This window comes from Macaca thibetana, chromosome 5 (genome assembly GCF_024542745.1).
Source record: "Macaca thibetana thibetana isolate TM-01 chromosome 5, ASM2454274v1, whole genome shotgun sequence".
NCBI classification, from domain to species: domain Eukaryota; kingdom Metazoa; phylum Chordata; class Mammalia; order Primates; family Cercopithecidae; genus Macaca; species Macaca thibetana.
The window spans coordinates 89,078,479-89,212,854 of record NC_065582.1 but is presented as its reverse complement, the minus strand read 5'-3'; the positions used below and the strand labels follow the sequence as shown (position 1 = coordinate 89,212,854).

General features: G+C 39.8%; 1 protein-coding gene across 2 annotated transcripts; it reads left to right on the top strand.

Annotated features, from left to right (window-relative positions):
• The first annotated feature begins 71,786 nt into the window (after positions 1-71,786).
• DAPP1 (dual adaptor of phosphotyrosine and 3-phosphoinositides 1) lies at positions 71,787-130,460 on the top strand. Of its 2 annotated transcripts, XM_050791550.1 has the most exons (10): positions 71,787-72,106; positions 91,053-91,175; positions 97,496-97,629; positions 111,444-111,574; positions 119,746-119,793; positions 121,185-121,247; positions 121,956-122,041; positions 124,231-124,318; positions 126,302-126,335; positions 130,377-130,460. In XM_050791550.1, the coding sequence occupies exons 1-10, from the start codon at positions 72,006-72,008 to the stop codon at positions 130,391-130,393; spliced, it is 825 nt and encodes a 274-aa protein (XP_050647507.1). In that variant the 5' UTR covers positions 71,787-72,005; the 3' UTR covers positions 130,394-130,460. The 2 variants fall into 2 exon arrangements, with proteins under 2 accessions (XP_050647507.1, XP_050647506.1); XM_050791549.1 differs by lacking the exon at positions 130,377-130,460 and having other exon boundaries at positions 71,790-72,106; positions 126,302-128,370.
• Positions 130,461-134,376: the final 3,916 nt, after the last annotated feature.

Sequence of the window (134,376 nt, the reverse complement as noted above, 5' to 3'; positions counted from 1 at the left end):
GTGCTGATTAGTGAAATAATGTTATAGGAACAGATTTGAGAAGAGAAAAGAGGGACATGTTTCTTTTAAAGTAGATATGTGCCCAATTTTGCATGTACTTCCACATGGACACAGTGAGACTTGATGAAGGACACATTCATGTATATTTCACTTGTTTAGAAATCTCAGCCACTGAGGAAGAGCTCATTAAAGGGCTGTGAGTAGAAGGAGCCTGGGACTTGAGCACCTGGGGATTGGAGTCTATTTCTATCTCTGCTACTAACCAAGTAGTAAGACCTTTGGCAGGTCACTGCACTTTTCTGGACTGAGTCCTCATTCATAAAATGAGGAGGTTGAAATATATTATATCTTAGGTACTTTCCAAATCAAATATTTATTTATGATTTTATGATATAGGTCCTCAATCCCCCATTCGAAAACCTTGGGATTGTATGTCACATGTTACTGAATTCATTCTTTTCATATTCTTTCAAAGGTAATAAATTGCACAAGCTCTTTTAAAATAATATTTCCAAAAGGTGTTGGGGCAACAACTCCAAATTAAGCACATTAATATTTCTTCTGTAAAATGATGGCTATTCACCTTCATTTGGATAAAGATTATTAATAGCTTTGCATCAGTTCAGGTTAGATTTTGTTGCCAAATTGGTTTGTCACAAAAGCAAACAAAAACTTTTCATTTTCAGACCACTAGACTTCAGCATTGTAGATATGGAATTGTGTATATGTACTCAGTTTTGATTACTGATAATTGATTAGGAAGCCCTGTTGTAAATAAAGTCTGCTAAATAAATCTATGGTATACTTTTTTCTAACCCTATGGAAGATAAACTTTTTTTTTAATCTTATCTTAATGCTTATCTCTTGGTTCCCAATTTTAAAGTTGCCACAATAGCCATTATCTCAGACCTTGATTTTTATTCCAATATTTTATCATTATGCAAAACATTATTATACCAGCAGCATGTGTATATGGGAAAATACGAATAAAAATGAAAATCAAAAGAATTTTTTCTTTATCTTAATAAAAAAGCATGTAATAAATTTCATGAAAGCAGTAATAAAATGAAAATTTATCAAAAATCTAATACACAAGCAACTTAACAAATAAAAGGTTATTGTTTCTTTTATTCTATTTTAATTCAGGTCATATTAACCTGCCCTTTGGTCAAGTGAAAAAAAAATATTCAGTAAATGTTTGCAGGCAATGCTACCAGAAAGCTTGTTGTTCCTGGCCAGCACAGATGTCATGTTCTCAGGTTGAACTAGAGTCTTACTCCTGTAGGTCTCAATTCCCCAAATTGCTATTAATAGTACTGCCAACCATGGCACTTTCCTTCACTCCCTCAGCACTTTCTGTCACAGACTAATAATCCTCCACAACAGAAAAACACCATTGAACTAAGTATGTCAAAAGGCTTCACCAAATAGAAAATGCATGGTCATTGTTCTGAAAGAGAAACCAAGGCCCTTGGAGAAGCGGCAGTTATTAATTATTGGGAGAACGCGCTCCCGATGGTTACGTGAGTTCTTGTCTATTTCCTGGGTGTCTCAGCTGGTTTGAGAAATAAAGGGAAAGAGTACAAGAGAGAGAAATTTAAAGCTGGGTATCTGGGGGAGACATCACATCTTAGCAGGATCCGTGATGTTCCCCGAGCCGTAAAATGAGCAAATTTTTATTAGCGATTTTCAAAAGGGGAGGGAGTGCACGAATAGGGTGTGGGTCACAGAGATCACATACTTCACAAGGTAATAAAATATCACAAAGCAAACGGAGGCAGGGCGAGATCACAGGACCACCAGATGGCGCGAAATTAAAATTGCTAATGAAATTTCGGGCACACATTGTCATTGATAACATCTTATCAGGAAACAGGTTTTGGGAGCAGACAACCTGACCAAAATTTATTAGGTGGGAATTTTCCTTGTCCTAATAAGCCTGGGAGCGCTACAGGAGACCGGGGCTTATTTCATCCCTTCTGCTTCGACCATAAAAGATGGCACACTTCCAAGGCGGCCGTTTATAGGCCTGCCCTCAGGGACGCATTCTCTTTCTCAGGGATGTTCCATGCTGAGAAAAATAATTCAGCGATATTTCTCCTATTTGCTTTTGAAAGAGGAGAAATATGACTCTGTTCTGTCCTGCTCATCGGCAGCCAGTTCAAAGTTACCTCCCTTGTTCCCTGAACACCGCTGTTATCTTGTTCTTTTTTTACGATGCCCAGATTTCATATTGTTCAAACACACATGCTCTAAAATTTGTGCAGTTAACGCAATCATCACAGGGTCCTGAGGTGACATATATCCTCCTCAAATTATAAAGAAGATGAGGGGAATAAGAGATTAAAGACAGGCATAGGAAATCACAAGGGTATTGATTGGGGAAGTGATAACTGTCCATGAAATCTTCACAATTTATGTTCAGAGATTGCAGTAAAGACAGGCGTAAGAAATTATAAAAGTATTAATTTGGGGAACTAATAACTGTCCATGAAATCTTCACAATTTATGTTCTTCTGCCACGGCTTCAGCCGGTCCCTCCGTTCGGAGTCCCTGACTTCTCACAACAATTAATAAACTCATACAGTCTTTCCACCAAGACCTAAGAGCACACAATAGAATTGCCTCGACTCTCTGTGAACAGTGAAGTGTAAAACTAAAGCTTTAGATATTCCAAGACATAGAGAAATTGAGAGAGAGAGAGAGAGAGAGAGAGAGAGAAGAAGAAGAAGTTGGGTGAGGGACAGAGGAGGAAGGAAAAGAGTAAGGGAAGAGATTGTAAATGGTGTTGGTTATGGAAATCTGCCAGGAAATATCTAGCAGTTTCATTGTCTATTTTGTCTTATTCATTGCTCTAATAATGATAATATATCTAATACTATAAAAGGAGCAATAAGTATTGTTATAAATGTCAAGGACTGTGCTAGGTTTGGGGAGTAAAATGATGAACAAGACATTTGAAGTTTACAGATTTTGTTATTATAATTGGCACATAATAACTGTATATATTTATGGAGTACAGAGTGATATTTTGATACATGTATACAATGTGTAGTGATGGAATCAGTAATTAGCATATCCATTCCCTCAAACATTTATCGTTTCTTTACGTTGGTAACATTCAAAATCCTCTCTTCTAGCTATTTGAAAATATACAATGAATTATGGTTAACTACAGTCATCCTACAGTACTATTAGAATATTAGAACTTATTATTTCAATCTGGCTGTAACTGTGTATCCATTTAGCCCACTTTTCTCTATCTTCCCTACCCCCATACTTGCAAGCCTCTAGAAACCACAGACTGGTGTTATAAATGAATAATACACAAGTAAGAAAAAATATGTAATTTTAGATAAGGATAAATGGTGCAAAGGAAATCAACCATGTAATCAAGTAACACAACTTGTGTAGAATTCTTTCGATGGGATTCTCTGTGAAGACCTTTCTGGAAAGTGGGAGTTAAACTGCAACCTGAAGGAGGAAAATGAATCAGTCACAGGAGGCATTCCCGCTGCCAAAGCCAGAGATAGGAAGCAATTGGAAGATGGCTGGAAAAGGAAGAAGGCAGGGGGATGAAGTTAGACCAGGACTGCAGGGTCTGACAAGTCACAGGAGGGACTGTTTCAGAGGAAGGGCAATGAAAAGGGACTGAACATTTAAGCAAAGGAGACTCACTTAGTTCATGGTTTTAAGTAAATATGCCAGCTGCCTTGTGGAGAATGAATTGGGAAAGGGGAATAGCAGAAGTAAGAGCACTGGTAAGAAAGCTGATTTGGATGAGGATAATTGCAAGACAATGAGAATGTTCTCAGAAGGTATTCATCTGAGACATTAAGACTAAGCACTAATCAATAAGAGGATGGGATGACCTTCTTATGTCATCTTCCTTGAAGCTTATAATTTTTATAAGCTTTGCATGCATGTTTCTATTTCCAACTTGCCATTTCTATATGATTTTTTAAAACTATGTTTATTTCATGGTGTGGATCATTTTTTAAATAATTCAAATATAGACAAGACATCCACAAAGACCATACTGTTAGAGGTGTAAGCATTCACACTGACAGCAGAGGAACAATTCCTCTTTAACTTGTCCAAATCCTATAGAATATTAAGGACTTAAATTCTATTTCCTTTCAATCTTTATCTTCTAGGTTAAAAAATTCTAGTATCTATCCTGATATGGATGCCCCTTTATTATTGCACCAATGTTAGGCCCTCTTATAACTCGTTTTTCCAGTGGATTTTCTGGAGATATAGACTTAGTATTGCATTTGAAGCCACACGTAGGTATTATGTTTTATTTTGTTTCTTTTGGAGCCAAATTTTACCTTGTCATATGTATTATGTTTAAATGGGCCAACAATTTGATTCAGGTAGGACCTATGGGGAGTGAGGGGGACACATTTTGGGGTGTGTGTGTGTGTCTGTGTGTGTGTAAACTTCTTGGTCAGGTTTTCGTATGTCTTAATGAAGTTTCGTCAGCCTGTTAAGACTGCTTTCATGGTTGGCTGAGTATTCTCGATGCCACTGATGAAACAAGGATTGATAAGACACTTAATTATATATTGTTGTGTAACAAATTTCCAAATCTAGCAACTTATAACAACAATAAACATTTATTATTGCATAGTTTCTATTGATCAGGAATGCAGGAGTCACTTGGCTGGTTGGTGGTTGCAGTCAAGATGCCTGCCAAGGCTGCAGTCATCAGTTTGAACAAAGCTAAAAGATCTTCTTCCAGAATGTCTCATTCACATGTTCACAAATTGAAACTGGCTCTTGGCAAGAAGCCACAGTTCCTTCCAATAGTGGCTTGGGAATCCTCATGACATGGCAGCTGGCTTCCCCCAAAGATAGGAATCCAAGAGAGAATGAGGTATAAGCCACAACATCTTTTATGACCTAACCTTGGAAGCCATATTTCACCATTTCTACAACTTCTGGTTGATTACAGGATGTAATTGAATGTACACGCAGGCAAGAATACCAGGAAGTGAAAACCACTGGGGACCATCTTTGAGGTAGTCTACATCCTGTCTACAGGATGCAAACCAGAATAGGAAAGTGTAGATTGTAAAGGAGCAGGTGTGGAATCAGACAAACCCTGTGGCAAGGAAACCAATTGCTTCCCCTTTGGGGAAGTCCCACTGATCAGATGCAGTATCTGAAAAGTATAGCAACAAATGCCACTGCTGGAGTGTAGAGAGCCAAGCAAAGTGTTATAAGGGTATGAATTGGGCATCAGAACATAGCATTGTTTCAAGCCAGAGCAAGAGGCATTTTGATTCAGATAGGCACTTAGCCAGCATTTGAAAAAGCATTATTCATTGTTCACTTATTTAGTACATGTTTACTGAACAACAACTGTGCACTGGCCACTAAGGATCTAAGGGGAAGATGGATACCCTGCCATTAGGAAGCTTAAAACCTAGGAGGGACTAGGTAGAGGTAAAAAGGTAATGATGCCATCATATAGTGAGCTCTGTGATTGCAGAACTACAGAATGGTTCATATGTCACAGGAGGAACATTTGGCCAAATATTGAGAGGGGCTAAAGGAGGAAGAGACATTGGAGCCAACATTTAAGAAGGAGTTACCAAGTGAAAGATGAGGAGACAGGGAATGTTCCAAACCAAGAGATAACACATGGAACAAAAATAACCCTAAATCAAGAAAGGAGTCCTCCTATAGCAACTAAAAAAAAAAAAAAAAAAGTGTGTTTGGAGCTAAACATGCAACATTGAGGAAATCAAGAAGTGAAAATAGAGTGAAAATCCAGCATCTGAATTCCAGATGGAGTTTAGGGGCAGGACCACAATCCTGGAAGGGAGGGCAAGTTGAAGGGAAAGAAAGGCAAGCCCAGCCCTGCCAGCACAGGGATTCTTGGGAATTCACCAGATAGGAACTGTGAGGCTGGGACAGACATCTGGTGGGAGGTAGGCTGACTCAGTCAAATCTAAGATGGGATGTCTCTTATAATTGTTTATTTCAGAAATGGTAACCCCTGTGAGAGTGCTGGGGTAGAGAGGACTGGGAGTGTGCCAGGGAAGGACCCTGTGATACAGGATGATACATAATCAGAATAAATGAGCCAGTGGATGCATCCTCAAACAAGAGTGTCAAGAGAATAATGCAGAAGTGGAGAACTATGGGGAAGGTAGTTTTGAAGGCAAATGTGCAGACTCTGGACAGACATTCTTTCATGAAGAGCCCTGAGCTTCTTGCCAGGATAACAGATCCTTAGAAGCTGCCCAAGACCAGACAAGATAAATAAAGGAAATTAATCTGTTAGAAATTAATGTCTCAGGAACGTGCAGAAACGTACGTATGAACCCTAGAACCTAAAGTTACAGCAGAACTGGGATAGTTACACTGGCTGCTGTTACTTCAATTAAATCAGAGGTCTCAGCAGGGCATGGTAGCTCATGCCTGTAATCCCAGTACTTTGGGAGGCCAAGGCAGGTGAATCACGAGGTCAAGAGATTGAGACCATCTTGGCCAACATGGTGAAATCCCATCTCTACTAAAAATACAAAAATGAGCTGGGCATGGTAGTGGGTGCCTGTAATCCCAGCTATTTGGGAGGCTGAGGCAGGAGAATCACTTCAACCCAGGAGGCGGAGGCTGCAGTGAGCTGAGATTGTACCACTACACTCCAGTCTGGTGACAGAGCAAGACTCTGTCTCAAAAAAAAGAATAAATAAATAAAATAAAAATTAAAAAATCAGAGATCTCCATGGGCTAAGCTTTCAATTTTCAAGAGGGGCTCATCAATGGTCCTTGCAATGGAAGAAAATAGGCAAGACCTGGTATCCCATGATTCTTGACTTTTGGCCAATTTGAGATTTTGTACTATTTCATGCAGTGGTTCTTAAACTTTAGTATGTGTTAGAATAATACTGAAATTCTTGCTAAAATTCTGATTTCTAGGGACCACCTACAGGCTCTCTAATTCAGTAGGTCAGGAGTGGAGCTCAGATATAGGTATTTTAAGAAGACTTGCAGGTGATTCTGAGACCAAAAAGTTGGCAGATCACACTTTGAAAACACTTATTTAGAACTTAAAATTTAGCATAGGGGTGGTTAGAAGTATGGGCTCTGAAGCCAAGCTGCCTATTTATCAATGCCCAACTCTGTCACTTCCCATGATCTCCAAGAAGGCCAACAATTTATGCCTCAGTTTTTTCAGCTGTAAAAGGGGGTCATAATACCCACCTGACTGGTTTATGGCAAATATTAAACAAGTTAGTAAGTATAAAATACAGTACGTGGTACAGTTTGGGTACTCAGCTAACGTTAGCAATTATCAACTGCAAAGGAATACCACTGTTGCTTAAAAAAATGTTTAGTGAAATTTACATGTGTAATTCTGACATTACACATGTAGCCTTGTGGATTTTTGCAGTGCTATAGATTCATGGTACAACAAAGAAGAAAAATTATCTCAACATTCATTTCTATCTCAAATAATCTTTCACATACTTCATTTTTAGTCTCTGCCCTTCCTGAATCTCCTAAACATGGAAGAATTATTTGAAAATGTTAACGTGGTGGAAAGTTAGATACAATATTGGAAATGTTGACCAAATGGTGGCAAAGATGACCGTCATCCATGTTACAGCATTCTTGCCTATCAGCTCTTGGAGGGTGGTGTACATGATGGCCACTGATGGGGCCCCATTTATCCACCAACCCACCCACCCACCCACTGTACTAGTCCGCCCACAATATCAACTTCTCACAGTACACGCTCTGCACTGGGCACTTAGGTAGACATAATGACAAGGTCCTGACCTCTGGGTTGGTACAGGGAAAACAAGGATGGCAACTTCAACCCCTATAATTATCAGGTATTCTCTCTCTAAGAATATAAGACAGGTAATACTCTCCCCATTTTTATGAATGAGGAAGCTAGAGCCCAAAAAATTTACATAGCTCATAAAATAAGAAAGTTATGATTCAAACCCAGGTCTTTTTCCCCACTTACTACTCTGTCTTTCTGTACAATAAAAGAGACTATTAAAAATAAAGTTCAGACTGGGTGCAGTGACTCATACTGGTAATCTCAGCACTTTGGGAGGCCGAGGCCAGTGGATCACGAGGTCAGGAGTTTGAGACCAGCCTGGCCAATGTGACGAAACCCCATCTCTACTAAAAATACAAAAAATTAGCCAGGCATGGTGGCAGGCACTTGTAATCCCATCTACTCGGGAGGCGTAGGCAGGAGAATCGCTTGAACCCAGGAGGTGGAGGTTGCAGTGAGCCAAGATCGCACCATTGCACTCCTCCTGGGCGACAATGCGAGACTCCATCTCTAAGTAAGTAAATAATTAAATAAATAAAATTCAAGCTAGAGATTGGAGTAGGAATCAGAGAGAGAGAGAGAGAAAGAGAGAGGGAAAGCAATACACTAATGATGCACATGAAGAGTAAGCTAGTGACTTCCAAGTCTAAATGTTTAGGTACCTCGTTTGGGGGTATTTTAAGGACACAATGAAGACATTAACATATTGTACACATATGATGATTTGAGCTGTACAAATACGCAGAAGTAAACTTTATGGCAGCTGTTGAAATAATCATAGTAACATGATTCAAGTGGGGTTATTCAATGGTTGTAAGGAGACACTGAGAAAGGGTATTTTCATACTTGCTTTTGAAAATATGTAGGAGAACCATATCAGAGTAGTTCCATCTATTAAGCACCTACTCTGTAGTAGGTATTTTAAGTATGTTATCTCATGTAATTCTGAAAACTAAGAGAGGTAGGAATTGGCTTCCACATTAACAAAAGAGTAACTGAGCTTCAGCATAGTTTGTCCAGAGGGGCAGGACTTGTAAGTGATGCAAGAGTCACTATTTGAACCCAGGTCTGATTCCAGTCTGTATGCGCTTGATTTTACACCAGCTGCCACAAATTAATGGAACCAAAACAACTCTCATTCCTTTCTCTCCCAATTCTTTACTGCTAAGTCTGCTAAAACCTATTCTCATTACTTGACATTTCTCCCAAATCTGCTTCTCCTCATGTGTTTCATCCTTCTGTGACTCCCTTGGCAATCATCCCAATCAGCCAAGCTTGACTCCTTTCTTCCAATCATCCTCCCCATCCAATCTGTTTGCAAGTCCTGGCAATTCTAATTCTGTCTTCATTTTCATACCATTCCCCTCACTCCTTGCCAACAGGAACCACCTACTGCAATTCCTCACTATCTCCAGGTTGTTAGGTTGAAAGAACCAATAAAATGACCTCCAGTGATCCCTGCCTGCTGTTATTTACACCTTGTGGAATCAGTTCCCCTTGAGTGTGAACCAGGCTTGGCAACTTGCTTCACATATGGCACATGTGATGGTATATTGCTTCCAAGATTAGGTAACCAAAAGACTCTGGTTTCCATCTTGCTACCTACCCCTCTCTTGCTCTCTCACTTGTCTGATGGAAGCTGGCTGCCATGTTATGAGCTGCCCTATGGAAAGGCTTACAGGGAGGAACTGAGGCAGGCTCTGGTGAATGGTCATTGAGGAGCTTAGGCTGCCAGTCCAATAGCCCTTGAGGAGCTGAATCCTGCCAATAATTACCCCCAGATTTCTGACCTACAGAAACTGTGAGATAACAAATGCCTGTTGTTTTAAACTGCTAAATTTTAGATAATTTGTTATGCAGCAATAGATAACTAGTATGTTTTTTAATGGATATTCCCAAATCCAGGTATTGTTCATTTTTCTGCTGCCACATTAAACTTCTAGAAATACAGTTCTGTTTATGCCATTCCTGTGTTCAACAACCTTCAAAGACTTTCCATTTGCCTTTAGAAAATATCTAAGCTTCTCAGCTTGACAATGTTGATGGTTTATCACCAATTCCCAGCACATCAGGGTATTAGTCCATTTTCACACTGCTGATAAAGACATACCCAAGACCGGGTAATTTACAAAAGAAAAGAGGTTCAATGGACTGACAGTTCCACGTGGCTGGGGAGGCCTCACAATCCTGGTGGAAAGCAAAAGATACATCTTAAATGGCAGCAGACAAAGAGAGAATGAGAATGAGAGCCAAGTGAAAGCTGAAACTCTCATAGAACCATCAGATCTCATGAGACTTATTCACAACCATGGGAACAGTATGGGGGAACCACTCCCATGATTCACTTATCTCCCACTGGGTCCCTCCCACAACACATGGGAATTATGGAAGCTATAATTCAAGATGAGATTTGGGTGGCGATACACCAAGCTGTATCAATCAGTTAATAATTAAAAAGTATTTGATAGTTGAAGACAATAATATATAATTCAGATATCAACTGAGGCCACACTGTTCCCTTGGGGACTAAATAAGATTGGCTGCAACCACAGATATGCATTTTGTAAAAAATCCAACACACTTCCCAAGGTATTTATCAGTTCCTGGTGGGTTGATGTTCTCACCTTCACCTCTAGCTTTTTTTGCTTTTGCTGAATTAAATCAGTGTATAGATGATCTCTCTATCCCACATGTGCTACTATTCCACATAATGTCAGCTCAGATGTAGAACTCAGTCCCTTTCCTCCACACCCACACAACCACACACATACACATTTCATACAAGATTGTTATGTAAAGTGGATTTTACTAGATTTTGAGGGGTATTTTTTTTACAGCTCAAATAACTTAAACTGAGAATTAGACATCACTGTTAAAATATTTTTGAAAGTGAAAAAATAATATAAATTCATTTTGATTTGTCTTTGCATAAAGAAACACTGGAAAGATACCATAAAAACTAAAAGATAAATTATCTATGGGGGAGAGGCGTGGAATGAGGTGGATGGGGACAAAATTTGCACTAAGACATTATGCTGTATTTCTCAATATTGTTTTGATTTATGAACCAAGTAAATGTATTTTTCAGAAATTCAAAATTAAAAAGTAAAATTTAAAAATTATTTAGATCCCTCCAATAGAATTCTTCTTCTTCTCCTCCTCCTCCTTCTTTTTCTTCTTCTTCTTCCTCCTTCTCTCCTCTCTTCTCTTTTTTCTCTTCTCTTCTCTTCTCTCTTCTCCTTCTCCTTCTCCTTCTCCTTCTCCTTCTCCTTCTCCTTCTCCTTCTCCTTCTCCTTCTCCTTCTCCTTCTCCTTCTCCTTCTTCTTCTTCTTCTTCTTCTTCTTCTTCTTCTTCTTCTTCTCCTTCTTCTTCTTCTTCTTCTTCTTCTTTCCCTTCCTCTTCCTCTTCCTCTTCTTCCTTTTTGAGGTGGGGTCTCTCTCTGTCACCAGGCTGCAGTGCAGTGGCACAATCATGGCTCACTGCAGCCTCAACCTCCTGGGCTCAGTGGTCCTCCCACCTCTGCTTCCCAAGTAGTTAGGACTACAGACATGTGCTACCACATCCAGCTAATTTTGTAGAGATGGGGTCTCACTATGTTGCTGTGGCTGATCTAGAACTCCTGAGCTCAAGTGATTCTCCTGCCTTTACCTCTCAAAGTGCTGGGATTACAGGCATAAGCCACCTCATGCTGCTGGATTCTTAATTCTCACTCTCCCCTCCCATTTCTCCTCCTTATCTCTATTTAGGGTTAAGTCCTTTCCTGCTCCAATCCAGATTTTTCTCACTTCAAATTTAGTTAAACTCTATTTTGTCCTTACTGTCAAATTTGGCTCTAAGTCTTTGCACATTAGAATCTCATAAATGTGCTTATATAAGCAATGTCCAAAGAGAAACATAGCCATGGTACTTTTAAATGCAATTCCTGCCTCACCCTCCCATCCCCAGGATACAGAATAAGAGGAGTCTAGTGAGGAAGAGTTGTTGATGAAGCTGTGATAGCACAGAAAAGTTGGAAGAGACAAAATCCATATGTAAGAAAAAAGAATATCAAAGGCAAATTGTGCTTAATAGAGAACTTTGCTTAGGGCCAACCTGATTGTGTTCTCTAGCCTTCTCCTGACATTTTTGTTGAGAATGTGTGTCCCAGATAAGTTAACAAAAAAAGCTTGCCTCTAGTGAAACAAGTTTTTTAAGTGACTTCTATTTCTCTAGTATAACTTTAAAATATTGATTTGTTTAATTGAGCAGAATATGCAAATGGTTAATAAACATGAAAAGATGTGCAGGTTCATCAATCATCAGGGAAATGCAAGTTAAAACCACAATGAGATGCACTGCATGCTTATCATATGGCTTACATGTAACAGACAATACCGAGTGTCAGCAAGGTTGTAGAGAACTACTGGTGGAAGTGTAAAATGACACAATCACCTTGGAAAACTGGCAATATCCACTAAAGGTGAGCCTCTGCAGCACAAGAATATCCTCGGATCCAGCTACTTCCCTCATGGGTATATTCCAGAGAGATATGTGTACATGTGTCCCAAAATCTAGAAGCTTCTCAAAATGTCATTCAGTAGCAGAATGGATAAATAAATTGTGAATTTCATGCACTGGTCTATTATACAGCAAGAAAAATTAGTAAACATAATTTAAGTGAAAGAAACCATACACCACGAAGGTCTGTCTTAGTCTATTTTCTGCTGCTGTAACAGAGTACCATAGACTGAGTAAATTATGAAGAACAGTTTCTTTGGCTCATCATTTTTGAGGCTGGGAAGTCTGGGAACATGGCACCAGCATCTGGTGAGGGTTATCCCATGGTGGAAGGCATCGCATGGCAAGTGAGTGCAAAAGACAGAAAGGAAATGGGAGTTGAACTTATCCTTTGATTAGGAGCCCTTTCCCTTGATAACTGACCCACTTCCAAAACAATGGCATTAATTCATTCATCATGGGTAGCCCTCATGACCTAATCACCTCCTAAAGGCCCCATCTCTTAATACCGTTACAATGGAAATTAAGTTCTCAACATGTGAACTTTTGGGGGACACATTCAAACCATAGAAAATTCATACTCTGTTATTCTGTTTTCATAAAGTTTAAAACAAGCAAAACTAATCTGAGATTTGAGAAATCAAGAGAGTGGTCACTTTTGGGGAATGGCTACTTGCTGGAAGTGGGTAAAATGAGACTTTTGGAGTCTTAGCTAGGGTCTATTTCTTAATCCAGGTGCTGGGTTCATGGAAGCATTTGCACTGTGAAGATTTACCAAAGTGTACACTAATGATTTATGCATTTTTTCTGTATATGTGTTATACAAACAGTAAATGATACTCCAAAAAATGTTTTCAAAGACCTTACCAACAAGCTTATTTTTAGTATCTGGTATGGTCTGAATGTTTATGCCGCTCCAAAAGTCGTGTTGAAATTTAGTCCTCCTTGTGGTAGTGTTAAGAGTTGGAGCCTTTGAGGAAGTGATCAAGTTATGAGGGCTCCTCCATCATGGATGGATTAATGCCCTTATAAAAGAAGCTTTGGAAATCTGCCTGAACCTTCCACTTCTTCTTCCATGTGAGGACACAGCATTCATCTCTTTTTGCCCCTTTCCACCATGTGAGAACACCACAAGGAGGTGTCATCTTAGAAGCAAAGAGCAGGCCGGGCGCGGTGGCTCAAGCCTGTAATCCCAGCACTTTGGGAGGCCGAGACGGGCGGATCACGAGGTCAGGAGATCGAAACCATCCTGGCTAACACGGTGAAACCCCGTCTCTATTAAGAAATACAAAAAAAAAAACTAGCCGGGCGAGGTGGCGGGCGCCTGTAGTCCCAGCTACTAGGGAGGCTGAGGCCGGAGAATGGCGTGAACCCGGGAGGCGGAGCTTGCAGTGAGCTGAGATCCGGCCACTGCACTCCAGCCTGGGCGACAGAGCGAGACTCCGTCTCAAAAAAAAAAAAAAAGAAGAAGCAAAGAGCAGCCCTCACCGAACACCCAATCTACCAGTGCTTTCATCTGGGATTTCCCAGCCCCTAGAACTGTGAGAAAATAAATTTCTGCTCTTTGCAAATTATCCAGTCTCAGGTATTTTGTTATAGTAGCACAAACACATTATCATTTATCCATATTTTTGAAACTGCCCACTTGAAATGTAAATTCCATGAAGACAGGCTTTTGTCTGTTTTTTGAATAAATATTTACTAAATAAATTAATGAAGGAATTAAAGTCAATTATTGACATCAAGGGCTAACCAATGACTGTCTTTAATTATTAAGAATGAATTCTAGTCTAGATACTTAGACTTGAAGGTATTAAAAAATTACCTGAACACAGTGATAAACTTTCCATAATATATGGAATATTGTGGGAGGCAGAAGAGCTTAACACTTAACAGCATGTGGTCAGGGAATGAATTCAAATTCAGGTTTTGCCATTCATTAGCTGTGTGACTTTGAGCCATTTATTTAACTCCTTCCAGCTTCAGTGTCTTCATGAGTGAAATGGAAATAATAATGCTAACTACTCGACGAGTTAATGGGAAGAGTAAGTGAGAGTATGATTTTTAAACACTTAGCATACTGCTGGACATGTATTGAAAGTGTATCATAAATATTTTCTGTTATTGCTTCAAGTAATAGTTAATGTAGTCACAATGTGTGTATCATGAAGAGATTTTTTTAGTTATACCTTATGTTAAATTTAACTATAGCTTGAGAAATTCAAAAAGCCTTCATTCCCCTGATTATTTTTATTCTGCTCCTTAACCAGCTGTGAGACCTCAGGCAGGCCACTTCACCTCTCTGGGGCTAATTTTCCTCAGATATGAAATGAAGAATCTGAAATAAGCTATCTCAGATTGAAGATTCTGACAATGCTGATCATATATATATACACACACACACACACACACATATATATATATATATATATATATATATGTTTTCATGTTTTGGCTTCTATACCTTTCTAACTGCATCTTCCCACTATCCCCTAAACCCTTCACACATCCCATATGTTAATCAAAAAGAAGGGCTAACAATTTTAAGCACTCTCCCACCAGCAGACCTTTGCTTTTATCTCAGTAGGTCCATACCTATTTGGAGTGCCTCTTCCTTTAACTCACTCTCCTAGATTTTGCCCTGCTGGATAGCATCTGTCTCCCTTTTAAAATCCCATAATACCTAGTCTATATGCCTCTTGTGGCAACTATCATTCTCTACCTTGTATTTTAGTTACTTATTTACATTTTATCTCTTATTCCAGACTCTGAGCTCTTTTGAGAGAAACATACTTGTGTTGCCTAAGTGCACTTTGCCCATCATAGATGTTTATCAAGAATTTGTTGAATTCATTCACCTAAGACTGTTAATACTATCAAGCCATTCCTTATACCACAAAAGAAATCTAAGATTTTCTTTAAAATATCTGACTAAATGACCAATATCTTATTTAAATTTGAAAAATATTCAAAGTATCTGACTAAATGACCATCATTATTTCATAGCTCAACATGATCTGCATCTAGGTTTGACATGAGACACCTGAAACAACTGAATCTGGTAATTACTATACCATGGTGTTGTTTGAGAAAGGATGAACATACATGTCTGTCTGAAAAAGTATGTTAGTTTCTAAGACTGAACTTCACTTCCTTCCTAAGTAGGGCAGCAGGGATAGGGCAGAAGAGCTGACTCTATTTGACTCATGTTGGTCCCCTTTCCCTCTCTGGCCTCCTGGGTATAACAGATGCAAAAAGTAAAAAAGGCTCTGCACAGTTACAGCTAAGCCAGAAGAACCATCCCCAGGGAGAGCTCAGTTAACCTTCCTTAGTTGCTAACTATCTTTTGCAGGTTGTTTCTAAATTAAGTTCTGTAGACTAGTGGCTTTCAATCTTGCCATGCTCAAAGCAGACTGCTCTTGCTCCTGTAAGTAATCCCTAAGGAAGTCATAGCCATGATAAGCCATGCGGGGGTGAGAACTAATCTCAAGACCGGAGGGGTTTTCAGGGTAATAGGTTTTTGTTTTTTAATGTCATTTTCAGTTAGAGATGTAACATAATGATGTAGAAGGTCTGCCAATTAAAATGCGGGTATCTTTCAAACAAGAGCCTTCACAAAATGCTTTTCAAAGAAAAGACAGGTTGCCTCGGTAAGAAAATCATGACAGTTGACAGACAACCAGTTATAAAAACAGGCAGGTGAACTGAGAGCCTCTTTCTCTGTTTCTCTCAGGTTTCACTGCCTGAAAAAGCCAAATGTCAGACCTCTTGTTCTAGGTGGGGTTTCTTTGATTCACAGAAGAACTTTATCTTGTGGTGAATCATTGTTACATTGCCAAGGATGATGAAGGATATTCAGTCAGACATGTTTTGGTGAATTTATTAAAAGGTATCTCAATGTTGAGTACAGCCTTACTGGAGAGCAATCTGAAAACATTTATTCAAGGTTTTTAAATGTGTCTGTCCTGTGACCAAGAAATTGCACTTCTGGACATTCAACATAAAGAAGCACTCAAGGATTTATTCCAGATATGTACTTATAAAAATATCTGTATCGTAACTATTTGCAACAGTACAAGTTCGAAAAACCTGAATTCCCAACAATAGAGGTTTGGTTCAATTACAGTACAGTCACATGCTCAAATACTATTCAACTCTTTAATGTTATAGAAAATTGCATCTAGTGATGCAAAAAGATGTTCACGTATTTACCTTAAAAATATGTGTTATGCCCCATTTTTAAAAACTAAACAGTTGAAATGTGTTGAATAATTACTGTGTGCTAGATATACAATTGGACCTCCATACCCATGGGTCCCACATATGTGTATCCAACCAACGACAGTTCAAAAATATTTGGAATAAAAATGAATGATTGTATCTGTACTGAACATGTTCAGATTTTCTCCTGCCATTATTCTTGATACAATATAGTATAACAACTATTTACATAGCATTTACATTGTATTAGGTATTATAAAGTAATATAGAGATGATTTAGTGTATATAGGAAGATGCATGCAAGTTACATGTAAATACTATGCTATTTTATATCAGCGATTTGGGCATCCTTGAGTTTTGATATCTGTGGAGGGGATGAATCTCCTATGGATACAGAGGGACAACTTACTGCTAAACATTTATATGCACCTTATTTAATTCTAAAACAGTTCCATGAGGTAGGTACAGTATGCATTGCTTAATAATGGGAATACTGAGAAATGGATCATTCGGCAATTTCTTTATTGCGCAAACATAGAGTGTACTTACACAAACCTAGATGGTCTAGCCTACTATGCACCTTGGCTATATGGTATAGCCTGTTGCTGCTAGGCTATAAACCTGGACAGCATGTTATTATATTGAATACAGTGAGCAATTATAACACAGTGTTAAGTATTCGTGTATGTAAACATTTAAAATGACAGTAAAAATATGGTATAAAGGATTAAAAAAACTACTCCTGTATAAGGCACTTAACATGAATGGAGCTTACAGAATTGGAAGTTGCTCTGGGTGGGTGAGTCAGTGAGTGAGTGGTGAGTGAATGTAAAGGTCTAGGACATTACTATATACTATGGCAGAACTTATAAACACTGCACCCTTAGGATCCAGTAGGTTTATTTACACTTTTTTGTTTTTTGCAGACGGAGTCTTGCTCTGTTGCCCAGGCTAGAGTGCAATGGTGCGATCTCAGCTCACTGCAACATCTGCCTCCCGAGTTCAAGTGATTCTCCTGCCTCAGCCTCCTGAGTAGCTGAGATTACAGGCATGCACTACAAAACCCAGCTAATTTTTGTATTTTTAGTAGAGACAGGGTTTCATCATGTTGGCCAGGATGGTCTTGAACTCCTGACCTCGTGATCCGCCTGCCTTGGCCTCCCAAAGTAAAAAATTTTATTCAACATTAAATTAACCTCAGCTTACTTGAACATTTTTATTTTATAAACTTTACAATTTTTAAATACTTTTTCACTCTTTTCTAATAATGCTTAGCTTAAAACAGAAACGCATTGTACAGCTGTACAAAAATATTCTTTCTTTATATATTCTATAAGCATTTTTCTATTTTAACATTTTTAATTTTTAATTTTTTTACTTTTTAAACTTTGCTGTTAAAAACTAAGACATAAGCACATGTATTAGCCTAGTTCTACACTGGGTAGTGATCATCAGTATCACCATCTTACACCTCCACATTCTGTCCCACTGGAAGGTCTTCAGGGGCAATAATATGCATGGAACTATCACCTCCTATGATAACAGTGCCTTCTTCTGAATACCTCCTGAAGGACCTGCCTGAGGCTGTTTTACAGTTAACTTTTATTTTAATAAGTAGAAGAATTAAGTATACTCTAAAATTATGATAAAAAGTATAGTAAATACATAAATCAGTAACACAGTCATTTATTATCAATAGCAAGTATTATATACTATACGTAATGATACATACTGTGAAAGAGTTTGTGAAGGTTTGTTTACACCCAGTACCACAAACACTGTTGCATTGTGCTGTGACCTTACCATGGCTATCATGTCACTAGACAATAGGAATTTTCCAGCTCCGTTATAATCTTATGGGACCACCATTGTATATGCAGTCTGTCATTGACCAAAACGTCATTGTGCAGCACACGACTGTATTATTATTACCTTCATTTCACAAATGATGAATATGCTCAAGGTCACATGAGTGGTAAGAGGCTGAGCCACAGAAAATAAGTGCCTGCATGAGAGAGAGCAAGAGAGAGAGAGAGAGAGATGAGGGAACGATATTGAAAGGATCTAACAGGATCTGTTGCAAGATGTCTCTGATTATGAGTATTTTCTTCTTTTTTGTGAATATTTTCTGTGGTTTTTTTTTCGGTAATGAGCCTGAGTTGTGTTCATACTTGGAATTTCTTAGCCTCCCAAATGTATTTCTTCTCCTTGATTCTTTCAGGATGGCCTTATATATATGGGAAATAATTCTGGCTCATGTGATCCCATGGTTGGTGGAATGGTAGAAAGATGTGTATCCATGCAGTGTCTTCTACCTCTTGCCAGGCTCTGCTGCAGAGTGGCTGGTCTCAGTGGCTCCTTGAATGGGTGAATACTGAGTTGCAATGAATCCTATCCTACTTTTTGGAGAGTGTTCCACTGTATCTGACCACGTGGACTTTGATCTTCTTGCTCTCCACTGTCAAACATTTCCTCTCCCCAGACCCAGACTCTACCTACCAAGATGCTCTAAGAGCCACAGTGCTTTCCTAAATCAGCATCTGGGCACACCTGAACTCCATCACTGCTTTGTGTAAGCTGAGCCATTAACTTTTTAGCTCACTCCTGCTGGTACCTCTGTATCGTCTCTCTGAATCTTGTTGAAAATGGCCATATGTCTGGCTTCTCTTAGAGCCCTCCAGCCTTCTCCAGAACACGTAAGCAGGTAGGCTCCCTCTGGATGATTCTTCCCCCATTATCGTTTGAAATCTTCCTTCTCCCATAGCTCATTCTTCCTTCTTCTTTCTATCAGATCGGGAATTTTCTTAAATAAATCTTTATGAACCAGTACACCAGGATTTACTCTTCATATGTTGAAAGAGAGGATAAAGGAACTTTAAAATTGTATTCTTCCAAAATGCCCAGCTTTCAAAACCATCATTGCAAAAATCCTATTTTGGATGCCAGAAGAAGAATATTAACTTTATCTCATTATTTTCTGTTGCAACAATCTGAAACCTTTTCAGTAAATTAGTCAATTATTAAAAGGATGCCCTTGAAAGACATAGAGGAGATCAGTTCAAGAACATTCAAAAACATAATACCTGTATTTGAATTTTGTTTGCACATTCTTATAGAGAAGGTTAAAATTAAGCAGAAAGATTTTGTGGTTAGGGAACAGGACAAATTATGAGGGCTCTCTGAGTTATAAAGAGCTAAATTAGGAAGGGCTTGGGAATAATGGTCAGATATTTTGCCTTTCTGTAAAGGTTTGTAAAAAATGCTCCAAAACATTTTTTGAGAATGCTAGGTGGTGGGCTCTGAATGTGAGTGAGAACAGAAAGGCAAATTTGGAAACAGTCACACAAAAATACCAGTCAAATATGTAGGATACATTTAAAGAAAAGTAAATGAAGCCAACTTACATGAACAAAAAACAGGTGATAACGGAGAACCAGGTGCAACCACTTGCAACAGAAGTTATCAAGTAGAAGGAGCCTGAGCTTTGAGGTCAAACAGAATGCAGATTAAATTCTAGCTTTGCTAATTGCTAACAGTATTAATCAGACTTCTCTCTCTTACCATTGGGTTCTTTATCTAAAAATGAAGATGGTAATACCTAACTTAATGAGTTACATAGAGAATAAAAATCAAATAATGAGTGAATGAGAGTAAATAACATGTTTGAATTTCTCATAGCAGTGTTTGGCATGTAATAATGCTCAGTAAATGGTGGCTTAACAATGCACACCATCATCACCATTATTACAAGAAGCAGAGAGTATATACATATTAAAATCTCTGGTCAAGGCCCAGAGAAAGCCATTAAAGATCATTATGAGAATGATGACTGGGAGCCAAAAAGGAAAATGGAGAGTAACCCAGACACTTAAAAGTACTCAAAGTGAAGATAAAAGGAAAATGGGAACACATGTGGGTTTCATATGGCCATGGAACCAGGTGTGGCAGTAAAATAAGACTCCACACAACTGCATTTAGAAAAGTCACCTTGTTTTCTCTGATGAGCCACACAGCTCTGAAGCAAGAGGGAAGCAGGGGAGGAAGAAGAGGAGAAAAACATGGTATTCACTATATTTAGATTTTACACTGATTATGGTAGCCATGAAATCTGTGCACATCCTCCACACACATCGCTTCAATATCCAGGACATAAAGCCTTTTCTGAGCACAGGATATGTTGCAACTTTGGTATTCTCATGTAGCTTCTGCACAGGCCTTGTGTCCCTTCTTGGTCTTCAATTTTCCCTCTCCCTGCGGGAGAGTTTTGACTATCAAAAAACCTTTACTAATTGCTATATGCCTAGTGCTGTGTTGGGGATGAGGCTTCTAACACATATTGGTGAGCAAGATGGCTTAACAGCTGTGTGTGGCATTTAAAGGACAGGGGAGGATGCCACAGTGAGGCTTTCTTTGTGAGAGCCCTCCAGTTGGCACAGTATCTAGGAGAGGTGCTCAATATTTACCTTCCATATAAGCCTGCTATTTTTTGTTGCTTCACTCTAGTTATTTGAATATGTACAGCCATCACCTGTTTGCAGCCTGCTGCCTCCCTCTTTGGGCTCTTTACTCCGGGAGCCCCACACAACTATGTGACCCATTAACTGACGTTACTTACTGGCTTGTTTGTTGTCTACCTCTCCACCAGGCAGGAGAGCTTTATGTGGGAACATTCCATCCTTGCATGAATAAAAGTTTGCTCACCTCCCCCAACAGCCCAATATATATGTCTGTTCCCACGCCATATATAGTTTCACAGCTGGGTTGCTATAATTATGACTGAGAATTATTTTTTATCTAAACTAAAATTACTATTTGCCTACAATCTTCTCAGCATGTTTTTTGTGGGGGAGGAGGGCTGAAATATCACATCTTCATCTATGCAGATCTGGATGTAACGAAGAAAAGCAATTTTGCACATTCAGAGAACTTGAAAATGAAAGTTTGCATTACTCAAAATATAAAAATGTTTTTCTCCCACAGTACAACTCCAGAAATCCTTTAATCATTTATTCTTCTATAAATCTTATGGCTAAAAGTACAAGCCTTTTAGCTTGATTTATTCTTCAATCCTCAAAGCAAAATATTCATTTAGTTAGTGCTTCATGCTTCAAATTACATTTAGCAGCACATAAAAACACTGGCCAGTCTCAAATCCACCAAAGAGTTCTGAAACTCAAACATAACCGTGAAATCCAAAATCAATTTATTAGTGATAGTTATTTGCTAAGAATTGGGGTACAACTTGATAGCTTTGATCCAGTCTATTAAGTATAGTTCAATAGACTAAATCCACTGTGCCAGGCAGAGGGGAGGCAAAGATGCTTCCAGATTCCTGAAGCTCTGGGCAGATGGCTGGGACACAAACAGATCATTTGACAATTTCAGTGCAATGCCTAAGTACTATGGCTGTCTTTTGCAGTGGTTACTTTGGGAATACAGAGAGGGAACATTTTCTCAGGAAGCAGTTTGGAGATCTGAAGGAAATGTCCACCAGAACTAGGATGAGAAAGATGTATAGAAATTAATGAGGTCAGTCAAGATGCAGATCTCAGTTCCAGCAAAGGAATTTCCCCCTTCCCCCCTCACCCCCCTTCCTTTGTATGAAGTAGGAATTAGGGAATGGTAGGAGATGACACCAGAAAAGTTTTAGGTTAACCATAAACCATTATTACAGTCAGCCATTTTGACCTAGAGAAACGGCTATTTCATATGGTTCTAACCAGTGAAGTTGGTCGTGGACAACTTTTATATTAATTCCGGGTTAAGGAACTTGAGATTTATCTTGCAGAGAATAAAAAACTAATGAAGATTTTTAATCAGGCGAGTTTCCAGCTCAGTGCTGCATTTTAGACAGATCATTCTCACACACTGAGAAGGTGGCAAAGACCCATTTATTCCTGTCACCAGTTTCTCTCTCTCCTTTTCTCTCATCTGGGAACCGCCCAGGTGAGAGATGGAGGCCTACATCAGGATGAAGGCACTAACGCAGAGGAGGGAACAGATTAGAACATGTGATCACAAGATAAAACCTGTCAGAACCGGGGGCTGGTTCTCAGTGGAGTGAAAAGAGTTAAGTCCCAGGTTTCTGCTTTATGTGACTAGAGGGAAGCTGAAGCCACTAACTTAGATGAAAAAAGAGAAAAGGAGCAGCTTTAGAGTTAAAAACAATGAGTATTTTTGACATAATTGATTATGATGTACTTGCGGAAAATCCAGAGAGTTGTCTAGAAAGACATTGGAATATAGGGGTCTAGTCCACCGAGAATTCTGGACAGGAGAAGGAAACCTGGTGGCCGTAATATCATCAGGGTGAAGCGCGGGTAAGGCACGAGGGTGGGAAGCAGGCGGTCAAAAGCATGAGTGGCTGACACTGCCTAGAAGCATACGTTTTTTGTTGTTGTTGTTGTTGTTTTGTTTTGTTTTGTTTTGTTTTTTTGTTGTTGTTTTTTGAGACTGAGTCTCGCTCTGTCACCAGGCTGGAGTGCAGTGGCACGATCTCGGCTCACCGCAACCTCCGCCTCCCGGGTTCAAGTGATTTCCTGCCTCAGCCTCCTGAGTAGCTGAGACTACAGGCGTGCACCTCTACGCCCAGCTAATTTCTGTATTTTTAGTAGAGAGGGGGTTTCACAATGTTGGCCAGGATGGTCTCGATCAAGATTCACCTCGTGATCTGCCCTCCTTGGCCTCCCAAAGTGCTGGGATTATAGGCGAGAGCCACCGCACCCGGCCAGAAGCATACAATTTTCAAGGGGACTTTAAAGACTTAATGTTTTCTTTACATGCTTTTCAAGTGAAAAACCTTTACAAAAATCTTAGAAATCCAAAATATGTAAAAGAATTGCTTTGATTGAAATGGAGGCGACAGCTGCACAATCCCATGTGCTCAGGCTCCCTACTTCTTTTTCTTCCTGAGGCAGCCCCAGAAATCTTTGAGGAAAACAGTTGAAAGATGAGTGATCTAGACCTCTCTAGAGTGGTCAGAAAACTACCTTCTGCACACCAAATCCAGCCCCGCACCTGTTTTTGTGATAAAATTGTATCCGAACACAACCATGTTAATTTGTTTTCTTTTTTTTTTTCATATTTGTTAGTCATTTGAATTTTTTTAATGACTTTTTTTTTTCTTTTTTTTGAGACAAGGTCTCACTGTGCCCCAGGCTGGTGTGCAGTGGTGCAATCTCGACTCACTGCAACCTCCGTCTCCTGGGTTCAAGCGATCCTTCCACCTCAGCCTCCTGAGTGGCTGGGATTACAGGCAAGCGCCACCATGCCAGGCTAATTTTTGTATTTTTAGATGGGGTTTTACCATGTTGGCCAGGCTGGTCTTGAACTCCTGAGCTCAAGCAATCTGCTCGCATCAGCCTCTCAAAGTGCTGGGATTACAGGCCTGAGCCACTGCACCTGGCCTAATGATTCATCACTTTTGTCAGTCATTTAAATGACTGAATTTTTGAAATTTTTAAATGAGTTTTTTAAAGTTTTATTTTTATTTGACATATAATAATTGTACATGTTTATGGTGTACAGGGTGATGTTTCAATCCATGTATACCACTTGTTTTATTATTGTCTACCTCTGCTTTCACACCACAACAGCAGAGCTGAGTTGTTACATGCACTATATGAACCTCAGAGCCTAAAATATTTACCGTCTTTCCTTTTAAGGAAAAAGGTTGCTGACCCCTCATTTAAACTAAATCTTTTATTTTACAAATGAGAAAAGCTGAGGTCCAAAGAGTTTAAATAACATCTGACAAGCTGCTCAGGCTAGAACCTAAGTCTTGGTATATAGACCCTGCTGTCTTTGTTTTTAAAAGGGAGAATTAGTCATCAACGTGCCAGAAAGTGAACTGTGTATATGCCCATCCAAAACAAATCTCATAACAACTTTCTTTCACTATTGAGCAAGGTGTAGTTTTTAGTATTTTTTTAAATTGTTGCTATTAGCCCTGAAATAAATTGAAAACTTCCTTTATCCCATCTGTCTGAGGTAAAACGTTGAATGTTAGTTTAGTTTAGTTTTTGTTTGTTTTTTTTTTAACTAATTATCCTGTTACTAGTTGTTCTTCCCTAATTCAAAGACCAGTTTTAAGGTCGAGCATGGTGGCTCATGCCTGTAATCTCAGCACTTTGGGAGGCTAATGCAGAAGGATCACTTGAGTTGAGGAGTTTGAGACCAACATAGTGAGACCCATCTCTACAAATAATTTAAAAATTAGCTGGATGTGGTGGTGCATACCTGTGGTCCCAGCTACTCAGGAGGCTGTGGTGAGATGATTGCTTGAGCCCGGGAGGTGAAGGCTGCCATGAGCTCTGATCACACCATTGCACTCCAGCCTGGGCAAAAGAAGGAGATTCTGTCTCAAAAAAATAAAATAAAATAGATATTTTTAAAGACAAATTTTATTTTTAAATGTGAAGTACTGTGCACCCTCTCTTCCAAAGTAATATGGGTTGAAAAATTAGCTCCCTAATGTAGAGCCACCAGGATGGCTCACAGAGGTACAACATCTGCTCCAGGTCAGATTGTACCCTCTTTACAGCCTTGTATATGCTGTATACAGCCCTCTATATGCTGTATATGGATCCTACCCAGCCCATGGTTCCCACCCTCTCCTCATCGCATTTCATTCATGCATTGCTCCTATTAGTGGGCAACATGTAAGAACTGGGGCCAGAAACAAGCTAGGAAAACAGAATGCAGAACCTTCAGCCCTGAGAGCTGAAGACATGGACATGAGGCGTGAGGGGCGGGGAAGAAAGCGAAGGACCTGCCATTTCCAACAGGTGCAGGCACTTGCAGTCCCGCCTCTGTGTCCTCCCCCTCTATGCCATCCGGTCTTCCACATTTGCTCAAAGAAAGAAACACAAGGCAGGAGGCACATATCACAGAGTTCTAAATGAAGTTCAGGCAGCACCAACTGGGAAGTGGAAAATTTCCCACAGTTCACCAGAAGGAATTCTAGTGTGGTCCATTAGAGATCTGGAATTGAAGAAACATAAATTCAGTCCTGGTCCATATGCTGACAAAGCAAATTGAAAACTAAACTACTCCACATTCCTCGATAGATATCCTGTATTTTCAGAGCAATAAATAGAACATAGAAACATGAATTTTAAGCAATTTTTTGTCATGCTTCTTTTAAGGATGATTGGGGGAAGTGATTATTCACAAATGAAAAGGAAAGGGCTATTTTTATAGAGAAATACAAGCTTTCTGCTGAAGTCTTTAAAAGTGTTAGGGTAAAATTCCCAGTGTTTAGATATATTTATAGATCACATGAAGTGGGGGAAGAAGAGTGTGAAGAATAGAATAAATTTGTAAGATGAGTCATTTAACTCTTTTTTTATAAATGTACCAACCCACTTAATACACCCATTCCCAGTCTTTTTGTGAATCATTTGTTTCATTTCACATTTTAACCCTGTTGAGTTTACGTATGATAAAGAAAACCATATGGAAGATGAAATTCAGACTTGAGGTGAATGTTTAGAATCATGCACTTATTTATCAAATACGTATGGAGTTGCTTACTACGTGCCAGGAATTGTTTTAAGAGCCTCATATGATTAACTCTTTCTTGAGTACTTATGAAGTACATCTGAGAAAGAACTAAGCACTAAAGTATAAAAGTTGATACAGGAAATACTAGGAAAGTTACAATTCAAAAAAGTAATGCAAGCAATATATTAACAACTGGCACCTTTATTTTACTCACCTTACTTATATAGAGCAGCTCCTCTCCTGAACATGTTGTTCCTTTGTTCATGGTATTTTGGTGAGGAAAAGAACTCCACGTCTCAAGGCTTGCCTAGCTTTAGTACTTCCTCTCTCCAAGGGGATGCTTGCATTAATAATTTTCTCACTGCTGGGATTATAAGGAAAAAAATTGCTTACATTTGTATGTTGCTTTTTTATTTTATTTTACTTTAAGTTCTGGGATACATATGCAGAATGTGCAGGTTTGTTACATAGGTATACATGTGCCATGGTGGTTTGCTGCACCTATCAACCCGTCATCTAGGTTTTAAGCCCCATATGTATTAGGTATTTGTCCTAATGCTATCCCTCCCCTAGCCCCCACCCCCTGACAGGCCTCTGTGTGTGATGTTCCCCTCCCTGTGTCCATGTGTTCTCATTGTTCAACTCCCACTTATGGGTGAGTACATACGGTGTTTGGTTTTCTGCTCCTGTGTTAGTTTGCTGAGAATGATGGCTTTCAGCTTCATCCATGTCCCTGCAAAGGACATGAACTCATCCTTTTTTATGGGTGCATAGTATTCCACGGTGTATATGTGCCACAGTTTCCTTATCTACTCTATCATTGATGTGCATTTGGATTGGTTCCAACACTTTGTTATTGGGAATAGTGCTGCAGTAAACATACATGTGCATGTGTCTTTATAGTAGAATAATTTATAATCCTTTGAATATATACCCAGTAATGGGATTGCTGGGTTAAATGGTATATCTGGTTCTAGATTCTTGAGGAATCGCCACACTGTCTTCCACAATGGTTGAACTAATTTACACTCCCACCAGCAGTGTAAAAGCTTTCCTATTTCTCCACAGCCTCGCCAGGATCTGTTGTTTCCTGACTTTTTAATGATCGCCGTTCTAACTGTTGTGAGATGGTATCTCATTGTGGTTTTGATTTGAATTTCTCTATTTTCTCCCATTCTGTAGGTTGCCTGTTTACTCTGATGATAGTTTATTTTGCTGTGCAGAAGCTCTTTAATTTAATTAGATCCCATTTGTCAATTTTGGCTTTTGTTGCAATTGCTTTTTTGCTTTTTTAAAGTTCTTTTATGTTTGTATGTTATTTCACAGGTTTCTATGAAAACATTTATGTAAATATGCAAATTAATAATACCCAAAATTTATTTAATTATAATATTTTTACACTTCCCAATTACTAAGAACTTTCCATAGATATATGATAGCTGTTTCCTATAATTGCAGTATCCCCAAGTCTTCATTATTTTCTTTTCATCTACCAGAATCTTCTCTTCAAGAGCGTGTGTTATCCTTTTTGTTGGATCTTCCTTTGGAACTTTTACCTGTTTCTGACTGCTGTGTTTCCACTCAATCAATAACTTTATTCACACAATTGTGATTCTGTTTTCCTTCATTCATCAATTTGCCCACATGTAGACAACTTTTATTCAGAGATACAGAGACCAAGTATTGTTGCCTTTCCTCCAGCCTCTCTCCATCTTTTGGTAAGAAGTTTGCCCTGAACACTTCATTGCTGGCCAGCAGTAGGCCGTGTGAGCCTCCCATGCATGGCTACCATCTAAGCATGTCAATTTCCTGAGCAAAAGCTTCATCCTCAAATCCACTCCTTCCTATAGTTCTGCTTCTTTATTTCTTTACATTATATAAAACAGGCTTGTGCATCTCCCTTAATTCGTTCATCTGATAAATTATGTGTTTGTTGAGCTGCTGGTAAATGCCAGGCACAAGTGTATTACCACTGCAGATCCAACAATGAACAAAACAGGCATCATCCAGGTTCTCATGGAGGAATAGGAAGTAAATGATTATTGTTTGGATTGTCCTAAGCACCATGAAGGAAATAAACAAGGATCACTGAGGGATTGACATATTCTGTTGGTTTGAAGCAAGTCACAGGTTCCACCTGCACTCCTGGGGAGGAGATAATGCAGGGCCTATTGTTACGGGGCAGAGAACAAGGAGGCCATCTTAGAATTCTGCTTACCACAACATCCCTCATAGGGCTGCTATAATAAGGTATATTAAATAAAATCATGTGGTCCAGGAGCAGTAGCTCACACCTGTAATCCCAGCACTTTGGGAGGCCAAGGTGGGCAGATCACTTGAGGTAAGGAATTCAAGACCAGGCTAACCAACATGGTGAAACCTGTCTCTACTAAAAATACAAAAATAGCCAGGTGTGGTGGCACATATCTGTAATCCCAGCTACTCAGGAGGCTGAGGCATAAGAATCACTTGAAACCAGGAGGCAGAGGTTGCAGTGAGCGGAAGTTGTGCCACTGCACTCCAGTCTGGGCGACAGACCGATACCCCATCTCCCAAAACAAATAATAATAAAATCATGTATGTAAAGCACTTAAACCAGTGTCTGTGGGTAAGCACTCAACAGTGAGCTATAATTATACCACTTCTTTGCTGTACTTCTAAAAATCTACTGCCAGAAGGATGTCAGTTACTTATAACTAAGCACTGGCAGCAACTTCCAATCACCTTCACAAGATTGTCTCTTATGTATCTTTCCTGAGATCCTTATCTCTCTCTGCTAGTCACTTGATTGGTTTCCCAACCAGCTGGCACTAGGATACAAGACCCCATCATTGGCATCTTCTCAGGCACATTATATCATGGGTGATCTTAAGGAGAAAATTATATTTGTCTGCTCAGGTTTCTTCTATAGTCCTGAACGTCATAAGTGTCTTCCCACACCCATTCTTTGGCACATTTTTTTTCTCCACTGCTGTCTTGAACCTCTGCACCATCCATGCCATGGCCTCTGCTGTTCTTCACAGCTTTGCAGCAAGTTTGTCTTGAAACCACTTGAAACGATGTTTAAAATATCAGCAGCTTCCAAAGTCTAATTTTCTTTTGCTTAAGTGAAAAGACTGCCACTGCACTTGCATCACTGGACTGATCGTGTCTGTACCCAAGATTCTTGGTATCCCATGGGAGCCTGACCTGTGTAAAAAGGAACCTAAAAGCTCATTGCCTGAATGGCAAAATAAATCTAGGGTTCCAAGAGATGCTGTTGTTATTGTGTGAGTCTGTCAGAAGGTGGGCATGAAAAATGGTGCAGTTCTAGAAAGGAGGATTCAGCCTTAACAAGAGAAAATGGAAGCGACCCTAAGAAGAAGCCATAATATATACTAGCCAGGTTAAGTTCAGAGATAGACTCCTAACAGCCTGTTGCCCAGAATGACATCGTGTGAACTGAAGAGGGATTAAAGCAAAGAAAGGGAGAACTCTGGTGTGTCTAAACATCACTGCACCCAGACCCATAGGTGGAAATGGTGAATGGTCTGGCAGGTGAGCAAGGACAGTGCACTGGAGGGAGAAAGTATCCTACCACATGAGATAATTTTTGCATCTTTAACCTCAGCTGTATTTAACTTAAAAGTGGCACTCTTTTTGCCAACTGGCATACTGTCATGAGTGACTCAACCTTTTAGCAACTAATTCTGGCAAATTCTTTTCTGAAGTGTGAGTCATCCTAGTGAGCCCTATTGCAGGTCTTCTGAGTACCATTCACAGCAGTTTTCTATGTGTGCCCTGGCTGACTCAGGCCATGGCAGACATCAACTATTTTGACACTGCTGTTTCATTATTTGACTGGTAACTGAACCCTAACTTGCATTATTTCCCTTCTCGCTCTACTTTTCCTGTTTCCAAAGCAGTCCCTTAAAGAATTCTGCTTTCAAACAATCTGGTTATACAAAAAACATACGCACAAATATATATATGTACATTAAAATGTTTACCTATACTAGTGGTTGTCCCTGGATAGTACGTGTACTTGTTTCCCATTGATACAGTTTGGCTCTGTGTCCCTACCCAAATCTTAACTTGATATGTAATCCCCACATGTCAAGGGAGGGAGGTGATTGGATCATGGGGGCACTTTCATCCATGCAGCTCTCATGATAGCGAGTGAGTTCTCACAAAGTCTGATGATTTTTTACATGTTTAGAAGCTCCTCCTTTGCTCTTCTTTCTCTTGCCGCCTTGTGAAAAGGTGCTTACTTCCCCTTCGCCTTCTGCCATGATTATAAGTTTCCTAAGACCTCCCCAGCCATATGGAACTGTTAGCCGATTAAACCTCTTTCCTTTATAAATTGCTCGGTCTCAGGTATTTCTTTATAGCAGTGTGAAAAAGGACTAATACACCCATAGTTGTTGTAACAAATTACCACTAATATGATGGCTTCAAACAACATCAATTTGTTATCTTACAATGCTTTCATTAGTGATATGGTTTAGCATTTGTCCTCTCCAAATCTCATGTTGAAATGTGACCCCCAGTGTTGAATGTGGGGCCTAGTGAATGGTGTTTGGGTAATGAGGTTGCTCCCTTAAGAATGGCTTGACACTTTTCTCACAGTAATGAATGAGTTCTCACTCTATTAGCTCATGTGAGAGCTGTTTGTTTAGAAAAGCCTGATGTCTCTCTCACTTATTCTCTCACCATGTGATGCCTGCCTCCCCTTTGCCTTCCACCGTGAGGAAAATCTTCCTGAGGCCGAGCAGAAGCAGATGTTGTCATTATGCTTCCTGTGCAGTCTGCAGAAATGTGAGGCCAACATAAACCTCTTTTCGTTATAAATTACTGACCTTCATGTAGTATTCTTTTATAGCAATGCAAAATGGACTAATACAGTTAGGAAATCCAAAATGAGTTTCACTGGGTTAAAATCCAGATGTCAGCAGAGCTGCATTTCTTTCTAGAGACTCTAGGGGAGAATCTGTTTCTTTGTCCTTCCAGTTTCTAGAGGCTGCCTGCATTCCTTGGCTCATGGCCCCTTCCTCTGTCTTCCAAGCCAGCCCAACCTTCTAATGCAGCCATCTCTCTGGTCTGTCTTCTGACTTCCTCTTTCATTTGTAAGGACCCTTGTGATTACATTGGGCCCACCTAGTTCAAGAGAATAATTTTCCTACCTTAAGGCAGCTAATTAGCAACCTTAATTCAATCTGAAACTTTAATTCCCCTTTGCCACATAACCTACCATATTCACAGGCTGCAGGATTAGGATGTGGACACCTGTGTTGGCCATTATTCTGCCCACCACAGTAGGATCATGGGTTGTTGTTATTGTTTATTTTACCTCACATGCATTTTTAAATTTGCACATGGTAAACATATATTATTCACATAAATTTTTTAAATGAACTTACAAAATACTATAACTCTCTTATCCATAACTTCCCTTTCAATGTTCCTCTCCTAACACTACCACCACCCTGTATCTTAAGGGGAAAAAAAGTCGCTGAAATTTTCTCTAGGTGGTTACTCTTTCATGACCAATTGCTTCTTTTAACAGCTCCCTTGTGTCTCCACAGTTGCCTTTGACTTGCTCTTTGGTTTTTACTATTTATTCTACTTCTGTGGTTGGGAGCAGGGGCAATGTTTGTTTTTAAAATCTTCTCTATCAGAGTCACCATTGACACTTTACTTGAGAGTATTTTGACATGTTTATGACATATACTTCCAGTCTCTGATACTTAGAAAAGAGAATCAGAATTCTATCAGTCTTGCCTCTTAGGATAATAATAGCTTATACATAGCATTTATGATGTTTCAGGCATTGTTTTAAACACACTTTAGATATATTCAACTAACTCATTTGCCATATACAACAATCCAGTGAGACAGCTACTATCATTGTAGCTGTTTTAAAGATAGAAATGAGGCATGAAGGAAGGACAAGAAAGTGCAGCACAGAGGATAAGTAACTTGCCTAAAGCCACACAGCTACTAAGAGTTGAAGCTGGAATTCAAACTCCAGAATTCATCCTCTTACATATTTTGCTATATTTATACTCTTTTATTTTTATATCTTCTTGTTCCAACATTTTAAAAAATTGTGATAACTGTTTTTGTCTCTCATACCTCTGCTTAAATTAACATTTTTGGGAAACTGATTTCTTTTATTAGCATAGCAAAATTAGAAAACAAAGTACAGCATCAGCTGGGTGTGGTGGCTCATGCCCGTAATCACAGCACTTTGGGAGGCTGAGGTGGGCAGATCACAAGGTCAGGAGTTTGAGAGCAGCCTGGCCAATATGGTGAAGCCCTGTCTCTACTAAAAAATTAGAAAAATTAGCCAGGTGTGGTGGTGCGTGCCTATAGTCCCAGCTACTTGGGAGGCTGAGGCAGGACAATTGCTATAACCTGGAAGGCAGAGGTTGCAGTGAGCCGAGATCACACCCCACTGCACTCCAGTCTGGGTGACAGAGTGAGACTTTGTCTCAAAAAAAAAAAAAAAAAGAAAGAAAGAAAGAAAGTACAACATCTTTCATAATCTCTATTCTAGGCACATAAATGCTGTGGATTCTGTTGGTGGTTACTCTTTTTTGGAAGAATATTTAAGCTAATTCTAAGTATTTGTTTTCCAGTCACTTTTGTGTTATTTCTGGTTTCATTTGACTGCTTTCTGCAACATAATTAAATCCTGTAATATCATAATCAAGACAAATATTGTACACCAAAATAGATGTTTCTTTTATATTAATTTTGGGAAAGAAAAAAGAAAACCAGCATATATTGATTGGCTCTTAAGCCAGAAAGCAGAAAGTACTTTTCAAATGTCTCATTTAACCTTTGCAATAGAGCTGTGAAACAGGTGGTACCAATCCTATTTTGCAGTTGAGAAATGAGACTTTGGAGAATAATTATATCTACCCTTTACTGATGGCATTCTTTGACCCACCACTTTGTTTTTATGCATTATTTTAGTTGATTCTTAGAACAATCATATGATGTGGTATTACAAATGAGGAAACTGAGGCTTAAGGAGGTTAAATAAATTTTATAAGATCATATAGCAAAGCTGGTTTCTCTGACTTCAAAGACTATTTGCATTACTCTATACCACACTGGGATCTCGGCTCTAACTTCTGTGGAGAATCTGTTACTCTTGTGCTCTTTAATCTTTGTCTTCATGAATTTCTCTGAATTGGGATAAATTCAAATGCCTACATGGGTCCAGGCAGATAACAAAAGGCGGGAGACAAGCCATGTGTCAAAAACACAGCGATGGGTTGGAGCAGCCAAGAAGGCTGAATTGAAACAGCTCCCCTCTGCAGCTCCCACCAAGAAGGATGAAAATAGTGAGTGAATTCTGCATCTTCAATTGAGGTACCAAAGTTCTCTCACTGAGACCAACTAGGTGGTAGGCATGACCCACAAAGAGTGAGGAAAAGCAGGATAGAGTAAGGGCCCACCTGGGAGCTTCATGCCTCAAAAGGAACTCCATCCCTCCAGCCAAGGGAGGTGGTGAGGGATTGTGCTACCCTTCCCTGAAAACCATGCTTTCCCCACAGATCACTGCAACCCATGGATCAGGATGTTCCCTCATGAGCCCATGCCACCAGGGCCTTGGGTCCCAAGCAAAGAGCTGTGCAGACTCATGGGGACTGCTTGGTGTGTGGCCACTCAAGCAGGCACTGAGACATGGGAGTTTTATATACTCTGGTTCCAGGAACCCCAGTGAGACAGGAGATCCATCCATTCCTGTGGGAAGGGGGCTGAAGCCACGGAGCCAAGTGGCCTTATTCCCATGCAAACCCACAGGCTAAAACCAACAGACTTGGAATCCCCACCAGCTAGCACAGCAGGCTAGAGACTGACTAAGAAGACCAAGTTCTAGGGTTGGGAGAGGCAGCTGCCATCACTGCGGATCCAGTCCACCGTTTTTGCCTGCCACCAGTGCCAGTGAGACTGGGCAGTTTGTACCAGTAGTAATTCACCACAGCGCAGCACAGAAGCTGGGGCAGTTCGTGGCCAGACTGTTCCTTTAAGCAGGACCGCAGTCCACTCCTCTTCACCAGGCTGGGGCTCCCTGTGGAAATTTCAGCATCCCTAGCCAGAGGGTTATGGACAGAACTCTGATATCCCTCAGAGGAGCCCCTAGGAAGAATAGTGGCTGCAGGATCATGGATCAGCAGTCTTAGTCTTTTCTGCCTGCTGGCTCTAGAGGGTCAGGGCAGCCCAGACGAGAAGGATTACCCCCAGTGCAGCACACTTGCTCTGCCAAGGGGCAGCCAGACTGCTTATTTAAGTGGGTCCCTGATCCCACTCCTCTTGCCTGAATGAGATCTCCCAATAGAAGTCTCCAGATACCTCAAACAGGAGCATTCCGGCCAGCATCAGGTCAGTGCCCCTCAGGGACAGAGCTCCCAGAGAAAGGAGCAGGCTGCCATCTTTTATGTTCTTCAGCTTCCATTGGTGATAATTCCAGGGGCAAGAGAGACCCAAGCAAATGGGGTCTGGGGTGGGACCCCAGCAGCCCTACAGAAGAGAGGCCTGACTGCTAAAAGAAAAACAAAGCAACAACATCAATGAAAAAGACCCCCAAAAACCCAGTCCAAAGGTCAGCAGCCTCAAAGGTCAAAGGTAGATAAACCCATGAAGGTGAGAAAGAATCAACACAAAAATACTGAAAACTCAAAAAGCTAGAGTGTCTCTTATCCAGATGATTGCAACATGTCTCCAGCAAGGGCACAGAACTAGACTGAGGCTGAGATGGATGAATTGACAGAAGTAGGCTTCAGAAGATAGGTAATAATGAACTTTGCTGAGCTGAAGGAGTATATTCTAACTAATTGCAAAGAAGTTAAAAACCATGATAAAATATTACAGGAGCTGTCCATCAGAATATCCAGTTTAGAGAAGAACATAAATGATCTGATAGAACTGAAAAACACAACACAAGAACTTCACAATGCAAACACAAGTATCAATAGCCAAATAGACCAAGTGGAAGAAAGGAAATCAGAGCTTAAAGATTATCTTGCTAAAATAAGACATGCAGACAAGATTAGAGAAAAAAAAAAAAAGAATGAAAACGAATGAACAAAACCTCCAAAAACTATAGTATTATGTAAAAAGATCAAACTTATGACTGATGGGCTATCCGATAGAGATGGGGAGAACAAAACCAAATTGGAAAACATACTTCAGAATATCATCCAGGAGAACTTTCCCAATCTAGCAAGACAGGCCAACATTCAAATTCAAAAAATCCAGAGAACCTCATCAGGTACTACACAAGAAGATCAACCCCAAGACACATAATCATCAGCTTCTCCAAGGTAGAAAAGAAGGAAAAAATGTTAAGGGCAGCCAGAGAGAAAGCCCAGGTCACCTATAAAAGGAAGCCCATCAGACTAACAGCAGACCTCTCAGAGGAAACCCGACAAGCCAGAAGAGATGGGGGGCCAATATTCAACATTCTTAAAGAAAAGAATTTCCAACCCAGAATTTCATATCCACCTAAACTAAGCTTCCTAAGTGAAAGAGAAATAAAATCTTTTTCAGACAAGCAAATGCTGAGGGAATTTGTCACCACCAGGCCTGCCTTGCAAGAGCTTCTGAAGGAAGCACTAAATATGAAAAGAAAAAACTGTTACCAGCCACTCCAAAAACACTTGTGTACTTTAGTTTGTGTACTGAAGTACACAAACCAATGACACTATGAAGCAGCTACATAAACAAGTCTTCAAAATAACCAGCTAGCATCATGATGACAGGATCAAATTCACACATAACAATATTAACCTTAAATGTAAATGGGCTAAATGGCCCAATTAAAAGACATAGAATGGCAAGCTGGATAAAGAGTCAAGATCCAGGACGGTGTGGTAGCCCACACCTGTAATCCCAGCACTTTGGGAGGCCGAGGTAGGCGGATCATTTGAGATCAGGAGTTTGAGAGCAGCCTGACCAACACAGTGAAACCCCATCTCTATTAAAATACAAAAATTAGCCAGGTGTGGTGGTGCGTGCCTGTAGTCTCAGCTACTTGGGAGGCTGAGGCAGAAGAATCACTTGAACCCACAAGGCAGAGGTCACAGTGAGCCAAGATTTCACCACTGTACTCTAGCCTGGGTGACAGAGCAAGACTCCCTCTTAAATAAAATAAAATAAAATAAAATAAAAAGAATCAAGATCCATTATTGTATTGTATTCAAGAGACCCATCTCACATGCAAAAGACATGCATAAACTCAAAATAAAAGGATGGAGAAAAATTTACCAAGCAAATGGAAAACAGAAAAAAGCAGGGGTTGCAATCCTAGTTTCTGCAAAACAGACTTTAAACCAACAAAGATAAAAAAGACAAGGGCATTACATAATGGTAAAGGGATCAATTCAACAAGAAGAGCTAACTATTCTAAATATGTATGCACCCAATACAGGAGCACCCAGATTCATAAAACAAGTTCTTAGAGACCTACAAAGAGACTAGACTCTGACACGATAATAGTAGAGATGTTAACACCCCACTGTCAATATTAGGTCATTGAGACAGAAAATTAACAAAGATATTCAGGACTTGAACTCAGCTCTGGATCAAGTGAACCTGATAGATATCTACAGAACTCTTTACCATAAAGCAACAGAACATACATTCTTCTCAACACCACATGGCACTTACTGTAAAATTGATCACATAATTGGAAGTAAATCACTCCTTAGCAAATACAAAAAAACAGAAATCTTAACAGTCTCTCAGACCACAGTGCAATCAAATTAGAACTCAAGATTTAAAAATTCACTCAAAACCACATAACTACATGGAAATTGAACAACCTGCTCCTGAATGACTCCTGGTTAAATAATAAAATTAAGGCAGAAATCAAGAAGTTCTTTGAAACCAGTGAGAACAAAAAGGCAACATACCAGAATCTCTAGGATGCAGCTAAAGCAGTTTTAGGAGGGAGATTTATAGCACCAAATGTTCACATCAAAAAGCTAGAAAGATCTCAAATTGACACCCTTTTAGTTGTGACAACACAACTAAAAGAACTAGAGAAACAAGAGCAAAGAAACCCCAAAGCCAGCAGAAGACAAGAAATAACCAAAACCAGAGCAGAACTGAAGAAGATAGAGATAAGAAAAACCCTTCAAAAAAATCAATGAATACAGGAGCTGGTTTTTTGAAAAAATTAATAAAATAGGCCACTGACTAGACTAATAAAGAAGAAAAGAGGGAATAATCAAATAGACACAATAAAAAATGATAAAGGGGATATCACCAGTGACCCCATAAAATACAAACAACCATCAGAAAATATTGTAAACACCTCTATGCAAATAAACTAGAAAATCTAGAAGAAATGGACAAATTCCTGACACATACACCCTCTCAGTACTGAACCAGGAAGAAGTTGAATCCCTGAAAAGATCAATAATAAGTTCTGAAATTGAGGCAGTAATAAATAGCCTACCAATCAAAAAAGCCCAGGACCAGATGGATTTATAACTGAATTCTAGCAGAGCTCCAAAGAGGAGCTGATACCCTTTCTTCTGAAACTATTATAAACAATTGAAAAGGAGGTATGCCTCCCTAACTCATTCGATGAGGCCAAGATCATCCTGATATCAAAACCTGGCAATGATACAACAAAAAAAGAAAACTTCAGGCCAATATGCCTGATGAACGTCGATGCAAAAATTATCGATAAAATACTGGCAAACCGAATACACCAGCACATCAAAAAGCTTATCCAACACAATCAAGTTGGCTTCATCCCTGGGATGCAAGACTGGTTCAATATACACAAATTAATAAATGTAATTCATCACATAAACAGATCTAAAGACAAAAACCACAAGATTATCTCATTAGATGCAGAAAAGACCTTCAATAAAATTCAACATCGCTTCATGCTAAAAACTCTCAAAAAACCAGGTACTGAAGGAACATAATAATAAGAGCCACATATGACAACCCCACAGCCAATATCATACTGAAATGGGCAAAACCTGGAAGCATTCCCCTCGAAAACCTGAACAAAATAAGGATACCCTCTCTCACCTCTCCTATTCAATAGAGTATTGGAAGTTCTGGCTAGGGCAATCAGGCAAGAGAAAGAAATAAAGAGAATTCAAATAGGAAAAAAGGAAGTCAAATTGTTTGCAGATGGCATAGTGCTATATCTAGAAAACCCCATCATCTCAGTCCAAGAGATTCTTAACCTGATAAGAAACTTCAGCAGTCTCAGGATGCAAAATCAATGTACAAAAATCACTAGCATCCCTATACATCAACAGGCAAGCTGAGAACCAAATCATGAATTTGTGAATTGTCCAATTCACAACTGGTACAAAGAGAATGAAATACCTAGGAATACAGCTAACAAGGGAAGTGAAGGACATCTTCAAGGAGAATTACAAACCACTGCTCAAGGAAATCAGAAAGGACACAAACAAATGGAAAAACACCCCATGCTCATGGATAGGAAAAAATCAATATCGTGAAAATGGCAATACTGCCCAAAGTAATTTGTAGATTCAATGCTATTCCCATTAAACTACCATTGGCATTCTTCACAAAATTAGAAGAAACTGTTTTAAAATGTGTATGGAACTAAAAAGGAGCTCATATAACCAAGACAATCCTAAGCTGGAGGCATCATGCTACCAAACTAAAAACTATACTACAAGGCTACAGTAACCAAAACAGCATGGTACTGGTACAAAAACGGACCCATAAGACCAAGGGAACATGATGGAGAACTAAGAAATAAGACCACACATTTACAGCCATCTGGTCTTTGACAAACCTAACAAAAACAAGCAATGGGAAAAGGATTCCCTATTTAATAAACGGTGCTGGTAGAACTGGCTAGCCATATGCAGAAAAATGAAACTGGATGCCTTCCTTACACCTTATACAAAAATTAACTCAAGATGGGCTAAAGACTTAAATGTAAAACCCAAAACTATGAAAACCCTAGAAGAAAATCTAGGCAATACTATTCAGGACATAGGCATGGGCAAAGATTTCATGACTAAATTGCCAAAAGCAATTACAACAAAAGCAAACTTGACAAATGGAATCTAATTAAACTAAAGAGATTCTGCACAGCAAAACAGACCATCATCAGAGTGAACAAGCAACCTAGAGAGTAGGAGAAAATTTTTGCAATTTATCCCACTAACAAAGGTCTAATATCCAGGATCTACAAGGAACTTAAACAAATTTATAACCAAAACACAAACAACCGCATTAAAAAGTGGGCAAAGAGGCCGGGCGCGGTGGCTCAAGCCTGTAATCCCAGCACTTTGGGAGGCCGAGACGGGCGGATCACGAGGTCAGGAGATCGAGACCATCCTGGCTAACACGGTGAAACCCCGTCTCTACTAAAAATACAAAAAAACTAGCCGGGCGAGGTGGCGGGCGCCTGTAGTCCCAGCTGCTCGGGAGGCTGAGGCAGGAGAATGGCATAAACCTGGGAGACAGAGCTTGCAGTGAGCTGAGATCCGGCCACTGTACTCCAGCCTGGGTGACAGAGCGAGACTCCGTCTCAAAAAAAAAAAAAAAAAAAACAGTGGGCAAAGGACATGTACAGAAACATCTGAAAAGAAGACATTCATGCGGCCAACAAACATGAATAAATGCTCAACATCATTGATCATTAGATAAATGCAAATCAAACCCACAATGATATACTATCTCATGTCAGTCAGAATGGCAATTATTAAAAAGTAAAAAAAACAACAGCTGGTGAGGTTGGAGAGAAATAGGAAAGCTTTTACACTGTTGGTGGGACTGTAAATTAGTTCAACCACTGTGGAAGACGGTGTGGCGATTCCTCAAAGATCTAGAACCAGAAATACCATTTGACCCAGCCATCCCATTACTGGGTATATACACAAAAGAATATAAATCATTCTATTATTAAGATACATGAACACATATGTTCATTGCAACACTATTCACAATAGCAAAGACATGGAATCAACCCAAATGCCCATAAATGATAAACTGGATAAAGAAAATGTGGCACATATACACCATGGAATACTATGCAGCCATAAAAAGGAATAAAACCATGCCTTTTACAGGGACATGAATGGAGCTGGAAGCCATATCCTCAGCAAACTAACACAGGAACAGAAAACCAAACACCATGGGTTCTCACTTATAAATGGGAGCTGAGCAATGAGAACACATGGACACAGGGAAGGGAACAACACACACTGGGGCCTTTATGGGGGTTCAGGGGGAGGAAGAGCACTAGGAAAAGTAATGCATGCTGAGCTTAATAACTAGGTGATGGATTGATAGGTGCAGCAAACCACCATGGCACACATTTACCTATGTAACAAACCTGCACATCTTGCACATGTACCCTGGAACTTAACAAAAATTGAAAAACAAAACCCAGAGTGATGGAGCTCAATGGAAATGGCAACTGATCCTAGGCCTCAACACCCAAGGGGCACAAGGGCAGAACTGAATCACAACATAGTTGGTTTCCCTTGTGATTCTCTGTATTTTAATTTGTGCATTTAAAAACACTATTCTGACAAGGAGGTCCACAGGGAGTCCATAATTGTGAGTCTGCATCCATGCATCAATATAAAGGTTAAGAAACTCAGCATCCAAAAGCAGTTGAGATTGACTGGAGGTTCAGGGGCTGTGAAGTCCCCATGTATCATTTCCACGTAGGAACACCAGTTCTGTGTTCTAGATCTTCAGATTTTTCAAGACAAGCCAGAAAGTTAGACTTTTAAATTACACTTTTTAATTTTTCAGTGATGGCAGTTAATTCAGTTCAATCTTGGGCCTCTACTCTAAACGTCCCTATGCTCTGTCTTGTTCATTTTGCCTATTTTCTTCTTCTTTTTCCCACAATTTCATGGTATCTCTTGTCCTCATTTTTACACCAGTTTTTAAAGAAATGGTGTATTTCAAACTTTTAATACTACCTTTTATTACACTGGTAATACCTGTTCTTTGCAGATAAATAAAAAATTACAGTCAACAGAATTGGTGTCTGAACCAGATCTGTTAAGATCTCATCGCACATTTAATCTTGACCTTCCTATGTCTCCGAATATGCCATCAAAGGGCAATATTATGCTACATTCAAATTATCTCTCTTCTGGATCAGAAGTCCACTCACCACTGCTTCTTATTTCAGCGAAAGCCTCAGAAAGGCCAGGTGTGGTGGCTCATACCTATAATCCCAGCACTTTCAGAGTCCAAGGCCACTAGATTGCTTGAGCTCATGAGTTCAAGACCAGCCTCGCCAACAGGATAAAACCCTGTCTCTACAAAAAATTCAAAAATTAGCCGGGCACGGTGGCACGCATCTGTAGTCCCAGCTATTTGGGTGGCTGAGGCAAGAGAATCACTTGAACCCGTGAGGTGGAGGTTGCAGTGAGCTGAGATCACACCACTGCACTCCAGCCAGATGACTGAGACATGGCCTCCAAAAAAAAAAAAAAAAAAAGCAACCTTCAGGGCACGACCCTGTGTTTTCTTAGGCAAGTGTTACCAGTACTGCAGTTATTGGTCCTCTTTCATTTGGGGCCAGATGGGTCTGCTTCCTGCTCTTGGGAAGTTAGTTTTTCTAGATGTTCTTTGTTCATCATTAAGATATCACCTGACTTAAATCCTTAAATAATATATGTATACAATTAATACATTCCTATTGTCAAAACAAAACCAAGACTCATAAAGCAAATGATTCTTCATTCTCCTCCTCAGTCTCCAAAGTAACATCTGACTCCCTTCACGAAAAATTGTTGTAAGATTGGCTCATATCTTCCGGCTATTTTCTATAAATACATATATATGTTCATATGCAAATATGTAGCTTGGATTTTGGACATAAATGGGATCATGTTTAATATTGAAAATTGTTGCCTTTTTGTTTTGATATATTTGTGTCAATATTTATACATCTACCTTGTTCTTTTTAAATACTGCTGAGTATTCCATAGTGAGCATGTACCATAGTTTAAGTAATTTACAGGTGATGTGTATTTAGGTTTTATTCAATTTAGCCCCATTATAAATAATGCTTTAATAACATATTTGTTTATGTAGGGTGGTAGAATATGCCATCCCAAAACATACCATTTTTGCATTAGGATTATTTTGAGCTGAAGGCAAGTGAAAAGAAGCTACTAAAAATACAAAAATTAGCTGGGTGTGGTGGCAGGTGCCTATAATCCCAGCTACTCAGGAGGCTGAGGCCGGAGAATCGCTTGAACCCAGGAGGCGGAGGTTGCAGTGAGCCAAAATCGTGCCACCGCACTCCAGCCTGGGCAACAGGAGCCGCTGCTGACCCCCTATTTGCCTAAAATGAGGACATAAATTTGTAAAGGTGTCCTTCTTTTCCCCTTTACCAGGAAGGACACAAGTTAATCACTGTGGAGACAATTCTAGACCCTTGTCATCTGGAAGACTGCATCAACTTTATTAACTAGCCCTTATTGTCCATCAGTTTTCTTACAGATTTTCCTTCTGACAATTTGCTGCACTAGAAACTCAGAATCTTTTTTTTTTTTTTTTGTCTTCTCATGGCTCTAAAATTTATTGTTGTCATTGAGATGCTATATAAGTGCAAGTTCCAACTAACCTTTGAGTTACTCAACTCTGAGTGCTTCCATATGTATGTGTGATGAACATGCTCATAAACTTCTGTTTGTTTCTCTCTTATTGGTCTAATTTACAGGGCCTCAGCAAATGAACCTAACATGGGTAGAGGAAAAAAATTTTTCTTCTTCTACACATATATATATCTGTTTGTTTATATGTGGGAATATTTATCTAAGACAGAAACTTCAGGATAGGATTACTAGATTGAAGATAATGCATTTACAATTTTTGGCAGCTACTACAAAATTACTATCCAGGATAGGCTTTTAAATACACACTTCTTTCAAGAGTTTCTAAAATGATATAATTTTACTTTTTAAAGTTTTTGTCCATCTGATGAATACAAAATTAATTTCTCATTTTTAAAATTCATATTCCCCCAATTACTATTCAGATTATGCATCTTTTCTATGGTTAACATCTATTAACCTTTTTTTCTAGTTTTTGAATTACCTGTCCATATTTTTTGCCAATTTTTTCTGTCGGGTTGATTGTAACTTTTGGTTATAAAACTTTGGCTCATTAAATGGGTTACAAATACTGTCCACCCTGTGATGGGGTTCAGGACATGTTACCTCAAAATTTGGTGTGTTGGCATTTAGAAAACCAGCAGAAGCAGGAAGGTCTCTATGGCCTTCCCCCATCCTTATCCTCTGAAGCAGGCTATAAAACCTAGGAGGGATTGTCTGACCTTTCCCTGAAGCAGGTCATGACACTCTCAGCTGAGGTGTGCCCTCCCTGTACCTAGAGGAAAGGAACATCCTTATCTCTGAAGAAAGGTCACAGAGAAGAATATGAACTAATAGGACTTGCTAAATTTCCTTCAGTTTATTATCATTAGATTGTACTCTTTGTCCAGTCCTATTTCTCCACAGCTATCCACTTCATCAAATCTAACATGAAAATACATACAATTCACCATTTTTTCAGGTCTTCCACTTCTTACAAAGGCTCCCATGTCACATAAAACTTGGATTAAATAAGTTTGTATGCTTTTTTCTTGTTAATCTATCTTTGTTTTATGGTCTTTAGCCACGAACCTAGTGGTAAAGAAAATAATCTTTTTCCTTTTTTACACCTCTGTCACCTAGCTTTTTGTAGTTTTTATAATACGCTTTGTGATATATGCAAAAATGTATATGCATGTTTTGGTTGAAGTTTTCAATCATTTGTAAATGACTTTGAGGTTTATTTCTTGATTAGCAAACTTCTCCACTCCAAAATATTGAAAATAGTTTTCTATGTTTTGTGTCTAACAGTTTTATAGGCTCTTTTCCCCTTTAAGTGTTTAATCTACCTGAAATTTACTACTAATAAGTACTCCTGGTAATTACAGTTTAAAAAGCATAGTGTCTTTATCCTCCTTCTAAGCCGGATAAGTACCTTCCTATGCTTCCACTTTTCTCACTCTTCACTTTCATCTCCTCACACTGTCTCCCATGGTTAAGTCAATCTGGAATTTTAGTTCTGTGGTGTCACCCTGACTCATCTTCCTCTCATACCTCACTTTCAATCTACTGGCAAATCTTGTTTTCCTGATCTTCACCATGATTCAGAATCCTACTTCTTATCACCATCATCACCATAACCACCCTGGTCCAAGTTCCACCATCTCTTGCATAGGTCGTTACGTGATCTCTTCTCACGTCTCCTGCTTCCATCCTGCCTTTTGTTGTGAGCTGCATTATGCCCACCTCAAATATGTATATGTTGAAGTCCTAACCCCCAATACCAAAGAGGGTAGACATATTGGGAGACAGGTTGTTATAGCAGTGATTAAGTTAAAATGAAGGCCTTAGGGTGGACCCTAATCCAATATGACTGGTACACTTAGGAGAAGAGATTTGCTGTCTGAAAACTAGGAGATGCCAGCAACCAGCAGAGCCCCAAAGGGGTGTTACGGCTTTTACTTGAGGAGTCCTGAGGTCTGAGCCCCTAGGAAGTGTTGCAGTTCATATTCATTCCCTCCACCCGCAGCTTCAGTGAATGGGGGCATATCACAGCTCATTCGGTCCCACCACCCACATCTTGGCGAGAGGGGGCGTGTGGCACCCAGCGGCTTTTTCTCCCCCATTGCTAGGCAAGCAGAAAGGAGGGTTAGAGTGTTACAACTCCTTTCTCATCTGCTGTTCAGCAGTTTCCAGGTTCTTATCCAGCGTCCAAGAGGAATGAGGTATGTGGACACCAGAGAGTGAGTAAGACGGAGAATAATTTTATTGAGCTACAGAAGGAAAGCTCTCAGCAGAGAGAGGACCCTTCAGTGTGAGAGGGTAGCCTTCTGTGTGAGAGGGGTCCCAAAATGGGGAGACCCACGTGCAGAGGAGTCCAGAGTTTCTATGGTCTCAGAATGGGGGAGTTTGTGCTAATTGGTCCATGAGCAGGCCTGGTAAAAGCACTATTTGATAGGCTAAAAGGCATGGAGGAAGTTCACGCTCCAGTCGTGGACTCTACTACAAACTGGTAGCTCAGTCTTTGGGTTTTAGGCTCTCTTTGGCTTGAAGGTCGGGATCACCCATACCCATCCTTGTCTGTCCAGGAATTTGTCTGGCTTCTGCCACTATCAGTAATATTAATTTTATCATTCCCTTTCCACAAGTTTACACTGTAATGTAAAACCTTGCTTCGTAGTAATACCACCTTTGCAAAATTAAGAGAAACCCGTAAGAGAAATGTGACATATTTGACTCTACCTTTCTTCTAACCTCCAAACTGTCCTTTGTCATTCCTGGGTGTACACCAAGCTAACTTTGGGAATAATTTAATTTATAGTTTAACCATAAGGCAAGGATGATAATATTTCTTCCCAAAACTAAATTGCCTTTGTAAAACTAATAAAAGCCCACAAGGTTAAGATTATGAGAGGGGCCTGAATTCTGCTAAAATGTATGTGCAGTGAAATGATAACCAACAATTATTCCAGGGATCACAAGATTCGTAATTTCCCCAATTACTCCTGTAGATAACATTACTACTGTAGAACCTAAGATTGGTTTTTGAGATTTTTTTTCAGACTTTTGCATTTCTGACAACCAGCTGAGCTGCAACTGTCCACCCAGCCCTGCAACTCATGACTCAACTGGTCCTGTGGCCCCTACCCAGAGGTGAACTCAGTACAGGGGGACCATTTTTCACACCCGTATAATTTCATCAACAACCAGTCAACACTCCCCATTTCCTACCCCACTGCCTGCCAGATTATCATTGAAAAACCCTAACCTTTGAGCCTTCAGGGAGACTGATTTCAGTGACAACTCTGTCTTCTGCCTGGCTAGCCTTACATTAATTCAACTCTTTCTTTACTGAAATACCATGTCTTAGTGAACTGAGTTCTCAACTAACTGTTTTTCATCTGTGCAGTCGGCAAGAAGAACCCGTCGAGCAATTATGCTATTTTTACTGGTGCTGTTAACTTATCACACCATATTTAACTATGATATAATATTATTTAAAACCCTTTATCAATGTGAAAAAGATAGAAATTCTTTCTTCTTCATAACTGTCAATGGCTCTATATCATAATATATTAGATTTAATACATCAGCCCTTTCCCTGATAAATTAAATCTAATACAAATCAAATAAATCTAATATCTTTGCTAATCCAAAATTGCCCTCATACCAATTTGCAAGGTTTCTTTCAGTAATAAAATTCAAATATTCCATAAATACATCCTTACTTAATAGAATTTGCATGGTGACAACTATGCCCTTGGTGTTTTCTTTTGTTTTAGAGATAGGGTCTAGCTCTGTCACCCAGGCTAGAGTACAGTGGCACAACCTTGCCACAATCATTGGTTTTGGTTGTCAAATCATAGTTTAAACTTGCCAAAAAATGAATTAGAAACCTTGAGTTTAAAAATATGTACAGGCTAGGAGCTATTGCTTATGCCTATAATCCCAGCACTTTGGGAGACCAAGGAGGAGGGACCACTTGAGCCCCGAAGTTGGAAACCCAGCCTGGGCATCATAGGGAGACCTCGTCTCTAAAAATTTAAACATTAGCCAGATGTGGTGAAACCACCTTTGCAAAATTATAACTGAGACAGTGAAAGAGATCTGATCTAACAAACTCCATCTTGTTTCTAACCTGTTGACTGTAGTCACCCTGTTGTACTATGAAATACTAGATCTTATATATTCTTTCTAACGATATTTTTGTACACATTAACCATCCCCACATCCCCTACTCTCCCACTACGCTTCCCAGACACTGATAGCCAGAAATCTACTCTCTATCTCTGTGAGTTCAGTTGTTTTAATTTTTTTAGCTTCCACAAGTAAGTGCAAACATGTGAAGTTTATATTTCTGTGCCTCACTTATTTCACTTAATGACCTTCAGTTCCATCCATGTTGTTGCAAATGACAGGATTTGATGGCTGAATAGTACTCCATTGTGTATATGTACCACATTTTCTTTATCCATTCATCTGCTGATGTACACTTAGGTTGCTTCCAAATCTTGGTGACTATGAGTAGTACTGCAATAAACATGGTAGTGCAGATATCTCTTCGGTGTACTGATTTCCTGTCTTTTGGGTATATACATAGCACTGGGATTGCTGGGTTGGGGTAGCTGTATTTTTAGTCTATTGAGGAAACTCCAACCTGGTCTCCATAGTGGTTGTACTAATTTACATTCCCACAAACAGTGTATGAGTGTTCCCTTTTCTGCATATCTTTGCCAGCATTTGTTGCTGCCTGTCTTTTGGATAAAAGCCATTTTAACTGGGATGAGATGATATCTCATTGTAGGTTTGATTTGCATCTCTTGAATGATCAATGATGTTGAGCACCTTTTCTTATACCTCTTTGCATTCAATGTTATTATTGATAAGTAAGGACTACTCTTGCCATTTTGTTATTTGTTTCTGGTTGTTTTGAGGTCTTCTCTTCCTTCTTGTATTCCTTTTAGTGAAGGTGATTTTCTCTGGTAATATGTTTTAATTTCTTGCTTTTTACTTTTTGTATATCTGTCGTATGTTTTTTGATTTGAGGTTACCAGGAGGCTTGCAAATAATACCTTATAACTCATTATTTTAAACTGATGACAACTTAACATAAACAAACAAACCAACAAGCAAAGAGAAAACTAATAAAAACTCTACACTTTAACTTCACATTAATGAGCAATAAGAAATTATATGAAGGTACGAAACTCTTTTGTCTACTCTTGACTGTATTTTCAAATAACTTGTCTTCAAGCTCACTAATTCTTCTGTTTGATCAATTCTGCTGTTAAGAGACTCTGATTTATTTTTCACTATCTCAATTGTACTTTTCAGCTGCAGATTTTCTGCTTGTTTCTTTTCATTTCAATATCTTTGTTAAATTTATCTCACAGGATTCTGAATTCCTTCTCTGTGTGTTTTCTTGGATTTTACTGAGCTTCCTCAAAGCAGTTATTTTGAATTCTCTGTCTGAAAGATATCACATATCTTGGTCTCTCCAGGATTGGTCTCTGGTGCCTTATTTAGTTTGTTTGGTGAGGTCATGTTTTCCTGGATGGTCTGGATGCTTGTGGATGTTTGTTGATGTCTAGGCATTAAAAAGTTGGGTATTTATTATAGTCGTTGTAGTTTGTACTTATTTGTATTTGTATCCAACGTTCTTGGGAAGGCTTTCCAGGTATTCAAAGAAACTTCAATGTTGTAATCTGAGTCTTTGGTCACTGCAGCCATAGCTTCTTTAGGGGTAGCCCCAAGCCTAGTAATGCTGTGGCTCTTTCAGACTTGTAGAGGTATCATCTTGCTTCCAACCTATTCTGGTTCAGTATGTCCCCAGTAAGCCCCTGAACTAATCCTGTCTTTTTTGGAGGCCTTCTCTGACTGTTTCTCTTCTCTCCATACTACTAACAAGGTTAAAAACTGGGTCATGCCTAAAGTCTCTTCCACTGAGCCTCTATGAATATTATTCATGCTTGGTTAGTAACTGCCCACAAATTATTAAAACTTCCATTAGTGCAAGATTTGTGTTGTAATACATTCAGTCTTTAAGGAAATATGTTTTTAAGCAACAATTCAGTCTGCTTTTTAGTTTCCAAATGATTTCTAGGAATCAGGAGTATCATGAGGCTGCTCTAGTAGTTGAAGCTTCAATTACATTATATTCTTTGATTTTATTTCAATAGCTTCCAGTCAACCAATAAGTATTTACCAAGTGATGGCATGATAGGTAGCAAAGGACATGCATTACCCAGCCCAAAAATAATTGCCTTCTGGTCATGAAAATCAAATTAACAGTGAGAGGAAAAAAATGCAATTTGAGTGATACTGATGAGTGGTTCAGAGTAGCTCAGAAAAAGGACAGATAATGTGATCTGCATGAATCAGCAAGACCACATGAAAAGAGCATAGGGTCTTAAGTTAAATTAAAGTGTGAATAGAATTAGGAAGGATAGGGTAGGAGGGAGAGCACTGCAATCAATAGGAACAGTATAGGCAAAAGCAAGGACATTTTCCTGAGGAATTCTATTTAGAGGACAAAATTCTCCAGCCTTCAGCCTTTTCCTCCTTTCCTCCAAAATGCATGGTTGCCTGGCCCTCATAGGGATCTAAAAGTACCCTAAACCTGAAACCTGAGAAAATATGTGGAAGTCTACCACTGAAATAGTAATGAGCAATCTCTTGGTTTCTCTACTATATTTTGAAGAAAATAAATGAACAAATGTCAGATTCAAATAGATCCCTCAAGAAGGATAATTTTAGTTGACTGGAAGCCTGTCTGGGCACGTACAAGCACACAGATATCAGTTACCTTTGGTTACTGAAGAAGAGCAGGTGTCTAAACAAAGCTGCTGCTAGTCAAACTAAATTAAAATGACATTGGGCTCCTCCACAGCCCTAGGGATTAGTGAGCGTGCAGCAAGCCCAAGAGCGCCTTCCTTACAGATGGCTTTTGAGGACACCTGTACTTAATTAACTGCCACAGTCAATGGCCACATCTGAGCCTGATATTTTGTCTCAAAAGGATCACAAAGCTGTAATGGTATAATACTGTTGAGCTTAGAACCTGTCAAAAGTCACTCCAGGTCATTTGTCCCAGGTTCTGGCGACTTCTGGCACATTGTTGGGTCTCTCTTATCTCCAACCTAATTCTTAGTAAGTTAAGCAAAGGTACAACTTACTATTTCTTTGTAATTTCTTTTTTCAATTTGTCAAAACATGTCTAGTGAGCACTCACTCTGGGAAAGGCTCTCTGCCAAATGTTTGAGGGAAGAAGGAAAACAAAGAAGAATGAGGCAATTGATGCCCTCAAAGAGTATAAAATCTCTGGTGGCTACATACAAGAAGTACAAGCTACATAGGGCAGAGTAAGGCTAAGGCTGTAAGAGATACAGAATATGCTAAGGGAGATGGGCTGGAAGGATACTTTGAAAGGTTTCTAGAATGATTCCTCATGGATATCTTTTGGCAATATTCTTCTGGATTGGCTGGGAAGAGAAACGTTCTAAGACAACAGAAGACAATAAATAAATGGAGGCACAAGAATATACTGAGCAGGCACAGTGGATCATACCTGTAATCCCAGCACTTTGGGAGGCTGAGGCGGGCGGATCACTTGAGGTCAGGAGTTGGAGACCAGTCTGGCCAGCATGGCAAACCCCCATCTCTTCTAAAAATACAAAAATTAGCCAGGCATGGTGGTGCACACATGTAGTTCCATCTACTCAGGAGGCTGAGGCAAGAGAATTACTTGAACCTGAGAGCAAAAGTTGCAGTGAGTCAAGATCATGCCACTGCACTCCAGCCTGGGTGATAGGGCAAGACTCCATCTAAAAATAAAGAAAGAAAGAAAGAAAGAATATACAAATGCATGAATTGTATTTGAAAAATAAGGAGGAGACTTGTGTACCTAGAACGGAGGATATAATGAAAAAAAAGGATGTTTAAAATGTAGTTTGAAGCTAGATGATAAGGAAATTAAAAGCCAAACTAAGGAAATACAATTTTTTTTCTATGTGTAAATAATAAGGAGTCATTCACAGTTTTGAGCAGGCGACTGTAGTATAATCATATGTGAGCATTAGTTTGCTATCAAGAATGTGAATGATGAAATGGAGATTTTTTTTAAAAGGCCAGTTGAAACCAGACACCATATTCCTAGAGTAAGATGATAGAGGCCTGACCTCATCCAGAAACAGAAAGAGTGACCAAAAAGAGGCAGATGCAATCTGTCAGCCAAGGTACAGAGAGGAGGAAAGGATGGCTCCAACTTTCTAGTTTGAGTTGGTGTTTGCATGCCATGCTCCACAACACTTTTCATCTGCATCCCATCCTATGGAAGAGGCCTGCAACCTATTTCCATTCACAAATAAAGAAATTTATACCTGCAGACCTTCTGAATCTGCCCAGACCAGAATTAACTATTAGTAGATGAAGACCAGTAAAGAATCTGACTTCTGATCCAGTAACTGGGAGGTTACAGATACTTTCAGGTGAGGAAGGGGAAATAAGTAGGAAGCATTCCTAGAAGAAAACATTGGAGGACACATTGGATCTTAAACTGCATCATGGTCATCCATATAGAGGCTACCCAATAATAATTAGAAATGCTCAGCTGATGTTCACTCATAGCGCTTGACATAGGTTATGACTGTGTTTCAGAGACTTGCAAACATTGAGTTTTGGGTCATTCATTTGTTTAGAAAATTAACCACTGGAGAGACCTAAGACTATTCTGGTTCTGGTGAATCTTCCAAATTGGAGACAGGACAATAGAAAATATTCTCAGATATCAAATTTTTTCTAGAAAATTTCAGCAGCTTGTTGAGCCAAATGTTATGTGAAGTCTTGTAACACAGCTATAATGTCCACAATCTTTTGCCTTGTTAGGGGGAGACCAGGCATGCTTTGACCTGATGGCACAAAATGAAGTTCGCTTATTTTAATTTCAGCTACTAAGGTCCTTATTTATATAAGCAATTGCCTTTGGTGTATTATAACAAGCTATGCCTTACCTATATCCAATCTTAAGAATATCCTTTATCCCAAAGATTCTAAGGAGGCAAGGCTTCACCTGTGACCTTGAGGAGCTCCAAACAGTTGGCACACCTCTGCAATGGGCAGCCTGTAAGACCTGCCTTAGGAGCAAAGGCACAGCCAGCCCTCTGACCAAACAGCTTGCCCAAGGGTAACTGGAAGCAAACAGCTAAATGGAAAAATGTGGTGAAGAGTTTTAAATACCTTTTAAAGTAAAGCTAATGCCCTCATGTATTTCCAGAATAATCATTAAAGTATTTATGGGTTGAAAATTTTTAAAGACTCAGATTGTAGGGATTAATACCTTTAAGTGATCTTGCATATCATCTAATCACCTTAAACAAATTAGGTAATAGCTTTTATTGCTTCCAAAACACTTTTATAAACCATCTTTGAATGAGAAAAACAAAAGTATAAAGCAGTTTTGATACCCCAGATGTGGAATTTTGATAGTTTCATAGTTATATTTTGGCAGTATGTTGAACCAATTGACATTTTATGATGATACTCCTTACCCGCAAAGGAGTACGCACAGCCTATGATTCCTGAGCAATTGTGAGTTTGTGTAAGCGTGTATGTGTATGTGTGTATGTGTGTGTTTGATGCTTTCCCCTACTTACAGCAGAAAACTTGCATAACTTTGACATTTTGGAGATGAACTTTATCCAAAAAAGAGTTCTTGATTCCTGTGCTATTTCATCATCTCATAGTTTGAGGAAGATGAAAAAGTCATCTGAAAAGAAAAATACACTTAGAAAATTCACTACTTTCTTAGAGTTTTAGGTAGTTTCCACAAAGCTGACATCAATTTTTATGGTTGTTTCTTTTACAACCATAAAATATAAATGAGCAAATATGTAACAAAGGTGGTATTTTAACAAGACTAAGACTGACCTATGTGTCTTGTCCTAAAACCAAACAATCAGAAGATACAAACTTTCCAAGAAACGGGAAACCAACAACAGCATTCTTTGTAAAAATCCAATATTCACCTTCTAATCACTAATTTGAATGATTTTAGGTAATTATACCCTCCCATGATGCATGTACCCATGAGGCAGGGTCAGTGTCGCACTAGAGAGGAGTGGAAAGAACAGACCCTTTCTCGGATCCTTGAACACTGTCTCAAATTAAGTCCTCTCTGCCCCAGGCCCTGTCTGGCTCATTCCCAAACCATGACCTCTTCTGCTGAACCTTGTCTACATCTGACAGCTCCTCCAAGTCCCACACTTGGTGGAAAAATACCATCTGCACATGTTGCTCCCCTCCTCCTGAGGCTGGAAGACATACATAGTATTCCAGATTTCCACAATCATTTCCAGTAATTAGCTATTTTTCATGGCAGTTGTCTATGAATCATTCTATTCTTCTAGATGGTCAGGGTGAGTCCCAGGGATTGAATGACTTGCCCTCTGCAAATCTTTGACAGAGCAATGACAGAGCTAGGTTCAGATGGTAGGGCCCCTCAAGAAATGGGTGACCCCACATAATAACTCAGGAAATGAAAATGTGGCCATGAGCTCAACTTCAGGGGAGAACTTTAGTGAGGCTAAATATAGTAGCCCAATCTGGCAGACAGCCAAGGCTCAGGGTGCCAGTTCCCAGGGCTCACACAACAGCGCTCTAGGATCCTTAATTGCCACAGGTGGGTCACATAGTTCTTGTAAACCTCTCCTAAAAATAAACCTTTAATGAGTCTAACTCCAAGTGTTGATCGTATTATCATTTTAAAATTCAGTATGAAAAGAGGTAGTGGTGAGGAGGAGGAAGAGGTAGTTATTCTTAGGAAATCGGAGGTACATTCCATGAGTTGCTGCAAAGTGCTTTTGAAAATTGTGGATGAAAAGAGTCAAACCCTGTAAAATATTTGAAGAAATTTATTCTGAGCCAAATATGAGTGATTAATGACTTGTGACACAGCTCCAGGAAATCCTGAGAACATGTGACAAGGTGGTTTGGCTATAACTTTGTTTTATACATTTTAGGGAGATAAGACCTCAATCAATACATGTAAGATGTACGTTGATTCTGTCTGGAACAATGGGGGCAGCCAGGGGGCTTCCAAGTCATAATCTGTTTGGCAGTTGGTTGAAAGATTTATTTTCTAAAAACCTAGAGTCGGATAGAAAGGGATGTCTGGGTCAAGATAAGGAACTGTGGAGAACAAGGTCCTTATACTAATGAAGCTTCCAGGTAGCAGGCTTCAGAGAGAGCGGATTGTAAAAGTTTCTTGTTGAACTTGAAGAGTCTGTTCTCTCAGTCTTAAGGTCTTTGTTTTAATGTTAATGCTGGTCAGCTGTACCTGAATTCCAAAAGGTGCAGGTTATAATGAGGCATGTCCAACCCCCACTCCCACATGGCCTGAACTAGTTTTTCAAGTTAACTTTGGAATGCCCTTGCCTGAGGGGAAGGACCATCAGTTGGTTGGTTGGGAGCTTAGAGTTTTATTTTTGGTTTAAAAAACAGATTTTCTTTATTTTTTAATAAACTTCTTACGGACACCTATTTGATTTTTCTTTTACAGTATTTGCTTTGTTTAATCAAAACCTGAGAAATGCGCTTGATGTTCTATGATCCCTCTTCCCCCCAGGAATGAGGGATGAGGCTACTGTGTCTATCTCAACATCACAGTTTCCTTCTTGCAGCCTGGAGGCACCAGTTCCAGTCAGGGGGAAGTGATTCCAGCATGTGGGCCAGCAAGGTCCTTCTCCAATGCCCAGGGAGCTCCTGACCTCCTTGGGGGAATCATGGGTGGGCAAGCAGGTGGGAGTGAGCAAAGGTTATGAGCCAGATAGACCCACGTTTGAATCAGAATTTCCCTCCTCACTGCCACTTCTGTGTACAAGTCTCAGGTTATCTGTTTCTACCTCAGAGATAATGATACTGAGGCCTCCTCACAAGAGTCTATGATAACCAGATGAGGGAATGGTTTAAAGGGGTTAACTAACGGTGTGGCACAGGAGCCCCTCTCAGTATACCTGTAAGGAATTTTAGCATCTAAATAATCATTGTGAACAGTTTAGGTAATAGCAGTTACTGTTACTGCATCTGAAACACTTTGGTAAAACATAATTTAGTACAGGCTAGCATTAGTTTTATAAATGACAGTGATTTTGTGGTATACCTCATAGAGAATAACTTGTGACTATCAGAAACAGAGGGAAGACTCTATTCTTAATTGGCATTTCAAAAGTCCCCCAATTTTTGTTTGTTTGACTCCTAATTTAACGTCAAATGAATCTTCTTCTTCACTAGAAGGTGAGTGAATTGAGGTGGCATTCCACTATGGGACCCCAGCTATAATGAACTGGCTCTTTGTTTACGTGTTCACTATGAACGGTGTTCCATATTTTCCTGTGCATTTTTTCCTTTCCTCAAAGCAGAGGCCATATATGCACCTCTCTCATCCCTTGTGTAGGGAAAGGAAAATTTTCCTCCAAGCTTCCAGCATCTCCAGCTGGGACGGACATAAAACAGATTAAAAAGAGAAAAGCATAAGAATTGCAATAGGTTTTTACATATATATGGAAGCCTTTACCAAAAAATCTGAAGACCCAAAGAAGCAGTTAGAACCAAAGGTTTATCTTCTAGGCTTGACAAAGAGCAGCAAATTAAGGAAATGCGGCAAAACAAAGGGGCTTGAGCTCAGGCAGTTAACTGTGGAAAAGCATCAAGGAAGATAAGGGTTCCTTTAACAGTATTTGTTTGCACAGATTTCTCTTGGCCCCAACTCCGCATCTCTGGTGATAAGAATATCTTTCTTTTTCCTGGTACAAGGAGGGTACCTTTCACGTGGGAGTTTTATTTCCTGCTTTCAGGAAGAAAAAGGAAGATCAGAGATCAGAGTGCCCTTCTGACATCTGCTATTTTTCAAACGCCTTTAACTGAAAACAATCAATATCCCACAGTAGCCTCTTTTGAGGTGGAGTAGCTGAACTCCACCTGCTTCCCAAATCTAGCAACTGACTAGTGTTCAGTGAGCTCTTAGTCAATGAATTGTCAGATTTATATACAACCATTTACTACTAAGGGATTTCTCCGAAGACACACCCTACAAGCTGAGTTTTCCAGCTCATCAAAATCCTCAAATGAGCTTTTCCAGTCACAAGTTAAAGGAGGTCACAGGAACCAGAGAGTTAGTTCCCCAGGCTTCAATTCACTCTCTCCAGCTAAATTCCTACCTTTAAACATAATCCTCAATAAACAAATAGCTTTTTTGCCACTAGTTTGCTCTATTTTTGTTTGACCTTTCTGTTTCAATCCAATTCTACTCCTTTGTATTTTTGTCCTAAAAACTTTTAAACGAAGATTTTTCTCTGACACTTTCAAATGTCCTGAAGCTGGGCAGGCAGGCTCATGTGGCTTGTATTTTGTTTATGTGCTTTTACAATTCTAATTATAACCCTTTGGGGAGCCGTTCTGCAAAGGGCTGTATAAAGGAAGAACTGGATGGGTGGCCTTCACGTTGGCAAGAATTGATCATACATGTCACTTGGGGCTGGATGCAGCTGCCACAGCGAATGCTCAAATAACCCCGGGACAAAGACTCACCCCAGTACATTGTTACATTTTATTGAGTGCTTAGGAGAAGATCTGATTAAAGCAAGGTGAGTGTAGGGCTGTTAGAAGTTAGCTGTCTCTCCAAGATGATTTAGGGACACCAAAGTGTCCCTCAAAATAATCCCCCTATCTTGTTCTCTGAAAATGGTCCAAGTCTTTAATTCTATAATTAAAATGTCAAGTTTGGAATCTAAAAATCCCCGCTAACATCATACTGAGCTACCTTTTAAGAAGACTGTTACCGACGGGTCAGGAAACTGCAATCAGGAGACAGCAAACTGTCAAGCCCCTCAGAAGGAAGAGCTGTGCAGTAGAGGATTTATTTGCACATTTGTTACTGGGCTAGTCCAATGAAGATAAAATGAATGTTCTCATTAAGAGAGCCATGAAGGAGCCTCAGGATTGCTTCTCCTCTCCCATCCCACCACCCCCATTTCACTGTAGAGCCAGGACTCTACCATAAACTATCATCCTTGTAGATTATGAATTACCTTTTGTCCTTCAGTACCTATTTTTTGTCATTGTTTGTAAATATAGGTGGGGAGGAGGAGGGCAAGGAGCACATTGGGGTGCTCTCACACCCTTGCTTCTCAAAGTGGCCCAAGCAGAATCAACATCACATGGATGCTTTTGTCAGTGACGCAGGCCTGAGGCCCCATCTCAGACCTATTGAATCAGAATCTGTTTTAACCACATCCCCAGATGATGTATATGCATATTAAATTAAGAAGCACTGGCCACAGCTTAGAGTAGATTAATAATATTTATTTTTTGGTTTGCATGTTGGGAAGATGATTTATCTTTTCTGGGTATTGAAAGAGGATGTGAGAACACAAGAAACTGCAGCGGGCCAATTGCAGTGGCTCATGCCTACATTCCCAGCACTTTGGGAAGCTGAGGCAGGAGGAGTGCTTGAATCCAGCAGTTCAAGACTAACCTGGGCAACATAGCGAGACCTTGTCTCTACAAAAATTGTTATTGTTTAATTTGATTAAACAATTAGCTATGTATGGTGGTATGCACCTGTAGTCTCAGCTAATCAAGAGTCTGAGGTGGGAGGATGCTTGATCCTGGGAGGTTGAGGCTGCAGTGAGCTGTGAATGGGCCACTACACTGAGACCCTATCTCAAAAAGGCAAGGCAAGGCAAGGCAAGGCAAGGCAAGCAAGGCACTGCATCCTATTCTGTATCTTGGTGGATATTCCCCAAGGCCCATCAGCTTGTCAGTCCTAGGCAAACACATTATTTGTTCCTATAGTTGCTGGATTAATACCCTCCACCTGCTGGTGGCCGGGTCTCAGTCCTTCCCATTTTTGTGTCTGTCTAAAAGTCCCCAGGAAAAAAGGGGAGGTCTCTCACACATAGTCAGCCTCTGCCTGCAGCTCTGTTCACCTGCTGCTCTAGCTGTTGCTCTGTTCTTGGGGCAGCCTCTGCTTCAGGTCTCTGAGGTTTAATGCTGCTGCATCACAGTCTCCCACCATCCAAATAGTGAGGGGACACATCCCCGACACTCATGACCCAGGGCAGCTGCATGGCAAACTGATGTCACCCAGAGTTCTTTGCCATCTGCTTAATGGTCTCCAATGCTCACCTCCCTTTCAGGTGACAGCATTTCCCTTCAAATGACCATCTCTATGCTGGACAGGAGGCTAGGGAGTGAGAAATTGGAGAGAAGAACAGGTGGAGATGGTGGGAAGTAGTGGCCAGAAGGCAAAGCTGGCCACCAAGTAGTAAGTGCTCTGTGGCGGAATTGAAGAAATTCAACTCAGAGTCTGCCATTTACTTATTTATTTTTAGATTTTTTTAGAGACAGCGTCTTGCTCTGTCATTCAGGCTGGAGTGCAATGGTGCAACCATAGCTCACTGCAGCCTCAAACTCCTTGGCTAACATGATCCTATTGCCTCAGCCTCTGAGCAGCAGGAACTATAGGCATGTGCCACCATACCTGGCTAATATTTTAAAGCTTTTTCTAGAGACGGGCTGTCTCTGCTATTTTGCTCAGGCTGGTCTTGAACTGTTTGCCTCAAACAATCCTTCCACCTTGGCTTCCCAAAGTGCCAGGATTACAGGCATAAGCCACCATGCTTGGCTATGTCTGCTATTTAATGTTAAGCTGTGTTATAATGCAAACTTGCCTTCATTTCCCTAAGCAAAACTTTAGTCAAGTTTGCTGCCCTTGACTGTTTGATAAGACAGCCGCACTTAGATGCACCATGTCTACTGCTTGGTCAGGTGGTGCAGAGAGAAGAGAACCTCAGAAGGTGCGCTGGCTGACTGCCTCAGTGGCTCAGATGTCAGTGGGAGCAGGAAGTAAGAAGAACAGAAACTATGATATTGTAAGCCCCCAGAATTCATGAAAATCTCACTGGATTATCAGATCACTGGACTGGCCACAGCATGTGAGATAGGGAAGCCTGGAGGGCTTATTCTTTTCGTTAATTAAAGGAAAGGGTTAGGGGACTTGGATCCCCTCAACCCAACAGGCTGAGGTGACTTAGATCACTTAGGAAGCAATAACACTACTGAGCATCACCATGCCCTTTCCTTCCAAGACGCAAAATCTTGCTAGAGAGTAGGCAAGATTAGGTTAAGGCCAAGAACAACCACCGAGACCTGCCTGCCCCTGGCTCTGAAGCCATGAATCCTCACCTATAAGAATTCTTCCTCCCAGGGACTCCCTTTTTTACTCCCAGAAGTCCATCTCCGTCCCTTTCCCATCTGTACTTGTCTGTCAGATTGGTTTGTATGTGTCTGAAGCGTAAGCCTGGATCAAGTTAAGTCCCCCACCATGGGACCTCTGGACATCTGGATCATCAGTGTCATTGAGCGACCTATTCCCCTAAGAAGGCCTTGTCTGCTGAGAGCACTTGGAGGATCTCCACAGGGAGCCACCAACTCCTGATGCCAGCATAGCTGAGTCTCAGCTGAGCTGTAGCCAAGAGATACTAGACAAGAGCTTGAGGTTACTTAGTTGATACCTCCAAGCACTAAAAGACCTCAACCTTTCTTGTTTTTGGAAGTCCTTCTTTCTCTCCTTACATAGCCCATTGCCTGTGAGCACACACAGATGGTCCAAGGAATGACAGGCTTCTTTTGTGACGGGTGTTGACTGACACAAACATGGATAGCTTGTTAGGTCATGAGGTACCATCTTTTCTTGGCATAGGCTTTTAGTACCTATCATTGCCCCAGGAGCCCACAGACCCATCACCACATTACTTTTGGTCTGCAGGCTCTTCCACAGACTTGGGTGCTCTTCAACCTTTGCAGGACATCAGAATCACCTGGGGCAACTGTCCAAGATGCAGGCCCTAGGGTCCTGTGCCTTGGGGATTTTGAGGCTGGTGGTGCACAGCCTGTCCTGGAAGAAACCGTGCTGGAGCCCTTGGCTTTCAGCTTCTGGTGTGTCACCTCCATGCTCCCCACCCTCCAGGCTCTTCTGAAGCCTTCATTTTTTGCTCTGATGTGACCCCCTTCAGGGCCAGGTTTATCCTTTTTGCTTCGGGCATATTACTGGTTCAGTCACCTATCACACCATCCTGTCAGTACCCTCTTTTATAGTTTTCCTACTCTCTTCACATTTTTTTTTTTAACCACTCATAGTTCCTCATAATTCTGTTCTTCCTCCTGCTTCCATCCCCCACCTAACCTTCTGGATAAAATTCACTTTGTGTCTGGGCACATTGACTGATACCTGTAATCCCAGCACTTTGAGAGACTGAGGCAGGAGGATTACTTGAGGCCAGGAGTTCAACACCAGCCTGGACAACACAGCGAGACCCCCATCTCAAAACAAATCATCTCTATAATATCTTCATTAGATAGACAAAACAAAAACATTTACATGTTAAGAGAAACTTCTCTTTACCACCCTTAAAATATTTAAAATACCAAAGATCTCATATTTATATGATTAACAGAGAAAACTCAGACCCATGGGCCAGCCATGAACAGTGACAAAATCTACTTCAAAGTTGTCGCTGTGGCTGAGTCATTGTCTCTGTAATTGGGGAACTGTTCCCAAGCTGCCTTCACTGTAACACTGAGAACTCTGAAGAATTTTCACTATTTCCAGTCACTGTTACTGTGACAGCACTCTACGTTAGCAGTTTAGAATCACCTACATTCCTTATTTTAAGTAAAAATTGAAATGCTTTAAAGATTTATGTTTACCAAATGAGCTGAGGAAAAAGTAAGTGCTTAAAATATATTGCAATTGCAGGCTTGAAAATCATTTTTAGGTATAAAATTGAAATTTTAGATTTCAATCACTTCCTACTCATTTAAATTATTTCAGTAAAGGTCTCAAAGCTTTAAAGGGAAAAGAGAGCAAAACTAAGAATTGAACCATTTAAAACTTGGTGAAACAGGTAATAAATTATACCTGGATCATTTAGTAGTTTAATAGTCTGGCGTCTAAGGTATCTTCTATAAATGTGGTGTTGGGTCGTATCAGCTGAATTCAGCTACTTTAATAAAGAACTATACTTTCACAGAGAGGAAGGAAAAAGCAATGGGTCTAATCTTGACATCAGATAAAACAGCTCCCCCAGCCCACCAACGTGGTATTACTGCCACCTAGTGGTAGCATATCCTCATCACCGAGGTCCTGCCTGTGTAAGTGGAGGGGAAGAGGTGTGGGAAGCACAGCGGCAGGGCGAATCCACAAATTAAATACACCGGGGGTCGGGGGGTGGCGAGGGCAGCGCTAGAGTAAGGTTATATTTTCTATAATGTCCATCCTCATTGCTTCCAGGGCTATTTTAAGAAATATTTATTTTGATGGGGTTTCAAAGTAAGTCGTATGAGGACCTGTAAGCCACAGTTTTTACTCCCGCGGAGTTTGTTTTACGCAGGCTTTAAATAGACAAACAACATGTATCTGAGGTTCTAGTTTTCTATTAATTTAATGCTGGCCTGGAAAACATTTTGTGATTTAAAAGAAAACACTAAAGTTAGCTGTATTACTGGACTCAGTAAGGAAAGAACTGGGCTCAGTCAGAAGTGCCAGATCCCCTATAACCAGGGGTGAAATCTCAGGCAAGTATCTTAGTAGTTTCCAACCCCACGTGCCCAACCTGTTAAATAGGGGAACTGAAGCCGTTTCCCTCTAAGACGCTCTCCATGAAAAGCTCTAAGACCCCTCTTATTCATTTCTTAAGTCCTACCGCCAGTAGACCAAACATTCCGACATTTTGGCTGAGATGCTCAATTCGCGCACATTATCATGAACGATTTCAAGTTTTACCCATTTTCAAAAGCTGAATCTACCCCTGGCGCTTCCTGGAAGTTAAGAATCTGGGAGATATCTCAGCTGGCCAGTTGGTCAAGTAATCTTTGTTGTTTGCCATTAGCTCCCATTAGTTAACACAGCAATCTTTTCAGATGAAGTGTGGCCAAGGAGACAAAAAGTATTTGGATCAGGCCCACAGGATCCAAAAGTAACCTTATTTAATTTCATTTGGTTGAGTTAGCAGCTACTTTTGCAGACTTAAATGCAAAAGCTGGTGTGTTTGAAGTTTCATTTTTGTCCAGACTTTCATTACTCAGAAATCAGTGCTGACACAATTAAGCATGACCTTTCCATGCAGATGGTGCCTTGCTTCACCAGCGCAAACAGCATCTGCCACACTCACCCGCAAGTGCACATGTTTGCATATTTTTAAGACACTGCATCTAAAAATGGCAAAGTAAGTGCTGAAGTAAAGGCTTTGCAGAAGGGAGCATAATATTACTTAAATCTGTTTGCATTACCTGTTAAGAAAGCCAGAGTGAAGTTCTAGGAAATTAGGAGACATGCAAAACACAGCACTCTTCTTAAACCACACATGTGTTCTCTTAACATTATTGGAATAACATATAAACACTGCTCTATCTGAAGGCATGTTGATTGGTTGTGATAAGAGGTGTTTGGTTAAAGATAAATCATCCCCAGCTTCAGCAAGAAAGCCTAATATGTATTATGTATGTGTGCAGGATAGCTTCAGCAACCCTGGGTATTTGTTTCAAAATGTTACATTATTTCAAAGTTAAAAGGGAACTTAAAAGTGACTTAGAATAACTTTCCTTCTTATATAAGAATCTTTTTTACCAGTGACATACAAAGGTGAGGGGGTGCATGGGAGCACTTCAATCCCTGGTACAGTCAATAAGAATAAACAAGCAGGCTGTGCGTTGTGGCTCACACCTCTAAACCTAACACTTTGGGAGCCTGAGGCGGGAGGATTGCTTCAGCCCAGGAATTCAAGACCAGCCTGGGAAAAATGGCAAAACCGTGTCTCTACCAAAAAATACAAAAATAAGCCTGGTGTAGTAGCATATGCTTGTAGTCCCAGCTATTCAGGAGACTGAGGTGGGAGGATGGCTTGACCTGGGGAGGCAGATGTTGCAGTGAGCTGAGATCATGCCACTGCACTCCAGTCTGGGTGACAGAGCCAGACACTGTCTCAAAAAAAAAAAAAAAAAAAAAAAAAAAAAAAAAAAGAAAGAAAGAAAAAAAAGGAATAAAGAAACAATGATAAAACCAATGAGAAGTCATTCTGCTCTTTATTATCACCAGAAACTAGCAATTCTAATCAATGTCAGTGATAGAATATACATCCCAGCAGAGGCAAACCATTCCTCACTACCATAAACTGAACATTTGTGTCCTACAGTATTCCTATGTAAAAGCCTAATCCCCAATGTGATGGTATTTGGAGGTGGAGCCTTTGGGAGGTGATTAAGTCATAGGGTCATAATTCTCATTAACAGGATTCATGTCTTATAAAAGTGGTCCCAGAGAACTTCTCAGCTCCTCCCACCATGTGAAGACACAGCAAGAAGACAGCCAGCATCTATGAACAATGAATCAGGCATTATGAGACCCCACATCTGCTGGTGCCTTGATCTTGGACTTCCTAGACTCCAGAAATGTGAGAAATAAATTTCTGTTGTGTATAAGCTACCCAGTCTGTGGGATGGGGTGGGGAGAGTACCCAGGACCCCTAGTGATTAAGGTGGGGAGAGTGACCCAGGACCCCTAGTGATTAAGGTGGGGAGAGTGACCCAGGACCCCTAGCGATAAAGGTGGGGAGAGTGACCCAGGACCCCTAGAAATGGGGTGAGGGAAGAGTGACCCAGGACCCCTAGGCATGGGGTGGGGAGAGTGACCCAGGACCCGTAGGGATGGGGTGGGGAGAGTGACCCACATTATTCACAGTCATGTGAATAAGAAATTCACTTCTGTGTTGAAGTGTTAAATTTTGAGTCTTTCTGAAGTAGCAATTTAGCATACCCTGATGAACACAGGAGAGAATGAGACAGAGTGAAAAGAACCTTGAGTGAGAATGTTATGTGCTAGTTATTCATCCACTGGCTTCAGCTCCACTTCTGACCTCCTCTCCTCCCCTGGTGTCATAGGGGACTGGAAGCCAACAAACTACATTTCACTAATTCCCTTGCCAGCTGTCTTCCAGAAAGAATTTGCTAACAGGAAGACTGGAGAAGGGTAGAAATCCTTTTCTTTCTTTTTTTCTTCCTTAGGCAGTGCCTTTGGCAGCATGAGCAGCCCTCAGCAATGGTGGGCAGCTGCACGTTCCAGAAGTCTCAGTGCCAGTTTCCAGCTGCATCAACAGAGTTGTGTCCTTCTGGTCCCACAGACCAGCAGTGGCAGCTAAATGTCTACAGTGGCTTCTATTTTCTTAACTGGAGAGTGACTTATGCACATAAATTCTCTTCCTGGTGCTGCTAATTTCTTGTCTATTAAAAAATAACAAGAATAGTGATATCTGCTCTGTCTCAATAACCTAATGTTCATGATATACAAATGAAAATGATTATGAACACTCATAATCTAAAGAAACATATTTTTATGGATCCTGGTTAAGTTTGCTGTTATTGGTCACGTCTTTCTCTTTCTAGACCTTCAGGAGCCCATTGAATGTTTCTAAATTGTGATCCAGTCAAATACGTTAGTTATTTTTTCATTTGAAAAGATGAATATAGCTAGCACCAACAGGGGGAGCTGTTCTTTTATAACCACAGAGAGTGGCTGTATTTCTTGTTTGAGGGCAAAGCTGTAATTGTTTCAACACCGGCTGCTGGGAAATGTCACCAGTGAACCAATTAGACTGACTTCCTGTAACCATGTAGAACTGATTATCCAAGTCAGGCGGGCGATGGGCTTGGGCACAGGGTGTGTGGTAGACACAAATGAAGAGTGACCTCAATGTCCCATTAATGTTACTTGACTTGTGCTCACTTGACCTCAGGTTGCTTGTAAAAAAGGTAGGGTCTTAGCCCTTTCTCCCTGAAATCCTCCCCAGTGATTTCTAGGAAGGGCTGGCTTTTTATTTCACCTTAGCTCTCTCGTTAGGTAGGTGACTTTGCATAGTTACCTTCAGTGGATTTACTGTATTATGGTTTTTAGGATGCTCTTAAAGTGAGAAAAAAAAATGTGCTTGAAGTAGACCAGGTAGCCCTTTTGATACTTTCAGTTAGATAATTATTTATTGTGGGGGCTGTACTGCACACTAGGATATTCAGCATCACTGCACACTAGATGTCAGTAGGCTCCCCAGGTTGTGACAACTACTAATGAAAACCACCTCAAATATGAGGATGCAATTGAGAACCACCATTTTAGGGACTATGGATACTATATCAGTGAAGGTTCTCTAGATAAACAGAACCAATAGTATGTATATATGTGGAGTGTGAGTGTGTGTGTGAGTGTGTGTGAGAGAGAGAGAGGGAGTGTGTGTGTAAAATAAGGAATTGCCTCACATAATTATGGAGGCTGGCAAGTCCAAGATCTGCAGGGTGGGCTGACAGGCTGGAGAACTAGTTCAAGTCCACAGGCTGTCTACTATAGTATCAGGAAGAGTTGATGCTGCAGATGAAGACCAAATGCAGTCTACTGGAAAATTATGTTGCTCGTGGGAGGCTGTTCCTTTGGTTCTGTTCAAATTTTCAACTGGTTGGATGAGGTCCACCCACATTATAGAGAGCAATCTGCTTTACTCAGAGCCTACCATTTAAATATTAATTCACTCAAAAACACTCTTATAGAAACACCCTGAATAACATCTGACCTGTGGTCTGGCCAAGACGACACATAAAAGTAACCATCAAAGATAAAAGGTGATCAAGACCCTGGAAGTCCCTGCCTCTGAGAGCTCACATTCTAGGCAGTGACCCAGATGATAGGCAAGTGTTTCAGTTATCTATCACTGGCTGTATTAGTCCATTTTCATGCTGCTGATGAAGACATACCAGAGACTAGGCAATTTACAAAAGAAAGAGGTTTATTGGAATTACAGTTCCACATGACTGGGGGAGGCCTCACAATCATGGCAGAAGGCAAGAAGGAGCAAGTCGTCTTACATGGATGGCAGCAGACAAAGAGAGAGCTTGTGCAGGGAAACTCCCATTTTTACAACCACCAGATCTCATAAGACCTATTCACTACCACGAGAACAGCAGGGGAAAGACCCACCCCATGATTCAGTCATTTCCCACTGGGTCCCTCCCACAACATGTGGGAATTATGGGAGCTACAAGATGAGATTTGAGTGGAGACACAGAGCCAAACCATATCACTGCCTAACAAACCATCCCAAACTTCATGGCATCAAATAGCAAACATCTTATTAAGTGCAAGTATTCTTTAGATCCAAAATTCAATCAGGGCATGGTTTGTCTCTCTTTAATGTCTGGGATCTCAGCTGGCAATATGCAAACCACTAGGAAAGAGTGATTTGAATGGCTGGAGGCTGGAATCATCTGGAGGCTTCTTCAATCAAGTCTGGCACCTGGACTAGAATGATTCAGGCTGGGCTTATCTGGGACTGTTGACCGGAGCACACACATGAAGCATTCCACATGCTTCTAGGCATAACAGCTGTGTTCCTAAGGGGAACCCCTGAAAGTAACATCTGGAGAGTGAGCATTCCAACAGGCCATGAGACCACGATAGAAACTGCAAGGCTTCTTCTGGCCTAGCCTCAGAAGTGACCCAGTGTCACTTCCACCACATTCTATCGGTCACAAGTGAATCACAGAGGCCAGGCCAGATTCAAAGCACGGGAGTTAGGTGCTGCCTCTTGACAGGGAGCAGCAAGGTCACATTGCAGAAGAACATGTGGGTTAGGACATGTATGTATGTATGTATCTATCTATCTATCCATCATCTATCTACTCTCCATCCATCAAGAGAATTTGCCACAAGTAAGCAAATATTCTACATAATTTCAGGTAGAGCTAAAAACAGAGGTGGTATTTAGAGTGTTATAGATACAAAGGATCTTCTAAGGTGATGAAAAGCATTCTAAAATTATATTGCAATGATGGTTGCACGACTCTGCAAATTTACTCAAAATTATTGTACACCTAAGAAAAATGAACATTATGATATACAAATTATACCTCAATACACCTGTTAAATATACAACTAGCATGCCACAGGCACTGAAGGATAAGAACTGACATGATGCTGGCCTTGGTTCCAGAGCAAGATTTTTTTTTTTTTTTTTTTTTTTTTTTTTGAGACGGAGTCTCGCTCTGTCACCCAGGCTGGAGTACAGTGGCGTGATCTCCGCTCACTGCAAGCTCCACCTTCTGAGTTCATGCCATTCTCCTGCCACAGCCTCCGGAGTAGCTGGGACTACAGGCACCCACCACCACGCCTGGCTAATTTTTGGTATTTTTAGTGGAGACGGGGTTTCACCGTGTTAGCCAGGATGGTCTCGATCTCCTGACCTCATGATCCGCCCACCTCGGCCTCCCAAAGTGCTGGGATTACAGGCGTGAGCCACCATGCCCAGCCCAGAACAAGACTCTAAATGCCCCTCTCAGTTACATAACAATAGATGTCCTGGGAGGGACGGGGTGGCCAAGATGACTGAGGGACATTCAGGGCCTCAGGACTTCTACAATCACCACATGACAGCGACTATTTATGAATTGGTATGAAAGTATTTTCTACCAATATTAAGAGCTTTGAAAAGCAGGGTAAGGAAATAGAAGTGATAGGCTTGAGGCAGGCAGAAAAGTATTTTAGACACGGTAGATAAGGAAGTTCTTTCTGAGAAGGTGACCTTAGAACAAAACCCCTAAATGAAGTGAGAGAGCCACAGTGAGATCTGGAGGAAGCGAGACCCAGGAAGAGCGAAAAGCAATGGTATAGCCCTGAGCCAAAAGGGAGCCACATTCAGGAGGAGAAGGAGGAGGGGAGCTTTAATTGAAGAGAGTGAGGAGAACGTTAAACATCTATTTGTTTTATCATGAAGACAGTTGTATCACTATTTAAATGAAAGAGTAGCTGGAATATTGGTAGAAACTGAGACAAAATCCACAGAAGCCATGAGCCTGAACCATTTCTGTGGGTCTTGTGCACTTTAATCTACTTTAGACATACAGTGGATGGCGGAGACGTATTGCCGTCCGGAAGTCCTGAGAGAATGGAGCTTTTTCTTTGTGACACACTACAAGGAGATTCCTAGGACACTTGGGTGCAGGACAAGGATTCCCCTGTACCCCAGGGGACTCTGTTTTCCATCTTTCCTGAAGTGGATTTTATGAACTACACAGCAGTGCTACTTCTGGAAAACCTTATCACACTTGAAGTGATATCAAGGGATTAAACCAAGTGACTGAACTGACAAATAGAAAAAATACTTCACATTAGATAATGAAGGGTGAGAATGGAGTTCAGGACTGAGCGTTGAAAGTGAAAGGTAGGAAAACAATAGAGAAGAGAAATAAAGAAGAAAAGAGGAAGATTGGGAAGATTTCTGCTTGGTTTGTCTCTGGCAGATGTCTTAAGTGTGGTTGGGAAGATTTCTGATGGTTTCTTTCTGGCAGATGTTTTTGGAGTGCCTGGAGATGGTGCCTTCTAGTTCTGCTGTCCACACTCCCGCCAAAGCTTTCCCTGGCTGCTCCCAGCCATTGTCTGAGCATGATGGGGCTACTAGATCTGGCTCTTTCTGCCCAATGCAAATGCTTGCTCTAGGCCAAATCCTTGCTCTGGGGCTCCCCATGGGCCTGACTGAAGTTTTCTTAGAAATGCAGTCCAACGTTCTATCTACCCAGTTCCTCCCTTCTCTCTCTCCCTTCACAAATGTCAGCTTATCCTGAATTGAATAATTGACCCCTAAAATTCTTATCTACCTGGAACCTTAGAATGTGACCCTATTTGGAAATAGAGTCTTTGCAGATGGAATTAATTAAGATGAGTTCATAATGGGTTAGGGAGGGTCCTAAATCCAATGACTGATGTCTTTATAAGAAGTCCAGGTGAAGATGTGGAGAGGAGAAGGTGGTGTGAAAATGGAGGCAGAGGTCAAAGTATTGTGTCTACCAGCCAAGGAATGCCAAGGATTCCCGGTGACCACAAGAATCTGGGAGAGGGGCCTGGAACAGATTCTCCCTCAGAGTCTCCAAAGAAGCCCATCCTACCAACACCTTGGTTTAGGACTTCTGACTCCAGAACTGGGAGGCAATACATTTCTATTGTTTTTAGCCATCCAGTGTGTGGTCCCCTGTTGAGGCAGGCCTAGGACACTAACACACAGCTCTACATTGTGGTCTGAGACTCACCCTGTCTGCTCTTCTCCTTTTCACCTCTGTCCTTCATAGGACACATCCACCCAATAAATTCCCTGTACTTTTCATTCCCTGTTGGTGCCTACTTTCCAGAAAGCCTATACTGCCACACGCCCCAAAATTTAAAAAAAAAAAAAATCCCAGTTTTAGGCTTTCAATCAAAAGCTTCACAAAGAGACTCTACCACTGAGTCAATAAGATTCATTGAGCTGCTAGTCCTCGCCACGTACTGTGCTGAGTGAAACAGGTATAAAGATGAACAAGACAGAAACTCTGCCGTTAAGTGCTCTCTCAGTCCGATTAGATGAGAGTTTTGTCTTGAAGGACACATAAAAAACAAAATAAAATAATCTCAATACAGTGGCAAAAATGTTGTAATTGAGACATGAAGTACTTTAAGGCAGTGCAGGTGCTTAGCAACACGGACAGTCACCTGACCCCGTATACAGAGGGGGTAGCCAGGAAACACCTCTCAAAAAGAGATAATATGTATGCTGAGACTGGAAAATGCAAAGAAGTTGGCTGGACAGAACATAGAATAGAAAAGCATTCTAGACAGACAAAGAGTGTGGACAAAAGCATATGTATTCTTTTGGAGACTAAAATTAAGTTGATCTTAAGTCTCATCCACTTTGGGGAAAAAAGAAAGGAGATAACATGGTCAGATAGCTTCTCAGAAGTGGTCTTAGAATTGTGCTGGAGTTGAGGATACAATGTGGAGTTGGGGACATATTTCCTAAACCTCCCCCAACCCCTGACCCCTTACCCAGTTAGACTCACTTCTTGTTTTGCATGGGATTTTCAAGACTCTGTATGCAGTTGGGTTTTAGACATAACAGACATGACTGAGGGTCTAAGGCATCCAACAGAGCTCTGCTTAAAATCACCACTGAGAGGAAGCCTGCAATACCTGAGTGGAAAAAATTCAGGGCTGTGAACCAGCACCACTGAAAAGAGATTGTTGAAATAATAAGTAAATTATGTGATTTTTAAAAACATACCTTGTACTTGCTTGGAAGCAAAAGTTGAGGTTCCTTTGATAAACATACTGGATGTAGTGGCTCACACCTGTAATCTCAATATTTAGAGAGGCCTAAATGGGAGGATTGCTTGAACCCAGGAGTTTGAGACCAGCCTGGGCATCTCTAAAAAATAAATAAATAAACAAATATTTAAGAATTATATCATTTGAATAATGTAAAACATATATTACCAAATATTTTTATGAAGGTCCAGCATTTTGTTGAAACTATCTAGTAAGCCTCCTGCAGCTGTTACCACTGCAAAACTAAGTGTGCAGTTAGTGGAGCAGGCACGGTGGTAGGGATACCGGGAAAATTGAGTAAATGACAAAGTGGAACAATGACATCAAAGGAGAGGACAACAGATAGGACAGCAGCATGAGAAAGGGAGAAAGACTGGGAGATTCAGTGAGAAAAGAGGGACGATCTTAGAAAATTCTGCTACTTGAGCTTCCAAAAAAGTTAAGAAAAAGAATAACCAGAATTTGCTAAAAATGGGAATGAAATAGATACTAAAACACCAAATAAAGGGCTCTAGAAAGGGAACAGGAACTCTAGTGCACAGGCTGTTCCCCTGTCGCTGCTGTGTGCATATTCAGTATCTCCCTGGCCTGCACTGGCCTCTCTGTTTGAGTGGGCCCTGTCCTCCTCTGTGAACAAACTGTAGCCAAAAGAATTGTAAGTGCTCATTTAGTCAGTTACATATGTATTATCAGAGCTTAGTCTTCAGCAGACTGCCTCTAGACACTCGGGAATTTCTCACTGGCAACCAGCGTTACCCAGGGTCTCACAGTGGTAATAGGGAGGAACATGAAGGATAGAACCGTGTGAGGTGAACAGCAGCCTCTTGCAATCATCTAGTCCTTTAGGAACAGCTCTGCTGTGCTGCTAGTCCTCAGGCCACACTGTGAGAACAAGTTACAGAGCACCCTGGTGAGTGCTGAGTGAGTCAGGGAGTAGAGATAAGAAGAAATAGAGAGAAAGCGAGAGGGAGAGAGAGACCTGTAGGTACATAGAAAAGGCAGGAAGCAACGTATGTCCTTGACTCATTTGATACTGCACTTTGTCCTACTTCCCAAGGATTCAGTCACCGCCATTTACCTTTAGCATTGCAGGCAGATAGAATCCCCCTCTACATATGAATCTGGGCACAAAGCCATGCAGGTGTGAGTAAGCCCATGAAGGAAGTGGCGCTCAAAGACTCCAGGAGTTCAGGCCAGGCACAGTGGCTCATGCCTGTAAGCCCAGCACTTTGGGAGGGTGAGATGGGTGGATCACCTGAGGGTGAAACCCCATCTCTACAAAAATACAAAAATTAGCTGAGCATGATGGTGGGTGCCTGTAATCCCAGCTACTTGGGAGGCTGAGACAGGAGAATCACCTGAACCCCGGGAGGCGGAGGTTGTAGTGATCTCAGATCACGCCATTGCACTCCAGACTGGGTGACAGAGCGAGACTCTGTCTCAAAAAAAGAAAAGAAAAAGAAGAAAAAAAAGACTGCAGGAGTTCTAATATGCCCCATTAGGTGGGCACCAGAATGGCCCCTTGTAACTTTTTCCTACCTTCTTCTCTCCTAATTCTTCTTCCATGGAGGAAACAATAATTATCTCTGAATCATCCCTATTCAGAGAATCGAGGATATATTAGAAGATCTGGGTAAACAAGCACAAATATTACAAAAGTACTAAAACAGCAAACTTCAGGGTTGAACTTGTGGTTTGCTTCTGTTTTTTCTACCCACTCTAAAGGTGTTCCTGATATAGAAGCTTCCTCAGTGTTCCCTGTGTTGGTGTGTAAGACAGAAAGAAGATTGGTAAAAGAGTGCACTCATCCTCCCCTACAAACCAGAGGCTGATCGCATTAGGGAGAAGCTAGGGTTTGGCCTCACACAAGCAGTTTGCACTGTTGTCCAATCCCAGGTGGGGTGACCGCCTCTTCATTTCCTTTGATAGCAACTGCCTGTTGCGTGATGCAGTGTGGGTGTCCTCAGAGGTAACTACCTAAGTTTGCATACTTCCTCACTGACAGAACACTCCTGCCAGTGCCTCCAGGCCAGGGTGGTGGTATTGGTGGGAGGAGTAAGTAACCAAGTTTCACTTCCTTGCCTTGGAGACTCAGAGCCACAGCGGGCTGCTGTCTCACAGAGGGAGAGGGTGGCAGGAGCAGCCGAGTTGTCTCTCTCTGCCTCTGTGAAGGGCGCGAATGGGCAGAGCAGAACTTCTAGAAGGGAAGATGAGCACCCAGGATCCCTCAGATCTGTGGAGCAGATCCGATGGAGAAGCTGAGCTGCTGCAGGACTTGGGGTAAGGGAGCAGATCTCCTTTCAAAGTGCCTAGTGGGTGGACATTGACTCCGCACTCCCACCTTCATGCTTTGGTTAATGACTACCTTCAGCGCCTTGTTGCCCTCTGCCACTTCAACTGTTTATTTTTTTCCACTTTATTCATTTGTATCTGTTAAGTATCTTCCTGTTTGGGGCTAATTCCATTGCAAAAGCCTGCATTATTTTTCTAGATGTGAAAACAAGTAGGTTGAGAAAATAGAGAAAAAAATCAAATGCTGGACATTCTTTGAGAAGAGGGACAGAATTGGGATATAGAGGTGACGTTGCCTGACTTCCTTGATGTTGCTCTGGTTTGTGAATAACTGTGTTGTTCAAGAGTTTCCAGCACTGACCCAGGGACAGTAAAAGGACCATGTTGCTGGTAAGATAAACAGAAAGCCTACCCTACTGTAAGGGAGGGGGACTTTTTCAAAAGATAGAGAATGAGGAAGTTTCTGCAGTAGTCCGCTTGTATGTTTCTTTCTCCTGATACTGCATTTGGGAGTTTTATATTTTATGTATGTCCAGAGGGCCAACTTTGAGCCTTTAAATACCAACAATCCACGAAGAGGATAAAATTTCTTCTTCAAACAGGTAAGCATAGGTAGGTGGAGTCATTGGAGCTCTGTCTTTGAGAAGTGACCCAGATGACAACTCATCCGGGTATTTAATAAAAGAAGCAAGTATTACACAAGAGAGGAATTGGGGATTTCCTAGAGAAACTGAACCTTCTGCCTAATGCACTGGGAATATCCCAATGAGGGTGGCTTTGGCACCTGTGCATGAGGAGAGGTAAAACCTGTACCTTCTGCCTGAGTAAATAGCTCTAAATCTTCATAACAATCCAATGACATGGGAGCTGTTGTCATCTTCATCTTACAAAGGATGAAAACAAGCACCAAACAGGTTTGAATAACTTACTTGCTAGTCACACATCAATTACATAGCAAAGCTGGGCATCCAACCTGCCACGGGTTATGTCCTAAACCGAAGAAAAACCAAAATAGAATTGAAACCTCTCTGTGTTAACGCTGCAGAGATTGTATCTTTTTATGTTGTATTGCTGTAAAAGTTTATCAGTAATTCCTGTCTTTAGATTATAAAACTGAGGTCTTGGAATTGAACTCTACTTTCATTTGGCAAATCAGATAAAACAACTGGAATTTTCATTAAAGAAAACTCCCCTTATTAGGAAGCCAGAGCTCTAGAATCTCTCTATCCCTCTAGAATGAATCCCCAAACAGAAGAGGCAAAGGGCCCTTCTGTGAGCATCCAGAACAGTTTTCACCAAGTCCAAACGCTGAAGCTGAACTGTGGCCCGCAGTGCCTTATTGAACCATTAAACTACAACGCTTTACATGTTCTGTTAACTGATTCCCAGCCCACTGTAATAGAAAACCCCAAAGGAGGAGACAGAAGAATTTATTCAATTCTGGTCGTTTAGTTAAACAAACAATCCTAGAACCCAGAGTCCGTGGTTGAGTACTGTGGGAACATGCTTAGATGACAAAGATGAATTAGATGCTGTCTCTGTGCCCCACCACGATGCCAATAGCAAGAAGCAACTACAGGTGAACCCCATGGGGGAAATAGGACTGTGGACTGTGTCTTTCTTCCATGTGCAAAGAATCGACATTGAATACAAAACCGAGTCACACCACTTCCCTGCAAAAAAAGGATATATTCATGTCCAGATTTCCCTATTTCAGAAGGCCTGAACAATTATTAAACATGAGGATGATTTCTATAGCAATGGGCAACCTGCAGGCATCTGGGAAAACTGCTCTACAGTCCAGGCTCTTGACCTTGGCTGTGCTCTGGAACAACCCAATGAGCTTTTTCTTTCTTTTTTTTTAAAAAAAAAAAAAAACAAACAAACAAACAAACAAAAAAACACTCCTGACACCCAAACCACAGACTTGACAAATGATTTCAGTATCTCTGAGGGTGGGCGTTTTCTTGTCAAACTCTCCAAGTAATTCCAAAGTGAGACCCTAGGTTGATGATCACTGCATAGAATATGTATCCACCAAATGCATTAGGTAAATGTCTTATTTTTCGTTTTAAGTCTGTTGGGTGTGTACTTGAATCTTAAAAGTACTAATAAATGTTGATATTTTGTTTATTGGCTTAGGGGCGTTTCGATTAGCAACTTTATTAAGGTGTATTTTACATATCATAAAATGTACCCGTTTCAAGTGTACAATTCAAGACTTTTGACTAACTTTACAGAGTGATACAACTGTCACCATAAATCAGTTTTAGTACATTTCCGTTCTCCCAAAAAGAACTCTCAGATGTAGGGCTTCTTTAAGCATACTCAATAGTGTGCTGGAAAAACACCTGGGGTGAGTTGAGGGGTGGAGAAAGCCCTGATTTCAAGAATTTGCCTAATTCCCTGGTATAAATACTCCCACTATAGACAATTTCAAGCTGCCAACAAGTTAACATCATTGAACTGAATATTTAATAATCAACTTGTGCCAGTACTTGCCCCTGCAGCATCTCACTGATACACTTTTTATAGATAACAATTTGAGAACCCTTGACAATGACTTGTTGCCTCTGCTAGAATACTGAACATAACTCAAACATAATATTGACTTTTTCTTTGAATCTTTAACCACTGGTGAGATAGAATCTCTACCACACCTTCTGATTAATTTAGTTTCCAAAATCTCCTTAAAAACAAAATGATTTAATGTAACTGATAGATAAAATTTGGCTAGTTTTAATGACTTAATTTTTCAATTATTTTGAAGAGGTTATTTGAGTAGTTAGATAAATCCTTACGTCTATATTTTTGATAGACATAAACAGATAAGTTAGTGGTTAAATTACAGAAATATCAGAAGTCTTTGTTCTTGGGCATCTGTTTTTTTCAGGCTCTGGAATATGTAAATCCTGTAAATTGAGCCCTGAACTGCAGCAAATCCGTCACTTGCCTTTCTGGGACATATACAACTTGCTCAGAGTACAGGTTTATTATTTTCTAAAATACCTAAATCAAGCAACACCATGCTTTTCCATGTCTCATTTACACAGTGGCAGCCTAAAAACGTTAATTTTATTTCATCTAAAATACATTCATATGTCCAGAAGCAAAGGAGAAATAAAACCATCTTAAATTGTTGCTCAGCTTCGCTTACACTTTGCAGGGGAGGGTACGGGCTTAGGGGGAAGAGGGGTGTGGGGAGGGCAAGAAGTGAGGGGCATGGAGAATCAGGGGAGAGGAGGGAGGTGGACCATGAACCAGGAGATGGGTCAGGCTGTTTGTTGCTTGCAAAATGAAGAGATGGCAAAATTAAACAAGTAACAAATACTGGAGATATCACCTAAGTAACAAACTGGTAAAGAATAACTGAAAATTCCAGCAATTCTTTGGGTTTAACAAAGGTTACTATACTATTTCTACATATAGCTCTATATAAGTATAAATACAAAAGAAATAACATAAAATGAAAATATTTTAGCATACTTTACAATTAAATATTCAAATGATCTAGTCAGTCGTAACTCCATGTGAGAAACATAATAAACATTCTCTTTTTTAGATATTTTCTCAAATTGGAAGTTGTATAAGAAAGTGCCAGTGTTTGGCTGGGTTGACCAGTGCCAAATAACTAGATTCTAAGCTCTGAATATTTAAATTAGTTGACAGCTAATTCTTCACATATGAGAGAAGGTTAGAGTAGATCATGGAGCAGCAAACCTTTTTTTATAAAGGTCTGCGTAGTGAACGTTTTAGGCTTTGCAGGCCTTACAGTCTCTACCTCAACTACTCACATCTGCTGTTGTGCAAAAACTACAAGAGAACACAGAAACAAATGACCGTGATGGTGTTCAAACAAAACGTTATTTATATACTGAAATGTAAATTTCATGTAATTTTTATGAGTCACAAAGTATTCTTCTATTTCCCCCAAGCATTTCAAAATGCACAGCCATTCTTGGCTCCCGGTCCACACTAAAACAGGTATCTGGCAGGAATTGACCCTCAGCTGGTGATTTGCTGACCCAAGGAATAAATTATAACAAATAAAATGAGTCCCTATTATAAGGCAGGCATTTTGTAGACACTAGCTCTCATCTTCAAAAGGCACTGGTATTCCAGCTTTACATAGGAAGTGACTCAAGAGCAGAAAAATCAGGTTGCCTACAGTCTCGGAGAGTCTGTGTTCAAAACCCATGCTGACTTCACAAACCAGGTTGTTTCCCTGCTGTGATAGTCCTGATTTACTGACCACCTACTATGCACCAGCACCATGCCATTCACATGCATAATGCCATTCACAAGAACACTTTCAATACGATATCACCATACTCATTTCATAGATGCAAAAGGTGACTTCAATAAGCTAAGTATACAATCCAGATCACAGACTTTGTAAGTAGTGGAGCTGAGAGACACACCTACCAACTTACCCCAGAGCTTTCCACTGCGTGGTGCTACTTTGTAGAGCCCACTGGTCAAAGGTATATATTCTAATCATGACAATTCGTAATTATTGGATGCTTGCCATGTGCCAAGCACTAGTTTAAGCCCTTTGCCCAGATGAACTTGTGTAATTCACATATTGCTGTGAGGTGGGTATTATTACTAATGTCATCCCCATTTACAGATAAGAAAAGTAAAGAACTGAGTTTTAATCACATGCACAAGTTTCCATTCTAATATACCTTCAAATCCAAGCGTTTTGCTCCAGAGCCTTCATGCTTGATGTAAACTAATGTAACCATTAATGTAAACTGGTTTTCATCAAATTTCTCTCATCTTATTATACAAGTACATGTTCGTAGTGCTTATTATAAACTGAGAGAAGCAAAGAAAGTTCTGTGACTATAACAAAGTTTACTGTAAAAGACATTATTCTTTCTATTCCTCACATAATATACATACACATGTACACAAAGCCAGGCCAGTATCCTAGTTAATCAGATGTTATTGAATTTTGTGTAGATTTCATTTTCAGGACTAGAAAAATTTATTCAGCTAAGAAACATATAGTAAAGTCAAAATTTCAGTGGAACCTGTTTACAGAGGTGTGACACCAACTACAGCAATACAGCTTGTTCCTCTTCTGTGCACAACTTTGTAATCTTGGATTCTAAAAACGGAAGGTGGTTCTTCTGTGGTTGTATAATTAGTACGTAACTAGTGTGCAGTTCCATCTCTTCTTAACTCAAATGAATTTCCTCTTCAGTTGTGGTGTTTTTCTGTTCCTCTGAAAGGTGACTTACTTCTACTTACAAGTGGAAATCTGTCCCACAGATTGTCCATGTTGGGTGGAGTAACTTTGTTTCATTCATTCACTCTTCTACTGGGTCATAGATCTATCTGTTGAATGATGACGCCAGGCAAGGCAGCATAGTGGAGACCACAATAAAGAAGGCATGGCTGTGCAGAGATGGAGGATTCATATGCGTGTAGAGTTAGAATGCAGTGTTGTGCGGGCTGAGGGCTGTGACAGTGTCTAGATAAAACAACCTCCTATGGAAGGCTATTTCTCCACAGTGGAAGTGGAGAAGATGGCCTTGGAGCTGATATTATTTTTGTCAGTTGAAGTTAGAAAATGTGACATTTTCTACAGAGAAAACAGTATGAGTAAAGGAGTGATGGTAGCAAAATATGCAAGGATTCGGAATCGAAAAAGCTCACATGAACTCAAACCCGCCCAGTCCCCAGGACCCATCTGGTTTGTCAGCATTCAGGTGGTCTGGTTCTGGTCTCTACCTCCATCAGTCTCGTCCTATGAGAAGCTTCCACTTGACTTTTCTCTTGTAATTCTGCTTTCATGACCATACTCTTACACATTTCGTTAAAGCCTGCATTAATTTCTGGCTCCTACCAACTCCCCTGGAGGATAAATTCCTATTCTGAGCCCACAGACTTCTGGTTTCTACTCCCTGATAGAGGCCTGCCTCTACCAGGAGCACAGTGCCCACTGCTGGGCCTTATTGGTGTTCCTTGCTCACCACCTGCTTCTCTATGCTCATGCTCCCCCTGACCCTGACCACTAGCACCTGCCCCCATTATCTGTTGTTAGACCTTCTTTGTTTAAAAAATGTTTATAACTTTAAAAAGCATAAGAGTAATCCCTTGTTTTGATAACAGTATGATGGTTATGTAAAAGAATGTAACTTTTTTAGAAATGCATGTTGAATTATTTAGGGTTAAAGTGTCAAGATATCTGTAATTTAAAACTGCTCATCAAAAGACTCAAAATTAAATGTTGTATTAAAAATGTGGCAAAAGGTTAAAAATTCTTCTGCCTAAAATATGGGTATTATTTAAATGCAGTAACATTCATGCTATGTTTCTATTTTCCAGTATATCTGAAATTATTTATAATAAATAGTTGAAAATAATAGTTATATATTAATTATTAAAAATTAGAGAAATAAAGAGAAGCATCAAAATATAAAGAAAAGCATTTAAATGTCAGTCATGTACTACCACCTAAAATAACATTGTTCATCTCGATTCCAGTTTTTAAAAAATGTTTTACTGTACACACATGCACACATATACAGAGATTAAATTGTAATCATATAATATGTATAATTGTGCTTTTGTTTTTTGGTAGGATATTTTTCCATCATCTCCTTGATCTGTCTCCAAGTAGGCTCTTGTTTCCCTCTGAAAGCATGGATATTTGGGTTGATCTAGATTCCAGAGGGCCTAAAATAGATTTGGTCAGTGAACAATGTGGACGTACTGAAGGTTTGTAGGAATGTGGAAGTACATAGTCACCATGTTTTGGTTTTAGGTAGATTAATCTGGTAGTTCAGCATGATGGGTGGCAAGGGGCTAGAGCCAAGACAATGAGTTAGTGAGGAAGTTTGCAGATTGGTGAGTAGGAAACTAGAGTGCCGACCTGGGAATAGTCAGGAAGGAACAAGGGTAGAATCCAGTCATTCCATTGAGCTAAGCAAAATAAGCGATTCATGTCCAAACAAAACTAATTCTACTGCTTTTGTGTACATTTTCAAAATGGTATCAGAGAAATTTTGAAAACCTTAATGTCTCACAAATATAACTCATTGTTTGCTTTATCATTATAAATTTCTAAATTTTCCTGGATTTCATGTTACTGCTCCTAGAGTTCTGACTTATACAAGTTGATGGTATGTTTTGGGTTGATTCACCAGATAATCTTGAAACCATTTTGCAGATGTCGGTCCTGAGGTACTAAGAGGTTTGGCCACCTGCTTTAGGCTAGAGCACAGTAAACTCCTTTTAATGGTGAACTCCTTAGGAGCAGGACAGTGGGTTATTCATCTTTGCCTTCTCCACCCGAGCATACCACTTGATAAAGAGCAGATGTTTAAATGTTTGTTGAATTGCCCCAAGTTGAGTCAAGGCCAAGACCAGAACTCAAGCCTCCTGACTTAAGCCAGTGAGCTTTCCATTGCACCAACGCTGATGATGTACTTGCATCCATCACTTTCAGACTCAGTCCTCTTATGTCCGGCGGTTTTTACTAATGGAATAAACTAACATTGGTTAGAGGTATTGCCTGAACCATGGAATAGAGAAGAGATAACTAATGAAACAAGAATCTGCCTGTATTTTTTACAGACCCCTACAAGCTCTTTCTTGTAGCTGAAGCTTCCAGAAAGTGACCCTCTCTGTCTCCTATACTAGCCCACAATGGTAGGTTGTCAATGGCAACCACAGTTCGAAGACAATTACCCTGAACCAGCACTTTATGAGGTATAAGTTACAAGAGTAACCATAGTAAGCCCAGAGTCAAGCTTGATTTTACTTGAAGGTGAGCCCTCTTAAGAGAACCTCTGATTTTAATTCCCTGCCTAGTCATTCTAGACCTTTTCAAGGTTTTTTCCAGTCCAAATAAAATGGTCCCTGAGCCTCATTTACTGGGGAGCAGTGGTGCTCTTTTGGTCTTGCAGCCATTCCTGCACTGTGAAGGCTTCCCTGGGGACCGAACAGAAGGATCTCAGCACAATGAGATGCGGTTTTCACTCCTCCCCCAAGTTGTGGCTCTGTTCCTCAGGTCTGTCCATCTGACTTCCCTGGGTATGTTGGTCCATCTCTGAGTCAGGCTCTGTGGATTTTTCTTTATCTTTAAAGACACATCTTTGTCTTTCATTGTTTTCTCTGCCCCTGTCTCCTGGATCATTCTTTGGGTCTGCATGTGTGTTCCCTAAGTCTCTGTCTCCATGTGCTTCTGGCTATCTGTGTGAGCTGGCGGGTCTATCTTGATCTCAGTTTTGTGTCTCTATCTTTCTATCTGTCTGTATGCAGCTCTTTGACTTTTTTGTCTCTGAGTCTTTGTGCCACTCTGTCTCTGAACCTCTGAGTCTCCATCTCTGTCTGTCTCTGTGTTTTCATCTTCCAGAGCTTCTTGCCTCATTCCTCAGACTTCTTCACAAACAGGTTCATCCTGATCCCAGACTACTACAGAATTCTCTCCTCCCTTTCAGTTTTGATTTCCATTAGCTGAGCCTTGACTCCCACCAAAAAACTTGGGACCTGCCTTTAACTCACAGATCAATGAGATATTTACATGCTCTGCCTCCATCATCACTCAGTTCTGTTTTCTAAAGGCTGGGGCAGCTGATCTCACCATTTAGCTCTGCTCTTAGCTCATGTGAACATGGGCATTTAGAAAAGTAATTTTGAAAGATACAGCCCTGCTGGTTCCATCACAGAAACCTCCCTATTGGAGAGACTCTGAAGAATCTCTTTGGCCTCCCCTGTATATAACACTACACCTGTATGAGACCATGTAAGAACTTCCAAAATCCTTTATAAGGCCTCTGCTTGATTCTCTCTATTTGAACAGGTCCATTGCTATTATCAATGGAAAAATAAGCCCACACTTGTGAACATGTGACTTAACGGGCTTGTGTGAGCAACACCATCTTTCTTATATATGTCACGACCCAATTCTAATAGAAATTACAGCACTGGTAGCTCTTGAGTTACATAAGACACCCTAAACCCATGATTTCTAATGGCATAGAGGGCCAAATGCTTTACCTTCCACAAAATCAAAGTATCTAGCACCGACCCTATGAACAAATGAGCACGAATGAAATCAGCAGCCAAGCAATCCCATGGAATAGTTCAAGTGGTAAGAACAGATTAACCCTTAGAGTGTGAATACCTAACAGATTCATCTTATGTTCTACCACCATTGTGTTCAGAAAGATTGTGAGGCTAAGTATAGGCTCAGGAAGAAAGACACATCAATTAGCTGTGCCATGTATCACCTTAGAGAAGGGGTGTGGCACATATGTTATGCATTTGTCATCTTTGGTCTAGATAGTTCAGAGGGGTGTCAGTGTCATATAAAAGTGAGAACAACTTTGAAAATGAAGAAATAAGAGAAAATTTTCTAAAGAAGAATGCTTTTGTTGGCTGTTCAATTCCAGAGCATTTTGGCTGCTTTCCCAGAATCAGGAATTTTTGTTCCCACTTTGGGTTGAAATGTATGTCCTCTTTATAACTCTGATGAAACAGAACTGAGGTTCTATTTCATGTATCTTTTCCAGCAGGGAAAAATATATCAATAAATATGTGAATAATCTATAGACATGAGTTACTAAGAAATTTTGTCATCAAGAAATGTACTATCTAAATGGATGTGTGGCATATGTTTTAAAGTGCAAGATTGCTTTCTGTGTCCACCAGTTCTTTCAGAGTTATTTTTCATCACTCCCCAGCAGGGACTCTGTGCTCCAGTTAGGCATTTGGTTGCCCGTATACACCAAGCACATGTCAACTCCGGTGCCTTTGCTTATGTCATTTCTCCTCTCAGAATGCCTCTCACTGCCTAATGAAACCTATATTCATTCTTCAAACTGCAGTTAATCATCTTCCTGCTCCATGAAGTTTTCCCTGATCATTCCAGCCCACTGTGAGCTCCCGTTCCTATGCTATAATATCTACTGTCCACATCACTAAGATAGCAGCTATTTGGTGATTCTTATACGTTAACCAGCAGATCCTTCTCTTTTCCATTCTGTTGGTACTGAAAAGTCACTTAGTACTTTGCTTTGCCCTTCTCTTCAGAGGCCAAATTCTGTGAACTTGAACTGTTCACATTATTGAAGTGAATTAAAGTTTTGAGGCCCAAGAGTCCTTCCCATGCATGCTCCTCAAACTCTAAACTGCATAGCAATCACGTGAGACTTAGCAAATTGAGGGAGGGGCCTGAGGTTGTGTGTGGTCCAGGTTGGCTGCTCATTAGCATCTCTTTTCACTTGGCATTTCCCAGTAGTAAAAAGTTTCTTATTGCACTTGATTTTAAAACCATCACTCTTATAAGTGCAGATGAGGAAAATGACCTAATTGGAAGTTGTAATCATCAGTAAGTCCAGTGTGAATCAGCTGCATGATGCAATTGTGAAGAAACTAATGCAATCTCAGGCTGCTTTATGTGTGCCCAGCAGCCAGAATAAGGGAGCTCCTGTGCTGCTTTGTTTTGCAGGTTAGAGCTTAATGTTAAGGTAGGTTTTTTAAGTTTGAAAGGTTTTCAGAGGAGATGAGGTCTCTGGGTGATAAGGTCCCTGGATGATAAAGGAACTGAAAGCATGTCATAAAAGGAAAAGTTGAAGATGATGGAAAGAGAAGAATGTGCATTCTAAATGCTTTCAACTCTTTCTACATGTGTCATCTATGTAACTCCAAGGAGTAGCTCTGAAACCATCTGCTGAAAGCCATACAGCAAAAAAAATGGCAATTCAATGTAGCCCAAGAGTTTTCTAACCATGAATCATGAACATATGGACTGAGCTTGCCTATACAAGTACTGAGTTCCCCATCATTAGCAATATGTAGGCAAAGATTGGATGAGTCCTAACGAGTTTAGAAATTATTCAAACACTGTGGTTGTGCATTTCTGACAAGATCCCAGGTGATGCTGATGCTGTTGGTCCATACTTTGAGTAGCAAAGCTTTGCATTGTTGTTCAAACACTAGGTACAACCCGTTAGTAGGCTTAAAGTGAATTTAATGGGTCACATGAATATTTGTTCAAAATAAAGAGAAAAGAAAATTTTCAAGTTAATAGCCTACAGAAAGATAGGTGTTATGTCCTGTAACTTTTTGTTTTGTGTGTGTGTGTTTGTGACATATGTATGTTTATATATACACAGAGTGATATAAAATGTATTTTATACTGTGAGTCAATTCAAAAAATTTAAAAGCCTCTCCTTTAAAGAACAGAACAAATGAGGTATAAAGTTAGATTAGTAAATTAAAACAATAAAACCCAATGGGATAAGAAACTATGAAAGTTCCACTATTCTGGAGGAATTTTCCAGAAGATTCTAGCTCAAAGAGGCCCCAGAATGAAAGGAAAGGAAGCTGAACTGAGGACCAGCTTTCCAGATCCAGCCTGTCTGCATTTTCTGTGGCTGAGTTTATTTTCTATATCTTACTAAAAGGCAGCTATGAAAATTCTTTGGTGAGTGGGTGTTTCCTAGTTTTTTATTGTATCATGGAAAGGATAATATCACTGTTTCCTTCAAGTTGAATTGCTGGTTTTCATAATCTTATAAACCCAGTACAAATATTCCCTTGGAGCTTGATTAGTCTTTTCTCTGTTGACTCTATCAGCCCTAGACATAATTATGGCAATGTGTGGGCCTTGGGGAAAATGGAGACTATAACATTCTTTCTAATAGTTTCTTGCTCTTTTTTGCTTCTTCAGGGAAAATGAGACTAGAAGAATTTTTTTTTTTTTTTTAGTTTCAAAAAATGAACCTATTCCCAACTTCATAACAGTGTGTTCCTACCACTTTGCACAATGTCTAGCATATTCATAATACATTGTTTAATTTAGCAAATCTAGCTCATTTTTTTTCTGTAAAAGTTAAAGAATTGCATAAAAAGTTTATAAAAGAAGAAAATTGTTCCAATACATGAAAATAAGAAGGTTTGCTGGCCAGCCGCAGTGACTCACAATTGTAATCCCAACACTTTGGGAGGCTGAGGTTGGCGGGTCACCTGAGGTCAGCAGTTTGAGACCAGCCTGGCCAATATGGTGAAACCCTGTCTCTACTAAAAATACAAAAATTAGCCAGGTGTGGTGATGCACACCTGTAGTCCCACCTACTCAGAAGGCTGAGGCAGGAGAATTGCTTGAACCTGGGAGGTGGAGGTTGCAGTGAGCCGAGATGGCACCATTGCACTCCAGCCTGGGTGACAAGAGCGAAACTTCATCTCGAAAAAAAAAGGAAAGTTTTTTTCCTACGCATTCTTACTAGTCACCTTGATGGATGAGAAAACTCAGGTTGCTGCTTGCCAGGGGGTCACATAGTGAATAAGTTAAAAATTGTTGGAGCAGATGGACTACCTGAGGGAACGACCAGAGACAAAGGCATGGCCTCTCCTCACCAACAACTATAAAAATTTCATTACCAATCACATTGAGAAGCTGAAAATAGTTTTTCTATACTATCGAGAATTTTTTTTAAAGTGTTCTAGATGAAAGACTTAATTATCATTCCATTCCCTCTATAGGAAATTATATTATTAAATTATTACATGAAGAGACAATCAAAGACCAGACAGCAAAACTATAGAGAAAAAAATTATAAGGTTTGATTCAACAGTTAATTAATAAAAATAAGTTATTTTCTCTGTGTTGTGATGTTTGTGATATTTTTCAGTTTTTAAAATTTGTAATCTGTGATTTCTCATTTTAAATAAATATTCCTTTCTTTTTTGTAATTTTGTGTAATTTTTCTTAAAGAGACCTCTAGATTTTATAAGCTTCAAGACCATTCAAATCTGCCTCTTATCTCTAATAATTGGAATATTAAATTTTTTTTTAATTGAATATAGTTCTGGACCAGCACAGTGGCTCACACTTGTAATCCCAGCACTTTGGGAGGCCAAGGCGGGCAGATGACCTGAGGTGAGGAGTTCGAGACCAGCCTGGCCAACATGGTGAAACCCCATTTCTACTAAAAATACAAAAATTACCCAGGCATGGTGGCACATGCCTGTAGTCTCAGCTACTAGGGAAGCTGAGGCATGAGAACTGCTTGAACCCAGGAGGCAGAGGTTGCAGTGAGCCGAGATTGTGCCACTGCACTCCAGCCTGGGCGACAGAGCAAGAATCCATCTAGGAAAAAAAAAAAAATCTAATATAGATCTAATTATAGAAACTTTAAGGTCCATGCAATTAGATTTTATGTAATGAGCTATTGAACATGCATATTAAGCCACAGGTGGCTCTATAAACATCAAACAAGGAACTGTCAGTATCCAGTGCCACATATACAGCCTCAATGTCCTCCAGCTTCATCTCTCACCATGCCCGACTGTTGTCCTTCATCACTCACTTTGAATTCTCACATGACTGCATGATATTCTGATTCTCACATGACTGTCTGGCATTCTCTCACTTCTAGGTCTTTGCTGCTGCTATTCCCTCCCACGTTATATCTCCTTGAACAACTACTACTCCAAACCCCACCAGACTTCTAATGGGAAAAAGCCAAACTCTCTCTTCCTCTCTCTTTCTCTCTCTCAATCTTCACCTAAGTGCCTAGGCCAGTCCAAGTACTCAATAAGCAGTAGTTGAATAAATGAAGGAAAAAGACAAATTATTAACAAGGTTATCTCTGGAAGTTGGATTAAGGAAAAAATTAGCTATTTTCTTTTTTTCTAATTAAATTTGTAGTTACTCAATATAGAAATCTTTTTTTTTTTCATTAGAATAAGCTAAATTAGAAAAATCTGATCAAGCTAAAGTCCCCTTTGAACCAATTCTGGTTTCTTCTACAAAGAAAATCATACTTATGAATTTGGTATATATTTTTTTAAACTCTTATTTTATGTTTTTATATATCTTAATATGCAAGTGCATTTTTGTTGTTGATTTTTTATAGGGGAACGTGTTAAAACTAAGTGGTAGCATTTGGTGCCTGCAACTAGTTCTTCTAGCTTTACAATATATGTTGGGATCTATCAACTTTGGTGTGTGTGTGTATACACGCACATCTTCAGTGATTCTCAGTGGAAGGAGGGGGTTGTGATTGACATCATGAACAAGATAATTCTTGGTTCTTCAAGACTGTATCATTTGTAGGATGTTAAGCATCCCTGACACCCTCTCACAAAATAACAATAGCACCCCACCTCCCTGCCCTCATTGTCTGGCAACCAAAAATATGCTCACGCCTTTTCAAACACTTCTGATTAACTTTTTACATAATCTCATCCTTTTAGCACTCAGCTTTATTTATCATCTCCATGTTGATGGACATTTAGGATGACTCTAGATTTTTTACTCTTACAAACAATTCTGCAGTGAACACCCTTGTTCATATTTTCTTCTGCTCACGTGTGGGTGTTTCACTAGGTGGAAACTAGAAGAGGAATCACTGGTCATATGTGCAGGTTCAGTTACACCCTATGTGCTAAATTCCCCTCCAACTTAGACCCTTATCAACAATGGACAATAATAGCCATTGCCCAAATTCTCCAATACTTAATACTATCTAACCCTTTCATTATAACTGATCTGGTGGATAGAGAAAAATATCACATTATTGTTTTAATCTGAATTTCTCTGATTAACAGTGAGATTATTTATTTGAAACACATCTTTCCTCTTCTGAAAAACACATATACTTTCTCTTCTTTACATGTGTATGTTTTGATCTTTACTATATATCCTTTATAATCAGAATAAAAGGTAATACACACTTAAAAAAAAAAAAAAAACAGGTTATCTTTCAAGACCTATACAGATGTTGGCTCATTCATGGAATCTGATTTTGATCCTTCTTCTCAGAACATCCCTTGGGTACTTTATTCTCTCTTGAATATCGTTTGCAATATGCTTGTCTTATCCTCCTGACTAGATTAATGGTTACTTGTCACCCAGTATGTGGCTTTTTCATTTTTGTTCCCTTTGACCTGCTTAGCACAATGCCTTGCATGGATTTGAAGCAATGATTGAAGGCAGAAAAGGTTGATTATGCGAAAACTACCAACTTAACTCTATTTTTAACTTTTATGGACACAGTCTTGAGTCATCCTTATCAAAACTGGACATATTTCTACAAAGGATACACAATGTCATTAGGATATATATTCACTCCCCTGGAAGAAATGCTCATCAGAATGTTCCTGGAAAGGAACGCTTAACTCAATTAAAAGGGGAAGTTTAGGTTTTTATGGAAAAGCTATTTGGGGAATGAAGATCCTTATTGCACCGTTGACATCATGGAATGTAGGTGGCTGCCTGGAAAGCTCTATACTGGGCTTGCCCAGGCCCTGGAGTCTGTAGAATCCTGAAAAGGCAATATTGACTCAAGCAAAGCTGCCACCAAGGAATTGCAGTCTCCAAGATTTTTCCAGACTGCAGCATAGTGTGATTCTTCCTGCATTATATTCAAGTATTTCTTATGTATTTATGGTATATAGTTATTGTTTTTTAAGTTATCATTAAAACATTATTAGTAAAAACTGTTATCAGGCTATAATTAGATGTTAGAAGAATTCTATAAATGCTTTAAACACAAGCTTCCAATTCTATTGAAAATAATCCAAAGGAATGTCCAAATCCTTTAAATGTTTTGGAATTTTACGAATCAAATATTGCTTTAAATAAACAACTGTTATCAGGCTATATAACTAGATGTCAGAAGAATTCTATAAATGCTTTAAACAAAAACTTCCAATTCTATTGAAAAGAATCCAAAGGAATGTCCAAATTCTTTAAATGTTTTGGAATTTTGTGAATCAAATATTGCTTTAAATAAACAATCTACTGGCTCAAACTGAAACATATGCTGAAATGTTTATTATAAAATTAATTATTGGCAAAATATATCTAAGTTTTAATAACCTTGTAGAAACTCCACCTATCAAAAAGAATTAGAATTTTGGCTTCAGTTGAACTTGAAGTTTATTATTGCTTCACTTACAATTCTTCCAACTGTTCTTTGAAAGCATTTTGTGGTGAACAGATTTGAACTTGTCTGGGAATCAGTTCAATGAATGGAGCTGCTTTGGGTAAATAGCTCTGTGATTATTCTTATAAAATGTGTTTCATGCCATTGCTTTCAGCTAGCAAGTATATTTCTAATATAGGATGAAAGCATCTCTGCCCCAAAGATAAAATATGCTAAGAAACATGCATTAGGAAATACAGATTTAGAAAATAGGTATCCTGGAGACTTATATAGAAACTTCCTTCCACAGATGCACTTACGTTTACTCTTTATTACTCAGGCTAAAATTTTATGCCACAGGGATGTCACAGTGGATGCCAGTGTGGTTCGTGACAGCAAGATCCCTTAATGCCAGAACAGGGCTATTCCTCAAAGCGTTTTTACACTATACATACCTCTTTAATAGCATTTAGTTCATCACACTGACACTTGTATAATTGCCTGTCTCTTTCATCTTCACTGACCTAAACTGTGGTCCCTAGCAGTCAGCAACTACCCCTGCTATCTAGCTTTCTGTTATCTAATCTAAATAAAAAGTAACAAAAATTATATTTGAGCAATAAGAAAATCATGCCACAGAGAGTAAACTGAAAGCTACGGCTTTGTGGATCTCAATGGCTTCCTGGTAGCAATTAATGCATACTAAGCACAGGCTTTATGGAGCACATCACCCGTGTTAATGTGTGCAGGACTCACAACTGGCCTATGCGGTATGCCTACTTGTCATACTATTTTATTTATTTATTTATTTATTATTATTTTTTTGAGACGGAGTCTCGCTCTGTCTCCCAGGCTGGAGTGCAGTGGCCCGATCTCGGCTCACTACAACCTCCACCTCCCAGGTTCAAGCGATTCTCCTGCCTCAGCCTCCTGAGTAGCTGGGAATACAGGCATCCGCCACCACTCCCGGCTAATTTTTGTATTTTTAGTGGAGACGGGGTTTCACCATATTGGCCAGGCTGGTCTCGAACTCCTGACCTTGTGATCTGCCCACCTCGGCCTCCCAAAGTGCTGGGATTACAGGCTTGAGCCACTGCGCCCGGCCTTGTCATACTATTTTAAACATGAGGAATCAAAGCTCAGATTTGTTAAGTAACATGTCCAAGGCCATACAGCTAGTAAGAGGTACCAACTGGATTGGAATCCAGGCAAAGCAACCCCCGGGGCCACAATCCTAATCATCACATTGCATGCCTCTATGACATCGTTTAAAAGAATGTGAATGACCTGTTATTGGAGAAAAGAAAGATGGTGCAGAGCAATATGCCTAGAAAATAAAAAGAATAAATAATGCTCTTATGTTTGTAGAATCAGGAGTGGGGGTACACACCCAATGCCTCTAGATATGTAGACCATCTTTTTTTTTTTTTTTTTTTTTTTTTGAGATGGAGTCTCACTCTGTCACCCAGGCTGGAGTGCAGGGGCGCGATCTCGGCTCACTGCAAGCTCCGCCTCCTGGGTTCATGCCATTCTCCTGCCTCAGCCTCCTGAGTAGCTGGGACTACAGGCACCTGCCACCATGCCTGGCTAAATTTTTGGTAATTTTAGTAGAGATGGGGTTTCACTGTGTTAACCAGGATAGTCTCAATCTCCTGACCTTGTGATCCTCCCACCATGTGTAGACTATCTCTTAAGAGGAAGCACAGGAAAATGGTTACCATAGTGTCCTCTAGGAAAGGAGCAGGGAGCCTGAAGGCCAAGGGTGAGGAAAACATGTTTTGCTATGTCTCCTTTTGGACAAGTTGGACTTTTTTTTTTTTTTTTTTTTTTTTTACCATAGATATATATTACCTTTTCTAAAACACAAAGATCAATTTGAATCTCCTTGTGGCATTCCCTAGCACTTCAGATGTTTGTCAGGCTGAAACAGTACTTGATGGCATTTATTTCATACTATAATTGCTTCCATCCAGCTTCGTTTCACTCATGACAATAGACTTTAGTATTATAGCTCAGAGGTTAAGCCATGAAAAAGTACCACACTTGAAAAAGAGTGTGAGAAAACAAAAAAGAAAAAAGGAAGAGGCAATTTGTCAAAGCCTATTTTGACTTGGACTTTAAACCAATTCTGATTACAAAGCAACACTGTATTAGTTTGTGAGGGCTGCTATAACGAAGAACCACAGCCTGGGCAGCTGACTATAAGAAATCCATTGCCTCATAGTTCTGAAGGCTCAAAGTTGGAAATCAAGGTGTCAACAGGATTGGTTCCTTCCAAGGGTCATGAGGGAGAATCTATTCCAGGTCTCTTCCCGTGGCTTGCAAGTGACTGTCATGTTCATGTGGTGTTCTCCCCATAGGCAAGGCTGTCTCCTGATTTTCCCTTTTACAAGAGGAAACCAGTCATATTGAATTAGGGTTCACTCTAATGACCTCTTTTTTTTTTTTTTTTGAGATGGAATTTCACTCTGTTGCCCAGGCTGGCGTGCAATGGCATGATCTTGGCTCATTGCAACCTCCGTCCGCCAGGTTCAAGTGATTCTGCTGCCTCAGCCTCCCGAGTAGCTGGGATTACAGGTGCCTGCCACCATGTCAGGCTAATTTTTGTGTTTTTAATGGAGACGGAGTGTCACCATGTTGGCCAGGCTGGTCTCAAACCCCTGACCTTAAGTGATCTGCCTGCCTCGGCCTCCCAAAGTGCTGGAATTACAGGCGTGAGCCGCCACACCCAGCCATGGCCTCATTTTAACTTGGTAAAGACCCTGTCTCCAAACAAGGTCACATTTTGAGGTACTGGGAGGTTAGCCCTTCAACATAAGAACCTTCAGGACACAATTCAACCCATGTCACACTACTACTAGTCAACTCCGTGCTCTCCTTTCAACCCCATCCAGCAATTTCCTTGTCCTGATGTTGAGAGCTGAATCTCTGGGCTACTTATCTTGAAGAATGTTGCTAGCTAATCTTTGCGAGGAAAAGCCAGTGCAGGGGAGTCATGCCATGGTTTGGCCTGAGTGAAAGCGCTGTTCCCTCTTTTCTAGGTGGTATCACGGCAACCTCACGCGCCATGCTGCCGAAGCTCTTCTCCTCTCAAATGGGTGTGACGGCAGCTACCTTCTGCGGGACAGCAATGAGACCACTGGGCTGTACTCTCTCTCCGTTAGGTAAGGTGCTTCAGGGCTCTATGACTTCAGCATGGGCTCCTCTGTCACTTACTGACTTTATCATCACTCAAACTGTCAGATAGCAAAACTTCCCAATTCCTGTTAGACCACCAAGTTAAAGGATTCCAAACTCTAAATGATAAAGGTATAAAAAAATTCCTGCTCCATTCATTAGCAGGAAAAAAATTGTTAGAGCTGGAGGAGACATGAGGAATTATTTGATACAAACCTTTCATGGGGCTGTTGAAGAATCTGAAACCCAAAGCGGTGGAATGTCTGGTACTCCAAAAATCAACAATAGAAACAGTGCCAGAATCCAGATTCCTGACACCTGGCTGAGTGCCCTTTTCACTATTCCCTGATTTATCTGTAAATGCAGAATGGATTTATGACTGTACAGCTTGCATAGTCACAACCTCAAGCAGGTAATATGCAACTTTACAATTTTTCCTATAGTGTGCTAACTTTTCTTTTCTTTTTTTTTTTTAAATTTATTTATTATTATTATACTTTAAGTTGTAGGGTACATGTGCATAACGTGCAGGTTTGTTACATATGTATACTTGTGCCATGTTGGTGTGCTGCACCCATCAACTCGTCATTTACATCAGGTATAACTCCCAATGCAATCCCTCCCCCCTCCCCACTCCCCCTTCCCCATGATAGGCCCCGGTGTGTGATGTTCCCCTTCCTGAGTCCAAGTGATCTCATTGTTCAGTTCCCACCTATGAGTGAGAACATGTGGTGTTTGGTTTTCTGTTCTTGTGATAGTTTGCTAAGAATGATGGTTTCCAGCTGCATCCATGTCCCTACAAAGGACACAAACTCATCCTTTTTTATAGCTGCATAGTATTCCATGGTGTATATGTGCCACATTTTCTTAAACCAGTCTGTCACTGATGGACATTTGGGTTGATTCCAAGTCTTTGCTATTGTGAATAGTGCCGCAATAAACATACGTGTGCATGTGTCTTTATAGCAGCATAATTTATAATCCTTTGGGTATATACCCAGTAATGGGATGGCTGGGTCATATGGTACATCTAGTTCTAGATCCTTGAGGAATCGCCATACTAAGCAACTTCAGCAAAGTCTCAGGATACAAAATTAATGTGCAAAAATCACAAGCATTCTTATACACCAGTAACAGACAAACAGAGAGCCAAATCAGGAATGAACTTCCATTCACAATTGCTTCAAAGAGAATAAAATACCTAGGAATCCAACTTACAAGGGATGTAAAGGACCTCTTCAAGGAGAACTACAAACCACTGCTCAGTGAAATCAAAGAGGACACAAACAAATGGAAGAACATACCATGCTCATGGATAGGAAGAATCAATATCGTGAAAATGGCCATACTGCCCAAGGTAATTTATAGATTCAATGCCATCCCCATCAAGCTACCAATGAGTTTCTTCACAGAATTGGAAAAAACTGCTTTAAAGTTCATATGGAACCAAAAAAGAGCCCTCATCTCCAAGACAATCCTAAGTCAAAAGAACAAAGCTGGAGGCATCATGCTACCTGACTTCAAACTATAATACAAGGCTACAGTAACCAAAACAGCATGGTACTGGTACCAAAACAGAGATATAGACCAATGGAACAGAACAGAGTCCTCAGAAATAATACCACACATCTACAGCCATCTGATCTTTGACAAACCTGAGAGAAACAAGAAATGGGGAAAGGATTCCCTATTTAATAAATGGTGCTGGGAAAATTGACTAGCCATAAGTAGAAAGCTGAAACTGGATCCTTTCCTTACTCCTTATACGAAAATTAATTCAAGATGGATTAGAGACTTAAATGTTAGACCTAATACCATAAAAATCCTAGAGGAAAACCTAGGTAGTACCATTCAGGACATAGGCATGGGCAAAGACTTCATGTCTAAAACACCAAAAGCAACGGCAGCAAAAGCCAAAATTGACAAATGGGATCTCATTAAACTAAAGAGCTTCTGCACAGCAAAAGAAACTACCATCAGAGTGAACAGGCAACCTACAGAATGGGAGAAAATTTTTGCAATCTACTCATCTGACAAAGGGCTAATATCCAGAACCTACAAAGAACTCAAACAAATTTACAAGAAAAAAACAAACAACCCCATCAAAAAGTGGGCAAAGGATATGAACAGACATTTCTCAAAAGAAGACATTCATACAGCCAACAGACACATGAAAAAATGCTCATCATCACTGGCCATCAGAGAAATGCAAATCAAAACCACAATGAGATACCATCTCACACCAGTTAGAATGGCGATCATTAAAAAGTCAGGAAACAACAGGTGCTGGAGAGGATATGGAGAAATAGGAACACTTTTACACTGTTGGTGGGCTAACTTTTCTTATTGAGTCTCCATTTCTCCCAAATGGTAAGAAAGTTAATCCAGTCCCCACCAGGTTCATCCAGGCAATTGCAATCATTGTCCAGACCTTTCAGGTCCTCCCCATCCCACACCTGCTTCTTCCTGGCTGGCACCCCAGATCAGAGAGGCTGACCGAGCTTCTGGTAGTCAGGGGAGGTGGCTGGTTCTCAGCCAGGATCTGACACTCTGCCTTCCACTGACATGTAGCACGTTTTCTTGGGTTCTTAGGCACTTCTCCATGGATTAGGCAGCGGATGTGAGGACTCCATGAAATTTCCCTCAGCCACCCACCCATTAAGCTCAAACTGTTATTGTGTTACCGTTCTGATGGCACTTCCATATCCCATGGAGAGTCACTCTTCCCTTCATAGTGCAGTCCCTCAAGCTAATCTGGCCTCAGAGGCTCTCTCACTTCTTTTCCACTCTGCACGGTCACTACTTGTCACTAACTCAGTAGCAGCCTTCACACTCTGTCTTTGGGCTCCGGGCCTTGCCTCTATATTCATTTTCTATGCTACATAACAAATTATCAAAAACTTAGGCACTTAAAGTAACACAACTTGATTATCTCAGTTTCTGGCTGGATTCTCTGTCCAGGTCCTGCCAGGCTAGAATAAAGGTGTTGGAGAAGGTTCTGGCTCTGATCTGGCATTCAGTGTCTTCTTCCTTCATTTTCTCCTTTCCTCTTCATTCTTCTTCATCCATTCCCTTCCTGCTGTAGAACTGAGGTCCTCATTTTCCTTTTAGCTGTCAGCCAGAGGGGCATTCTTAACTCTGAGAGGCCACCCACAGTTCTTTGCCACATGGCCCCATGGCTGTTTACCACATCGGTGTTTGCTTTCTTGCATGCCAGCCAGAAAACATCTCCCTGACTTTTTCTTTGATGAGCAGCCAGAGAAAACTCTCTGTTTTACAGGGCTCATGTGATTAGTTTCAGGCCCACTCAGATAATGTCCATATCTTAACATCAACTGACTTAGGACTTTAAGGACCTGCAAAATCCCTTCCCAGTAGCATATAGACTAGCTTTTGATTGAATAATTGGCATAAAGTGTGTACTCCATGGGCTGGGACTTGGGGTCATCTTAAAATGCTGCCTGCCACAGCTCCCATTCCTGGAACAGTGAAAATCTACAGGCCTACTTGAAGTGGGTGTGCGAAACAGGTAGAGGGTGATGGGGTAAGTAGGGGTCACAGAGGAGAAAAAAGCATATTCATTAACATGTCACCCTGTTATATTTTATTTATACATTTTCTGAATAACATAGATGAAAAAATTATTAATCCAAGATGGAATTCTGTTTGAGTGGCAACAAGAATTGTGCTTTCTCTGCTCAACAGCAAATGTCAAAAGTCCATCTAATGGTTAAGTTGTAGATGCTTTATTGCATACACCAGAGGTCCCCAACATTTTTGGCACCTGGGACAATTTTTTCACAGACCGGGGCAGCAGCAGATGGTTTTGGGATGATTCAAGTGCATTACATTTATTGTGTGTTTTATTTCTGTTATTATTACACTGTAATGTATAATGAAATAATTATACAACTCACCGTCATTCAGTATCAGTGGCAGCCCTGAGCTTGTTTTCCTGAAACTAGATTGTCCCATCTGGGGGTGATGGGAGTCAGTAACAGTTCGTCAGGCATTAGATTAACATAGAGGCACACAGCCTAGATCGCTTGCATGTGCAGTTCACAACAGGGTTTGCGCTCCTATGAGAATCTATTGCCTCTACTGATCTGACAAGAGGTGGAGCTCAGTGAGAATGCAAACAATGGGGAGCAACTATAAATACAAATGAAGCTTCACTAGTTCACCCATCACTCATTTTCTTGCTGTGTGGCTGGCAGGGGGATGGATGGGGACCCCTGGCATGAATCTTCCAAAAATGAAAAGTTAATTAACTTTTCACCTATGTATGTCTCATCTGAGCAATTAGACCATAAGCTATTTATAAATCGATGACATATATTTCATATACATAAAGAATAAATTATTGATTTTCATTACAATCACTAGAGAATGCTTATATTTAAAAAATGACCAGCAAAGGTGACAAAAACCACAGACTAATTCAGGAGAATGACTATTTTTGTTTTATGAACAAATATTCACTTATTTGTTCATTCTTTTACTGATGAATATTTGAAAGCATTGATTCTGCACCAGCCACGTTGGTAAGTGCTGTAGAACAGTGGTCCCCAACCTTTTTGGCACCAGGGACTGGTTTTGTGGGAAATGGGGGTTCAGGATGAAACTGTTCCACCTCAGATCATCAGGCATTAGATTCTCATGAGGAGTGTGCAGCCTAGATCCCTCACATGTGTTCACAATAGGGTTCAGGCTCCTGAGACTCTCATGCCTGATCTGACAGGAGGCAGAGCTCAGGCGGTAATGCTCACTCACTGCTCACCTCCTGCTGTGCGGCCTGGTTCCTAACAGGTACGCGGTCTGCAGTCCCAGGATGGGGGACCCCTGCTGTAGAAGATTCAAATACCTTATTTTGGGGAATTATAGCTTCACAGAGCCAAAAAGACCACATACAAGTAACATACTACAAAGTAGAGGTTGAGAAATAACATACAAGAAAGCAAGATAAGTGTTTAGGTGGTTCAGAAGAGAAAAAGCAATTAACTTTAAGCTGGAATTATCATGTAATACTTGACAGAGGAGGTAGTACTTGAACTGCAACTTAATGAGTGGCTAGGATTTCTACCAGCAGAGACAAAGAGAAACACTGTTTCAGGAAAAAGGAACAGTGTGAACTAAGGGACAGAAGTGGAAACTCCTTGAAGAGCAGTAGGTCCAGTTGGACTAGGGCAGCAGTTCTAAAGGTGTGGTCCGCAGACCAGGTGTGTCACCTAAGAACATGCTAGGAATGCACAGTCTCAGGCCCCACCTTGGATCTACCAAATCTGAATCTGCAGGGGTGGAGGTGGAGGTGGCAGCAAGCTGGGTTCTCACAAGCCCGTCAGATGATTCTGATGCATGCTAACATTGTAGCATGGGCTGCACTGAGAGGAATAGCAGGAAGTGAGGCTAGAAAGATAGAATGGGGTCAAATAAAGTGGAGAGGCAGATATATATATATATATATATTATTTAATACTCTGCTCATTTCAAAAATGAAGTGGAAAATGACAACGTAGGAAATTTGATATTTTATTCAGTAGGCAGTGGAACATGCATGGGAGGAAAAGAGCTGGGCTCACATAACTAATCAAGCGACAGAGCTGAATTCTGATTGACTCCCAGACAAGCAAGGGAGAAAAGCCCAAGATGGAGGAGAGTGTGGTGAGGGTGTCATACGTCATTTCTGTCATTCCTATTCTCTGCCCTTCTTAAACTCATGCCCCATTAGCAGCATAATGTTCAAGGACTCTTTTGGTAAGTCTAGGAGTAGATAGGGAGAACAGTCTCTTGTCTTCCATTAGAGTAAAAAGTTGAGGCAGGGCGTGGTGGCTAACACCTGTAATCTCAGCTCTTTGGGAAGCCGAGGCGGGAGGATCACCTGAGGTCAGGAGTTCAAGACAAGCTGGGCCAACATGGCAAAACCCAGTCTTTACTAAATATGCAAAAATTAGCTGGACATCAAGGCAGACACCTCTAATCCCAGCTACTCAGGAGGCTGAGGCCAGAGAATCACTTGAATCCAGGAGGCGGAGGTTGCAGTGAGCTGAGATCATGCCACTGCACTCCAGCCTGGGCGACAGAGCAAGACTCTGTCTCAAAATAATAAATAAATAAATAAAAGTCGAAAAGAGCACACTCTGCCAAAAGAAACTGGTGATGCTCTTTAAAATTGTCAGTGGTTTCAATGATTGTCTAATTCTCAGCTCTTAGAAAGGGTTAATAGTGATGCTAACATCTAAGATCATATTTCCCTTCAACAAGGTATTTATTTGTTAAATAACATTAATTACTTATTTTTCCCTTTTAGGGCCAAAGATTCTGTTAAACACTTTCACGTTGAATATACTGGATATTCATTTAAATTTGGCTTTAATGAATTCTCATCTTTGAAGGATTTTGTCAAGCATTTTGCAAATCAGCCTTTGATTGGAAGCGAGACAGGTAAGCTATGAGCAGACATTTGACCTATGAAATATTGTTTCGGGATGGAGGAGAAACAAGGCAGATTTCAGTTGAAGAATGTCATAGTTGTCATTTATATTTCAACATTATCTTGAGGAGAAAACAATGTACTTTGTATAAAGTAGATATTTTCTCAGAATGTGTTACTTAATGGATTGATTAAAAGCATTTCTTTTTTTTTTTTTTAATTAATTTATTATTATTATACTTTAAGTTGTAGGGTACATGTGCATAACGTGCAGGTTTGTTACATATGTATACTTGTGCCTTGTTGGTGTGCTGCACCCATCAACTCGTCATTTACATCAGGTATAACTCCCAATGCAATCCCTCCCCCCCCCCCCCACTCCCCCCCCCCCCCCATGATAGGCCCCGGTGTGTGATGTTCCCCTTCCTGAGTCCAAGTGATCTCATTGTTCAGTTCCCACCTATGAGTGAGAACATGCGGTGTTTGGTTTTCTGTTCTTGTGATAGTTTGCTAAGAATGATGGTTTCCAGCTTCATCCATGTCCCTACAAAGGACACAAACTCATCTTTTTTTATGGCTGCATAGTATTCCATGGTGTATATGTGCCACATTTTCTTAATCCAATCTGTCACTGATGGACATTTGGGTTGATTCCAAGTCTTTGCTATTGTGAATAGTGCCGCAATAAACATACGTGTGCATGTGTCTTTATAGCAGCATAATTTATAATCCTTTGGGTATATACCCAGTAATGGGATGGCTGGGTCATATGGTACATCTAGTTCTAGATCCTTGAGGAATCGCCATACTGTTTTCTCAAAAGAAGACATTCATACAGCCAACAGACACATGAAAAAATGCTCATCATCACTGGCCATCAGAGAAATGCAAATCAAAACCACAATGAGATACCATCTCACACCCGTTAGAATGGCAATCATTAAAAAGTCAGGAAACAACAGGTGCTGGAGAGGATGTGGAGAAATAGGAACACTTTTACACTGTTGGTGGGATTGTAAACTAGTTCAACCATTATGGAAAAGCATTTCTTTAAAATGGGCTGTCCATTTAAAAATAACATACACAATACACACAAAAAGAAGAAAGGTAAAAATGACGTTTTGATTACCCATAATTTCACGTATGGGCAGTTTGCACATGAGTGAGACCCACAGAAGTAAATTTTAAGCATTTTAAAAAGTGAAAATTCCCACTTAAATGTTCACAGGGATCGCTGAATATTGAAAATATTGACTAGGAAGTGCTCTCCTGAGTTATAAAATTCTGTTTCTATTGTCACAGTTTTTTAAATAAGATTTTAAGCTAGACTTAATTATGGCTGGAAAAGTTTGAATTGTCCTGTTTGAATGGTAAGAGAATTAAAGCAGAAAATTCGTGTTTAAAGAATAAACACAAAAAACAGTCTATCTTGGCACTTGAATTATCTAAGATTGAATATCTTGTTTATTTATATTATTTTAAAGAAGTAAATGTCATACCTGTATTTGTGATATAGAATCACAACACTTTTGTCCTAAATAATGATAAATCTCAGTTAATCAAAGACTAGGAAATTCCAAGAACCTGTGGCACAAGAGGAACTGAAGACTTAATAACACAACCGGTTACCATGAGTTTGAACATATGTGTTTTCTTGGCAAACTTGCCAGTGGGCTTTCTGTTAACTTCAGTGTGGTGGGAAGAGGGGGCATCATTGGCTTCTGTCTTTTCTGCTATTTATATGGCATGGATAGTCTCTGATGTGACTCAGACAGTGTCTAGTATACATGAAGTGCACAGTGGAAAACTGGAAAATCGTTGCTCTGCTTTATACTGACCACACCAAGCCTAAGACAGAATAATCCAAACTACAAACTGAAGCTATAACCTTTTTTCCCTTCTTTCTTCTGGTATATATTCTCCCAATCAACCTTGAAAATTACTTCACCATTTAACAAGCAGTTGTTCTCATGAACAAATGGCCAGTGGAGGTATATTTATTTCCATTGCTACCTTGGCCTTGGCAAGCATTTCAGTTTCTCAAATCCCTTCACTTCAGTCTCCTTTCCTACTTGCATCCAATTCTATACTGGATTTTGTTCAGTTATTGGTCACAGGCAATGGAGAGGAGATTTTTAAAGCCAGGGCTTTGTTTTGTGTACCTCTAATTTTTGTCTTTCATATCTGCCAGGTCCTGGCCCATTGCAGGGCATTTTGGGTAAATAAATAAATGAATAAATGGATAACTCTAAGTAAGAACTCTTTGTAGCCTTCGAAGCCACTAGCGTTGCCATTTTTCTGCTTTCTCTTTTTCCTCCAACCAAAGACAGCTCCCTTCTTTTAAACTCTTCTCCTAGGCTCTATTTTCAACTTCTTTGATCATTCCCTGTGCTCCTTCCTGACCCTCTCCAAGTTAGGGAAAAGATACATATTCTGCCTATTGGCAGATTTCAAAACATTTAAGATCAAAGTGAATGCAATGCTTTCTGGTTGAACCTTTCTGGCACTGATCCAATCACTAGGCAAGAGGATCACCTAAGGATGCTGCAAAATAAAGATGTTTTGATATTGCATTTGGGACAATGATAAGCTTCCTTGTAACTAACATGTTCTGAGTAAAGAAGCCTTATGATTAATGCATTAGGGATTGTAAGGATTTGTAATCCAGACTTCTACAGTAATTACTCTAAAACTCAAACTTGCTATATTATTATCTTGACTATAATTATCATTTTATTTATTACAATATAACTCAGCAACCTAATATTTTTATCCTCTCCACTGCCTCTCCTCTGTTCTACTCATTACCCAATGAAGAATTTGCTGCTGTTTGAATTCCTGCTTCCAGCCCCTGGTGCTGATGGATATGCACTTGACTTGCTAGCTTCCTGCCCTTGAGTTAGAGTCTGCTGGCTTTATTCCTCTTATCTGTCCCAGCCAGATGAAGGGAAAGCCATCAGGGCTAGGAACAACAGGCAAAACCCATGACAGATAAGTGTTCAAATCTTGCCCCTCTGGGAGTAATAGGCCTTGGGAAACAAGATAATGTGTTCAAGTCATGATGACTTGTAAGCCCAGAAAGTCCTCGAGGTTACAGAGTCAGCATTGCAGACTATAAAGAATGGTGAATGGAACCTGAGATGCCACCTTCTAAAAATAGGCCTTTTCTTCTTGTTCCTTTAAGCATGGGCTCCTAGTATTGGCTCCCAGTGATCAGCAGATCTTCAGGCTAATGATTTCATGTTCACCATTAGATGAAGTACGAATACTTCTTATAGTTTATGTTTGATTAACATCACCAGGAAAAGCATTTGTCCACACAATGGACAAGCCCCTCCCAGGGCTCTCAACTTCAGATTACCAGAATGAGAAGGACTAGAATTGGATATTTCAGGCCACTCCTGTCAGTCAGACCCCATGCAGGCCCAGCCTCACCCTGCAGGGCCTAGAGGGTAAGTTTATTAAAGAGAGACTTTCTTATAATACATTTATCTACTGGCACAAGTGGCATTACCTTTGAGGGCAACATAAATGATATCCAAATAACCAAAACTTTACACTTTTGCCTTGCAGTTATATATAATGCCTTCAGTAGAGTGAAACCCAGAATATTTGATTCTGGGTCATAAGAAAATCTTTGCACTCAAAATAGATAAAAGTGTTGACCTAAGGGGATTAATGCTATTTTAAGATATCTTTTTTTTCCTATTCCCTACTCTTTACACTTTTAGGATTTCTGTTTGCTAATCTGAAAAGCAAGGATTTCCTAAGCAACATCTAAGCCTCTTGCCAACTTTAAGAGTATGTTATGATAATTTCCCTTTCCCTTGTCATAATCTCTATTTCATCTCTCTAATCTCCATTAAAGTTTCTGTTCACTCTAATTTATTTTTATCAATACTCATAAACACTCTTAAGATACTTCCAATTGTCAAAACCTAATAATTTTCTGAGTACATGATAGAGATATACAATGTACTCTCTTGCTTTATTTTTCTCAATGGCCCTTTTACCTTCTGACGTATGTAATTCACTTATTTTTTTAAAAATACTTTTTTTTCCACACTAGTCTGGAAACTCCATGAAGAAAGGGATTTTTGTCAGCTTTGCTTCCTACTGTGTCCCAGGACCTGAAAAAATAAATACTAATCATTTCCACAATATGTCAGATGCCCCATTTCCAATGCCTGCATTGCAGTTTTTTATGGCAACACCAAAACTAGCAAACTTGTTACAATTTTAACTTTCAAAGTTTATAAAAGCATAATTTGAAATGATGTTTTGTGTTGCATGTATGCTCAGTGATGATTAAATTCAGAATTTGCCTTTCATTTGTGATAGTGTTGCAGGACTTTTCCTTAGTTCAGCTAAAGATTGGGTCCCTCTCCATCCCCCAGACACAAAAATTTAGGCTTGCAGATGGTTTGAAGGGTGAGTGAAGCAGGGTTTTATTGGATGAAAAGAAAGAAAAGAGGGCCTAGCCAGGGTCCCTGCTAGAGCGCTGCCTGCCGAACAGTTTGAATTCTATGTTCCTCACAGGAAGAGGAAGGGCCAGGCTCCTCCCCGCTGCAAAGGGCACGGACTTCCTAAGGCTCCACCTCAGTGGGCAGGCAGGTTGGAGTTTTTCTGTCTTAATAGTAGGATATCAAATAAAACATATTCATGTCTGTGCACGAACTCTAAACTAAACTCAAATAGATTTGAAAATTTGAGAAACTTTTTTATTAGTATAAATATGTTTGGTCTATTGTTAGTTTTGTCATATCCTCTTATAATTAGCTAAGTTTCATATATATAGTCTTGAAAATGTGGATGGCATTTATCTTTATGCTTAAATGTCTAAATATGATTAGAACAAAAAAATTACTTTTACCATTACCTTTTGTTTATATTTCAATAATTCTTAACATGAAATTGCCATGTACAATTTATTATATTGTGTTGTGACTGTAATCACCTAACTGGCATGCAAAAGTATAATACAAGTTAAGTTCTATGTTTGTGCTTATCCTTTATAATAATTGGTTCTCAGTGTTAAAGATGTCATCTTATTTTTTTTGTAAATGTCAACTCTCCATTTCTCTTTTTGTTTTGATATGGGGATTCCCAATCTTTTGACGACTGCTACTGCTATTATTATTTAATTTTGTGACACTACCCAGGTGGCATTTTAAAATAATGCGGGTAAAATTAATTTTAATTTGAGAACTGGGTGATTCTTCAGAAAACAACTAGTGACAGCTTAGAATTTTGCCAAACTTCTTTAGTTTATGTTTGCCAAAAATACAAAATGTTCTCAGTTGATAGATGAGTTTTGTTTGAAAAAGGAAAAAGCAGCTGAGAAGGGAATTAAGGCCAACATTTTTAGTGTTTGCTAGTTTCCAGGCATTCACCTACATCAACTTATTTCATCTCAACCACCCACAATAATGCATACAACGGTTTATTTGCAGATGAGGAAATGAAAACTCAGAGGTTATAAGTTACTTGCCCAAGTTTTTACTGCTGGTAAACATTAGGGCTGAGATTGGAATCTGGGCTAATCTGGTTCTAAAGCATAGATGCTTTCCATGCACCTTGCTATCTTCTGAAACTGGTCCCACAGCAGCAATACATTGTTGCCATGGTACAGCATGGCCTTAAATGGATTTAGAAGAATTCAGAGCTGATATTGGAATCTGGGCTAACCTGGTCCTGAAGCATAGATGCTTTCCACGCACCTTGCTGTCTCTTGAAACTCGTCCCACAGTGGCACTGCAATACATTGCTGCCATGGCACAGCGTGGCCTTAAATGAATTTAGAAGAAGTCTTGCCACAATAATATAATAGAATGATTGTAGGATATGGTCGGGCTATAACACGTGTCTTAGCCCTATCCCTCAGTTTCTTCTTTATCTCTTCTTTAAAGTCTATAATAATGTGTTTGGTACATGAAGTCAACCTATTGTTCTAAAGAGTGTGAATCAACTTTAACCTCTGCCTTTGTATTTATTGTTATTCCCATTTTATTTACACTAATTGCTATTTCAGAAATTATACTAGAGGAAATTTTAAAACATAAAAAGGCTGACAAGAAAACATCCCCCCAAATATTCAGGTTCATCTTAGTCATGTCTCTCCGGCAAGGATATCAAACAGCCCATCTAAGTATAACAAGGTAAAATAAAAGTTAAAGTTTGAATGAGAAACTGAAAGAAAGGGAAAACGAGAGGTAAGATCAAATGACAGCAGGAACAAAGTATTTCAAATGAATATTGTACATTTACAGGAAGCAGTACAAGCATTTGGTAACTAAGCTTCTCGATGTTTTTTTCCCCTTATTTGGGCCTGTCTGCTTAACTAGATTTACAGGATGTTAGAGTTGAAAGGAAGCTCAGGGACTTTTGCATTTTTCCTTTATAAATGAAGAAACTGAGGCCTGGTTAGAAATGGGGAAGCAAAAACTCACATCTCCTTTCCTCAAGCTGCCTCCTAAAGAATCCATTTCTTCAAACTTTGATTTATACGTGTCAACTCTTGCCCACAAGAGAGCACAGTAGTTCACATGCCCTAGAGGTTTCCATGGTGACTACATTGAGCCTGAGAATAATTATGGTATAATGAGTAAACACACGAATTCTAAGTTTCAACTCTAGCCTCTGCCATTTGCCGGCTCTGCGTGTCTCCTCAGGCAAGTTATATAATCTCTCTGAGCTTCAGTTTCATCATCTTACGAAACTGATTTGGTGGTCGTAGCTCATACTTTTATGACTTATTGTGAAGATTGAGTGAAATTAGGCACATAGGATATTTGGAATGATTCTTAGCATAGTATAAGTATTTAATAATTATTATTTATATTTAATAAAACCCTTTTATGGTTTTTAATTCCATCAGATTCTATGCAAAAGCTGTATGTTCTTTGATAAATCATGAAGAGTTAGTTTAGGGACAATTGAATTTGCATTTGTCAAATATTTGTGATGTTCTCTTCAAACTTTAATCCAGTTCCATAGTGGACTTACATAAGTGGTAGAATCAAGTGAGCACTCCAGAAAGAGTGACTTGACTTGGATATTTGAACAGAATTTTCTCCTACACTGACTAACTGCTATGCCTCTCCTAGTTCAATGCACTTCACCCTATTAGAGTGGAAATTAAATATTAAAGCCGCTTCACATGTAAATGAACATGGCTTAAAGTCCATTTGCAAAGCAGGTGGCAAAGAAGGAAGGAAAAAGATCTTGAATAACCCTATTCTCTCCTGCCAACCCCAAGAAATCTACTTCTTATTGGAAGGAGAGGAGAGAGGAACTCATTATGCCCGTTTCAGAGCTTGTTTTCTGAACCTGAGGGCAGTAATGAAACATGAATGGACATGATCTGATTTTAATTTAATTCAACAAAGTGTTTTGAGTGAAATGGCACTGTGAGCCACTGATAATATAGAAAGATAAATCAGATATTATTCTTGCCTTCAAACACCTTACAGGATAGCTGGGGTACCTGATGAATAAGCACTGACCTCCTTGCATAAAATAAATACTCTAAACAAAAGTCTTTCTTTAAGAGTTTTGTGTGCCCTGTGCTACACTCTATTTCAGATACCAAACCAATGCCTAAGAATTGAGACTGTTTTTACTCTCTTTCTGAATTTCTGCTGGAATACAAGATAAAGGGTCCTTCAATGTAATTTCATATTATTGCATATAGTTATGTATGTAACTCTTACACAGAGTTACCATTCAGTCAAAGTAAACGGAAATGCCTGCTGCGGTCCAGCTCTGATCATCTCAAAAATGTACCTCCACTAAGCATGGCTGAAACCAGGTTTCATGTCAAAGGCAGGAAAAAATAGTCACCTTTACGTAGTTCAGAAACTGAAGTGAAACTTACAGCCAAGTTTCCAAGGCCTGTGGTTACTGGTCTTCCTCCCTCTTCTTGCTCTGCTACCCCTGCCTCCTGTTGCCTTTTTCTAAATCTCCCAGTTGAGTCCTGGAGTTCATTTGGTCTGAATCTCAGTAAATCAGAGTCCCTTTCATCCCAAGCTGAGACACTATCTTGGACCTTGGATGCAGAGTATTAAGAGTCTGTGGTAGCCACAGTAGTTAAGTTTGTTTGTTTGTAGTTTGTTTGTAGTAGTTAAGTTTGTTTGTTTGTTTTGAGACAGAGTCTCACTCTGTTGCCAGGCTGCAGTGCAGTGGTGCCATCTCGGCTCACTGCAACCTCTGACTCCCTGGTTCAAGCGATTCTCCTGCCTCAGCCTCCCAAGTAGCTGGGATACAGGCATGCACCACCATTGTCCAGCTAATTTTTGTATTTGTAGTAGAGATGGGGTTTCATCATGTTGGCCAGGATGGTCTTGATCTCCTGACCTCGTGATCCGCCTCCCTCGTCCTCCAAAAGTGCTGGGATTACAGGCATGAGCCATCGCACCCGGCTAAGTTTATTTTGATTGGAAATGACAGAAATCAACTCTGGCTAGCTGTTTTTTTGTTTGTTTGTTTGTTTGTTTGTTTGTTTGTTTTTGAGACGGAGTCTGGCTCTGCCGCCCAGGCTGGAGTGCAGTGGCCGGATCTCAGCTCACTGCAAGCTCCGACTCCCGGGTTCACGCCATTCTCCTGCCTCAGCCTCCTGAGTAGCTGGGACTACAGGCGCCCGCCACCGCGCCCGGCTAGTTTTTTTGTATTTTTTAGTAGAGACGGGGTTTCACCGTGTTAGCCAGGATGGTCTCGATCTCCTGACCTCGTGATCCGCCCATCTCGGCCTCCCAAAGTGCTGGGATTACAGGCTTGAGCCACCGCGTTGATTTTGTTTTTAAGTGAGTAGGGTACAAGAACAGGAGAACAGGAGCAGAATTTTTTTTCTTTTTGTGATAGAGTCTCACTCTGTCGCCCACGCTGGAGTGCAGTGGCATGATTTCGGCTCACTGCAACCTCTGCCTTCCAGGTTCAAGCAATTCTCCTGCCTCAGCCTCCCGAGTAGCTGGGACTACAGATGTGTGCCTCCACGCCCAGCTAATTTTTTATATTTTCTTTTTTAGTAAAGACGGGGTTTCACCATGTTAGTCAGGATGGTCTCGATCTCCTGAACTTGTGATCCGCCCGCCTTGGCCTCCCAAAGTGCTGGGATTACAGGCGTGAGCCACTGTGCCTGGCCCAGAAGCAGAATTTTTGAAAAGGATATTAACAATATACCCTCCCAGAATTTAAGGGCAAGTTGAACAACCAAGAGACAACAAGGAATCTGCTTAGTAATCATGGCAACTCTGAGGCTTTCAGTCAATTGATATGTCAGTCTTAATTCAGCTGTGATCGTCTCAGAAGTGTACCTCCACCCAGTCTTTCTGAAATCAGGTTTCATGTCAAAGGCAGGAAACAATAGTCTACTTCGTGTAGTTCAGAAACTGAAGTTGGTGGACCTTCTCTCTAGAGAAGTAATTAAGTGGATACCCAAGAATTGAATCCAGTTAGTGTGACCAGATCAGGTGTTTGAAGGCAGGGCCAGGTCTGGGGGTATTACATGGTTGTAGGGAATCTATCTCTGTACACTGGGAGGTATAATCTCTGCCGAAGGGGAAATCATTAAGCCTCACAGCCATGCCAAGAAGTCTGTATATTGGCTTTTCCTTGGGCAAGAATAGTCAGCTAAGGAGAACTGTCTTTTAGGACACCAGATTTGTATCCATATAAGTTGCCATTTTATAAGTACATTGTCATCTTCTTCATCTCACAATTTAGTTTAGCCTCATTTGTGGGGTTACTAGTTAAAATCAATCTACAGTCAGATCTACTCTCCTGGTTGACTCAATACCATTTTCCTTTGTTTTACTCTTGTTGAATTAAACTTTAGAGGAGATTTTCAAAATAGAATTTGGGTTCCTCCACTAGAGATTTGAAGAGCTGTGCCTGCAATTGTTGTCCTTTCTTGCCCTAGGTCTGGAGAATTGTGGACCTGGGAGGCTGGTTCATCCTAGGCTCTTTCCTGGCTCCAGTCTGCATTACTGTAACGTTCATTCATTAATTCATTTACTCATCTGCCTTCATTATGTCAGAAACTGTATCAGGTGGTATGGATACAAAGATAAATTTGACCCATATGTGGGCTGAAGAGGCTCACAGAGGTTGGAAATGCACACATTGGAAAGGCAGTGGCTCTCTAATACCAAGAGGTAACAGCACTGCAGGCTCAGGCAGTAGCCCAGCCCAGAGATCCTTACCCTGCAGCACAACTGGCCCCGGCAGCCATTTCTCCTACAGGGACTGATACTGTGGTAGCAGAATAATGCCCCCACAAAGATGTGCACATGTCTCCCTGGACCTGTAATATATTGTTACATGGCAAGAGGGAATTAAGTTTGCAGATGGTATAAAAGCAGCTGATCAGATAACTTTGGGGTGGGGAGATTATCCTAGATTGTCTAAGTGAGACCATTGTAATTGACAGGGTCCTTATAAGTAGTAGGGAGCCAGAAAAGGGAGGACCAGAAAGATGGCAGCAGGAGAAGGATCTGACTGGCTGTTACTGGTTTTGAAGACAGAGGAATATGGCCACAAGTCAAGACATGAGGGCACCTTTCAAAGCTGGAAAATGCAAAGGAATGAATCCTCCCTAGAGCCTCCACTAGGAAAGCAGCCTTGCCAGTTTTAGACTAGTGAGACCCATTTCAAACTTCTGACTTCCAGAACTGTAAGATGATAAATTTGAATTGTTTTAAGCTATTATGTTTGTGGGAATTTGCTACAATAGCAATAAAAAATTAGGCCAGGCACGGTGGCTCACGCCTGTAATCCCAACACTTTGGGAGGCCGAGGTGGGTGGATCACCTGAGGTCAGGAGTTCGAGACCAGTCTGGCCAAAACATGGCGAAACCCCATCTCTACTGAAAATACAAAAATTAGCCAGGTGTGGTGGTAGATGCCTGTAATACCAGCTACTCGGGAGGCAGAGGCAGGAGAATTGCTTGAAGCCAGGAGGCAGAGGTTGCAGTGAGCCGAGATCGTGACACTGCACTCCAGCCTGGGTGACAGAGCAAGATTCCACCTCAAAAAAAAAAAAAAAAAAAATTAACACAGGTATTATTATGTGAAGTGTGTGTCTGGTCATATCAAGTGAGTACATCTTTCTGGAGTGTCATTTAAAGCATTGTTTTCATATTAAGTATTAAATATATGAAGTAGAATGAAAATTAAGCATCAACTTTGAAGATAAAGCATATGAGTTCAAAATGTATCTAATTTGGGAGCTGCTTTGATCCCTAGGCTTCAATTCCCCTCTCCTCTTCTGCAGGGTGAAAGTGTTTAAGAGGCACCAATTTAACTCTAGTAATCACAAGTAGTGATTACTGACTACCACCATTTTTATTCCTAGTAGAATGTTGCATCTAGGTCTTTTTTAAGATTTCAAAATTCATGTCCCCAAAGATGCGATCATTCAAATTTTATTTAAGGATTTAAAAATATTCTGTCAAAGAATAATAATATCTAATATGTTATAATTTTCCCACCAACATTTATTTGGTGCCTTCTGAAAGAAGCATAGTTATTCTCACTAGTCAGAAAAGGAGCAGAAGCTTGTAATGGTTGTCCAAGGCCAATAAGTACTGAATGGCAGTAGTGACAATTGAACCCTGTTCCTCTGCCTGTGCATCCAGTGCTCTTTCCAAGGGTCCAGAGTGACTATGAGGCACATCACTGGGAGTGTTTCTTAGGGGTAGGAGCCAGCGCTGAATTTACCATGCATCTGCAATGTGAGCACTGTGTTCACAGAGCCCCTGAGTCTGCACAGCGGCTACTCTTGATATAGGTACTGCTTTTTTCATTCTGACTGTAAAACTGTAGTCCACCCCTTCTCTTCATATGACTGGCTCTGTTCTTATGGGAAGATGACATCGACAAAAGAGAGCACAGACAATGTACAAGAATGGGACCGTTCTGATAATGGCGAAATCCATTTTTCATTGTGATCCCCATGCTGCAATGCCAATGAGAGGCAGAAAGGGGAAGGGCCGGAGGCTTTCATTCTTCTCTGAGGTCGAGATCAGACACCCTCTTCTGGCTTTTCTCAACAGCTTTTCATTTTACAGCAGCACCTTATCTGGGCCCAAGTGTCAAAAGCCACAGTTCTGTGTTTGCAGTTAGATATTGCATGTACTCAAGTATCACAGAAGGATTTTGTTTTTTTTTTTTGAGACAGAGTCTCTCTGTCGCCCAGGCTGGAGTGTAGTGCTGTGATCTCGGCTCACTGCAACCCCCGCCTCCCAGGTTCAAGCAGTTTCCCTGCCTCAGCCTCCCGAGTAGCTGAGACTACAGGTGCCTGCCACCACGCCCAACTCTTTATTTATTTATTTATTTATTTATTTATTTATTTATTTATTTTGTATTTTAGTAGAGACAGGGTTTCACTATGTTAGCTAGGATGCTCTCGATCTCCTGACCTCGTGATACACCCGCCTTTGTCTTCCAAGGTGCTGGGATTACAGGCCTGAGCCACTGCGCCCGGCCTGTTTTGTGTAGATTTATCATTAACATTAGGGTGTTTTTTAACCACAGAGGAGATATTTTTCATTTTCTTTCTCTTACTCTAATTCAGGTTCTCTACTTTCCAGAATCTTTCAAATATTTTCAGACGCCCTTCCTTATGACTCTTGGAAAATGTCACCCTCTCCCAACCCCACCTTTTTTATTCTCTATCCCTTTACCATGCCCTATTCATTTTTTCCATAGCACTTCTCACACATAAAATATTTTTTTAAATTTTTTTCTGTCTCCTCTACCTAGAACATAAGCTCCATAAGAGCATTTAAACTCCTTTGTTTGCTGTTGTATTCCCAGTACCTAGACAAGTGCCTGGCACAGTGCAAAGCTCTGTAAATATTCGTTGAATGAATTGCTGAATTCTTTACATCTCTTCCATCTCTGGTACAATCTTAGGACTGCTGTAGAAAAGACCCTAGTAAAATTAAAAGCAAGAAACCATAGCAAGGAAGAAAAAAAAAATCCCCTTAAGTTGCCTCTTTTTGTAGTTAGTTTCTGATTGACTGATTGATTGAGGGAAGGATTTCAAGAAGGAAATGTCAGAAGCATAGACTCAGAACTGCTCTGAGCCCTTGGAACAAAGTTCCCCAGCCCCCTATTCCTGGCCCCCTGGGCTGAGCCCTTTTTCTGCCTGAAGGCTCCCCCTCCAGGTGGAAGGGGAGGCAATCACTTGTGAGCACCAGCTTGTTCAGGTCATGTTCACTTAGTAATGCGAAGACTTTGCTTGGTTACTCTCATTAATTGGGTAGTATCAGAGAGTAGGGAGAATGCTCACTTTTTTGAAATCCACTAATTTGTTACAAGTTTATTCTGAAACTGGCAAAAATAAGGGCAATAGAATAGATCTTCCTCTATCCCAGTGCGTTTGTTTAGTCTTGTTTTCATGGCTTTCATAAAGCCTTCCTGGGAAACTTCCAGTTATTACTTAAGATCTAAGTCAAACGTCACCTCCTTTATGAAAGCTGTCCTGAATCCTTTCATGGAAAGGTTCTTCAGGCAGTCTGGGGTCCATCATCATGCTTCACTCACATGGCTGCCATTGGTCTCATCACCCTGTTCATTTAAACGACCATATCTGTTACCAGTTCTGAGCACCAGGAGGCCAAGGAGCATCTCCATCAAGCTTTATATCTCAGTGTCCAGCTTAAGTGCCTGACACCTAATTGATGTTTGATAATGTTGAGAAAATAAGTGAGGGAATACATGAAAAAAATAAAAGACTTTCCAATTGAGCCACAGTTATCCAGTTAGCGTTTGGACCTTCCTTCTGAGAACACTGTTCGATTATGTACTTTTTGTCTTCATTCAGGCACTCTGATGGTTCTAAAACATCCCTACCCAAGAAAAGTGGAAGAACCTTCCATTTATGAGTCTGTTCGGGTTCACACAGCAATGCAGACAGGAAGAACAGAAAATGACCTTGTGCCCACAGCACCTTCTGTAAGTGACCTTCAATGTCACCACAAGCTCTCTCACTGTCTAAAATCAATCGAGTTCAATAAAAGTTAATAAGAGTGTATTTGTTCACATAAAAATTCTAGCTTGGAATATAAAACTTGGAAAGGAATGTAAGATTTGAAGCCTATGACTCAGATCATCTGGTCCTGGGTAGATCATAAAAATTACAATGCAGCTGGACATGGTGGTTCATGCCTATAAACCCAACACTTTGAGAGGCTGAGGCAAGAGAATTGCTTGAGCCCAGGTGTTGGAGACCAGCCTGAGCAACATAAACATCTCTACAACAAACTTTTAAAAATATTAACTGGGCATGGTGGCATGAACCTGTAGTCCCAGCTACTCAGGAGGCTAAGGTGGAAGGATTACTTGAGTCAAGGAGGCTGAGGCTGCAGAGAGCTGTGATTGCGCCACCGCACTCCAGTCTGGGTTACAGAGTGATACCTTGTCTCAAAACGAACAAATGAAAGCAATACAATAGTAATAGGATTTTAAATACTTAGAAAATGGAACTTAAATCTCTGTCCTTAGTTAATCAAACCACTTCATAGTAGAATGGGAAAGAGAAGTTTGCATTCACATAGTTTACTAAACTGTTTTCTTCTACAATTTTCTTATATTAAGAAAATATATATTTTTAATATTTCAACTACCTATGGAAGACAAATATTCTCCACCTTTACTATAAAAACTCAGTGTATTATTTTGTCTAGCTTTTTTCCTTTACTGACTAAGGTTTACAGACAGAAAACACTTGTGCTTCTTTGCAACGTGAGCCATTGTTCAGTTTCAGTGCAACTGGGGCACTCATTGTTTGTCCAAGAGTCTGTTTACATTTGTTTTGTGAACTGTGACTCTGCAGAGGTTCCTCTCCAACACCCCTTTCCCTTCATTATTCTGAAGGCTCTTCTATTTGTTGTCTCTTCCTTGTTTGCTGAATACTACTGGTATTAGAAACCTCGATTTGGGCAGATGAAGAAGAAGATAATACCCAAATAAATATCAAGAACTAATTCTGGATAGTAATCATGACACTTGAAAAATAATCACTTGAAGACATTCGGCTACAAATTACATTAAACTAAGTGTGACTTTCTATATCTGCAGTACTTTTCTCTACCCTTGACCAGAGAGATCTTTCTTAAAAAGAAGCCTTGCCACGTGACCTCTGCTTTACATCCTTTGGTGGTGTCGTTTGTCTTCATGGCCCACCTGGACCCTGCTTGGCTCTCTGTCTTCATCTCATGCTACTCCCACACTCACACTGTGAAACCTGTCTCTCTCCTGTCCCTGCATCTGAAATGCTGCCAACACCATTGCTATCTACTCATCCCTCAAGACTGCTATCAGGGATCAGTATCTTCCAGGGAGGCTTTCTTCACCCCGTCTAGCTTCTTTTACAACGCTCCTCTTCTGTGCTCCAGAGCACCCTCTGTTTGCCTTTATTCTAAAATTACCATGCTGTGGGCTAATTACCTTCACATCTCTCTGCCCTCCCCACCAGCCAGAAACATCTAAGGACATGAATCATTGCTTGTCCTTGCAGCTTTACAGCCTAGTCTGGCTCATGGCACATCTTACATTTTCATTGCAGTGCTACATCTCCTCAGAAATAAAAATCCTGAAAATTGACTGAGAAAGTTATTTTGGCTTTGTTAGAAGTGGGGGAAAAGGCATCATAACTCAGAACTTGAGAAATTTAGGAGCACAAGACAATAAATAGTCCAAAGGCAGAAAAGAGCAAAGAACAAATCAAGATCTACTCTGCAACCAATTCTTGTTTTCCAGTTGACAAGTCCCTTCATAATTTCCTCTTTACCCATCCTTACCCTTAATGTAGGTCACCAGTCACTTCAACATCTATTTCATTTGCACTGTTAGTTTAACTTCACATTCTCTTCTGCTACACTTCCCCTAAAGGTCTCCACTCAAGGTCAATCAAACCATATCCTACTAAGTGTGTTCTTTATCAGCAATAAAATACAGATAATACCTAATTTGTGAGATTGGTGTGAGCAGAAGATATAGTATCCTTATGCAGAAATAAGCCTCTTTAAAGCACATTCTGGAAACCTTGTTACTTACCTTCTTTGCTCACTCCAGCTATCAGATGGATTCACCTCTTTTAAAATGGAGTTTTTAAAATAGTGGTGAGTGATTGATTGACAATGACTTGAACTCACACTGTATAATGACAAGCTTATGAAGTTGATTGTACATCACTATGGACAAAAAAACCTGTAAAGGTTTCCTAGAGGATCTGAAATGTTTCTCATTACTTCTTATTGAGAAATCATTGGTGACTGGACCAGCATAACTGGGGAAAGAGTTCTGGTCTGATCAGAATGCTCTTGTCCCTTATCAAACACAAGTTCTAAGCCTTCATTTGCTACCCGAAATGGCTACATGATGCTGCACCTCCATCTCCAGTCTGAGAGCCCTGAGGGTTTTCAGACTTCTGCATTTTCCTTTTGGGGTGTAGTTCTGGCTCAAGGTTTAGCAGTGGAGGAAGAGAATTAAAAGAACTTCTTGTTTGAAGTGAAAGTGAAAGATGCCCCACTGCCCAGAAATGCAGATGATTGTGTAAAACTGTTTAACATCTTTTAGTAATTGCATTTGGGGAAATTGCTATTTATGTCTCATAAACAACATAGCATTGAGTTCCCATGATAGTATTAAATTTAATTAATTCATTTATTAAACAAACTTTTTTTTAAAAGTTTTTCCAATACACTCACAACTGTTTTAAGCACTGGGAGTTTGGCAGTGATTTTGACAACGGTCCTCCTCCCCTCACTGAGCTCACATTCTAGTGAAGATCACAGACAATAATCAATGCAGTAATCTAATACCAGATGGTAATACATCATGAAAAGAAAAAGTAGGATAAGGGGAGAAGAGGGAAGCAGGGGAGGCCTCTGTGAGGAGGAACCATTAGTAAGAGATTTCATTGAAGGGAAGGAGTGATTCATGTCAAGATGTGGAAAGAGTGCTGCAGGCAGAGGAGTGCTGCAGGCAGTGCTGCAGGCAAAGCCCTGGAGTGGGAACTAAATTGAGGTGTTTCAAAGGCTAGAAAGGTCAGAATTATGGGATGAAGTGAGCTAGAGGAAAAGTTGTAGAAGGTGAGATTATTGAGGTAATGAGGGGTCAGATCACATAAGGCAATGGAGTTTTCAAAGAGCAGCACCTCCCAGCTGAACATTTAGAAATATGAGTGTTTCTGCTGGTGCAATGCTTTGCAGCACTACTATCATGAGTGAGTGTCAAGAGCCATGAAGAGTCTGACTTTACCCTGCTTGCAAGCTAACAAGTTAGCCTGCTACAGTTTCATGGATGCTGATGGATGACACAAGACTTCTAGGTAAGAGATGAAAAATAGTTTGTTATTCACAGGAAGAGCAAGAGCTAGGATATCGGTATTTGTGCTAGTTCCCTGTGCTGAGTCGAAGTTCCCAAAGGGCAACATTGAAAGGGCCAGTTGATATCCATAATGGGTTGCCCTACAGGAGAGGAATCCTGAGCCTTGGGAACCCAAATCTTTTCTAATGATCAGTAGACATGTCTTTTGCTCTGAAGGGAAATATTTCTATATTCCAAGGCTGCTTGTATAAGCATGCTTTAAATATCAGTCTGCAACAAAGAGCTGTTAATGCCTTGCCCATAAGACATTTGGAAACACAAGAGACCCGTAGAGAATTGTTTCCCAACAGTGATCAGAGGCCAACTATTCTTCAAAGAGTGGTAAAGAATTATCTTGCCCAAAAATCTCAATAGTACTTTTTGTGCATAACATAAAAATTCTTTACCTTCTGAGCTTGTTTAAAAAAGATTATTGCACATGGATTGAATGTGATACATGAAAGAAAGAGTAGCAGAGTCATGGCAGAGAAGCCCTGCTATTTACTGAGAAGACCGACTCTGCTGGAGGGGTGGGTTAAGGGGATGAGAAAGAAGAGCTCTATTTTGGACATGTTAAATGTGAAATACCAATTAGTTGATTGGTAGAGATCGAAATTAATATAGTTCAAGTTCCTGACATAATAGGTCCTATCTAAAATGTTAGTTTCCTTAGCTTCCCTTTTGTGGTATTTGACATTTTTAACAACTCCCTCCTTCTAAAAATTCTGTTTCCTTAGCTTTGGCAATATCTTTCTCTTTTTATTCTGTAATCTTTGACACATTTTGTAGTTCCTCTTCTTGGACACTTTCCTTGCATATTGCCCTTTTCCAGTATTTCGTTTTTGAAACTCTTCTCAGGTTTAATATTTTGTTGTTTATCCTTCCAGTCTTTTGTGTGTATACACACACACACACGTAAAATAATGAGCTCTTCATTGTAGAGTTGTAATATTCTTGTTTAATTAACTATATATTTAGCATTTTTTTCATGTAATTACTTAGTTTTCTAAAACACCATTAAACAAATTCCATAATATCCCATTATTTGGGTATATCAGTTTATTCAGTTAATCCGTTATTACGTTTTTACATGCTTTTTTATTTGAAATAATGTCAAAGTTACAGAATAATTGCTAGAATAGTACACAGAACTTGGTTTTCCCCAAGCCATTTGAGAGTAAATTGCCTACATGATGCCCTATCACCCTGAATAATTCAGTGTGTGTTTCCAAAAATAACGGCATTTGCCTACATGACCACATAGAGCCTTTCAAACTAGAAAATTAACATTGAGGCCATGCCACTGTTTCATCCACTGATCTCATTCAAGCTTCACTAGTTTTCTCAGTAAGGTCCTTCAGAGTAAAAGGATCCAGTTCTCAAGCACAAGTTGCACTTATCTGTCCTGTCTCTGGAATATTTTTCACTTTGGAACACGTCCTCAGTTTTTCCTTAATTTGGTGACTTTGACACATCTGAAACTTAAAGGCCAGTTATTTTGTAAATTGTTCCCCAACTTTGGTTTATATGATATTGAATCATGATTAGATATAGGTTTTTTCATGTTGGGTACAAATACCACAAAAGTATGCTTTGTTTGTGCTCCTCACTGCATCCTCTCAGACGTAACACAATTGCAATCTGTCCCACTATGGTGTGTTTGATTCCTTAAGTGGTGTCCACCAGGTTTCTTCACTCTAAAGTCACCATATTCCCTTTGTTATTAAAAAATATTTGGGGAGAGGTTGTTTGAGACTATAAGAATATTCTGTTGCTTATTAAATTTTTACTCGCCAATTTTAGCATTTACTGATGTTTCTTGGCTGTTTTAATCATTACTGTGATTGTTATCAAATGGTGACTCTCTGATTCTCTTATTCCTTTTTACATTTATTGGTTGTCATTCTGCCGTAAGGAAAAGCTTTTTATTCTTCAAAATTTTCAATCATTTTATATCAAATGGTTATAATCCTAACTATCATTATTTATTTTGATCCTTCAAAATTTCTCCGATTTGGTCAGTTGGGGAAAGAGCCCTTTCAATGGTGTCTGTGTTCATACGACCTCAAAATTCCTTTTTTTTTTTTTTTTTTTTTTTGTCGCTGTGCACTCTGTCTCCCAGGCTGGAGTACAATGGTGTGATCACGGCTCATGAAGCCTCGACCTCCTGGGTTCAGGTGACTCTCCCTCCTCAGCCACCTGAGTAGCAGGGACTACGGGTGTGCACCACCACTCCTAGCTAATATTTGTTTTTGTTTTGTTTTGCTTTGTTTTTTGTAGAGTCAAGGTTTCACCATTTTTAACCAGGCTGGTATCGAACTGCTGGGCTCAAGCAATCCTTATGCTTCGGCCTCCCGAAGTGCTGGGATTATAGTTGTGAGCCTCTGTGCCTGGCCTAGCCTCAAAATTCTTTAAGAACTTTCTTACTTTCTGAATAGCAGGATGATTCAGACTTATCTTGTTCTTTCTTTGTACGCTGCTCTAGAACCAGCTATTTCTCCAAGAAACCCTGCTCTGTTTCCTCAGAATAGCACTTTGGAAATCGACATCTAGGTACTATGTGCTTATTGTTATTGGGATGTCGCTCTCCCAGCCCACTCAGTGAGCAGAGCTGGGAAGATATGTATGTATACACACATGTACACATACATACTTTTACATCTGTATTTATCTATCGATTCATGCATCCATCCATGAGTTCACAACAATACTTCCAATACCACAAAGTTCATTCTAGTTTTTTCCCTTCTCCACAGTGAGAAAATATGGATCTTATCATCGTCAGTACACTTACTTATGGGATGATCAATTGAATATAAGCAATCTCCCATCACTATTTCTACTACCCAACCCCTACCCCGACACTCCAATCACCCAGTCATGCTTCAATGCCCAGTTCCAGGCCACTGCTGCTCCCACCCTAACTACAGATGCCTACCTAGCCCAACTTGGCTCTGAAACTGTGCAGTAGCTGCCCAATCCACCCCTTCAGGCAGAAGCCCTTCACACCCTGCCAGGCTTCAATGCCTCGCACACAGCTGCTGCTGCCACCGTCACCGCCATTGTCCATACAGAGGCTCCCTGTGCCCTGCTTGGGCTCTACTACCTTGTACTAAGGTGCTTGAAAGCCCTCCACACACACATCAATGCCTGCCTTGCTTTACCTGACCTGTTGGCTTCTGACTACATTTAAGGCTGGGAGACAAGTAGGTAGGTAAGATGGCAGAAAGGATAGTCCTTTGTTTTTGAACATTTAGATGGTACCCCAATGGGGGCTCTTATAAACAGTTTTTCTGTTACAGATCATAGATGTTTAAAGATAAATCTGCTCTATAATTATTTACTTTCTTATCATCTTGAGACCCTGAATAAAATTAATAGTCTCAGTGCTTTCCCATGCAGCCTTCCACTTATCTATCAAAACCTTAGAAAAATACTACACTTATATTATATTGTTTGGGTGGAGGTAAGATGGGATTATTCCCTAGCTTGATTTCAGTAAATAATTCTATCAGGATCTTTTATGTAACCATTTACTGCTAGTTATTTTGCCTCTACAGGTTTTAACCTGTAGAAGCCCCAAATAATTACTTTTTGCCCTTCCATAACACCTAAACTCAATTGTGTCAATTCAATTTCTTTAATGTCAAAATAAATCACACTGATTATGAGATATCAAATTCACTAATATTGATTAATATTATTTAAGTGAACATTTGGGTAGTTTATCCTTAATTTTATATCTTAAGATTTTAAATGAAGCATTTGCTTATTTCCTGCTTTAACTTTTTTTATTGTGGTAGAGATGGTTGTTCCTCTTTTTATTTGGTAGGGAGAATTCACCCCAGAAAAAAATATTCTGGAAATTACCATAGAAAGAACCTTGGTGTCAACCAAATCACTTCCCAATTTTTGTTAATTTTGTTTCTTACTAAGACATATGATGACATCACATTTGAACAAAATATTCTACTAGGAATTGAATTTCTTCTGGAATTTATGAAATGATAGATTTTTTGATGTTAGGCTACTTGTCTTATGCAAATTTCTGTTCACACAATTATCCACCCTTCCTTGTAATTCATTGGTGCTAGCTAAGTGTGTGCTGTTGTTTTTACCTTTAAATTAATGACAACATAAGTTAAAATAACTGGCTCATTCTTATTTCAAAGTCATTTTGGATAAATCAGGTGTAAATAAATCTACACTCCTGACAGTCTGTTTCTCGGAACATGGATCTCAAGAGAGTGTGGGAGCTGGGGAAGAGGATTATGTGATAAAATAAATGGTAAAAATGCTGTTTCTAAGGTTCCCTCTTAAAAATTTACAAAGTGTATTAGCATAATACAGACTCTGGGAAGCCCTGAAGTAAAAACATCCTTGTTTTCTTAATCCAGTCTCCCAAACGTATTGACAATAGATGTGTGCGTGTTTATGTGCTAATAACCCTGTAACAATCCAAACAGCTGGATTTCACATGACACACTGACAAATACGGACTTTTATAAGTGAAACGATGTGGTTTACTGTTTGCAAATTGCTATAGAGTTAGTAGCTACCGAATGACGCGGGTAGATCCAATCTGAAAACAATCTCTCTCAGCACATGGAAGCTTTTCAAGTGCCTAGGTGAAAAATAGACAGTAATTTAAAGATCAAATGCAAACATTCTTCATTTAAAAATAGGACAGGAAAGGAAGGACAAACGTCCTGTTGTGACAGTTCTGGGCTTCATTCAGTGCTTTTCTTTTTCAGCTGGGCACCAAAGAAGGTTACCTCACCAAACAGGGAGGCCTGGTCAAGGTAAGGAAGTATGGTTTTGCTCATGCCAGCCACAGAAAAAGAGAACACGTCATGTAGATTCAATTCGCATCTTGATAGTTTTTCTTGGAAGCATAATTGCCTGCTCATTTTAACCACTTATAATATTTACCTGACTCAAGAGTCCATTTTATGGCTCATTAGTCGAAATTCTGGAAAATGACTTGACTATTCTTTGACAAAGCCCTGCATAGGTATAGCCTATAGTTAAAAGTCAATAAAATATAGTCCTCTTAATGGAATGATTGAGGATGAAGATAGCAAGTTAACCTAGAACATCTTTCGTTCTTTTTCTAAAACAAGAAGTCAAAATTGTATAAAATGTTTGCTTAAAGATAGGCCCAAAACATCACTGATGCTACTGAAACTATGTTATAAAATCCAAAGAAAAACATAATTTAGGTTTTTACAAGTTCAGAGTATCCAAATGTTCCCCATTTATGAGATTGTGCCTTTAGAATTCCTTTGTTTCATCTGGGTGTGCCAAGAAGACCTTCATAGAATGTGCCTGTTCCTTCTTATTTTAAGATTCACAGTATTTAACCTCTCACAGGTACTGGCGTGCTTGGAATTAGCCTAAATAATTTCGTTATTTGTGTCCCTTCTAGATCAAATGCTCCCTGAGGACAGAGAGTATTCATATTCATGGCATACTTATGTTTAAATCCTCTGTTACTTCTTTTAACTGGGCACATTGCCACACAGGATAGAGTAGGATGCTGTTTGCATGTAAGAGGGTAACAGCGGGCTGCGACGGTTTTTACCACTGATACCTTGGAGTTCCTAGGCAAGGTTTAGAATAGCACGTGAGTCAGGGTTCCTAAACCTCAGTTTTCTTATCTGTAAGACAAGAATAATAACACTGGCATTGTATGTGAGGATTGAGTATAATATATAAAGCCTCCAACGATAGTGTATCGTCCATATTAGGTACTCAAAGAACAATATTTATCTTTATTATAGGGTTAATAAAATGGAAATTGTAGTGGTTTGTTATAAATCACATGAATATTTATGATAGACTTAATTCTTTTTGTATTTAAAAATATACTAATGATATATCTGCTTTCATTTTTGTTATAAATCATATTGAATATTTACGATAGACTAATTCTTTTTGTATTTAAAAATATACTAATGATATATCTGCCTTCATTATGAGCTTAATGCAAGAAATTATTTTAATTTTTATAGATATTTTGAAACTTTTTTTCTCAGAAATGACACACAAGAATTTTTTCGGGGTTATAGTATTTAATTTTTTAGATACTTTTAAAATGAAAGTAAATCATCTGGTTCAAATATTGCATTCCTGCATTCAAAACTTTGTGTGTGTGTGTGTGTGTGTTTCTGTGTGTGTGTGTTTTTCTCAGACCTGGAAAACAAGATGGTTTACTCTGCACAGGAATGAACTGAAATACTACAAAGACCAGATGGTGAGAAACATGATAATATATTTTTCCTTTAAAAATCAATTCTCTAAATGAAAGAAACTTATGTCTTTAAAATCTCTGAAATTATTTTTATATCCACCTGAAACACCTAATAAATGATTGGAGATATGAAATCTTGATTCCTGAAATGAACAGAGTTATTTTGCAAAGATGAGATGTGTATCCCAGAAATTGCTCTCTTGGATTGGCTATAGTTCCCCAGAGCACATAATTCCCTCTGTTTAGGGCAATGTAATTATTCTTTTGCCGCAATTTATTAACTGTCTCTCTGCAGCAATTTGTCCCTTTATTAAAAATACAGTCTGTCCATTTCCCATGCCCATTTCATTAAGCCAATTTAAAATTATTTTTTCTCACTTTTCTTATATAAAATTTCTAAGAAAGTAGAAGTTTTTAAAAAATGAGAGAAAAATATGCCTCTCTTCCATGTGTTAAAATCCATCTTCATCAGTAAATTGATAAAGGCAGTATCTTAACGTCCAGTTTTATGAAAGGCTCATTCCAAAACCAAGGATTTCCCGTGGTAGGGCTTTTCTATTGTCAGTCCTGTTAGTGAAATTTGACAATTGCACATAGTGGAAGACTTGTGAGGGGAATAAGTGAGGGACAGATTTGTCTGTTTTCTGTTTTGTTTTGTTTTGTTTTTGTTTTTGTTTTAAGATGATATATGTTGCTTTTTATTTTATTTAGTCACCAGAACCAATTCGGATCCTAGACCTAACAGAATGTTCAGCTGTACAATTTGATTATTCACAAGAAAGAGTAAACTGTTTTTGGTAAGTCGTTTTATTAAGAAAACATTTTTTAATGTCTTCTTGCCAGACACTTATTTTGGCTAAGGAATAGAAAGCTGTATATCTCAATGTCTACAAAGTTCAGATCTGAGGGGCATGCCTACATATTAGGAGTGTTTTCAGCTGAGCGTGACATAACACCTCATTTAAAGTAGCTTAAACAAACAGGCAGGCCAGTTCAGCTTACGTTGTGTACTGGAGAAGTATGACTCACATAGAGGATGCCATTTACATCTTAGACAATTTAATTTCTTTGAGGCTCTCTCCCCCATTTTAATTATAACTTTGTTGACTCTAATGATAGGTGATTTGTATTGTTATGACGATATCTGGCAGAAGGCACAAAAATATTTTTTTCTAACATAATCAGTATATTATAAAAATGTTCTAACTGGGAGAAGAGTCTTGAGAAAGGCATGTCTTATTTCCCACTACCTTTTATTTTAAAGTTTTTCAAGCACACACAAGTTGAAAGACATACGTTTATATACCCTCCATCAGCAGTTATTAATATATCTTGCCATATTTGCTTTATCCCAGTCTATCCACTTTTTTTTTTTTTCCTGAATCAATTGAAAGTAATTTGCAGACATCATGGCACTTTACCCCTAAAGACTTGAGTATGTGTCTCCTAAGAATAAAATATCACCTATAGGACTACAATATCATTATTACACCTGAGGAAATTAATGTTAATTCTATAATATCAACTGAGAATGGGTGTCTTGATTAAAATTTGCACAGACATGCCCTATGAGCTAGCAGAGCTTTATTTTTCTCATATATCCAAAAACCAGGAGGCAAGCAGCTATGGTGACAAGGTCAGGTCCAGGGTCTCTACAGTTCTCCTGGCCTTTTCTCATGCTGGCTACTTCAGGATTCAAGTGTCTACTACACCTGTAGGTCTCATGTTTTCAACAAAGTACAAAGAAAGATGTAGGGATGGTATCAGCCATGTGTGTCCCTTTTTATCAGGAAAACCAATGTTTCTCCAGAATCTCCCCTATGAGATTGTCCCTTATATCTCATTGGCCAAGACCAGGTGTCATGGCCATCCCCAGCAGCTGGTGATAATTGGCTTAAACAAATTAGGATTTATTGCTTGGGGTTCTGTTAGCAAGAGAAAGGAAAAAGTATCTGTATTAATTGGCAGTTAATAATGTCTCCCATAGGGAGTACCAAACAATGACAATTACAGAAACCAGTTTTCGAGTATATGCACTCTATCACTCCTCCCCACCACTGTCCACTCACCCTCCACTAGACCTCACATCAAGGTATTACCTTCTATGCACAAGGACTTACCTCTTACCTATTCAATATTAATTGCTGGCATCAACAAAATATACAGCGTAGGCTTTAAGAAACCCTCCTGAAGGCTTTTTTTCACAAAAAGAGAAAAGATTTTTAGTATTTTGCATCTCAACTGTAAGTACAGGAAGTACGTTCAATGTGTAATTTAGGGCTGACCTTATTATCACTTGCATAATTTTAACTAGGTAATCAGACACAGTCAAATGAAAAATTACTCTATATCTAGGAAAAGTATTTTGTGCCAGTGGGAAAGTTCATATCCCTGAAGCAGAGATTGACTCTTGTTCAGAGATGGGAGAAATAACTAATTGAGTTTTGTTGTCTCTTTTTACTGTCTCGATAGTTGAAATTGCCAACAACCACAGAAGGCAGAGTTATCCTCATTGAAGCAAGCTAACACAAATGAGTTCTTTTTAGCAAACTTTCCTGTCTTGCTTATTCTTTGAATCGTAGCACAAGGTTTTGAGAGATCTTTGAGAGAACAGCTGAATAAATACATAAGTATTAGAGTTAGCCTAAGACATAAACCACAAAAGGATCTGGGGGTGTCCTGAACATGCTTCTTTCTTCTTCAAAGTCTTATTCGAGTATATACATCTGACCTGGAGTAGTAATATGAATCTACAACTTCCTTAACATTTCTGCAGTTTGCTAGCAGTAATAGGTCCATATATACCAGCTCTTCAAGGTACTTACCTGGATCCTTTATCAATTCATTTTTCCCTTGCAATACTCTAATTAGTGTTCAACATATATATATATATATATATATATAGCTAATCAACCTATATATATATAGTGAGAGAGAGAGAGCTAATCATCTGCAATATCTTATGTTCTTTCTTTTGTCCTATTAGTTTGGTATTTCCATTCAGGACATTTTATCTCTGTGCAAAGACCGGAGTAGAAGCTGATGAGTGGATCAAGATATTACGCTGGAAACTGGTGAGAGTTTTAAGCCTTCAGATGTCGAGTCTTGAGAAATAACATGTTGATGATTTCAAACATATTTCTATCAAAAGAGTCACACTATCCCCGAGAATCAAAGAGGTGTCTGGGTGCCTACTTCCAGGCTTGCGGAACAGTCTGTTAATTCTTCTGGGACATGAGAAGAGATGAAGACAGGGTTGTAAAAAAGGAAGAATTAAGCTGTATTTGGGTCTTAGACATAGAGCCTTAGCCTAATAACCACCTATCAGACTTCCTTTAAGGTGTGTCAGTTAGTTCAGCTTTATCTGGAGGGGGACATTTAGGACTAGAAGGTCTGACAGAGGAAAGCCGACCTATTTCTCTAGTTGAAAAGCCTCTTAAATTGTTAGAGAAGAAAGTTTGCCAGAGGAACTTAGCTTAGTTTCCAGTGTAAGCATCACTTTGTGCAGGTCAAGGACAAAAGCTGGTTTATTTTGTCTGCTCTCTATATATCTCCCGGGGAGAAGACTGAGTGAGTACTTACAAAACTTCACCAATCTTCTACGTGTTTTTCACGTGCTTGCAAGTTAGTGAGTTGTTAGCCAAGAACTTGTCCTTAAAGCTGACTAAAATTTCCTATAAATACCATCTTGAAAGCTTTGATTATTTCTTTTTTTTTTTTTTTTTGTTTGAGACAGAGTCTCGTTCTGTTGCCCAGGCTGGAGTGCAGTGGTGTGATCTTGGCTCACTACAACTTCTGCCTCTCGGGTTCAAGCGACTTTCGTGCCTCAGCCTCCCTAATAGCTGGGATTATAGAGCCCGCCACCATGCCCAGTTAATTTTTATATTTTTAGCAGAGACGGGGTTTCACCATTTTGGCCAGGCTGGTCTCGAACTCCTGACCTCAAATGATCCATGGCCTCAGCCTCCCAAAGTGCTGGGATTACAGGTGTGAGCCACCATGCCCAGCCAGATGATTTCAAACATAAAACATTTTTCTTAACTAGTTTTTGTAAAATTGTCTCATATGTGAAAATTCCTTTCTAGATACTGAGACTTTTGCTTTCAATTATCTTTTCAGTTTGAAATTCAAATAAGTATACCATTCATTTTTAAATTGTTCCAATGTATTTATTATTCAGTGAGGGATAATTTGCCTTGTGAAACTTTTGCTCAGATATGAATTAATTTCTTATTCTTTCTATTTTTAATTATCAAAGTAACACAGAATCATTATACAAGAATTATAGAACAATATATCAAGTATACACACTTTTAGACTTCTCTCTGTACAAATAAATATTTAAAAACAAAATTTAATCACTTGCTAGCAGTAAAAACTACAATGATGTACCACTACACACCCTTCAGAATGGATAAAATGAAGACTGTCAATATCAAGTATTAACATGAATGCAAAGGAACTAGAACTCTCCTACATTGCTAGAGGGAATGAAAATGTGTATGACTACTTTGAAAAATTGCTTGGCAGTTTCTTTTAAAACTATACGTATGCTTACACTATAATTCAGCATTTTCACGCTGAGGTGTATAAGAGAAATGAGTGCATGTATCCACTAAAAAACGTTACGATAATGTTCATAGCATCTTTATTGATAATATACAAACTACAAACAAAACAAATCACTTGCTGGTGTTCTATATCTGCTCACTTCACTTAGCAATATATTGTGAACATTTTTTCATATTAATTTTAGATCTATATTTTTCTTTTGACTCATTGAATACTATTGCATTTTATAGATTACTATAAGTATTAGACCAATTCCCAATTTGTACATGTTTTAGCAATCACTTTACAATATGTGTCCTAAAAAAAATGCAGAAAATTTTTCTGGACACACGATAATTAGCTTATAGTTGGGGGTGGGCACATGATAATTAACTTATAGTTGTATGACATCCTTACTAATCAAATGTCTTATTTAATATTTGTTAGAATCCAGGGTTCATTACAATCACTCAATAATGGATACACGTGTGTGTGCTTTATTACAGTCACAAATAAGAAAACAGCTCAACCGAGGGGAAGGTACGATCCGATCTCGGTCGTTCATCTTTGAATAGATCTTTCTTGCCAAAGACTGCTCTGGCCCAGGAGCAAGGTGGAATGTTCCCTGATGCTGTGATCTGCAACAGGCTTCAAATGAAAACCAGCTAAGGATTTTCCTTTAAAAACAAATCAGAAGCAGTTGCTGATTGGAACCCATATACCACGTTGCTGATTCACGTTGCTGCCCCTCCATGATGTTGCCATCTCCTTGAGAATGCTGAAGCAATCACCATTCTGATAGAAAGTGCTTAAACCACCACTCTTAGGTCTACTCACTCGTAGAACACACAATGGAGGAGGAAGGGTTTTTGTTTTCACTCATTGTGGTCCCCAAGCCTATTGACACTAGTTGCCTAGAGTCCCACTCTGAGTCATGGTCAGCCTGTCTGACATCCAGGTTGTGCTATTAACCAGGAAGGAAACCGATACTTAGAAGCTTAGATGACTTCTGCAGGATTTATACTGAGACAGCAAACATCATATATTTTCAGGGAAGAGGTTTTTTTTTATTTTTTTTTAATTTAATTTTCCCTCTTTATACAAAAAAAAAGAACATTTCCAAAACTAAAATGGAAAATGCTTGTGGCATTTATTTTCTCTTTTTAAAAGGTTCAGAAATTTGGTGAGTCCTTTGCTTCTAATGATAAAACTGTGAGAGCTAGATGTCCTATGGGCAATTAAGTAGTGTAATAAAGGTAAATGAAGGTACAATTTTTAAGGCATTATTTTCACCCTTTGGGGGTAAACGTTTTGAAGAGTGAGAAAGCATAAATTGAGGAAGGGTGATAAAGCAGTAGGTAACTTTTAGTTTAATAATAGTTATTGTCATGAGGGTAATCATAATAGACGCTTGTAAGCACTGAGCTATCTTTAACCATTTCTCCAAATGGACCAAAAGACACTTCTCAAGGACAGTGTATTTTAACAATTCCTTTCCCAGAATTAGTTGTATAGGGTTGACCCAAGAGATGTAAGAAAAATCTTGCATTGCTCCCTAAGCACCCCGGGCCTTACTAAAGAGCAACTTCTATTTCCAGTTGGGGGAGTAACACTAAAGCTACATGAAATATGTAATAATGATAGGTAATAATATGTTCCAAAGCTTTTTCAAACTAGAATAAGGAGACAAACAGAAGAATGAGATACTGATGTCCACAGTTCATTGGTAGACTCTAACCCCTTCTGTTATTTTTTTTAATACTATTTTTGTTTAGATAGAAGTTTCAAAGAAGATAAAAACGCTTGAAGAGCCTGAGAGTAAAAAGATTATGATGCAAAGTTATCATATAAACTGCTCTTGCAGTCCAAAGGGATACCTGGTTAAAGAAGTTTCTTATTTAAACATCTAAGACTCAGAAATTACATTAAATTTTTGTATATTTCAACACCGTTTTAAATGTATTTTGTTATGTTTGTATTATATGGGATAAAGCAAATGTTGAGTTAAAATGCATTGTGTCATTTGTAAAGTAAGAAGTTACTGGCCGGGCGTGGCGGCTCAAGCCTGTAATCCCAGCACTTTGTGAGGCCAAGACAGGCAGACCACTTGAGGTCAGGAGTTCGAGACCAGTCTGGCCAACATGATGAAACCTTGTCTTTACTAAAAATACAAAAATTAGCTGGGCATGGTGGCAGGTGCCTGTAATCCCAGATACTTAGGAGGCTGAGGCAGGAGAATTGCTTGAACCCAGGAGGTGGAGGTTGCAGTGAACCAATATCGTGGCACTGCACTCCAGCCTGGGTGACAAAGTGAGACTCCGTCTCAAAAACAACAACAACAACAAACAAACCAGAAGTTACAAATGAATCCTCAAGGATGTGTATGGTTCTATGTTTGTTTTCTTAGAAACAAATGTGTTTCTTTGTGTGTAATACTGTGTTTTACTATGTTTACCTTTTATAAAACATAACCTGTTTATTTATATTCTTTGACTCTGTTTATTAAAAAGAGCATGATTTTGCTGTGTATGTACTATTTTGCTATTAAATATATTTTAATATTTGTAACTTGAAAGAAATATACAACTGATTAATATAATAAATAGCAATGAAGAATTCACTTCAGTTAGACTATTAACCACAAAGGATTGGAAGTTGAAGAAATAGTCCAAGACCTCAAGGAGTTCTTGGTTGAATATGGACAAAACGATAAACATATATATATATATAGCAGTAAATAAGACAATTACTGTAAGAGAAGTACATAAAGCTATATGATGGAACAGGTGCTTCAGCAGGGGATAAAACAATTTGTTGGAGAGTTTTGACATGAAAAGGGTGCGCTAACATGTATCTGCTATGTAATTAGTACTAGGCTAGGTGTTTTGCCTGCCCTCAGCATTCCTGCAAAGAAATGATTCTAACTCCTAAGTGGAGCCTGTGAGGGTTCCTCAGCTATTTCTCCAAGTCCAAAAAGAGGGAGGATGTTTTGTGCCAATGGCAGATCAGAGCGGGGGAATATGGGAGAAAAGAGAGTCGGATATCTGCATTATGACCTGTCTGCTAACAGGTATGAACTTATTAAGACAGAGTATTAGCAGTTATTCTCAGAATTCCCTCTGGGAAGATCTTGGCCCACAGGAGCAGTTTTCTCTGGACCAATGGAGACACCAGCATGGTGAGGGAAGGCTAATACAGATGGTCCCTGACTTATCATGATTTGATTTAGGATTGTTCAACTTCACAAAGGGTCTATTGGGGTATTAAATACATTTCCTCCTTTGATATCTTTGATTTAATTTGACCTTATTGGGATGGAACCCCACCATAAGTCAAGGAGCATCTGTACTATTTCTGGGGGAAACCTTCACCCTATGCCAGAACAGCTGGACATCAGAGAACTCAGTAGGGCAGGACCCTTCTTTTCCCAACCACGTGGCATGCAAGAGTGGTTTCCTCTCTCCTTATTTCTCACAAGTGCTTGGCATGCAGGTCAGGGCATTATGCTCTGTCCCTGTTTCAGGCAGAAAGCAAGAGAACTATTATACGGAGAAGGTCAGTTCTACTTCCTTCCTTTTCCACTACTTCAGATCCTCTGCAGCAAATCCATGTTTCTACCAAACTCTTCCTAGTCAAGTATACTACATAGCAGAGTGCCAGGCTGAGCCTACGTTCTGCTCACTATGAATTCAGGCTGTCTGACCATAATGTCAAGCAGAGTTTCTTAAACCATCTGCGGCAAAGCATCTGATTTTCTTTCTTTCTTTTTTTTTTTTTCAATTTATAATCTATCACAGACTGAGATCTCATAAAATTCAATAAATTACTAGAAAAATCAAGCAAAAAATACAAATATCACAATCCCAGTTTACTATTATCAGATTCAACAGACACAAAGTTACTATGTTAAATTGTTGTAAGTTTTTCAACACTTAAAACAGGCATTTCTGTACTTATCTTGCTAGCAAAGAGTGTGCACAACAGCCCAGTCTGTGGACCACGTTTGAGTACCATAGGTCTAGCTGACTGGCAGGTAAAAGGAAATAGCCTTCTTGAGAAAGAATTCACCTGAAGACAGAAAGGGTTGAAGTGCACATGTTTTGTTGATGGAATATGGGCATCATTAGAGGGGAAAGGTGATTCAGAGCACATTCTTGACTGTTACTCAGTCCTTCCTCAGCAAAATCTAAAGGAGCTATTTCACCAGAGTCTCCAGTGCACAGACAATGAGATAGTAAGTTGTGTCACATTTTCAGCTGTGAAAAAAGATGGCACTCTTGGCCTTAAGCAAGGGTTGTGTGCCCTTGTAGACAACAGCAGCCATAACCTGACTTAGCAGTAGCAACAATGGCCAGGGTTGTGGGGCATAATCATCCCAGACAGCAAGAACAAAGAAAATAAAATAATGGCAGATGCCATGTGGTTTCAGGAGTGCATGTGAAGGGTCCATGAGGACTTCCAGAAATATCTGGGAGGCATTTGAGAATGACCATATTTTCCACAGAAAAAGCAAGATTGGAGCCAGAGAAGTTAGCCCAGCAGGTCCCTGATCCCATCTTATGATTATTTCCCCTGTTCCAGATGCATCATTGGTATAGCCATCCAGGAATACCTTGAAGATATTGCAGGTTTGGATCCACACCACCATAATAAAGCAAATACTGCAATAAAGTAAGTCCCACCATTTTTTGTTTCCCAATTCATACTAAAGTTATTACTAAAAAAATTATAATGATCATCTGAGCTTTCAGCAAGTTGCAGTCGTTTTGCTGGTGGAGAGTCTTGCCTGGAAGGTGATGACTGTTCACTGATCAGGTGATGCTTGCTAAGGGTTGGGGTGGCTGCAGCAATTTCTGAAAATAAGACAAAAATGAAGTTTGCCACATCAATTGATTCTTCCTTTCCTGAAAGCTTTCACTGTAGCATAAGATGCTGATTGATAGCATTTTACTAACAGTAGAATTTCTTTCAAAATTGCAGTCATTCCTCTCAAACTCTGCAACTGCTTTATCAACTAAGTTTATGTGACATTCTAAATCTTTTATTGTCGTTTCAACAAGTTCACAGCATCTTCAGCAGAAGTAGATTTTATCTCAAGAAATGACTTTATTTGCTCATCCATGAGAAACAACTCATCATTCATTGAATTTTAATCATGAGATTGCAGCAATTCAGACCCATCTTCAGGCTTCACTCTTAATTCTAGTTCTCTTACTATTTCCGTCACATCTGCTACTTCATCCAGTAAGTCTTGAACCTCTCATAGTCATTCATAAGGGCTGAAATCAAGTTCTTCTCAACTCCTGCTAATGTTGATATTTTGACCTCCTCCTGTAATCACAAATATTCTTATCTTTGTTTGTTCTTTGGGTTCTGGGTGTTTTTTTTTTTTTTTTTGAGATGAGGTCTCACTCTGTCACTCAGGCGGGAGTGTAGTGGTGTGATCTCAGCTCACTGCAATTTCCGCCTCCTGGGTTCAAGCGATTCTCCTGGCTCAGCCTCCCAAGTAGCTGGGACTACAAGTGTGCACCACCACACCCTGCTAATTTTTGTATTTTCGGTAAAGACAGGATTTCACCATGTTGGCCAGGCTGGTCTTGAACTCCTGACCTCCTCTTGGGAGGCCTTGGCCTCCCAAAGTGTTGGAATTACAGGCGTAAGTCACTGTACCTGGCCACAGATATTCTTAATGGCATTTAGAAGGGTGAATCCTCTGGGAAGGTTTTCAGTTCACTTTGCCTGGATACATCAAAGGAATCACTATCTATGGCAGTGATATCCTTATGAAATGTATTCCTTAAATAATAAGATTTGAAAGTTGAAAGTCAAAATTACTCCTGTCTATGGGCTGCAGAATGGATCCTGTTACCAGGTATGAAAACAACATTAATATTATTGTACATATCAGAACTCTTGTGTGACCAGGTGCGTTTTCAATGAGCAGTAATATTTTGAAAGAATTCTTGTTTCTGAGCAGTAAATCTCAACAGTGGGTTTGAAATATCCAGTAAACCATCCTGAGAACAGATGTACTATTATCAGGCTTTGTCTCATTTATAAAGCAGGGGCAGGGTAGATTTAGCATAACTCTTAAGAGCCCTAGGATTTTCAAAATGGTAAGTAAGCACTGGTTTCAGGTTAAACACCAGCTGTATTAACCCCTAACAAGGGAGTCAGCCTATCCTTTGAAGCTCTGAAGGCAGGCATCGACTTCTCTTTAGCTGTGAAAGTGCTAGAAAGAAGTCAATGACTGGCTTCAAAGCTTCGAAGGACGGCCTCTTCTTCCAATAGAAGACTATTCTGCTACATTGAAAATGTGTTGTTCATCAATGATCTTGGCTAGATCCTTTGCATACCTTGCTGCAGCATCTACATCATCACTTGCTGTTTCACCTTGCAGTTTTGTTATGGAGATGGTTTCTTTCCTTAAATCTCATGAACCAACATCTGCTAGCTTTGAACTTTTCTTCTGCAGCTTCCTTACCTCTCTCAGCCTTCATAGAATTGAAAGGAGTTAGGGCTTTTCTCTGGATTAGGATTTAAGGAAATATTGCGGCTAGTTTGATCTTCAGTCCCGACCACTCACACTCAAACTTTCTCCATCTCAGCAATAACGCTGTCTTGCTTCATATTCATGTGTTGATTAGAGTAGCACTTTTCATTTTCTTCAAAAATGTTTCCTTTGCATTCACAATTTTTTGGCACAAGAGGCCTAGTTTCTGGTCTGTCTCAGTTTTCAACACGCCTTTTTCACTAAGCTTAATCATTTCTAGCTTTTGATTCAAAATGAAAGATGTGAGACTTTTCCTTTCATGTGAACACTTAGAGACCATTTTAGGATTATTAATTGGCCTAATTTAAATACTGTTGTGTCTCAGGGAAGGGGGTGCCCAAGGGGAGGGAGAGAGATGGAGGAACAGCAAGTCAGTGAAGCAGCCAGAACACACACATTTATTAAGTTTGTTGCCTTATATGGGTGTGGTTTATTGCACCCCAAAATATTACAATAGTAACATCAAAGATCGCTGATTACAAAGCACCATAACAGATATAATCATCATCAAACCAGTTTGAAATATTGCAAGAATTACCAAACTGTAACACAGAGACACAAAGTGAATATATGCTGTTGAACAAATGGTGCTAATAGACTTGCTCAACTCAGGGTTGCCATAAACCTTTAATTTGTAACAAAGACATCTACAAAGCACAGTAAAGCAAAGAGCAATAAAACAAGGTATGCCTGGGTTGATGAACTTAGCTATTCAAGACAGCTAAGCACAGCCTCAGACAATAAAGTATCCTTTATGTGATGAAACCAGAGCAACTGACAAGTCCAGCCTGGTTTGTTTAAATCAGATACTGAAGTTGGCCTTTATTAACAACAACAACAACAAAAACTTAGGGAAAAACCATGATCCAAAAAGACAGGTCTTAAACAAGAGCAAACTGCATGATCAAAAAACTTACATTTTTTTTTCCTTCTCTACACAAAGATACCATCTGCAACAATTTCATCTTTTATTTTTTTTGCTTAACTTTTCCTGAAATTTTCAAAATGTCATCAATATTTTGCCATATTGTTGATCTCTCCTACACTTAAAAATTTCTTTTTTTTTCTGTTTGGAACACTTTAAAACAAATCCTAGACATAGTTAATGAATGAGGTATGGCTGTACTCAGCAACCGACAGAACCCCAACATTGGTTCCCTGATCTACAGAGTGTGGGCTATTATAATAGGAAAGGCCAAGTAGAAACCACTAGAACTGCCTCTATCTGGGAAGATAGTAAACCAAAAGCAAGCCCACATTCCCAGAGGGACTTCAGAGGTCAGTGCCACCATCAAGGACTTGATGGATGCAATGGTGGCGATTCCACCACATCTCCATTCAGCCCACCTATTTGACCTATGCAGAAAAAGACAGGTCTTGGGAGAATGAGTACATTATCACAAACTTACTCATGTGGTGACTCCAGTTGCAGATGCTTTTCCAGATGTGATTTCATTGCTTAAGCAAATTAACGCATCCGCTGACACCCAGTATGCAGCTACTGATCTGGCAAATGCCTTTTTCTCCATCCCTGTCCATAAGCCCCACCAACAGCAGTATGCTTTCAGCTGGTAAGGCCAACAACATACCTTTACTGTCCTACCCCAAGGGTGTATCAGCTCTCTCACCCTATGTCATAATTTCTCCACAGGGTCTTTGATCGCATTTCCCTTCCACAAGACATCACAGTCGTCCATTACATTGATGACATTACGTTGACTGGACCTAGTCAACAAGAAGTAGCAAATACCCTAGACATATTGGTGAGACATTTGTCTCAGAGAGTGGGAAATAAACATGACAAAAATTCAAGTGCCTTCCAATTTACCAAAATTTCTAGGGGTCCAGTGTTGTGGGACATGTCAAGATATCTCTCCTAAGGTAAAGAACAACTTGTTGCATCTGGCCCTCTGAAAATAAAAACAAAACAAAACAAAAAACAGTACATACCTAACAAGCATCTTTGGAATTTGGAGGCAACACTGTTTTCTATATTGCTTATGTAATTCATTGGTCTTACCATGTTGC

What these genes read in the sequence shown, in the direction of transcription:
- DAPP1 (XM_050791549.1), top strand. Translation starts at nt 72,006, where the DNA reads ATGGGCAGAGCAGAACTTCTAGAAGGGAAGATGAGCACCCAGGATCCC. An exon ending in AACAGGGAGGCCTGGTCAAG is followed by an intron (nt 119,794 to 121,184) that starts GTAAGGAAGTAT and finishes TGTTTTTCTCAG; the next exon opens with ACCTGGAAAACAAGATGGTT. An exon ending in GAAAGAGTAAACTGTTTTTG is followed by an intron (nt 122,042 to 124,230) that starts GTAAGTCGTTTT and finishes TTGTCCTATTAG; the next exon opens with TTTGGTATTTCCATTCAGGA.